Here is a 143,032-nt window from a genome sequence, read left to right on the forward strand (position 1 = left end):
GCGGATTATGTGCCATGGCTTCCACTTCTTCATCTTCAGGTATGCTCCATGGAACGAACTCTAGTTATAATTATTTTCTTCTTTCATTCACGTACGGTAGAAGGGAATAAGAGAGATTTTAAAAATTAATCTAAACAAAACATAATTGAGAAAAAACAAATATGTGGAAGTGGAACCTCTATGAGGCCACTAAACGTCTGTTTACTTACCAAATAACAAGCTTTATCTTGTTAAGCGAGGTCAGTTTTGTACTAAATGAGAGATTTCTAAAATATCATATCATTATCAAATTGCGAATTTTTTTCTCAAATAATATTTTTTAAAAAAATTTACCAAAAAAATATCTATTACACATTATTTACCCAAATAGACTTGTTTACTGTTTAAACTCAGAATTCGATTCCCGAAAAACCGAATTCAGAGCAGTGTTATTTTTATTTTATTTTTTTTTGCGTTTTAGTTTTTGAAGAAGAAGAAAACTGGATTCAGAACGGACCGTTCTGTAATCAGAACAGTCCGTTCTAGATAAAAAATATACACATGACGAATGAATCAGAACGGGTCGTTCCAAACAGAACGGGCCGTTCTCCAAGCAAAACGGTCCAGTTGCATAATTGATACATTCCTGAGCTCAAAATGAAAAAAAAAGAAAAAAATTTAAATACTACTTAGAATTTGGTTCCCCGGGAACCGAATTCTGAATGTGAACAATAAACAGGTCTATTTGGGTAAATAATGTGTAATAATTTTTTTTTTGATATATTTTTTTAAATATTATTTGAGAAAAAAATTATCTATTATTACATTAAATATTTTAATAAATGGTATTATTTGAGGATATTTTTATGCTATAAATTAAATGAATGTTGAAAGGGGAAGAGTAACACCTCTATATACCTAAAATATGGCGAAAAGGTTTTATTAAAGGAAAGACTTGAGGTACCCCTGCATATATTATGTGAAGCAATAATATATTATTACATATATAGACCACATTTATATAATTTATTTTTCCATTACATCATTTATCCTCGTTTTTTTTTTCTCCAATCACACAATTCAATTTGTTGGTTCACTGTGAGCTTCTCTGAGAAGACGGTACCTTGGCACAACAAGCAAGTGCATGGCTTTCGGCATCAAGAGGCCATCTTTTTCCGTCATGTCCAAGTCATTTGGGGCTATACTTCCTGAAAGTTGCCAGCTAAAGCAATGCACTAGTTGAGCGACAATAAGTTTCACTGTAATTAAACCTAAGTGCAATCCAGGACATCCTCTACGACCAAAACCAAATGGAATAAATTGAGAGTTATGTCCTCGATAGTCTAAATTGTTTTCCATGAATCTTTCTGGATAAAATACTTCAGCATTATCAGACCATATTTTAGAATCTCTTCCTATTGCCCATAAATTTATAAAGATTCTTGAGTTTTTCTCAATGAAATAGCCATGAATCGTAGAATCCTTAATCGACTCTCTGTAGTTTAATGGTATCGTAGGATATAATCTCATGGTCTCTTTGATAACCATATCCAAGTAACTTAACTTTGCTAAATCATTTTCCCCCACCAATTTGTTCCTTCCAATCACATTATCTAGCTCATCTTGAAGCTTTTTCATCACTCTTGGATGCCTTAGAAGCTCGGATAATGCCCATTCCACAGTAATTGCAGAAGTTTCAAATGACCCACTAATCATATCCAAGAGTATTGCCTTAATGTTTGTTCGATCAATGACATGGTTTTGTTCATCATCCGGATCGATAGGCTTCTGCCTTAGTGAGAGTAATATGTCTATGAAGTCCTTGTGGTTTCGTCCATGTTGTACATCTGAACCGTGTTCATGCTCCTTAATTATCTTCTCCAACATTTGGTCAAGTGCTTCACTAATTTTCTTGAACCTTCGTTTTAATCCCTGATAATAAAAGTTACATTACTTCGTTAAAAGAGAAAATGTGCTCACAATATAAAATAATTTTACACTATATTTAACTACAAATAGTAATTTATGATAATTTATTAAATTTTAAAATAATTAATTTAAAATATCATATATATATATATATATCATTAATGATATCTTATTGATTAACCGTGTAAAATTATTTTTTAGTGGAATTATTCTTAGCTAGAAACAATTTTTTTTTATAAAATTTAATTTATTTTTTAAAAAATTGAATTAGTTGAATACAATTCATTTATTCACTTGATATTTATATATGAATAAGTTTTTCAAAAAAAATCAAACTGTAATGAACCAATCAACTTTATAAAAAATTGTTTGATTGGTTCATTAATATTAATTTTGAACTCACACTAAAATGTCGTTAAATTAATTGTCACGCTAATAACTTAATAAAAATATATCCTTAAGGATGGTTCCATGCGAAGAACAAATCACTTAATTCCTACAATATTTATACTTCATGTTCCATATTTTTTTTACGATTTAAAAAATATATATCAAAGTGATTAACATTTTTCAAAGGCTAAAAATATTTGTCATCCTATTTTTTTTTAATAAATTTTATTTTAATTTTTATCTTTTAAAATATTTATTTTAATTTTTTTTAATTAGGTCAATTTAATTCTTCTGACATAGTAATCATTTTTTAAGTTTGAGATACAATTTTAAATCTTTTTTCATTAGTTTAAGATTAAAAACTCATTTATTATATTCATCTATAAAAAAAATTATGAAATTTAATTAATGTTGAAATAGAAGATGAATATAAGTATATTAAAAAGAGTTAACCAGTCATACACTGTCAATATAAATATTTTTACGCTGACAACTAATAATATCTTTTAAAATTACTTATTTTATTATTATTTTATTAAATAAGCAATTAACATGTCATTATTAAAAGATATAATTGGTTGTCAATGTTAAAAAGCTTTATCCTGACAATATATAAGTGATTAACTCTATTAAAAATTATATAAAAAATAAATTTCATGTTGAATAAAAAAAAGAATTTGATATTATTTAAAAAAAAATTATCGAACATATTTTCATGCGATTTTCGATTCGAATAACATGAAATTCATATTGAAAATTGCATGTGGAGAAAAAAAAAAAGTGGAGTAAAAATGTAATTTATCTAAATAATTTAACTAGAGTTTTTAAAAATTAAAACTAATTAATGTGATTTGCATACCTGAAGATCGAGAGCTCCGAGGCAAGGCACATAATCCGCTAGATTAAACGCGCCAAGAAGTTGATGCTCATTTTGAATCAACCCTTTCAAATCAAAGTCAGCATCCTTGCTGCGCCCCAACACCATTTTGTACACAAAATCTTCAACAACGTTGTGCACCACCTCGCTAAGGTCGACGACCTCGCCATTCATTGCGGCTTTCTCTAGCAACTTCAGCGCTTGTTCCAACTCTTTCTTCCTCAAAGGCGCAAAGGACTCAGCCTTGGACGCGCTCAGAAGCTGTAAGGTGCACACTTTCCTCATGTCACGCCAGTACGCACCGTATTTGGAGAATGCTAACCCCTTGGACCTGTAGCTAAAGCTGTTAGTGGCTTCAAGTGTGGGACGATTAGAGAAAACGGCGTCGTGTGTCTTCAGGAATCGCTCTACAGCCTCTGCGGATGAGACCACAATGGTTGGAACTTGCCCTAGCTTCAGGGACATGATGGGTCCATATTTTTTGGCTAAGGCTTCCAGGCTGCGGTGTGGGAGTTTTCCCAACATGTGCAGGTTACCGATTACTGGAATGGTCGGTGGACCTGGGGGGCGTCTATGCTCATCTTTCCTCACTTTTCTACCCACAAAGATGGTAGACAAAATGAATACCAAGGCTGAAAGTATTACAATGGGGATTGAAAGACTCATGATTGAAACCAAGCTACATGCTTAAGCACGCTACACCTTTCGCTTAAATACTACTCGACAAGCATTCACAGACTTATCAACTCCTTTCAAGGACAATTATTGTTTCTTTTATTTAAGAGTGTGGAAGGGGTTAAGAGTGTGGAAGGGGTCGGGTTGGATCAGATTTTAATCAATTTATTATTTGATTTGATCAAAATTTAATGAATTGAGTTGAGTCAAATTTGTACCATTTTAAAAAAAATCAATTCAATCATGAACAATTTGGATTAAATTAGGTTAATTAGATGCATATAACTATATTTATTTATTTATTATAAAAATTTAAATATTTCAAAATAAATATAAATTATTTGATATATTATTATAAATTCAATATTATCAACTTATAAAGCAAACAATGATATAAATTAAATTTTAAAATAAATTTATTAATTTGTTACATTATTATCACCTCAAAAAATTAATATTAATTAATATAAAATAAAATTTTAAATAAATATATTATATTGTTATAGTATTATCGATCTAAAATACAAAACTTATTACTAAATAGGAATGATAGTGAGTATTATTCTGAACAAATGATCATTCAAACATTATTATTATTTATTTATTTATTATTATTATTATTATTATTATTATTATTATTATTATTAATTGAATTGGATCAGGTCGATAACGGGTTGACAACACAAAATTTATTATTCAACCCGTATAGTATTAGATTTTGATCGATTAAATTAGATCTGATCCAAACATTGAAAAAATTTGATATAAACTTATTGGATTAATTTGAGTCATTTTGAGTTCACAAATTATTCATATCCACTTATACTCCTACTTTTCTTAGTGAAAAAATCATGTCTTTCACCTTTAACTCGAATTCATTTTGTGAAAATCAATTTCAACACGAGAAAAACAATTCTTATAACCTAAACCGGTTGTTCAATAAAAAAAAAATAATTTCCTTTTAGCTTTTTTTTATGTCGTTTTCTATGTGACAACCGACAAGTCTTACATAATGGAGGTCTCTATGCTGGAAAAATAATTATTTGAAAATATAATTTTGTTCCATCCAAGTTTTATATCTTCTTCAATTTTTCCTTTTTCCTTATGTTTTCGCCTTATTTTAATTTCATAAAAATTTGATTTTTCTCGCGTTCCAGCCTTATTTGAATTTTGAAGCTTCAAATACCATTGGTTACTTTGGTGGTTTTGGGAAGTTGTCCCACTAGCCCGTACTTAAGATCGCCATAATTAATGGTGTGAGAAAATTATTACCGGAAGTTATCAATGAGCAATAACTTTTGACTATTAGATACTTAAACTTTAAAAGTAATTATCTTGAAGGATAAAATAATCTTTGAGGAATAACTTAGGGTTGTCAAAGTGGATATTTAACTTCATCCATCTCAATTATTTTTTAGGTAGATTGATTCAGCTTAATCAACTTATTTTAATACTTTAAAAATTTTAATTCGATTCAATTTTTTACGAGTTAATTTATCAATCTACCTAATTTTTTTATAAAAATTATCCAACTAAATATTATGTATGCGACATTAAATTTATTAAAAAGTGTACAATTTTAAGTAATAAAAAATATTGTCATTTAAGTAATTAGGGATTAATAAATTTTATTAAAGATTTTAATAAATAAATTTATAGCAATTTAATATTATTTAATATTAATTTTATATTCGTCAACAGAAAATATGATGCATTGTCAAAATAATATATAAATAACAAAAAATAGTTAAGTGGTAAAAAATTTAAAAATGAATTAGTAATAAATAATAAAAAATTTCTGGTTCTTCAAAATCATGCAATAAATTTTGTTAAAATGAATAACTCAGTATTTTTAGAAAGAATAGTAGAATGATATTTGATAAGTACCCGACATCCGAGACTAAAGCGGGCTCACTAATGGTTGTAGCGATTGAAATATTTAAAACATCATAAGGCATTTGAAAAATGATAGTCATGGTCATAACAATCCTTCTAATAACCTAATACATTCAACTTATTAAGAATATTTGGATCAAGATTTGGCTCATCTAATTATAATTTTTATTATTATGTAATAATTTCAATTACTTGTCTATTCATTAAAAAGTTAAGTGATCTTATCAGGTGTTACTCACAACTATTAGTGATATCATATTATTGCATGACACCTTAAAAGAAATTACTTATTTATAAAATAAATATTATTTATATACTTTAAAATAATTATTAGGGACCAAAAATAGTAATTTAAAAAGGATAAAAAAAAATATTTTACAGTGACTAAAACTAAAATTTACTCATTTTACAAGAATAAAGAATATTTTACAAAAATTAAAAAGTATGTTTACAATTTTTAAAATAATAAAAAATAAAGAAAATTATAAGGACTAAAATCATAACTCCCTTATTTTATTTGAGTAAAAACATATTTAAATTTATTTAAAAATATTTTATTTATTATAAATTTAGTTATATAAAATAAAAAACTATACATGTCACACATATCAAAACACTTTTTATAAATCTCAAAATTTTAATTTCTTATTTTTATAATTATATATTATTGGTACATAATATTTATTGACTTAATTGATGACCAATTTTCTATAAAAAATCTAAGTGACTATCTTTAGTAAAGTCTCATATTTTAATAATATTTATAGATTTTTTATTCTTGCAAATTGCAAATATTCAAATCAAGAATAAAATGTTAATTTATATTTCATGCAATTAAAGTCACGATTTTTCTAATATTTGTCCTGTGGCACATTTGAATCATTATTAAAATTTACTATCCATCTTTTTTTTTAGTATATTTATTATGTGATAGTGTAAACAATAATAAATAACATTAATTCTAATTTTTTATTAATTTTATGTTATTTTTAATGTTGTCCTTCTATTTATTTTTTTTACTCTCAATCAAAACAATAATGAAATAAATTTTAACAATATTTTACTTAAAAATATAATACATTTTTTATTTATTTTTAACTCTATTATATTTTCGTTACTGCTGATTTTTTATTATTATTGTCACTATGTATGTTTCAGATTATACGGGTGTTATAATATAATGTGATATGTTCTTCATTTTTCAGTATTATACTAGTGTCCATGAATATTTATAAAAATTACTTTTTTGTTTTTGATGAAAATAAATAAAATAAAAAAATAAATAATATGTACAAAAATTAAAATAAATTTGATTTAAATATATTTTTACTCTAGATAAAATAATGTGTTTTAATTTTTTGTACAATATTTTTTAAAAATTTTATTCTTTTAAAATTTAAAGTCATTATTTTTTTAATAATCATTTTAAGATATATAACACCTTTTAAATTTTATAAAAAAAATTACATATATCGAATACTAATAAAATATTATATATAATATAAGTATTATTTGAGATAATCATATTATTTTTTAATGAAATTTAAATATATTTTTAATTATTTAAACTTAAAATAACTCATTTTAGTCTTTCAAATTTAAAATTAACATTTTTTATTTTTATAATTTTAAAAAATATTTATTTTAATTCTTATATTCAAATTTTAATTTAATTAAAAAAATTATTATTTATTATCACATAATATTTTATTTATTAATATAGAATATTATTAAATCAATAGCAACAAAAACATAATAGAGTTAAAAAAACATAAAATATTGTCTAATACTTTAAGTGAAATATTGTTAATTTTAATAATTATTAAAGGCTACATATTAAAAAAAAACCGTTAAAGTAATTAAGTATAATTATTTAGTTTCATTATTTGTGATTAGCATTTAATCAATAATTAGCTAATTCATTTGATTGTCTCTAGCGTAGTGTAATTAATTTAGGATAATATAATATTATTATATATATTTTGAAATGATAGTAATTATTTTATTTGATTTATTTTTTAAATAATAAAAAATAAATAAATGGATTTTTATCGACGGGTTTCACAAAGATTAGCATTTTATTGCTGGATGTCTTGATCCTACTCCATTAGCATGGTTTTTCTTATGCGCGCGGTCATCATTGCACACATGATGGATGTGCTTTTCAACGAAGAAGACGCATACAAATGCAAAAGGAATAATAAAAGACTACATTAAAGCTTTCCTAGTTAATAAGATGCCAACTAAATGATTGATGAGATAAACCAACTTAGTTGGAATTTTTTCATATAGTAACAACATTTGATAAAAATAAAAGTGCCAACTATATAAGCTAGAACTTTATTATGCTATTAATCGTTTATTATCGATATATTTCTTATATTTATGTCATTTGATAAATAAAAAAAACTTAAGTTCAAATATCGGTACACTTTACTCGATATTTAATTTAATGTTAATTAAGAAAAATATTATGACTAAAAATTTGTTATAGGAATTTAAATTGTTTTGAATGTAAAGATAAATATTTTGTTTCTAATAATTAAAGATGTTAGAGCTTGATTTTACATTAATATTTCTTGCACATATCTATCAATTAGAAATAATATTTGTTAATTTAACAATGACTAATAATTATATTTTAACATTAACCCTTTTGTTGGATCGAGCGCTTACCACTAGGCCAAAAGCTATAGCTTATAGTCAGGGCGCAACTATTTTTACTTAAGAGCCCAACAGCCCATGTGTCATGATTCGACAGTGACTTGGCCCACCTAGCCTCCGCCACGGGACAATTGATGCAACCCGCAACAATCTCCCCCTCAGCAATTGCCCCACTGGGTATCGAACTCATGACCTTGGCTCTGATACCAATTGTTAGTCACTTACGATTGTCATTCCCTACTCAAACATCTCAAAACTTTGTTAATAAGATCTTCATTAGAAAGCACTTTTCCTAGAGATGCAAGATGATTAATTATATGTGTAAACCTCTTTTGCATGTCTTGTATGCTTTCATTTTGATTCATTCTAAATAATTCATATTCATGAGTGAGAGTGTTTATCCTAGATCTTTTCACATCATTAGTGTCTTCATGTGTTACTTCAAGTGTATCCCACATTTCTTTAGCATTTTTACAATTTGAAATTCTAAAATATTCATCAATTCCTAAAGCAGAAGTAATTATATTTTTGGCTTTCAAATTGTATTGAACTTTTCTTCTATCATCATTACTCCATTGATCTTTGGGTAAATATTTTATTTCATGACCTACCACAATAATGGGAATGAAAGGACCATTTTCAATAGCATCCCATATGTTTAAGTCTATGATTTCTATAAAAATTTGCATCCTAGATTTCCAATAATGATACCCTTCACCATTGAATATTGGAGGTCTATTAATGGAGTTTCCTTCGGGAAATAAAAAATTTAATGAGGCCATTTCAATTCTTGAAACTTTTAAGCCTTATACAAGAAACCTGCTCTGATACCACTTATTAGTCACTTAGCCTCAATTAACTTAAGAGGGGGTGTGAATTAAGTTTTCTAAATTTCCTCTTATAAAAAAAAATTTCCAATTACTTCTTTATCAATTTATTTCCTTAGACAAATTTGTATGTAAAGAATGAATGATGATGCAAACTACACAATTATAATTAATAACAAGAAATTAAAAGTGTAGGGAAAGAAGAATTGCAAACTTGATTTTATACTGGTTCGGCCAATCCTGCCTACATCCAGTCCTCAAGTCTCCCACTTGAGATTTCCACTACTCTTGTAAACCTTACAAGAAAATGAATCCTCCAACACCTTGGAACTCCCTTTCCTTGTGTTGAGATTCAAACACCAACAAGGAGAAAAACCTTTTTCTCCTTTACAGATCCAATAATCTATTAAGTATTACAGAATGACTCTCTTGAAGAGTGAAAATTACACTTTCATGATCTTTGATGAACTCTTTAGAGATTTTGCAAATGATTTTGGCCAAGTGATTTGTAAAGATTATTTTCACAATAGAGTTCGTCACTTTTCTCTGAAAAATTATAGGTATTTATAGATAATTGTTTCTAGGGTTACGTCTTTTCATGAAGAGTTGTAACTCTCTATAATTTTTCAGAAAATAGGCTCTGGTAATCAATTACAAAACTTGGTAATCGATTACAACGGTTAAAGTTCAAAATGATTGAAACGTTGTATAATTTAAATTCGAATTTTGAAGTTTTATCTTCTGGTAATCGATTACAAGGGTCTGGTAATCGATTACCAGAACACATTTTGTATTCAGAATTTGAACTTTGAAATTTATTGTTCTGGTAATGGATTACAAGGTATAGTAATGGATTACCAGAACATATTTTTATTGTTTCAAAAACTTTTATGTAGAAAACTTCATCTCAATAATTTCTTTCACAAATCTCTTTTAAGAAATGATTTGAACTATTCTTTAAAACTTTTGTTAAGTCTTTTGAAAACATTTTTACTTACTTTCAAAAGATTTAAAACTTGTTTAAATTTAAAGAGATTAATTTGAGATTTTTGAAAACTTATTCTCAAGGCCAAGCATACTTGCAATTTCAAAAGATTCTTTTACATACTTAGCTAAGTTGACAAGACTTATCTATGTACCAATTGAGATCTTGTTCTTGCATCAACTTGCTTTAGCTCAACCTTGATTATTCTTCAATGCTTTATAATCACTTTCGCATCATCAAAACATTTGTGCATATTTTCTTCCACACCCTTAATTAAAATACCAATTTATTGGTAAAGTTAATTAAACACTTTACATTAAGATATCCAAATGTTGACAAAAAAAATCTTAAGTTTATTAAGTTTCTTTTCCAATTTGTAGCTTTAAAAGTGTTTTTCAACATCATTCAATTATATAAGTTTATATTTAAGGTCATTAAGAGAAAGAAGAAGAAACAATTGACTTAATATGTTAAGATACAAGTTTTAAACACTTTTGAAAGTTTTTTTTATTGAAAAAATTAATAAAAAATTATTAAAATCACTTTTAAACTTGTTTCTAAATACACTCATAATTTTAAAAAATTAATAAACAATTTAAAAAATTACATGAAATTAGGTCAATTACCTTTAACATCGGTTTTGACAAACTATTTGATAAAAATAAAGATGCCGGCTATATAACTTCTCATGTGTTTCAAATTTATTTATTATATTTAGTTATAAAATAAATATTAGCATTTTTAAAATAAATTATTAATAATTAAAATAATCTTGTATCATAATATAAATTATTTATCATAAATATAAAATATAATTTATAATGTCTATTTATATAAACTTTAAATATAATTAAAATACTTAATTATATTACACATAAACAAAATTTATATTATAAAATGATTTTAATTATATATGATAAATATCTTCTTTATGCAATTCGCCAAATAAAATAATGATTTTTCTTTAATGTATTAGGTAAAGTCTATTACACGTATCACATGACATCATTCGACACTGTCAAAAACTAAACATGAGATTTTTTTGGCGACTTCTTTGGAAGTTCAGATTAAGATGGAGGGTTGTGTGAAAGCCATCGGTAGCCAACATAAAACTAGCCAATATACTGAACCTGAATTACCTTTTTACATATTTTAAATTTCTCAAACAATAAAATAAATAAATAATTAATAAAAAAATAAGCCTCCTTATTTTCCCTCCAAAAGACTTCCATCTAATGTCCCTGTCTTGTTTTGATGAGTAAATTAAAAAATCTGTCATTCTTTTAATTAAATTAGATTAGATATATACACACAAAAACCAGACAAATGTTAGAAAAGATTAAGGAGGCGGTTGATATATGGAGATTTTATTTTATTTTATTTTTAAGAATTTGACATTAGAAATTTTAGTTTTCTACCTTTGATTTGTTATTTAAAAAATAACATTTCTTTGCATGAATTTTTTTACGAAAACATTCTCATTAAAAGGTGAGAAATTAACTTTTATAAAATAAAAATAAAATTTTAATGTAATAAAAGTGTCATCTTAAAAATAAAAATAAAAATTCTTAATTTTCAGACAACATTTAAAAATATTCTCAAAAAATTAACCAAATAAAATCTCATGATTCAAATTTTCAGACAACATTTAAAAATATTCTCAAAAAATTAACCAAATAAAATCTCATGATTCTTAAAATTTATGATTGTTCAACATGAAAAAATTTCTATCATATATCAAACATCCCGCAAAGTATTATTTAATAATTTTATATTTAATAAATTTTATCAATCTAACCGTTAAATGACTTCATAATACCTTATATATTTATATCAATTTTAGTTAAAATTAAATAATATTTTAAAAGTAATCAAAATGATCGTATATTTTAAATTTTAAATTTAATTAAAAGTTATTAAATAAATGTAATAATTAATATAAATTATATCGATATTGTTTGAATCTTTCTCTTACATAAAAATATTACAAAACTATGTCATTTATATTTTTTTAAAGTTAATTAGTAGGTCATAATTGGTGATTTTTTTTTAAAATATTATAATTATAAATTACTAACTTACTCTTTCTAAAAAAACAAAATATAATAAACAACACATAAGAATTACAAGATTACACCATTTGTTTTTATAAAAGGGTTAATTAGCATGTCATAATTGGTGTATTTTAAAAATATAAAAAAAAGTGAATGTAACTAAGTAAATTTATACGAGGAAAGTTTAAATAATATTGATATAATTTTTACGAATTATTACACTTTTTAATAATTTATAATTAAATATAAATTTTTAAAATTTATTATTATATTAAAATTTTTTTACTCTTAAATCATATATATAAAATTTTATATTAATTTAATATTTTTATTTAATTTATAATTAAATATAAAATTTTAAAATTTATTATTATATTAAAATTTTCTTACTCTTAAATTATATATATAAAATTTTATATTAATTTAATATTCTTATGAAATAAAGTTAACGTAATATATATTTTAAAATATATTAAAATATAAATATTTAAATTATTATTTAATTTTAATAAAATTTAATATAAATATAAATATATATGAAATTATAATTCAAAAATTATATTAATTTTATTTAAACTCTCTTCAATTTATTTATTTATTTATAAAAAGAGGAATGATCTATTTATTTGATGAGTAAATTTATCCATTTAATAATTAATATTTTACATCAAATTTTAATAATCATAATTGTTAAATTAAAAAATTTCAATATATAAGTTGAATCTAAAATAAAATAAAAAATAAAAAATAAAAAATAAAAAATAAAAAATAATTTAATATTTTATTTTATTAATTTGAATCAACTTATAAAATAATTTATGAAAAGTGTGTGCAATTTTCCAATTATGACTTGTTCATTTCGTTAAACACGTTATTTTACTTAACTAATTCTGGGTACATACTAACAAGTTGTTTCGTTCTCTCCCTTTCTGTGTTTGGCCAATGAATCCCTGAACTGGAAGAAAAACATGAATTTCCAGCGCTTCAGCTCCTGGGTTGCATGTCGCTACAAACCCCGTAACTAACAAAGTCGCTCGTTTCAACAATCCAAATTAAGAAGCGAACAAGTTCACATTCAAATTCACGAATCGGAAAGACCGATATAGCCAGATCTCCGAGCACCCCTTCTCTCCCGGTTTCGGAGAGGGGAAAGGGGAAGAAATCAGAAAAGATCGAAACTCTTCGATTCGCCTTCGCCGAGAGAAATGTCACGAATCTTCGAGTACTTCGTGGTGTGCGGGATCGGACCAGAGATTCGAACCATCGACGGAAGCAAAGGGTACCATGGCCCTGGTTGCATGTATCTTCCTTCTCTTCTCGATCAGCATCCTCCTCCCAATCACACTCTCTACCCTCCTCCGCCACCTCAGCTTTCCACAGTAACCACAAATATCTCTTCCTTCGCTTTCGCATTTGCTCCATTGTCTTCACTTTGATCTGATACGTGTCATTATTTCTTTCAGTGTGTTCTACCAGCCGGCGTTGAATTCTATTCGTCGGGATTCGATTCCAATGATCATTCCACGTTTCCGCGGAGCTATCCGATTGTTTTGACCGGTATGCTTGAGTTCAATTCATTTTTAGTTTTGTGGAAGTTTACTAGGAAGTTAGACATTGTTTCTCGAAGCTTCTTGCTGAGAATGGTCATAACTATAAATTACTCGGTGAACCTGAGGAATGTGGTCGTGGTGAAGCGTGAATATGTGGTTAGAGATTGTGCATATGCTGCACTGTTTTAATGCTCGGGAGTCGGGACTGAGGTATCGGTTGAGAATTGAGATGCTATGTTGTAGGAGACGTGAGTGAGATGTCACGATGATGAAGTGTGTTGCTAATAATGGAAGTTTTATTGGTGATGGTAGTAGTAAATTACAGATAATGAGAGGATGTGGAAATTTTCGGTGATAGTCTCTTGGTGTTACTGCTTCTTTGGGATAAAGTGATAGTGGTGTTCTCACTTTTGTGTAGAGCTAGTGACTATTGTAGAGGGGGGTTGGTTTGTTGGATATTGAGAGAGATGTGTTTTGCTTAATTGATGTGCACCCTCCTCTACATTCTTATTGGAAGGGGTTTTTGTGCGTTTCTTTTACTCTTCCTTAATGAATTTCTTTTTTTATATAAAAAATATAGCCTCTAAAATAGTAAAATAAGAAAAGGAAGACAAGGAAAACTAGAGAGTCTGGAATGCAGCAAGGCTCCCCCAATTACTGCATGCTGGGAAACTCCCTCAGAAGCCACAAGTCAGGTATTGGAGAGAAGCTGTAAACACAGGCATGAGCTAAGTGAACTGAGAAAAATTAGGGCTAGTAGAGGTTCTTGATGCAGGCATTATGCTTTAACAAAGTGAACAGAGGGAAACTGTTCCAAAGTGAATGGGTACATACGATACATCCAATATTCAATTATTCATCCACGACCCAAACACCTGTTCCAAATGAAATCAGCCACCTGACAATGTTATATAATAAATGGACGTGTAGTTTTGAAATCTTGCTCCATGTAACACAAATATATTGAGAAAGAGCAATGATGGCCCTTCAATTCTGCACAATGTTGTTAACATTTCACATTTACACTTACCTTTACTTTTTTCTGTTGTCGCCTTTTCAATCTCAACCTTTTCTTTAACAACACACATTTTAAGTAATGAGTAATTATTCAATAACTTTATATATTTTGGTTGTTTGCTACATTGTTACTTCTCAGTATGGGTGTTATTAACCTAAACTTTTGATACAGAGGGTGATGGATCAAAAATCTATGTAAGTTGCATTTCTTTCCGGGATCCAGTTTGTGAGGATATTGCAGAGGCCTACCGGATACAGGCAAATTCATATGCTGACAAATGCATCTGCCTGGTTTCACGCTTGCCTAGTTTCAGTGTACTAAGAAGTGCTCTAGAGGAAATATTTGCTCTGTGTTTTTCCCCAAATGGAAGTAGGTAAGTGTGCCATGGTGGCAAAAACTTCACCTGCTTTTTTAACGAACCAGCTTAACAGTCTTTGTTTAGGTACTACACAGTAGATAATAAAGTAATAATCATTTTTACCTTTTTAAAAAATCAACACTGATAACACAACTCAGTTTAATCATTTTATCCCTTACAAAATCATGTAACTGTGAGTTTTGTTATAGTTGTGCTTCATGGATGTGACCAAAAGTTTTTCCTTTGATTAAAAGTGAAAATGCATTGTGTTCTGTTCATATTGTTTTTAATATTCCCCAGCTCTACAATAATTTCAGGAAGCCGCTATGGGATGTTATAGCACATATGGTGTCCAGTGTGCCTTTGCCAACTCCTGGAAAGGAACGAGTTCTGTTTGCTATTGAGAGTTGTCTACTTTCTGTAGAGGTTCCACCTAATGATGGGCTTCCCCATGCTGATGTATGGTCTACTAGATCTTTTTTCTCAGGTTTAGTAGCTTGTTGCTTCTGCTTCATTAGTTGACAACTGTCCTAAATTTTGTGGAACAGATATCATTTCAGCCTCTAGTGCAGTGTTTGGATGTTGACAACTTAGTGAGACTTTTTACAGCAGTGTTGCTTGAGAGAAGGATTTTGCTTCGTGCTAACAAGTATCTTTCTCCTTAAGACTATTGAAATAATTTTCCATTACTTTTTTGGTCAACATGGACCGCTCCAGTGGCAATGATCTGGTTCTTTGACTTCCATCTATGCTACCATAAATTTTATGTTGATCACAGCTGACACTTTGAAGCTAATAGTAAATTTTACCCTATATAATTTTTACAAGTTTTACCTGTGTTTGCTCTATACTTCATACTGATAATACAGTTTGCATTTGGAATTCATTTGGATTCCCCTGGAAATCCTTTGATATTTTGACAAAGTGAGGAGATCTGATAAGTGATAAGTGCACCTGGTGGAACAGTTTCAGCTATATTGATCCATTTTGGTATTCACACCTTGGTCTACTGGACCCCTACAAAATGACCTTTCAATTTTTTATTCTATGCATGATTTTCCCTAAAGGAGAGTTGAACTTATTTGGCTTTTATAATTGGTTACTGTTGTAGCATGACCAAATCAACACATCATGTTTGTATATTTCAGCTACAAGGAAGTTCTATCATAATATACGATTAGGGTGGGATTTCTAGACAGCATGGAGTCCATAAAAAATCATCTTAAAAGGATCTATGCCTCTCTGTTTTGATATAGACGCTGCTTCTTCTGATTTATAGGCCAATGATATCAAAATGTTGGGATACTGAATATGTGCTCCCCTGGATATTTATGTAGCCTAGTTCCTTGTTTTTTATTTATACTTTGCTTCTATGCAACTTATTTGAACTCAAGAGTGTTGGCCTGCTACCAAATAAAAAGTTGAAAAAGGATTTGTCTATTTCTTCTTGTTTGATTTTTATGTACTATACAATTCATTGTGTTATTTAACCACTTCTCTGGTAGTTACTTTATGTGAAAGTGAAATTGAACTAGGGCTTCATTTGATATTTTGAAATTTGGAGTACTTTATCATTATTCTAGCATGACTTCTTTTAGAGAAAAATAGTATTAAGGACCAATTACCAGTGATTAAGCATGTTGTGTAGTAAATATTACAGGTTGATCATAATTTTCCCTCAATTTATCTGAGTTGTCTGGTAATTTGTCAGTTAGACTTATATTTAAATCAGTTTATAAAATGACTGTTTAGTCTGTATTTTCATTTGGCAGGTATTCTCTTCTAACTCTTGTATCAGAGGCCATTTGTCACTTAATCTACCCATTCCGATGGCAGGTAAGATTTGAAAATCTTAGAATTGACATGAGTTTTTCCTTTATTTATTTACTCCATTTTTTAACCCTTAAATATTACCTGGGGTGGCAGCTGCTATATTTGGGGCAAAGTAGGTGATAGCTCCTCCAAACATTTTTTCCATCTTTAATCACTATATGCAATCGGTTAAGCAACCCCCTCCAGTATATTTAGCATCCCCACTTGAAATTTTTGGTTCGGCCTGTGTGCATATCATATTTAATAACTAGTTTTGCTAATTCCTAAAATATTGATACCTTTTGCTGACTCGCTTCTAATCCCTCTTTCTTGGGTCTTTTTTTTTTTGTTTTTCTTTCCTCAAGCATGTATACATTCCGTTGCTGTTTTTCAGTGGAGTAGATTATATTGATGCTCCTACACCTTATATGATGGGGCTCCATTCAGGAGTTGATACTTCTACTCTGACAATGGATGGGGTAAGTCATTACTTCTCTTGTTCCTCACCACCACCACCACCATCACTACTTATTTTACACAAAGTCCAGTTTGTGGCTGAGTTCACTTTGTAGTTGTGAATTCCATTTAGTTTTTTCTACTAGTTAGTGGCATTTTGTTCTTCATTTGATCAAAGGTATACTGTTATATCTAATGATTTTCTATTTGTAATGGGGAATGATGAATATTAGGAATCGTTAAAGAGTCAATGTTGTATGAATTCTTAATTTCAGAAGAAAACATTATGGTTTTAGGTTGCTAATTCTTGGGCCTGGTCTTAAATTTGTTGCTACTTTATCAGTTCAATTATGTCTTACTTTTATTTTGACTGGATAGAGTTAGGGACTAATGCCTTTGTATTTTCTGTTACCTGTATCTGCATGTTCATGATGAGGCCTGGCTTTAGACCAAAAAAGTTATCCATTGTTGATTTCAAACAGAATTGACAGTGACAGTCTGTTTTACTCCATACATGGCAAACACTTGATAAACAAAATTAAATAATTGGAATTACATCTGATAATCAAGTTAGTTAAATGTCAATTGATTTTTGTCATATTTACAATTTTAGAGATGCAAGATAGGGGAATTTCATTATTATTAATACTAGGATTAATTGCATTTTTGATCCCCATAGTATAGTGCTTCGGCAATTTTTGTCCCCCAAATTTTAAGTGCTTGATTCTTGTCTCCATATTTCAAATTGTGCAAGTTTGGTCTCCATATTTTTCAAATTGTGTCATTTTGGTCTCCATATTTTTCAAATTGTGCATATATCAACTGACAAAGTATTTTAGAATTTTGTACCTGAAATAAAATAAAACAATAATTGAATGACCAAATTATTAAGATGATTTCTGTGCATGACATGAGTTTTAATGTTAGTATTATTATAATTCAAATCAATATTATTTTTATTCAATTAATATATATGTGTATATATATATAATTTTAAAAAAATACTTAATTGTTTTGCAAATAATATTAAGTATAAAAATATTAGAAGTTAGCATTGAAATAATTTTTTATTAATTGAAAATTTAGTATTTGCACACTAAAGCTCCCTTAAGAACTACATATAATAGTTTTGTCGTACTTATACTATAACTAAATATGCTAGGTGGTGTAGTGATGGTTTTATTGCTTGTCCATACTCGTGGTCATGAGTTCAAGTTTGAGCTTTAACAATTTTTTCCTTTTCATAAACGTTGGATGTCAAGTTAACTCGGGTACCAAAATCGAGTGATTACAAATTAGGACTCACAGCAACAACTTGTATCAGCACTCCAGCTCAATGTCAGCAATATCCATGTCCATACACTACAGTCACATTAGTATGTCCGTCAAATATTGAATTTCAAATTAATGGATGGATCAAAGTTGCACAATTTGAAACTAAGGGTACCAAAATCAAGAAATTAAAAATTGGGGGAGTAAAACCATCCAAACACTATTCTCTGGGTACCAAAAGTGAAATTATGCCTTAATACTAAGTTACCTTATATATTATGTTCTGTGTACTTGAGCTGGTGCTCGAGAGTGTTGTTTCTCTATCTCATCACAGTTGGATCAAATATTAATCATTAACTGAAGATTCCAAGAACAATAGCAAGTATAGAATGATTTTGATTATATTCATGTAAATCTATGAATATATGGTTATCATTTTCCACCATGTGAACCTACTACTTCGTGATGGTGCTTTGTTAGATTTCTTCCAAGTGCCATACAATTCAACGTGGGCTGTCATTCCAAGAAAACTGTAAAATGTTTCATATTCTTGATCTTGCCTGTAATCCTGTCTCTTGCTTCTTCACCTGTGACATATATCATTTAGGTTCCACTATCTTCATACAATTGATGAACTGCATTTTCTTTGTCTCTTACTAGCTATCAAAAGTGCTACTTGGCAGAGCAGTTTTTTGTTTTGTTTAATTTTTATAACTGTTTAGTTTTGTTAATTTAGAGGTTGTGCATGTGAGAGATTCTATTTGTCAAATGATGTTTTTTTCTTTGATAAAAGATGTTGTCTCTTAACCTTTTGTAGGTTGTTGTTGTGGACCTTGAGTATAATCTTATCACTACCTCAGAGGAAATTCCTCCTATTCCTGAACCAGAATTCAGCTTTTTGCGTGGTGAGATAATGAAGCTATTATATCCCAATGTAATTGGAATTGATGAAATGAAGTCTGGAATATACAGTGTATCTGAGAATTATCCTAAACTTAGTGCTAAACCATGGGGAGAGGAACACGACCTTCAGCTAAGGTGATGTTTGGATGCTAGAGTATGCTGCTTTCCATGAGTTCCATATTTAAGAACCTTATAAAATTTACTGTCTCTTTGGATTTATCATATGTAATTCAGCAATAGATGCAACTGGACCAATAAATTGATGATTGATTTGTGCTTTCTATTGAACTCTATGTGGTTAATTTTCTGATTGAAATCCTTCTTCAAAATAGCCTCAACAATTCTGATTTTCTGTGTATATTGCATTCTTTTGAAGCAAACCAGACATTTTGGTTGCACATAAGTAGTGTCCAGTTTGATGTGTCATTGTGTCTTGTGCAGGATGATATTCCTAAAGTTCTTTGCAACAGTTTTAAGTGGCTATCGCAATTTCCTAGTATGAATTTTCTTTTTTTGTTTCAAAGATTCAGTTTTCAATCTTTGGTAGCCCAACTTTGTTATGACCTTTGAATTTTCTTTATTTGACTTCAGGAAAATAGCGCTACTCAAGTATTCAACTCCCAAGCTTTTTTGAAGAAGCGATCTCGTTCTACTAATCAACCGACAGAGCCCATGGTAAATTGTGGGTCATGTCATAGATTATGTTCTCCAATTAACAGTGATGGAAAATAGCAATGGTTTAAATTATCCTAATCATGATTAAATTTCTCTACTGATTATGATAGTTAGATTCAGTCTCATATAGTGTGCCTGGATGAGGCATTTGAAAACTTGGTTTTGTAAAATTGATTTTGGTTAAAAGCGAGTTTGAAGTGTGATGATCTATGTTTGGAAACTTCAATCTCAAAAAGCAAGTTTGTAGTGAAACATGGTATGAAATTCACAACCCAATGCAAAAGCTACTTTTTCTTCTCACTTCAAGGCAAATGTGCTTTTAGGAGTAAAAACAATTTTGTTTTGAAAATTTCTATTATTATTATTTTTTTTCATAATAATGTTTACTAGCATCAAACCCATGTTTGGAACCATTCAGCGCTTAGCCAAACATACTATATGTAATAATGAAGATTCCACCATGTAGTGGTCAGATTCTCTTTTCTTGATTTATGATTGGAATGCTAATTTTATTCTTCATATCATTGAAGAATTTTTCTTTATACTAATTCCAAATTTAATTTTACAGATAGCCCAGTTCCTTGACACTCATGGTTTCTTGGATTATTTGGAGAGAGTAGGTTCTGATGAAAACTATAATCTGCTTGATAAGCTACAAGATGCAATTGGAAGGGGTCAAAACCCTATGTCAGTTCTTCCTTCATCCTCAGTAGAGCCTGAGATTTTAACAGTATCAGATTCTGATGTTGGAATATCAGGTGAAATGAATTACTTATAATCAAATTTTCTAGCTAAATGAATTAGTTGCTAAGAAGGGAGTGGGTTCGAATCTCCCAACTAACATAACTCATTAATTACTAACATTTTCTGTTAAAAAAAAAAAGAATTTGTTGGGAATATAAGCTAAACTGGATATGGTTATTGCTTTTGATTTCTTCAGGATCTGGTGCCAAATACACATACGATAGATTCCCTTCAAACATCAGAACAGAAGAACAAGAAGAAAAGAGGAAACAGATTCTTGCAACAGTTAGTAATGCTTTTGAGTACTCAGGAAGACATACTCCAAGGTAATGCAAGCAAGTGTGGAAAGGGTAAATGGTGTTATTTTATTTTTGAAGTTTATCAATATGACTGTATTGGTGCCAGGAACATTGTCTTGCATATCCTTTTCAGTTATTTCATAAGGTGTTTTTTAAAAGGACTCTCTCCCAATATGAGGATACATATGACAAATTTCTTTTAGTCTTGGAAGCTTTTTAATTAAGTTTATTCTATCAAGCCTCGGTATTCATTACTAATGCTCCGTTAAGGTAAGGAGGCATTGGAATTTATTTATATGGCTTGCATAAATTTTTATGGGCATCAGCCAAGCAAGGCAATTTTGACTTAGGTAAATGGTTAGAACTGGTTCGTTGTGCCAAAAGTTTTGGCTCTTTTTTATTGTTTGATAAAAGAATATTTTTAGTGGAATAAAAGGAAAAAGTGCAAAAGAGGAGGATGAACTTTCTAGAAGCTACACATTGCAAAACTCAAAATAGAAATGCTCATCAACTAAGCAAAACTAGGCTGTCTCTTTGCATGTCCAATTGTGCAATCTATGTATACCAGCTTTTACTATTAGTTTAGTAGTTGGGTACTATGAGTGCCTAATAGAACCCCACAAGTAACTAAAGTCTATGAAAAAAGGAAAAAAAAAAGTGGCATTGCACAAGATAAAAACTTAGAAAGAGAAACTGGAGGGGAAGAAAACTATCTGCTGAGCTGGAGGTGGGGATAGTGGGAGGGAAGGAGTGGAATGTGAGTGCAAATGGGTATTAGGACACACGAGGGTCACTTTCAATATTTGGTTATGCCATTTGGATTAACCATGCCCCCTCCACCTTCCAAGCCCTCATGAACTGAATCCTAAAACCTTATTTAAGGAGGTTTTTCTTAGTATTCTTTGATGACATACTGATTTATAGCTCAAATGAAGCAAGTTACAAGAATCATCTTGAGTTGGTCCTGCAAGCTATGTGGCATGGATTCGGACATGACACGAGGACACTGAAACAGGCCCGAAGATACAACAAAATTAAAAAACGTAGGACACATGGACACGACATATATATAATATATAATATGAATAACATGACAAAAAAGTTATATTTTGATGACATAACTTGCTAAATATAAAAAAAAAAAGACATCATAGTCCACAACAAAAAATCTAACAAAAATCATCATATAGTCATGAAAAAAGAAATATTGTGAGAAATTTTCATTGTTGGTCATCATCATTGAAAAACATAGCTTGTGTTTATGTTTTTCTCTACATTTTTATTTTATTTAATAACAAATCTCAAATCCTCCATCATTGTTATCAAGATTTTTTTCTTTTTTAAAAAAAAAAAAAATCTCAAATCCACATGTCAGAGATTTGGTTTGTGCATCAGAGTGTCGTGTTGTACACATTAAGGCATTGGGTTGTGCCTGTGTCTGTGTCCACGACCAGGCATGTCCACAATTGGACATGTCTGTTTTTTAGGTATTCGTGGAGACTGAGATGTGTTCAATTTGTGCGGAGGCGCAATCGCGTCCATGGCGTGTCCACTGTGTGCCCGCTCCAGAACAGTGAAGAGCACTGTGTTCCTCCTTGAAGACAAGGAGAGTTTTGAGGGGGAGAGTTGATAGAACCCACCAATAAAACTAAAGTCTATGAAAGAAGGAAAAAAAGAGGTGTCACACAGGATAAAAAATTAGAGAGAGAAACTGGAGGGGAAAATAACTTATTGTTGAGCTGGAATGCAGGTGTAAACGAGTATTAAGGAACAAGTAGATTGAGAAGACGGGGTGGAAAATTTTAGTGGGAACCTTGTGACCTTTCCATTTCAGTTCAATAAAAAGTACTGTTACTTACTCTTTTGTTCGGGTACCTACCAGTGTCTAAGACCATTTTATCCCACTATAGAGGTAACACCTTGAACAACATAAATTCTAATGTCCCTCTCCAGCTACAAAGTCCCCTATAAAATTTCCAAAGTTTATATTCTAAAAACATTCAGAAACATTAGAAATTTGAGAAAACTCTCAATTTCTCCATAAATTTTATGCACTGCTTTGCTATTGGGTATTTGGGACAATTTGTTTTATGATATGAGCAATACATTCTGCTTTATTCTATCTGTTGAATAAACTGATTGTCATGCTTGTGTGTATGGTTTATCTTTTACTTCTTCCTCTGCTTTTTTCTCTCTACCTTACTATTCATTTCTGTGTTGAGCAGTAAGGATCCTTTAGCAGATACTCTTAGTCCACTTGAGAGAGCTGTAAGTTAAAACTACCAGAATATTGCCACTTCTTATGTGTCGATGAAGTATAGATTTAAATGGTCCATAACATTATTGATTTGTGGTTTCAGGCTGAAAGGGAGCGCATGGTGCTAGATATTAAGGTTAAGCTGCAGGTAGCTTCCTTGATCCTTTATTTATATTATCGTGTGTGTATGTGTTCTGATAATGGAGCTTAAGTAAAACAGGTCTGCATGAGGAGAGTAGCCGAGATAGCAGGAGAGAACAACTCAACCTAACTGAAAGTCGCCTAATTGATCATAATACTAAACATTAGTTAGAAATCCAGTTATATAGGTGGGTGAATGGAAAACCTAGATAGGAAGGTTTTGGAATTATATTGGAAGAGGGTCAGGGTCTCTCAAATACTCCAAGGGACAGTAATTATACATCATCTGCTATCTCTTGCTCACAGTGATCAGGGGGTTCCTGTTGAGTAATGCTCCATATACTGTGTTCTGTTTTATTCCAACACTATTTTGGTTTGGTTCTTTCATGTTCACTTGATAAAATGCAAGCTTGTATCTTTCATTTATCTGCTTTTCTCTTATTACATTGTGTATTTTTCATCACACAGGGTTTATGGCTGCGGCTTCTTAAATTAGGAGCAACTGATGATCCTCTCTCATCCTTTGAATATGGAACAATACTTGGTATTACGTTTTAGCATATCTCATTTCTTGTGAATACTTGTGGAGAAAACATTTCGTATGATGCCAGACAAAGTTTGTATTAGAAGTCTGTAGAGCTTGTCAAAAGGTGATTGTGTGGTTGGTTTTGCAGCTTTGATTGAATCTGATGCAGAGGGGATTGGTGGCAGTGGATTTGTTGAATGTATAAGGGAGCATATACATTCGGTTAGTAGCTTTATTTAGGTCACACTGACATTTATTTATTTATAACTTCTTGTTCTAGTACATTGAATCTTATGGTGGATCTTTTTACCAGGGTTGGGACTGTCAGCTCACTGAAGAACAGTTTATTGCAGTGAAAGAATTGGTAAACAAATATTATGCTTTGTGCATATGACTTTTTAATCCTTAATGTATTAAACTTGCAAAGAAATAATTTGAAATTATAAATCTGTGAATGGCATTTATTGGTGTAGCAATCTTGTTACGATACCTAGCAAACAGGTAAACTTTCAACCTGGGTAGCACATCTACCTAGATTACATAACCAACCCATTGCCTTACTTCCTGTCCCTTATAGTAAAATTCCCCAAGACACTATTGTTTCCTCTATAATTCATGGGATTGTAGTTTTGATATGCCCATACAAGTTTGTAGAAGGAGAAAAAATAGAGATAAGGAAGGAGGGAAATGGGCCCAAGGACCAGAGGAGTTGGAGGAGAGGGGGGATATCTGAATGGTCACATGGCTATCAAGCAATGGGGATAGAGATCTGGGAATCATCAAGCAGCAGGAAAAAAAGAGAAAAAAAAGGAATGGGTATATTGGAGGGGGAGGAACTGAGTAAGGGAGGAGGCATGAATGGCCATGTGGCTGTCAAGCAATGGGGGTAGAGATGCAGGAATCATCATGCAACAGGACAGAGAGAGAAAAAGGGAATGGGTATATTGGAGGGGGAGGAACTGGGGTGGGGGGATTATGTTGTGTTTGTTAGTGGATGAGAACGAAGAGAGAAACTGGTTCTCTCTTAACAGTGGTTGTCCCGATTCTGTTTCTTTTTATTTCCACTACCATCTTCGTAGGAGCTATTATAGTAGATAGAAGCTGTGCTCTGATCATTTTCATCTCTTTCTTGTTGATACTTGTATCAGATATACCATTCTAAGTGACAATACAAATTTCCAGTGTTAATATCATTTCATTTCCTTTAATAGCTATCAATCGGACAACATCATGGAATTTTCTTGTCACAATAACATTCAATTTTCTTTTTAAAGTTATTTTTTAGAATTTTTTTTTTCTTAATTATCACCTCTTTAAATTTGTTTATTTTCAGCTTAAAACAGCTATCAATCGGGCAACATCACGGAATGACTTATTGACCATTAGAGATGCTCTTGAAGTTTCTTCTGATATGTATAAGAAAGATAATAATAATGTGCCAGACTATGTCCAACGTCATCTTATCTCTTTATCTATATGGGAGGAATTACGGTATTCATTACATGTATTATTTCTTCATAATTTCAGTGTCAGGAATTACTTTTTAACTTAGTTTGTGTACTTTCTGTGCAGATTTTGGGAAGGATATTTTGACTATTTAATGGAGCAATCGTCAAACAAGTAAGCATTAAATTTTTTTCTGTATTTAACTTTTCTTTGATTGTCTTCTGTTTCTCTCTATATAAACAAATTCCTCCTTCTCTATCTTGTTTCTTTTTTTGGCCTCATAAACTTTATCTTCTTTTATCCTCATAAATATTTTTTCTGATGGGGCAATTATTAGTATGAGAACTCTAGGAGGCAAGACTAAGGAGAGGATTCCATCAAGGCTAAACCTTGGGTTGTTACTTATTTTAGTCTTGGATGTGCTTACCAGGGAAATACATATATTACCCTTAACTGCATGCATTTCGAGCTTTTCTTTAAAACTTTCTCCTTTCTGCAACTCCTACATTTAGAGTCGTGCTTTTCTGCCACTTATGGTGTGCTCTTGAGACGTTCACTCAAGAGGCGTGTTGCTGTGCATCACTGCATTGATTTGCACTTTCTTGCATTGCTGGTGGAGACATGTTGGGCTGGCTTGAGATGGAGAGGCATGCGCTGGTTTCTTTTAACGACCTAGTAGTTTAGTAGAGCAAACTTGACCACTACACCATAGTAACTTATGTGTATCTACTTGACAAACATAACATATATATATATTAAATAATATTTTCTTTATACCAGCTTATGTGGTTTAACTAGTGACCCACTAATTGACTAATGTTTATGCATTTGCTTTTTTTGCCAGGTCTGCCAACTATGCATCTTTGGTGACAGCTCAGCTTGTTGTGCTGACATCACACATGGTATTGTTTTGGCTATTCATGTGCTTGAATTTCCTTGTTACCTTTTGTAATTTCATTTGAGTCAAGTTGTATCTTTTTGTGCTTTTAATACTGATCCTCTTTTCTCTTTATGAAGGCTGGGCTGGGACTTCCTGATAGTGATGCTTGGTTCATGATCGAAACAATAGCAGAGAGGAACAGCATTGGATCCAAGCAATTTGTAAGTTAATGCTATTTTAGTCTTTGGAAAAATCCAATTCATGAAAATTATGAAACTAATTTTGTATCAGATAAAGCGATATAGGGAGTATGGAGACAGATAACAGGCTTCTGGAAATGTTAGATCTTTTTCTTTTAAAAAAAATGAGTCATTCATTTTTTTTAGGCTACAAGGTATAGAGAACAAAGAAAAATGTTATGAACTAAATTAGAGTAAATTACATTGACTTATCTTGAGGCATACAAAATATCTTGAGGCTTACATTGACTTTTAGTGGGTTGAATTTTGTTGACATTCACGTGGGAGATTACTGTTCCATGAAATGAAACTAATAACCTTGTTTAAAATCATCCCCTTCCCCTCTCAAAATCAGGTTTAATTTTAATTTTAATTTTTTTTAAATTTAAATATTCTTATTTTAATACTAGTTTATTTTATTTTTTATGTTGAGTGTGTGTTTAGTGTTTTTGTAGTCGAAGTATTACAAGTCATAAAAAATAATGAAAAAGTTAACTGTGGAAGTTTGAGATTTCATAGTCCTATTTGACACCGTTACAGACTGTTTTTTTGGTACATAATTCATTGGAGTGAAGATGCAAATTTGAATTATGTGTTGGCTTATGTATTATAGAACCCAGGAAGTACTGATGCAACACTGCAATAAAGACTTTGAAGGACAAATGAAAAGATGGTAGGAAAGCAAAATGGACAAGTTTGATTACTTGGTTATTCGTCGTACTCTGAATTTGATGTACATAGCAATCCCTTTGTAGAAGAATACCAAATATATCTTGTAGGTTGGTAATTCCCAAGCAAGTAAAATGGATGTGAAAAGAAACCCTAGTTTAAGTCCCATTATAAAATAATAATTAGGCATCTAATAATTGAAAGTACAAAATGTTAATATTCGTCTACCCAAAAACACTACCCAAACTACTATAATATATTCCATTCTTGTGTCCTTTCATCTCATCCTATTTTCCTTGCAATAAATCATCCAGAGTGCTAATTCGTTTAGTCAGTGTTAATGGTCAATATAACAATTGTACGAGTTCTCTTTCTTGTGAATATTCACTTATTTATGTATTAGTTAATCTATTTGTCTTGATTTTATACTATTTAAATTTTGGTCTCACGTCATAAATTATTGCTGAATCATTCATCTATGATTGATTCAGATAAAAATCAGAGGGTTCTTGTCTCATATCCAGCAATTACGTAATGGATACTGGGGAATCACCTCAATGAAGGCACAGTCTGTGTTATCACTTGCATTGTCATCCCCACATTCTAAAGATGTCAAAGATGAGAACCAGCAACCCACTGAGGCAACTGGTGTTGGTAGAAGTTGGGTGCAGAGTATGTTCAGCCGAAACACAACAACTAGATCTAGCTCATTTAGTCGTGTTCGTAGATGGACATCTGATGGAGGCAATTCAGGTACTTAGTTCTTGAATGAACCGCCAATATCATTAAGTCTTGATTCTTGAATAAACTGCCAATATCAGTTTGTTGTACTGCTTTATAATTCTAGCTACAAATGAAAATGGGACTCCTCGCAAACAAGATCTATCAAGTGGTGGCCAGAAAAAGCTTCAAACTAATGTTCGCGTACTTAGGGGTCACAATGGTGCCATTACTGCTCTCCATTGTGTTACGAAAAGAGAAGTGTGGGATTTGGTGGGTGACCGTGAAGATGCTGGTTTCTTTATTAGTGGAAGCACAGACTGCTCCGTAAGTGTCAATATCTATGAAATGGAATTACCCTATACCAAGTTGTTTCATTGCTTTCTGATACCCAGAATGAAGTGATATGCTGTGCATATTTGCAAATATGCAGGTCAAGATCTGGGATCCTAGTCTTCGCGGTTCTGAACTCAGGGCAACTTTAAAAGGACATTTTAGGTTCTCTCTCACTAATTAAATTTCCTGTATGGTTGTCATCATATTTGAATAAGTAATAATTTGCAACCTTGCTTCTGCCATTAAATATAGAACTGTTCGCGCCATAAGTTCAGACAGGGGGAAAGTGGTATCAGGATCTGATGATCAGTCTGTTTTGGTGTGGGATAAGCAAACAACTCAACTTCTAGAAGAGCTTAAAGGCCATGATGGACCGGTATTTTTTATTTTAAAAATATTTTGGGTTGTTTTATTATAAACAGTTTAGATATTGTAAATTTGTTATAAATATACAGACTAGATAATTGAAACTAATTCAGACAGCCAACCAACCTGTAGGTCAGCTGTGTGCGCATGCTCTCAGGTGAACGGGTGTTAACTGCATCCCATGATGGTACTGTGAAGATGTGGGATGTAAGAACTGATAGATGTGTTGCAACTGTTGGTCGTTGCTCTAGTGCTGTTTTATGCATGGAATATGATGACAATGTGGGAGTCTTGGCTGCTGCCGGAAGAGACGTGTATGTTAAAAAAGAAGCAATTTTGGATACTGTTTTTTCCTTGTATGATACAAATATTTGTCTGGCATTGTTTATCTGTTTAACCTGCTGCTTGTACCACAGGGTTGCTAACATATGGGACATCCGTGCTAGTAAGCAGATGCATAAACTTTCAGGACATACACAGTGGATACGGTAAAAAAACATACATTCCTACTCTTCTTCTACTGTAGGTATTTACCAATGTAAACAAATACACCATCCTATGCATAAATGCAGGTCCATAAGAATGGTTGGTGACACTGTGATTACTGGTAGTGATGATTGGACAGCAAGAATATGGTCTGTTTCCCGAGGAACATGTGATGCTGTCCTAGCTTGCCATGCAGGGCCAATATTATGTGTTGAATATTCTTCTTTAGATCGAGGAATAATTACAGGTGCATCATCTCCACTATATAGCTATGTTGCCGTTTGATATATTTTATTTTGTAGGTTTTTGGAGTTGCTTGAAGAGATTTTTTTGCTATGTGCTTTTATCTCAAGTGCTTACTAAAATGTTAAATCTCCATTCCAGGGTCAACTGATGGTCTTCTACGTTTTTGGGAAAATGATGATGGTATGGCGTCTCTTCATTGTTGCAACATAACAAAATGAAATTAATTGCAAAATTTGCAATGTAGCTTACCCTGCAGTCATTCAATAAACTAAATGTCTCATTGTATAATACTATCATCGTTTTTCTACTCCACCTATACAGTGTCTTAATCTTAGACATTAGAGCAAATCAACTTTGTAAGAAATGCATGAGAAGTCTATATGTTATATATAAGAATGTTCCAGAGTTAGTGTTTACGCCCGTGCAATTCTTCTCTGCAAAGTCGAGGCATTTGAGATCACCTGGTAACATACTAATTGGCTGTGCAGGAGGTATACGATGTGCAAAAAATGTTACAATTCACAATGCCGCCATATTATCTATCAATGCTGGGGAGCACTGGTTAGGCATTGGAGCAGCTGATAATTCTTTGTCACTGTTTCACCGGCCCCAAGAAAGACTTGGTGGTTTTTCTGGCCCTGGGTCCAAGATGGCTGGTTGGCAGCTTTACAGAACACCACAGAAAACAGTTGCTATGGTATGTTGTTTATTCCCTATTTTGTTAATAATTCCAAGTATATATATGTAGATATTGCTGTTTCATGCCACCAAAATATTCAAGATTAAGTTCTGTTTTTTCTGGCGAATTTTAAGATAATTATTGTTCTGTTATGATATTCTTTGCTCCCAAGATACTTACAGTCTACAGCACTGAAATTCAATTAATTAAATCTTTCAATTTCTTTTGGCTTAAATTTAAAATTTATTGTTCTTTACTTTAGTTATTTGATAACACTTTTTTGCCGGCTAATGGTGCATATATGACCGGAGAATGTTACTCTGTGCCCGTTATTAATATCTCCTGTTGTTGTTCGTTGTTAACTTGTTTTCCTGGGTTGATTTTGGCCATATTATGACATCCAGGTAAGATGTGTTGCTTCAGACTTGGAAAGGAAAAGGATATGCAGCGGTGGTCGCAATGGGCTTCTAAGGCTGTGGGATGCAACCATTAATATTTGACCTTGATCGATAAATGCTTGTTCAAGTTTGTAAATTGTAATAATTTTATTTTATAGGTGCAACACATGGTAACTGATGAAGGAGGGGTTCTCTCCGATATTTTTGGTTATTTCCCTTATAGTATATATAATGCGCAAAATATCTTCGATGAGTCCAAGTCCAAGTTGCAAACATTTGTAATTTTGTGGTTAGAGGTTGATGTATCATGAACGTACATAATGCGACGAAGAACAAATTTAATTAGTGTGGATAGATTTAGTTATATTGTCTACCATCAAAAGCCTCAATTGTTTTTGCAACGAATTTTATGATTACTTTCACATATCAAGATTTTTGGTATGCTGGATAATTCGGAAATGATACTCTTTAAAAATAATATATTAATATAGATATGTTAAATATTTTATTAATAATTTCATGTTTTATTCCTTATCATGTGTGTTTAAGGATAACAAAATCCTTTTATCATTGTAATACAAACGAGTTTAATTAAGATATGCATCATGCATGGCTGTTTTGCCTGCTAGATTGTCATTATCACTTTTAATTTCGTCGGTCAACAAGCTAACTACTGCATTGCATAACATTGACTAATGACTACAACAAGGTTACTTTTATCAGTCATGTCGGGTGGATAAGCAATTAATAACCGCAAATGAAGTTTATAATATTCGATGCAAAAGTATCCAACAGATGGAGTTGTGATTAACCAAATTTACCTTCAAGTTCTTGAAGGTAGTATATAATCCTGTTAAAAGCAGTGAAGCTCTAGTTGAATTCGCATCTAACAAAGTTATGAAAATATTTAGTGATTGGGTGAGTGCTACATTTAATTTATAAACATAAACTAGTCATCGACTTTTAGAATATTATATTAATGAATTTTTTTAGGTGAATATTAGTGAGTTAATTATTAAATTAATGAATCAGAATTACATGAATCGATATATATTAAATTCGTAATCTTTATACCAATGATAATATATGTAAATTACATTTGTCATCTGAAAACTAAATGTATGCCTTGGTACAGTGATATATATTTTTCAATAAAGTAGAAATCGGTAAATAACAACAAATTATAAAATTTGTTAAGTAAAACTTTATTTAACAAATTTGACGATCACGTTACCAATATCTACTTTTTGGGAATAAAGGTCATTTTTTAATATGAGTCTCGGCTTATATTTCTATTTAATTATCTTCACTTGCTTATAAAGAAAATAAATACATATGGATAAAAATGAAGAAAATAAATATATATTTTAATTTGGTCATGTTCTTACCAGAATCAGGTTGGTTCTTCAAGTCAGATTTATCATCTTCTCTATCTTGGTCTCTTTAGAGATCATGAGAGATTGGTCTAGGTTGGTCTTCGAGATTGGTTGGTCTTCGAGATTGGTCGCCCTTCTCCAAGCATATCAGATGTACTTGCAAAAAAGACTCCGACGATCAAGTTAGTTATCTGAGATTATCTAATGAAATGTATATATTTTTACCTGCTATTGTCCATTTTCCTTCTCTATGTAACTGTCACCATTTGACCGAGGTTGTTACAGGTCATAAGATAATGAAAAGGTTGATGTACATAGAAGAACAAGACTTGGTGACGGTTTGCTTAACGTGAAAAACAGGTTTACATACAATCCGAGACAGTGATACATCTCAAAGTATATATGTCTGTGTGTGAAGTCGACGAGTGACTCATCATATTTCATTAGTTCTTCCTCAGTATCTCCAATTGCTTGAAACTTTTCCGGTGAAAAATGTCAGCGAACTTCCTTGCATATTTTTATCAAATCAATGTTTGCCTGAATTTTCAACGCTTGCATACTTTTATTGAATGATACTAAAGCTACAAAGTCCGTAATGTTCCCAATTTTATATAACTATTGTATTTTAGTTTATATATTGTATTTGGTAAATACTTATTTTCTATAATTCAAAATTATAATAAATAATTATGAGTAAGTTATATTATAATCAAAAGTTATAATAAATAAAAATTTAAAATATATAAATTATATTTTATATTTATAATAAACAAACTAAATTGTCATATAAGTTATTTTTTTACTATTGGTAATTTTTTAAAAAAGAATTTAAAATTCAATTTACAGATTGAAATAAATGAGGATAAATCGAAGGTGATAAATAGTGAAAAAAAATCAATTATAAAAAAGATCTTAGTTTAATATGATTGGGAATAAGTTTTTTTACTAGTAGGTAGTGTATGAAATACAGAGAAAAAAGAGAATAACCAACTAGAGTTAGCAAAATTTTGTTTGATTTTTTTTTCTGAGTTTGAATTTATGTATGAAATGCATTGTAACTAAAGAATTTCCTAAACATTAGAACTTGAGTGTGGGGATAGCAAATAAATCCGTACTCGTGAATAATAGTCAAATTCATCTCAATTTTAATGGAGGATATCTGATGAAAAACCCGATATATTAAATCGGGTACGGGTGCAAGTATGTATATATATATCCGTACCTGTACCCGTCTCCGATTGAATTATGTTAAAAGAATTTAATATTTTATTAAGTGTAATTATTTATTATAATGTAAAATATTTATAGTTATTTAATTATTAAGAAATTTTTTGATTAAAATATGAAATAGAGAAACAATTTAATTATAATTATAATATAATAAAAAATATTTTAATTTTTTTTAATTTATAAATAATAATAATAATAATTTTTTACAGCATACCCGTACCCAACCCGCGTTGCCATCGTTACTTGAGTGTCAGAGGTTTCATGAATAATTCAGCAATGCAGGAAGAGAGGCTGAGTAGTGTCAGAAATTGTGGACAGTGGTAAATAGATAATTTGATGCGAAAACATTGAAGTATCAAAATCGCCGTTGCCGGGGATCGAACCCGGGTCACCCGCGTGACAGGCGGGAATACTTACCACTATACTACAACGACAAGTTGAAAGCATTACTAAACAAAATTATTGAAATTTACTTTTAAATTACGATGAAGCTTGAACCATACTAATTTGTTCTAAAGCTTAATCAAATTAATTTTAAATTATTAAAAAGGATTTAAATACATGATCTACTTGATGTCAGCATTAAATTTTGTATTCAAAATATATATTATGATAAAAAATAATTATAAGTGATAGTGAAATGTGTAATATATTTGATAATATTATATATATATTTTTTATTATTTATAATCTTTCCTTTTTAAAAGGTTAGCTTTTTAATGATAAAAAAATATTTTTTTTTAAACTTTTTTAAAGGTATCTTATTCAAAACAAGGTCAATTACTAAATGTGAATATCTTCTTTCTTAATATGGATTCAAATCTTGATTCAACACTTTTATACTAGATTCAATTTTCGTGGATAAAAGTTAGTTTTTATGTTTTATTAAGATAACCTTTTTTTATATATATTTTTATACAAAATTATGTTTTATTTTTATGTTTATATTACTAATAGAATTTGATTATATGGCCATCATCTCCAATGCAAATCATATTCTTTCTATCAGGTAACTTTTTTTTATTTTTTTTATTTTTTTTATTTTTTTTATAGAATATGTGTTAAACAAAAATAAATATTTCTAGATAAAAATAAGATCAATGAATATTAGCTATTTGATATTATCATTATTAGTAAAGAGTTAAGGATAAAATTAGCTTTGGTGAGATTGAGAGGTATTGAAAGAAAAATAAAATAGAAAATTATTATTATAACAATAGTAATGTGTTCTTGTGATGAAATTATAATGTTTGAAGATACGAGAGGATGTAAGATTCACATTCCCCACAACTAACCTATTAAGAAAATAAAAATAACATATAATTAAAACAAAAGTCATAATATTATCAATTTTGTTTGAAAAATGTAGTGTTTATATAGTTATATCATTATCACTTATAACTATTATTTTTTTATTATCAAAATATATAATTTAATATAAATTTTACTTGTTGAGATTAGTTATATTATGTATTTAAATCATTTAAAAAAATTGAAATTAATTTTATAAAACTAAAATAAATTAGTATGTTTTTATTTTTAGCTTAATTAAAATTGTAATAGGTTATTAATTTTTTATCGAGTACGATAGCCACCATCAGGTCGTTGTAGTATAGTGGTAAGTATTCCCGCCTGTCACGCGGGTGACCCGGGTTCGATCCCCGGCAACGGCGTATAAGTATTTTTTATTTATTTATTTATTTATTTTTTTTGCGTATTATCTAGTTTCCTCGATTCTTCCTCAACCTCACCTTCCTGGATTCTTCATTTTAGGGTTTATGTTTGTTTGTTGATTTCATCTTTGAAGAAATGAAGATTGGTTGTTGTTTTCCGGTGGCATCAATGAAATTCCTCTTCCCTGTGTGGCGCTTCTCATCCTCAAGACCCTATATGTCTCTCTCTTCTTCTTCTCCGTCTCGCATTATGTCCATTCAAAATTCTTCTTCCTCTTCAGTTTCCATATCAACTTCAACGGAATCCAAAGAGAAGAAGGAAACTTTACCTTGGTTAATTGTTGGACTCGGAAATCCTGGCAAAAAGTTCTCTGCCACCCGCCACAATGTTAGTTAGTAATCATATTCATACCTTGCCATCTTTCCATTATTATCATCATTTTGAATAGTTATAAAACATACACATAAACATCAAATTTTCATAACATTTGGTTACGTTGGCACTCAAATTATAATGTCCAGCAACTTCCTCGGTACCTAAATTCAAACAGATAGAAAGAGACAGGCAAATTTTTTGCTTCAGTTGGGATTGGGGTTATTTAAATTTAATAGCAGAACGAAGCTCTGTCATGATAGGTTATCTATCTGACCCTATTTTGGGGCTTTTAATGTTTCAGGTGGGATTTGAGATGGTTGACACCATAGCTGAAGCTGAAGGGATATCTATGAGTTCTGTATCCTTCAAAGCCTTATTTGGAAAAGGTTAGGTTAGACAAGACCAAAACCCTGCCTCTTATGTTTCTCTTCTCTAATTAATTTGGTTTTTCGGTTCGTTTAGTTTGAGTGATGTCACATAGTTACCATTTTATTGAAGTTTGATCTATTTGAGTGCAGTTGCAACAACCCTTTGTTCAAAAAGTAACTTTCCTTTCTGCTCCTACCGCAACTTCTGGGTATTAAATCTTTTGAGTTTTATCTCGGTATAGAAAGTGACAAATTACTAAGATCGTATTTTTCTCAAACTAAGTCAGAAATATCATTTTTGTTGCGCAAAGGGGTTGAGGGAGACCAAGAAGAACATTGGAAGAATGAAATTGTTGAAAGGGATCTCATGTGGATAATATCCCAAAAAAAAATTGATTTTTAACCGAGTCTTGGCATTGTATGATCTATCTAGATAGCAGACCACATCTAGTAGGATAAGGCTTTTGTTGTTATTGTTGACTTGTTGTAAAGATAGAATTAGGATTTTCATGTCAAACCTGAATCCATCAATGTTCTAAACAATGCACTGGTCATGTTATGGCTTTAATAAATGATTAAATTTTGCAGACAGCCATCGATTCTGCGTAATTTTGGTTTAGATTTCAGAATGTTGGTGATAAAAGCAAAGATTAAATTAAGTATTTGTAAGTATATAAGCATTTGTGACTTGTTTACCAATTGCAGGTTTTATCGGTGACGTACCAGTTATACTTGCAAAACCACAGACTTTTATGAATTCAAGTGGTGAATCTGTAAGTCTGTTATCTGGAGGGTCTTCAAATGTTATATGTACATTTGTTATATCTACAGTGAATTCATGCTCACTCTTATGATGTCAATTTTTTCTTTTGATTTAAAGATTCATGTCTTTACGTTAATTTTATACTAATTTTATATGTTGTATGATAGTCATGTTGTATCCTGTGATTTTTTTTTAATTTTTTTATTTATAAAAATTGCCATGTCCATGTCCTTCTCATAACATATCCATATTCCATGTTGTATCTGCACTTCCTCAGAATCTGCTGTAATAAATACTTTATTTTTGATGTTGATTGGCTGATTTTTAAATCTATTTTGAAGGTTGGGGCCATAGTTTCATATTACAAGATTCCACTGAAACAAGTCCTTGTGGTATAATATCTATGCTATGACTACTTTGTTCTTTTTCATTTGCAAGTGATGAAAGAAAAGCCAAAGGATGATCTACTTGAGTATGCAATTAATAATTTTCTTTTTCAGATCTTTGACGACATGGATTTGCCTTTTGCAAAATTGCGGCTTCTACCAAAGGGGGGGCATGGAGGTCACAATGGGTAATTATAATTTCCTTTGCTTGCACTCTCTTTTTGCTATGAAATTTCATGTGTACGCCTGGTTTGGCACCTCATTGAGTTTATAAATCAACATGTCCATTGTTGTTATGAATATCAAGGCCCATTTTCTTCATCTTTCTTAAAGTTGAAATGCCACATTTGTCTTCCTTTAGTTACACCCACAATTTGGGTCATGGAAATGCTCAACTTGCAGAATGCTTCTACATAATCATTTTATGCTAGTTGACATATTATCGTCATAAACTCCTCCTCCCTTTCTCTTGGGGCAAAGGGTGTTTGAGTGGCTTTGCTGCACAACCAAGACAATATGCACAGCAAGCGCACAGAGAACTAGAATGACTATAGGGATAAACTAAGCAACTCCATATTTGAAATTGGCTTCCTTGTTTTTTAAGTTGAAGGAATCTTTGATTGGCTTCCTCTGTTAACATAACCTTTCTATTTATATTTGCTTTGTATAGTTTTATACCATGAAACTGATGCAAGTATAATTGGAAGGCAGCTCAAGTTTAATTTTAATGGTTCTTATTGTGATTTTCTTTTGGGGAGGCATGCCAGAAGCCTAATTGTTTGATATTATATTCATTCACCTTGTTTCTTTCAAAGTAGAAGAGAAATGAAGTGTCATTGTTTTTGTTTTCCTTGCTATTTGGCAGAATGAAGAGTGTTATTAATCACTTTAAAGGGAATGTTTGTTTTCCCCGTTTAAGAATTGGTACGTTCATATCATTTCCAGTATTAAAAATATCAATTTATATTTCAATTATTTATAATACTATTTGTGCTTTTATTGCTGTTTAGGCATTGGACGACCTCCCGGGAAATTGGATCCTGTAGCATTTGTTCTTCGCACATTCACTAAACAGGAAAGGGAAGAGGTATGCATTTGATTTTTTCTGACGTTTGAACTGAAAATGGCCTTCGGCACGTGGAAGTTCTAATTGTTGATAAAAATATCTTTCAGTTGAATTTTACATTGCAAGATGGATTAGAAGCTGTGCGGATTCTTTTGTTTGATGGATTTGATAAAAGTGCAAATTTTGTCAATAGTGCCAAAAAGATAGAGCAAACAGGTTGAGGAATTGCTGACTTAGAATATCCTTTTGGAAAGTACAAAGAAACAAGCAAGGAGATACAACTTAAAAAGAGTAAATTCGTTCCGGGCTCTGTTTTTAATTCGATAGAGCTAGCTATGTTTAACCAAGTATTCATCCATTCTTTCAGAAAGCAGTTTCAACTTTCAGCACAAAGTTCGAACCTGATGCTTGGAATCTTCAGGTACTTGTGAGTTTACATGCTGTTGTGTTTGAACAATTTTGAGCACTTCCAGCACCTTGAATTATATAAAATATGATGTTGTGGAATTATTAATTAATTGTAGACGTAGCTACCTATTATAATGGTTACCCTCTTAACTATGATCTTTAATTCTTTAGCATTGTGTACTACTTTGCTTCTCTCCCGAGTTTTTGTGTTGGTTTTGTCTTTTAAGTTCTGTATTCATACAAGAGTTGCTGTGGCTTGATGTCATGATCTGCCCGTCACATTTCCTTTGCTCATTCTTTGTCTCTTTAAGGCTTATTGTACACTTCTATATATTTAAATTATACTCTTTGGCTGTTTGCTCATACGAGCTGTATTTTTTAACCAAAGCTATTGTGTATAATGTACCTCCCTATCTTTCTATGAAAATTGCTATAGGTGAGACTATTATTAGGTGAAATTTATGTTAGATTCACTAAATAGGTGATCAGATATTTTTAAGTATCACACCAACTTAGGTACAGTACAATACTATAGGTTGGAGAGTAACACCAACAGTGCAGTATGATATTTAAGTTTTGTCCTTAATTTAAAGAAACTATATATTGCTTACTTGAGTAATAAAAGCCCATGGGTTTATTTGACAAATAACCATATGTAAGAATTAGTTTGTCTAATTTTTTGTAGAATGTTTGATATAACTAGCTGAAAAATTAAGTGATAATTAAAAAGTTGGAGCAGGTTAAAAGTCGTGTGCTAATATTTAATTTTAAAAAAGTTATATATCGCTTTCTTTAGTAACAAAATCCTTGGGTTTATTTGACAAATAGTCATGCAGGAGTTGTAAACCTCTCCCTCACTCTTGGATTAGGACCCACTCATTACTAACGATGTTTATAATCGGTACCAAATGGATTTTCATCACTTTCATCAACAATGCTATCAAGGAAAAATGAGTTCTCTTGTCGCCACAAGTTTATCCGATTTATACTTTTTCAACAAATTTGCTTTATTATGCATAAAGACGACTTTGAAATTAAAAGATATTCCTATCCGGATATGTGCTAATTTAGAGGTAATTAAAGATCTGTTTAGTTTCACCGTTTTTTATTTTTATTTTTAAAAAAAATAAGAAATAACTTTTAATTTTAGAAAATATTTTCAAAGGAAGGCCAAAATTGATAATGAAAAAATGTCATTTATATTATTTTCTACACTTTTGAAAATGTAGTGGTATGTGATGGTAATTATTAAATTTTTTTACCAACTTGTTTTTATACACATAATTCAATAGATTTAAAATTTTTATGTACATGTAATTCAATCAATTTGTCTTATATTTTATTTTTTTTGTGTTCATAAAAGTTTTGTTTGGTGTTTGTATTTGTATTATATATTAATATTATAAGAATTATTAGATATAATTATTCTATAAATTTTTAATTACATATGTTGTTTATATTATTTAATTATTTTAATTAAATATTACTTATTAAATATGATTAATATTTAGCGTGATTAAATTTTGGTTACTATAAGAAACATTTGCACATTTTCATAAATTGTTCATTTGATACCAAAAAAAAAATAGATATAAGAGACATTTACACATTTTCATAGTGAAATCCATGTATTATGAAATGAGAGTATTCAAATGAGAATAAATATAAGATAGAGTGAAAAGAGTAAAATATTTACAAAATAAAATATTATTCTAATTCATATATAAAAGAGTAATTTTGATTGTAAATTTTATACTAAAAATATTTTATGAACTTTTATTGAAAATAGTTAAATCAAACATGTATTCTAAATTTTAAAATTAGAAAATAAAAATTATTTTCTAAAAATAAAAAAATAGAAAATATTTTCTAAAATTAAACACACCCTAATATTCTTCTCATACTATCAATGCAGTTTTAATATTTAAAAATAAAATAAAATAAAATAAATGACATTCTCACTTTAAATGTAATATTAATTATTTTCTATATCATCTTTCTTAAAATTTGATATTAAAAAAAAATTATTGAAAGAAGAATACTAATTAAATAGATTAAAGTTGATTAAAATTTATTTATATTTGAGTTTAATATTCATAAGATTATATATATATATATATATATATATATTTGAATCTAAAAGAAATGTTTTTTTATTCAAAGAAATTGCAATGACAACAATATAATTTAAATTTAAGATTATGCTTATACTATTTCAATCTCCTATCTCTAGAGTGCATTAAAATACATAACGTTATTCTCAATATTTGATAGTCAATTTGTCTTATTAATTGAAATAGTCTTTTGAGGGAAAAATATTGCTTTTGACCACTTCAATTAGCTTTGAAATTAAAAGATGCACTTCCTTTGCTTTAAAATATTGATGATAAATAATGTATATAAATTAAAGAGGATTTAATAAAAGATAAAATTTAGGTACAAATTTTTAGATGTAATTGATATTATTTTTCAATAAAAAATAGAATTTTATCACATAAATATATATTAATAAGATTTGCATTAAATGTACTTATATAATATCGATATTAAACTCCATATTTGATATAACTAGGTGAAAAAATTAAGAGATAAATAAGCTATGGGTCAAACAACAACTCTGAAGTGATAATTAAGCTACTAGATGAAAAAATGAAATGATAATTAAGGCAGGAGTTTTTCATCGCTTTCTATAGTTACCAAAGCCATGGGTTTATTTGACATATTCAAGTATGAGTTATTATGTGTCATCTGTCTTTTGGACCCTGTTTGGTATAACTAGATAAAAAAAATGAAGTGATAATTAAGCTACGGTTACCAGCAATTACTCTCCCTCACTCTTAGACAAGGACCCATTCTCAAATTCTAACATTACTAACGATGTCTAAAATCAGTATCAAATGGTTATCCATCACTTTCATCAACACTATCAAGGAAAAATTAGCACTTTTGCCACCACAAGTTTCTCCGATTTATACTTTTCTCAACAAATTTGCTTTGTTATGCATAAAGATGACTTCGTCGTCTTCTTCTTTTTCTGGGTAGATGATCATAAACACGACTCTGAAATTAAAGTATATTTCGACTAGGTTTAAATATAAACAAAATTAATTAATGTATGCGCTAATTAAAAAGTTAGTTAACATCTAATTTTACTAATTTCAATTAAAATATTTTTTCTATACTACTTCCATTGAAATTTGATATCAAGAATAAAAAAAATTATTGAGATTTAAAAAATTATTGAGATTTAATTAAAAATTTACTTATATTTGGAGCAACAACTTGTATGGAAGTGTGCCTTTAAAGATATATATGCTCATTGGATTACAATCCTTGAATTTGTCCCATAATAATTTGACAGGAATAATATCAGAAAAGATTGGCAACTTGGAACAATTGGAGTCCATTGATCTCTAAAAAAAATCATTTATCAGGAGAAATTCCTCAGTCCATGTCTGCCTTACATTATCTTGAGGTCTTAAACCTATCATTCAACAATTTTATGGGAAAAATCCCATCAGGGACCCAACTTGGTTCTACAAACCTTAGGTATATCGATAATCTTGACCTCTGTGGACCTCCACTTACAAAGATATGCCCTCGAGATGAAAAATACCATGATATAAAACCTGCGAGAGAAAATGATGATAGTGATGATCATGATAAATTTGAAGTATATTATTAGTTCTACATGGGCTTGGGAATTGTATTTTTTGTGGGATTCTGGGGTGTTTTGGGCCCCATTTTTTTCAACAAGAGATGCAAACATGCTTATGTTAGATTTCTGCACAGAATGACCGACTCTATGATTCAGAAGATGAACTCCATCAAATGAAATCCAATAATTTGCAACTATGGTATGTAAAGGATCAATTGAGTCAAATTTATTTATATCTTTTGTTTAAACACATACATATACGAACACTTATTTTTTAGTTGGAGGAAGTTAAGAAAGTACACTTATTTAAAAAATAAAAGATTTTACATTCAATACATTAAATATTTAAATCTTATTAGTTTTTTGACATTGAAGTAACTTAAATGTAATAAATACATATTGAAAAAATAGAAGATGTAAAACAAAAAAATACACAAGCAGCACACGGGCCATGATTGTTTCCAACAGATCTGAAGGGCCCAACCCAAAATGTGATATGGATTGAGGAGATCCCAAAACCCGCCATCAACAAAAACTCGAAAAAGCCCTTCTTCTCTCTACAGTCTACACTCCTTTCTTCTCTTCTCGCTCATTGCACTCTCAACCTCGGAATCCAAACTGTTTCTCACCGAACCTACATTCTCTTCCCCAAACCCCAGCCATGTATGGCGGTGGTGAGTGTTCACTGTCCCCTCTCTTTTCTCCCTTCTCAGCTTTTGTAATCTCTGATTTTCGTCTCCTTTTCAATTTCACTTTTCTTCGTAATTTAATTTAATTCACAGACGAAGTATCGGCAATAGTCATAGACCTCGGCTCGCACACATGCAAAGCCGGTTACGCCGGCGAAGATGCTCCCAAGGCCGTTTTTCCCTCCGTAAGTGCCTCCGCCACTGTGATCTACTTGCCACGTAAACCTTCTGCTGTTATTTTCTTCGCCAAATCCAAATGTGCGTCTGTTTTAGGTCCTGCAACGATTCGCGTACCTCAAATTTTATAAATCGTTGCACACATTGCATGTTTTTTAGTTTCTAAGTGCATTTCGTTTATTTCTATTTGGCATTGTTGGTGCTGTTGAAGGTATCTCGGGCGTTACACGCCATGGCGAGGGTTTTGATTTCATCTAGTGGACATATCTAGGGACTAAATTTATATGTGCAAGCTTTCAGGACCGAATCAACACGAATTGTTATCTTTGAGGATGAAATTGTATGTTTTATTTACTCGTCTATATTTCTATACTGGTCACTAACATTAACGGGTCTGACTCCTTTAAAATGTGCGAATCACTTTAGATAGTAAAGTAGTCTCAGTCATTGCGGATAAAATGATCAATATTACATGCATATGCTTAGTAATCATGTGCTGAAATATCAACTATTAATGATTGATATTACTTACTTTAGAGGAGGCAAATCTAACATTAGTTATGCCGTGGTTATTTATAGCTTTGATATTATTTTGCATGTTTTTATTTAGGTTGTTGGTGCAATTGATCAAATGGACATTGATGGAACTGGTGATGCTGACGAGAACTCGGGAGCCTCTGGGGATTTACAAAACAATGCCAAAAATAATGATTCTGACAAAACTAAGGGAAAATGCAAACTTTATGTAGGATCTCAGTCACTAGGATACCGCAGAGACTATATGGAGGTATTTGAAATATCTGCTAGGTTAAACTTTAATTAATCATTTCATTTTTTTTTTTAAATTTTGTTTTAATAATTTATTTCTGTTATGCTTAACAGGTGCTGTCACCATTGAAGAATGGGGTTGTTGTTGACTGGAATATTGTAGACAACATATGGGATCATGCTTTGAGGTTGTTGCTGATTACCAAATCTGTCTATAATCTAGAATGTAGGATCATCATTTTCTTTTATACTTCTTTTGGGTGGTAAACAGGATCATCATTTTCTTGCTATAGCATATGCAGTTGTCAATTACTAAGGTTATTATTTCTTAGGAAGCCCATGATGGTTCTTTTTATATGCAGTGGTCCCAAAATTTAGTCAACTTTTGTATAAAGACTACTCATGTGGTTGGTATATCCTGTTGTTTATGCTAGGACATACTTTTACTCAAATCTCACTTTATGTTTACCAAAAATTATTCAGGGAATGCCTACTAGTTGATCCTAAAGAGCGTCCAATGCTACTTGCTGAACCATGTTCCAACACTCAAGAACAGAGAGAGAGGTAGTCTGACAACAATATCTCTCCCCCCTTCTCATTTGGCTTTTTGGATTTTGGCTTATACACTGTTACATGATTTTGTGATTAGTAATAAAATTTGCTTCAACTCTTCAATTTTTAAATTTCATATTTTTCATTATTTTTCCTGTCTATGTATCAGGGCAGCAGAACTTATGTTTGAAAAATATAAAGTACCAGCATTGTTTTTGGCCAAGAATGCTGTAAGTCGTATGTTCTGTACTGCTCTGTCCATGTATTACTTGCAAGTTGCAACAAAAAAATTTGTGATAAATAATATATTGTTGGCATGAAACCATGAATATGTGAACTAACTAATGAAGAAGTATTTCATGACACCAGGTTCTCACATCTTTTGCATCAGGGCGTGCCACCTCATTAGTTGTTGATAGGTACAAGATTTTGAAGTTGTTGACTTACAGTTTGGTTCTGTGGTGATTTTGATGAGTAATACAATTGCTATTGCCTACTTATGAATATGGTTCGGAAGACAGTGCAATACATTTGTCTTCCTTTTCTTTCCAGCCTGCAACTAAATTTTTGATGTTGTCACTTTACTTGCTAACATTTTGTTTATTAGTTGTAGTTAATATGTATGCCACATTACAATACTAGATTTCTGATAAGTAGTTTTGTTCATTATTTCTAAACTCAGTGGTGGTGGATCAACTACAGTTGTACCGGTACTTGATGGTTATGTTCTTCAAAAGGTATTGCTTGCTATCTATTCTAATAGAAATAATGTTAGACGACTCATTCGTTTTTTATGCATATTTATTGTATTTGGTTTTTTGTTTATGATTCCAAGACCTAATTTTATTACTTAAGCTTTCTTGTGTATGCACTATTGTTCCAAAAACATGTTTCTTCATTAAAAATTATCACTAGTGGGTTGGGGGTTCAAGTAAGTCATTGATAATTCAATATACTCCTTAAAGTTTTTTAATATGATGTGATAAATTATCTGATATTTTTTGCTGACTAAGAAAGGATATGGTAAAAGTAATGTTTTAAAATTTTTGACAATACCTGGGAAATTTTCTAATTGTATAATCACGATTGAAATTATTTATTTTATATAATAAAATTGTTAAGTTTTCGCTATTCAAGTGTCTATGAAGAGACATTATTGCAACATTGTCAAAAAATATCTGGTCGTTGATGATTGGCCATTTTTTGTCTTTAACAAGGTATCTCTAATCATTTCTTTAGGCACTGTTGTGGCTAAGATGTCCCTCCTAATAATTGTCTTCTTTGGGGATAATTGTTAGGAGGCCCTCCTAATTGTGGTAGTACATGAGGGGTTATGACGATTGACCTAATTCAATCAATGTTTACAAAAATATAACATAAGTACATTGTGAAATGAAGAGTAACTTTAAAATTTGTGGAACGCACTAATGCAAGTTCCATATTGGTGAGTTTGAAACATTGGTATACAAGTTCCATTTAGTTTCATTGATGACTCGATATCAATATTAATGTTTCTTTATCTGCCTGTGGTTGATGTCTTTCATCCTCTTTCCTTGATGTATAATATAGAAGGAATTTTATTATATAGTATTTGTAGCCTTGTATTTTGTCTTTAAGGTTTATTCAAGTTTCTGGTGTCTGCTTATGTCTTTATTTATGTCTACAATAGGCTGTGATAACTTCTCCTATTGGAGGAGAATTTCTGACAGATTGCTTGATGAAAAGTTTGGAAGGCAAAGGTATCACAGTGAGTGACAAACATTAGTTACTTTTATTGTTTTAATGGCCATCTTAAATAAAGTAGCTATATTTATATCTGCTTTATTTTGTTTTGTTATTGAAGATAAGACCTCGGTATTCATTCAAGAAGAAGGAAATACGGCTTGGAAGTCTTCAGGTATCTTATAATTTGCAACTACTTGTCAGCAGTATGTCTTGTGTCTTCTTATTTTGCTCAATCCTTAATGGTTATTCCCTTAGTTTTCGAAGTTAGGAATGTCTTTTATCAACCTTGTAATGTTATATTCCATTGTTGCCTCTAGGGCTTCAGCTCTGTGGTAGAACTATCATGACTTGGAATAAGGACTTCATTTTTCTCATCTATTCAGGCCTGGCTGATGATTCCTCTAATCCTCTCGAGCTTTATTGATCAATTAGTTTTTCAAGATTGACTTTGATAAGAATGGCACTATTGGTTGTGGTACATTGCTGGGATGATGTACATCCTGTTTGCTTGTTTCATATCAAATTCTATGGAATCACAAATGTTATTAATTTTAATGTTATTATATGTAGCGTGATTTAAATAATTACTTCAGTTAAACATACAAATGAAGTGTGATTTTTGTTGCCTGTTTTTTTCTGAATTCCAGACTGTAGACCTTGATTTTCCACATACAACAGAAAGCTACAAACTCTACTCCCAGGTCTGTATTTTGCCAAAATTTTCTTTTCTTATGTCATATCTCCTTTCAATGCTGACTGTTTATTGTGACAGAGGGTGATTGCTAGTGACATCAAGGAATGTGTTTGCCGAACACCAGATTCTCCATATGATGGTGTGTCCCAGTTGTTGTTGTTTTATACAATGTTTTGAGTCATGTTGGTCTAGTTCGTTGTATTCTTTACAGGTTATATACAGATACACGCCTTTTTTATTTATGTTGTGCATTTGCCTCTTTGATGATGAACTTTTGCTTGAAAATAACATGTTATTCCATTCTTCAATGACTGATATTAACTGTAGCTCTATTATCATATTATTTCATAACAAGTGAATTTTTCTTTGTTAATTATACGAGTTTAATTAGATTCTGATTCTGATCATTTTCCTTTTATAATACGTTATGGTAATTATTGTATAGTGTACTGATGTGATTGCTTGCAACTATAGGGTTTAAACAGCTTTGGCAGTTCCCTCACAAGCTATACATACATTGACTTGATCTGTCACGTTTCCTTTGACATAATTTGTGGCACTTGCTCTCTACTTTATATTTCATATTGATTAGCTCATGTGCTCATGATTTTTCAATGTTTTGATGAAATGACTAATGTGGGAAGCAAAAGTAGAAAATATTTATTGGAAAAGAGAGCATTTATTATATTTAAAGCACAATAATTTAATATTTTATTTTATAGGTAACTAGAAGCACTTGCTATGTGTATTAACTGCTCTTTAAGTATAGGCGGCACTTAGCATTTACTTGTTAATAGGACTCACTTTTACCTTCCTGGTTTCCTTGGATTTTGTTATTATTGGATTCTATATATGACATAATATCCATTATTATTCCTTTTCCATGGCAGAGAGTGCATATTCTAACATTCCCATGACTCCATACGAGCTTCCTGATGGCCAGTGAGTCCAACTTTACTCGACTTGTATACTTTAATTGTTTGAATGGTCTTCTTTCATTCTAGTCTGTTATCTTTTGTCTACCTACATGTCTTTGGTTGATTTAAAGCATAATTGCTTATCTGGTTTACTTGCGATAATCATTTAACTTTTATATCATGGATGTCACAGGATTATTGAAGTTGGATCTGACAGATTCAAGATTCCTGATATTCTTTTTAATCCATCACTGGTTCAGGTGTGTGGATTGCATGCTTGGATTTTTACTTTAGTTGGTTAATCTGTTATAAAGAATTTTCCATTAATACTCTTTTTATAAATTTGTCAATGTTTGATTTTATGCTAGGCTTTGGGGAATAAAAGAAAAAAGATTAGTTGGAAGAATCATGTGTTGTCAGATTGAATTAGGTTGAAAATTGAAAAATTGTCGGTATGACATTTTTTTTTCTTCATGTTTGTGTGTAATAAATTTGTGTTAGGAGGATAAATTCTGATATCATTTACATTTTATTTACGCAAATGTCAGAAGTGCAAACTTGGTATACAGGAGGCATGAATAGAATTATAGAAATACCACCTGAAGTCTAAAAGGAGAGGGGAACATAGATCTGTATGATTAAACATTGGAAAATGCTATAGTAGCCCTTAAAAAGGAATTATAATACTTAAAATAAACTGCCATACAATTCAAAATGATCCTCTGTGCTTTTTCCAAAGCAATTCTGTGTATCTTTTAATGAGCAATTATTCCGATTTCTATCAAATCAAACAGGAAGTGTCTACCCCCCAACTTTTCTTTATCTCCTTCCCTGCTATTTTTAACATTAAATAATACTGAATGCCCATAGAATAGATATATAGTAGCTAAGATCCTTTTTTGTCTCCTCACTTGCAATCAATTTATTTGTTCCCAAAGTTTTAAATGTTTTATTAAAGGATAAATATTATATTGGTACGAATTATAGGTCAAGGTTGTTGAATATTACAGGTGATATTATATTATTCTTTATCTCAATATTTATTGTGAGTATGCTATGAGCTTTGTTTAATTAATTACTACCCCGTTCCTATTTATAAGATCTAACTTCGAACAATTATTTGTTCCTTTATCTAAGAACCAATTTATATTGTCTTATGTACTAATTATTTGTAGACTAAAATACCTCTAATTAAAATGTGTTATCTTAATTTGGTAATAGTGTAGGACATGCACTCAAATTGATTAAAAGATATATGAGTATTAATTAAAAAAGAAAAGTAATACAAGAATAGTTTTGAAAAAATATATATAAATATAACAAATTTTTTGTTATCAATTAAATTAACTAATTTTCTTAATCTTGATGAATTAGGTAATTGGATCTTATATATAAATATTTTACTGCCCTTAATTTGGGATAATCCAGGGTATTAGGAAATTGTAATTGATTGATGAAAATAATGTTTCGAGTTTGAAACATTTGAAGCTTGTGAATGGATAAAAAAGGTTTGAAGTTTTCTTATTTGTAGCCTCTAAATTTTGAAACTCCTGGAACTTGTGACTGTTCAAAATATTTGTAACACGTGATTTTTTCATGACATTCTGTGTTTATACTGTTCAGTTCAGTTCCAGTGTGTTCTGTTCCTCACTAATTTTACTGTTTCGATGTAAATCACAGACAATACCTGGCATGGAGAGTTTTGCAGAAATTGCTCCTTCAATTCGTGGTCTTCCAAAAATGGTAATTTTTTCTTTTTGTAAATTTAAACGCTTTCTTTCAGGATATACTCAACTTTAAATTTTCTTCTCATTGCTCATTATTTTGCTGTTTCTTTTGGATATGCGCAGATTATAGAGAGCATTAATAAGTGTGATGTAGACATTCGTAGAGAACTATTCAGTACCATACTGGTAACTTCTATATTGATTTAATGCCCTCCCTCTGCCTTACCCATCCTCTCAGTTTTTTGAAACTGGTTCTGTTTATCTCAGCTTACTGGTGGTACAGCATCAATGCAACAATTGAAGGAACGCATCGAGAAAGACTTGCTAGAGGTGAAATTTACAGAGAAGTGAAATTTACAGAGAAGCATATATTTTATTCACTGAAAGCCAATTTTCTGGATAGCATATTTTTTGGGTTATTTTCCTTTTAAATATCTTAATCCAATATTTTGTACTCCTTTCTAGTCTAAATTCTAATTAATTTTCCTTTGCCACATGACATCACTAGTATATACAGAAAGACACAATCCACTGACTTAATTTTGTGGAAAACATGAAAAACATAGTTGAGAATCAGTAATTAGTAATGAATTTATCAGGTATCCTCACGGATCAGTATGAGGTGATATGTTTTTACATGTCAGATATGCTTGAATGAAGTTTTTGGGTTGTAGGCAATTGTGTTCATATATAAAAAAGAAATTGTTTGAGATATGATTTCTGTTTGTAGGAGTCCCCTCAAGCTGCTAGAGTAAAGGTATTTGCTAGTGGAAATGCAACTGAAAGAAGGTTCAGGTGGGATGTTCATCTCTGTTTGTGTCTCTCACTCGAGTTCACATCTCTGTGATCATATTGTGACGAGTTTTTCTTGTTGCGACATTTTATCAAGTTCTCCCTCCTTTCTCCATAAGTTATTTTTAGAACAAAACATAGTTATAGTTCCTTAGGTGTAATTGGTGTTGTTCTTCAATCAGATACCAATTACACCTAAAAAATTGTAACCAAGTTTTATTCTAAACACGCAACTTAAATTGATGTATTATGATTTATATGCGAGAGCTTGTTTACACCTCAAGCAGATAGTACCCTCTTAATGGTGGTTACTCTATATGCAGTGTTTGGATAGGGGGGAGTATATTGGCTTCTCTTGGCTCCTTCCAGCAGATGTGGTTCTCCAAGTCTGAGTAAGTATTAATTGATTGCAAAAAAAACCTCATTTATTCAAGTTCATTCACCTCACAAAAACCAAATTAAAAATTCTGAAGACTCAAGTGAATAATTTTCTAATGCAAAGCTATTTCACTGTGTTATGGATAGGTACGAAGAGCAAGGTGCTTCTTATATCCAAAGAAAGTGCCCTTGAGTTTTCTAATGGCCGTAAATACATTTTTTTTTCTCGCCATTGTTGATATCCCGGCAGTTTCAGGGTGCCCATGTCATCAATGAATTTTTAATATTTATGCCATTCTCTTCAGTGCTTGACTAGGCTGATATAACTAACGTGACATTGTCTAGGTTGTATCGACAGCCTGTTTATCTGCTGTCGAGGCTGATATAATATAATTAAACTTAAACTAAAACTGGCACATCCTCATTTTCGTATTCTGCATCCCACTGCATCCCCCTTCCATGTAGTGTGAATGGCACTGGAGTCTTGGTTAAATGCGTGTGAAGTTTGGATAGCTAGTTATTGGCGTTCAACCTACTGAACCTAGAATGCTTATAATATATGCCAATACAGTTAATGTTCGAGTCATTAGTTGGTTTGCACTTCAACAAAGATAAATAGCGTTGTATCTTAGTTTGGTTGAGGCAAAATGTAGATGTTACAAGTTACAACGTGGAAAAGCGTAGATTTATGTCTGCATTAAATAGAATTGAGAAATGAAAATGGGAGCCTAATGCTGAAACTAAAACTTTAGTCTTCCAAATAAGTGGTGCACATGGGAGTTTACGACATTTTCCTGCAGAGATTAATCCATTAGGGGCTTGATATCGAGGATTTTTGACATGGGATCTGTCTGCTAGAGAATCCATGGGTACTTGAAAATTGTGACCATGAATTCTGTTTGAGCATTGACGTGTCATCTAAATTCAATGCAAGATCTAAAGCATTAATCGTTCTGATATCAGGCAACCAATCTGGTGGGCTTCTTTCGTCAGGCATTGAAGTTCAACTAAAATTTCAACTAAATTTTAAGTCACAAATTCCAATAAATAATGGTTGATACATAATAAATAATGGCATGCTAGCAAAAACCGAAACAAATGAACAATAACATTAAAATCAAGAATGATTGCGAATTGGCATTGGTGTCAAGCATGCCTTTTTCATTGCGACCAATTAGTAATCATATACTAGCTAGGTATGTTTTACTAGTATACAGGTGTTCATCCAAATTTACTTTTATTTTAGTCGGTTATGCTTGATTAATGATTGGATTCGTGGTTGTGCTAAATTAATCGATTTCCGAAAGTGAACTCTTTTTTTTTCAACTTGTGATATTTTAATTACGTATGGTGATTTTTGAGTTTCTTCTTGATAAATCCTAAAGTTTAATATAAAATAATATAGTTGTTTCAATGGAGTGTGTCTTTTGTTTGACAAGAAAGAAGAAAACGGTGAGAAAGTGAAAAAAACAAGGAGTGTGAATAAAAATAAAAATAAAAAAAGAAATTAAGAGTGAGTCTCTCAAAAAGTTGGACCATGAGGGATGAGAAGAGAGGGCAATAAATTTTGATTTGGAACTTGAAGTCGTGAAACCAAATGCAGCTAAAGGTGAAACTATCCTACTAATCAGAGGAAGGAAAGTCAGAAAACGCTCCTGGTACTTGTAAGAGAGGAATTACAGGAAGAGATGGGTTTGTATTGTTGCACTACCAAAAAGAGCAACACAACATATCTTCTCATTGACACGTCGCGGATGGTGTTGATATGGAGCTGAAGAAATGGAGATGCTTTGTTGTGAAAGAAGACAAAAAGAGAGAGCAGAATTGCAAGAAATATGGCACTTTTTTTTTTTTTTTTTGGAATTGGGACACTTTTTTCTTATCATTGTCCTTGTAGTTCCTTTAAATGATCTATGTAAAAAATGAATATATGGAAAAACTACAACGACATAAAAAAAAATTCAAAAAGATTTTATTTAAAAAAATTGCAGTCACAAAAAAACAAAACGTGTAATTATAGATACCAAACACATTGTGGATGAAGAGACGGTTAGGAGTAGAGGGAAAAAAGGACAAAGACATAAGGGATGAGATAACGAATTGTGGCGCTAAACTTGGCGTTTGGCTGTTGATTAAAAGTAACGGTTAGGAAGCAACAGAAAGGGGAGAGTAATGGCCTGCAACAGTTGCTCTTCTTCGTCCTGGCTCATACTCTCATCCACCCACGCCAAACGCCTTCCCATTGCTTCGCAAATTCAATGGCATTCAGATTCCTATACCCGCAAAAACCTCCACCACCCTCCCCAAATCAATCGCCATTGGGTTCAAGCTTCTGATCAAACGCTCGCGTCTCCAGGTTTGTAATTTTCTTCTCTCCCTCTCTCTTTCTTCTCATTTGGGGCTGGAATCAAATGCTTTATCATGTTCCAGAAAGATTCAGCGTGGCGTCATACAACATACTGGGGGATAGAAATGCTTCTCAACACTCTGATTTGTATGTGAACGTTCCTTCTCGTTACATCAACTGGGACCGTCGCAAGAGGGTTATTTGCGATGAACTCTTTGGATGGGACCCTGATATTATCTGCTTACAAGTAACGTTTCACCTTTCTTTTACACACATTAAAATACGCTGTTGGTCTCTCGAATTATCTTTTGGTTTCAATTTGCCCTTCTTTTTAAAAAGTTTTATTTTAAATCGGTTCTGTTCTTGTTCTACACTTGGTCAATTTGGTGACATGGGATGGAACATGAAAAATTCCACATCATATGGGTTTGTGATGTTAACCAAAATTAACACTTTTGGCCCCCAAAATTGGCAAAAGGGCCTATTTAGTTTAACAAAAACATTTTAAGAGATAAAAAATAAAACTTTTTAAACTCGGGAAATTATGTTGAAACCAAAAAATAGAAGATGAGAGAGATGAAAAGTGTATTTTAGCCTCTCTTTTTTTTTTTTTTTTTTTTAATTATGTTTGTTAGATTTGAGCTCAAATAATAACTACAAATATTCGAAATGGTATTCTCAGGAGGTAGACAAGTATTTTGAACTCTCAAACATTATGGTTAAAGCAGGATATGCAGGATCTTATAAGGTATATTACTGTACTTTCATTTCCTTTCTGGATTTCTGATTTATACTTTAGTTTTGACATCAACTTTTGGTTCATTCAAAATAAAATAAAATAGAGATTAGTTGATTTGATCTGCACCATTAATCATTAAACATGCTGATATCTCTTTACTACCGTGAAATTTCTCATTATCCTGTGCATAGTAGTACTACACTACCACGTATAGATGTGTGATTATTGAGAACCTAATGAATTGTGTAAATGGAGCTGCAGAGACGCACTGGAGATACAGTTGACGGTTGTGCAATGTTTTGGAAAACTGATAAGTAATCTATTGATTGCCCAATTTGCTTGTTAGATAAAATTTGATGGATCTAATCTATTCACTCTTTTCACTCTTTCTGTCTGCTTGTCAGGTTCCGGTTACTAGAAGGAGAGAGCATTCAATTTAAGGACATTGGCCTTCGTGATAATGTTGCTCAACTTTCAGTTTTTGAGGTATCAGTTCTTTTGTGTCGGCTCACTTCGTCTAATGATATGACAATGGTTGGTCCTTTTTAGTGTTTTGATTTTGAAAATAAGCTTATGTTCTTGTTTTCTATTATTTTCAATTAAATGAATTTCTTGGGCTTCTCGTATCAGATACAAAGGAACATAATCAACATTGAAAATTCTTCACTTTCACCAAACAATTAGATGCAAATGGAGCTTGTTTGTTCCATTAGGGCATTAGTTACTAGGTTTACATCCAAATAGATGATTACCTGGGATGGGTATGAGTCTAGGGTCTGGAGTCTGGACTATTGTTCATTTATGACTGTGATGCACAATTATTGCGTTTTGCAATAACATTTTATTAAGAGGAATATTAGTAACAATCCGTACTAGTCTTTACAAAATGGAGTGCTGTGGTACAGGGATGCTGACTGAATTCCTGCCTCTTTCGCCATGCCTTGCATTTACAATGTGATATCTTACATTAGTTTGAACAAGAGCAGTAGCTATGCTTTATTGCCTTAGTGTCATTATTGCAAGTATTGTCCTATTGTATATCCAATTAGTTATCCTTTGCATTTTTAACTTCATCCTGTACAGGCAGATGTGTGAATCTGACTCAAGAAGATTGTTAGTTGGTAACATCCACGTACTTTACAACCCAAGCAGGGGAGAAGTTAAAATAGGTCAAGTAAGTGTTTTATTCCCCCCTCTGCCTGTCAAAGTTACGTTGTCGTTAACTGTTATTTCTCTATTATAACTAGCTCATCGAAAGGGCTTTTGACCTTATGCACTAGAACTTCAGTAATTAACATTTATGCTGGTTTTCTTTGTTAAATTCTATTACATATTCAAGAAACGATATTTAATAAGAGAGATGTTTCTTGATATAATTAAATTTGTTATCAAGCATTAATGGCTCACATACTGTTTGCATGGTAGTGCATTTTGTCATATTTCTATAATTCCTTCCTTTTTTCATTTGAGTTATGGTCAATTCTCGTCTTAGTTGACCAATTTTTCATCTAGTAGTAAACTACTAGCAGATCAGTACTAAACCCTAATCTATGAAGAGCTTATGTTATTATCTAGGAAATACAGTTGAGTAGCCTTTTACCTTATTTTTTCACAGTCAAGTCAGATGTGCTTTCCTTGAATTTTCTGTACTATCCATTGAAATTAAAATATTTAATATTTCAGATTCGTTTTCTCTCGTCAAGAGCACAGTACCTCTCAGAGAAATGGGGTAATACCCCTGTTGTGCTAGCTGGTGATTTTAATAGTACTCCTCAGGTGCCATATTCCAAAAAACAGATTGAAGTTTGTCATTTAGTCTGTGTTCTTCATTTTTGACATATTGATTTATTCCTATTATCATTCATCAACAGAGTGGAATATACAAGTTCTTGTCATCGTCTAAGGTGAATTACTTTGAAATCAGTATATATCATTCACATTGTCTTGGTTTTGCAATTTCATTCTATACTAGACATGATAATATGATTGTTCATGCTATGAATATAAAGCGAATAGTTTATGTTGAAGATGGTCAACTGAAACTGGGTGTGGTTTGCAATTGCAGCTTAATATCATGCTGTATGACAGAAAGGAATTATCTGGACAGAAACGCTGTCGTCCTGCCCAAGTTTTAGGCGAGAATAAAGAAACAGTTGGTCCAATCGTCACACTAGATGGGTACTTCTCCATTCCTTTTTCAGTGATTAGGAGCCAATTTGGAAGAAAACAGAATGGATTAAGGAGGAAAAATGAATCAAACTTCTTGCTCAAGCACCTCAACTTTTTCAGAAGTTGCGCACCTAACTTCTCCATAAGTCTTAATATTAGTGTTTTATAATCGAAAAGCTCCCATATGCTATAAGCTAATCTAAACTAGGCATAATTATATATGCTATAAGCTAATCTACGATGCAGGTGTGCATGTGTAGATTATACAGTAGAGAATTATTGTTTGATATCAGCCATCACAAACTTAAGCTGACAGGGTACATGAGTGTAAGGACCTGACTTTTGATTACAATTTTGAGATGAGATAGTTTTGCATTTTCACCACTTTCACCGTACTTGCGTTTTTTTTGGGTTGTACATTCGTGTTTAGAAGAAGACTGTTTTCGTTCTTTTCCATTTTTGATCATTTCTATTATTTCCTTGAGAATATATTATTTCTACTGAAGTGTTCTAATACCTTGTCGTGCTCTTTCTTCCACACTTGATTAATTTACTACTATTTATATGTGAATGCCCTTTCATAAGTATGGATTTAACACCGTTGCTTATGAGAAATGCATTTTCATGGCAAATTTAGTGTGCTATAAAATATAACAGTCTAGACCTTTTTCTCTTGGGAGATTTTGATATTTTATGACATTCAATTGCTTGTGTATTCAGTTTTATGACATTCCGCTGATTGCTACTTATGATTATTAATTAAAGAATGCATGTTTCTTGAAATTGCTTGTGTATTCAGTTTTATGTATGATGCTCTCAACCTACTATTCCCAGATTGTTTAAGTGCTGGACAGATGAAGAGGTAAAAATAGCAACCGGAGATTCTGAGCGTTATTTGGCTGTGCATCCATTGAAGCTGAATAGTTCGTATGCCACAATTAATGTACATAATCATTCTTTTGCAACGTATTATTACTATAAATGATTTTCCTTATTTAATCCACCTGGCTCATGCCAACAGAACAGTAAAATTACAAAAGCTTTTCAGGGTTCAACTAGTACACGGGGATTCAATGGTGAACCCTTGGCAACTTCCTATCACTCAAAGTTTCTTGGCACTGTAGATTACTTATGGTAATCAATGCCTTTCCTAAGCTTTGCCAAATATTTTGGTTGTTAATAATATGATGGTTGTGGCCTTACTGATTGCAATTACCTAACTATAAGATTGACTGCACTTGATGCAGGTACTCGGACGGTATTGTACCTACAAGAGTTCTTGATACCGTTCCAATAAGTGATCTCGTAAGGGCAGGTGGCCTCCCATGCAAGGTATTCCTGCTTTGTGTGATAGATCTTATCACTTCTCTGGGATCATTTAGTCCAACTAGATGTCTACGGTGCAATTTTTTCTTCTTCTTTGAATTCGAATGTCTAAACATAAATTTTCCCAATCTAACCAGTCTTTTCCTTGATCAATAGAAAGTGGGGAGCGACCATTTGGCCTTGGTTTCTGAATTTTCTTTCTCAATTAGCAACAATGAACCTACAGACACAGTGGCAGCAGCAGCAGCATCTCCTATAGTAGATATCGAAGAGCCTAACAATCAACAGTCATAGAAAACATCTCAGCGTTTGTGTTTGGAAACAGATTTTTGTTTTCCTCGTTTACTTATACTAGTTTGAATGATTTACTTAGCGTAGCTCAAATTTGTTGAAATAGGTTGTAATTTAGATTAAGGTTGAAGTTCCAGTTGCTGTTTTTTTTTTTGAGAGGTCCAGTTGCTGTTAGTATTTCTCAATGTAATGTACCATAAGAAGTACAAAAATTGAATTATTGCATTATTGGTCACTGCGTGTTCCTTCGGCCTGTGTTTTAGTAATAAAATTCATCTTAATTCTCTATATTTTTTCTGATTTATAGTTATCAACATCCCATGAGAAAATAACCATAACTCAACTTATAAAACAACTCTCCCAGTGGATGTTAGGAAAAAATCATTTTCTCACATTTCAGCTGTTTTTTATAGGAGAAAAAAAAAAGTTGTTTCTAAAAAAATTGGTTGTTTGGAAAACTAAGTGCTCGTTTGTGAAAACTTAAATCCCACATTTTAACTGTTTATTTTGAGAGAAATACTATTTATAAAATAAGCTGTATGTTTGGAACTACAGCTTAAATTTTAACTGGTTTTATTTTTCTTTTGTAAAGCAATTTTAACAATTAACAGATAAAGATAAAATTACAAATTATAAAATTAAAAGATTAAAATTACGAAAATTAAAATTTAAAGTTAATCATCTTTTGACATTTTAATAAGCTTGTGACATTATTAATATGCATCAACACTTTTATATAATATTTTTCATTTATTTTAACAATTATAAATAAAATTAATCATATTTATTAGTAAAGAAAAAGATTCTTGTATCTCTATTAAAAAAATAATTGACAGTTAATTTTCATGAAGTGAATAGTACATTTATTGTGTATATGTTTTTAATTCCTGTTTTGTTCTAAAAAAATAAAATAAAATTGAATTATGGTAAAAGGATATACAATTCTTAAAAGTGTGTATATAGAAAAATATTGTTTTTTTTTTGGTAAAGTAGAAAAATATTGTTTTTATATATTGTTATATTTATTCCGTAGAGAAATATTAATGATCTGTCTCTAACATTTTCTTTTTAATAATTTTTTAATATTGATTGTGATTTATTAAAAATCACGAAACTTATATTTTGTTTAATGAATCTTTTGTAATTTATCGAAAAAATTCAGCGAAGTTAGAAAGAGTGTAAGGTATGGGTAGCATTTTTATTAATCCGGAGTTATAAGTTTTAACAGCAAAGGAAAGAAAGAAGGCGTGGGTATAGGCAAGTGTAAGTTATGCATAATGGATGCAGAAGATGTTGACACGAAGCACACGTGTAGACTGCATTCCCATTTCCCACCGACTTAACCCTCCTAAGTAACTTTCCCTCGTTTCCTATCCGAAGAATGGAATCAAACTTCCTTCATTTGGCATTTGGCAGCATGCAACGTTTTGTCGACCATGTTCTCGCCGTTACCAAAGAGTAACCTCCCTTTCTTCTTCAATTTCCGAATCTATACGCATCCTGAGATTTTCATTTTGTTGCAGGTCGGTGAAGACGTTAACTTACGAGTCCTTGAACAACTTCGTCAGATTCATCAATGGCGTCTCCGCTCTTCTCTTGACACTGCTGCCTGGAAATGCTACTATCCTTGAAGGTATTCACGGTTGGGAGCTCAGGCCAACTTTTCGTGCTCCACGCCTTCCACGTTGGATGGAAAAGTATCTCTTCTTTCTCTTTCATCTTCCACTTCCCACTTCCTTCTTTCTTTCCCTTCTCTAACATTCTTTCCCCCTTTTCAGTGGCGTTTCCTCTTTCAACCACTTTGTTCACCAGCTTTCTCTCGATTCCGATGTTTCCAGCCTCGATTATTCATCTGCAGATGAAGACACTGATGCCTACGATGAATATGCTGATTCTCCCTCTTCTCAAAACTCCAGAACCTCCACATCTAGTTTTTCTGATTATGGTAGGCATCGTCACATCAATTGCTTCCGCTATATCCTTCTTTGGATTTTGCTTCCGATACAGTTTTTGCTGCGGATTCCATTTCGCCTTTTCCACTTAGCTTATTCTGCAGTGTCAAAGCCACCAGCTATATCTGCCAATCAACACCCTTCAAATTCACATTCACATTATAATAGAATGCAAAGCCTCAAGGACCACATGATCCATCGTGCTACTGATAGGAGACGTGGGGTCGTAGAGGTTGTGCAACAATTGATTTTTGTTGTGTTCTATTCACCGTTTATTTGTATATTTTAGTACACTGATCTCATATGTAACTTTCTTTTTGTTGGTTTTCGATCAGGATCTTCATATGGCTATGGAGATATTTATAGAAGCTGTTTTTGATGTTGTGCACAATGCAGTGCATCTTCTTCTTTCCCCATCAGAAGCTTTAGGAAAATTATTCAGGTTGTTTTCATCTCATGAAAGAGGCATTGTAAGTGATCAAGTTGTTGGGGATGCCACTGTTTCCTCATCTACACTTGGAGAGAATGATCCGACACCTAGAGAGAGGAATACCAGTTTTCGGCAACCTCTGAACACGGACGCCCGGACATGTCAAGATGTCATAACGGAGCTAGGGTAAAAGGCTATTGTGTAGCTACTTTTACATTTAATATCTTTCTTTTATTCGAGTCTTGCTTGTCTAATTAATGATTTATTCTTCTACCTCTCAGGTATCCGTTTGAAGCTATTCATGTGATCACTAAGGATGGATATGTTCTTCTTTTAGAAAGAATTCCTAGGTAAACTTAGACATTTATTAGGGAAATTATATGGACCTCTATAAATTTAATATTCCACCCTCTTTGATTTTTGAACCTACTGTGATCTTTCCGAAGTTAAAATTAAATGCACCCCGTCATGCATGTTACTAATTGGCTATTTGACATCTTTCGATCTCTGAACTTATTTCAATGAAACTATTATGTTTGATATGGCTCTTTTTTCTGGTAATCATATTTATTTTCAATATTGTGGCTTATTACTGACATAAATGTAGCACTAATATGGCACCAGGACTCTATCATGTGTAGAGGTGGACGGCTGTGATGCCTATAACACATTTTATTATTCAGAATATATTTAACCATAATAGATTACAATATAGGAAGAATAGACAATAAGGAGACTGTATTTTTTTTATTGCTTTTGTACAGTCTGATGCCTGTAATCTGACTTCATATAACACATTTTATTATTCAGTTTATATTTAATAATCGTAATTGAATAACAGTTTAGGAAGAATAGACAATAAGGAGACTGTATTTTTGTTATTGCTTTGTGTACAGTTTAATAGTTTAATGCCTGTAATCTGACTTCACAGGCGAGATGCAAGTAAAGCTGTTTTTCTTCAGCATGGAGTCTTTGATTCATCAATGGGGTGAGTAATGCTGTCTCCTGATTAGTTTGGATTTAATATTGTAATTTGTTATGTGTGACGTAGAGTGTTGTATACTTTTTTAGTAGGCTGGGTAAATTTATTATTGCATCATGAGCATTTGTTTTTTTTGAAGTCCAATCCTTTGATTTGTGAACTTGTCATGACATTGACATATGCGGACTGATAAGCTTTACTGTTTTGAAATTATCCTGCTTTCTGTGTTTTGCCTGTGATTTTTCCCCTCTGAATCATGAATTTTTTCTATTGTTTCAGTTGCTTGGGTGCCAGAATGATGTTAGGACAATAGTGGTAGTCTAATAAGTTATACTTTTTTGGTTCAGTTGGGTATCTAATGGTATTGTTGGCTCTCCCGCTTTTGCAGCCTATGATCAAGGTTTGTTACATCTGTAATGATAGTATGTGCGCTTTAAGAACACATCTGTTTTAAGAATTAGTACATATTTGTTTATTTACAGGGTATGATGTATTTCTGGGAAACTTTCGTGGTTTGGTTTCTAGGGAACATGTCAACAAGAACATCTCGTCTCGTGCGTAAGTTCTTCTCAAAGCAAAATCCTAGTGACTTTCTTGTGTGGTGTGATACGATGTGGTTCATATTTATCATACTATTTATTCTTGTGAGATTGATGTAATGCAGATACTGGCAGTACTCCATCAACGAACATGGGACTGAGGATATTCCTGCTCTGATAGAGAAAATTCATCAAGTAAAAACTGCTGAATTGAAGCTAAGCAAGCCTGGTGTTGAGGAGGAAAGTAATGGTGATCAGCTTTACAAGCTTTGTGCAATTTGCCATAGTTTGGGAGGAGCTTCTATGATAATGTATGTTGTTACACGTAGAATAGAAGCGAAGCCCCATAGACTTTCAAGATTGGTTTTGTTATCACCTGCTGGATTTCATCACGACTCTAACCTAGTCTTTTCTGTGGTGGAGCATGTATTATTTTTGCTGGCCCCTATTTTGTCTCGTATTTTCCCAGCCTTCTATATACCAACCAGGTTTTTCCGTATGCTTGTTAACAAGTTAGCTCGAGACCTGCAGAACCTGCCTGCAGTTGGAGGATTGGTTCAAACTTTAGTAGGTTATGTTGTTGGTGGGGACAGCTCAAATTGGGTTGGAGTTTTAGGATTACCACATTACAACATGAATGACATGCCAGGAGTATCTTTTGGTGTTGCTCTCCATCTTGCACAGATAAAGCGTACTAGAAGATTTAGAATGTTTGATTATGGGAGTGCTTATGCTAATGTCAGAGAGTATGGTTCCCCTGAGCCTTTGGATTTGGGTGAACACTATGGACTCATCAACATTCCTGTTGATCTGGTTGCTGGTCAAAAAGACAGAGTGATACGACCTTCAATGGTAAAGAGACACTATAAATTGATGAAGGATGCAGGTGTGCATGCGTCATATAATGAGTATGAATATGCTCATTTGGACTTTACCTTCTCTCACCGTGAAGAACTTTTGTCATATGTTATGTCACGTTTGCTACTTGTGGAACCCAATTCAAAGAATCAAGTTAATCAAAGGGCTGCAAGATGGAGGAAGAAAGGACAGGTTTGAGTTACTGGGTAGGATGAGAATCTATACATTATCATCTCCTACTGGTGTGTACTGCTGGATGGAGCTGTATATATACCTGGCTGGTAACAGAGCTGCTCTGACATGCGTCATCCCTTCCTTTAATTTTTATTTTTTTTTTATTTTTATATATATAGAAGAAATGGACTTTAAAAAGGTTTAAAAAAATGTAGGAATACATTGTAAAATAGTCTCAACCCTATGATGTGAACTCTGTATTTGGGTTTAAAGATGTGAACTCTGGCCCGCCCACGAAACCGTCCGGGTCTCAGATACACTTACACCACCATTTTATTATTTCAATTCACTTTTTAAAATTAAAGCATTTGATGAAAATAACTCATGTTTGACACTCATTACAACATGATAAAAAAAAAAAATCATTGATACCTTGAACAAATGAGTTTTTGTTGTGTATTTTGAGCACGTATATAATGGACACAAGTTTATGTTACGTGTGTTTAATATGTACAATGAAAATTTGCTTGTGTTGTGTATGCCAGGGATATATAACGAAAGTTTATTTTCTTTTACAAACAATAAACAACGAGAATTAAGTTTTCGTTATATCGTGGGTGTCATACATAATGAAAATGAGTTTTTATTTTGTATATGAGAAAAAAAAATTAGTTTTTGTTGTGTATTTTGTGGACTTGTGTACTAAATTATTTAATTCTTTTCAAATTTAAAGTATAATGCGTGTAATATTTTCAATAATTATTGACAGTTTGAGAAAACTGAACTCATATTTATTAGAAGGTCAAGGGTATTTTAGTAATTTAATTTGAAATCTAGATAACTGTAAAGAAACTCTGGAAATTTATTTTAATATTGTACTTAATATTCTAGTATAAAATGAAGCATGTAAAATTTTTGCAACTATAGTTTGATTGAAAATGGGATTGTGATTATTAAGGGTATTTTCATATTTTTGGGTTCTAATATTAAAAAATATTTAAAAATTATATTAGAACAGTATTAGATGATATGAAGCTAATGTTATATTTCAAAATTATCAAACTCCTTTTCAAATTTTAATAATTTAAAAATAAGAATTAGTGGATATCAAAACATTATAAAGTCAAAGAAAGAAAAAGAAGAAGAAAAATACCAACAATCGATAATTAGTTATTTTTTTTTTTTGAACAGCACTTAACTTAATGGATTAGACTAATTAAAAAAATATTTTCAATATTTTTAAAAGTGATTATGAATTTATTTTTCATTCTAAAACATCAGTTATACGTAAACCATTTATAACTGATTTAGACTCTTAGTATCAATATTTAAAATTAATTAAAGAAAATCTGTTCATATGTATCATGTCTCCCATCAATAGAATAAGAAAAATAAAAATTTATAAAATATACATATATTTCATTTGTTAAAGAATTTTCGGTGATGATAAAAAACAAAATTATAAGGATATGAATTCAAAATGAATAATATTTTACTAATGTAAAGTTGTGTGCAAATCCCTCTAATAAAAATCTTCCACTTGATAAATATATATTCCCTTAAAAACAAATAACATAACATGACTCTAACACATAATGACACACAAAGCATGCATATTAATAATCAAAACATCTTTGTGCTTAAGTGGGACATTTGTTATCATCAATCACTTGTGTTAGAGTTCACTCTTTTAATCAAGAAATGTACATTTTTTTTCAAAAGAAATCTAACAAAGTGTATAAATTAATGTATGAATAGATTTTTTTTTTTTTTTTTCAGATTAAGCCGTAACTTTACAATGATATATTTTTTTTAATACAAATGGATATAAAAACTAGGAAAAAAAATATTTATCATGCTAAAATATGTTTTATGTCTATTCTTTTCAATTATTTATGGACATGATTAGGCACATTTTCATGTTCATTGCAACTCTCGAGTCTGTTATTGCGTTTTTTGTGCAGAATCCATTTTCTTTTTAAGCGGGCTTGGGCTACAAGTTTTCTCCTGTCATGTTTGTTTATCCATGACTTCGAATATAAAAAGAATGTGATTAGATAGCACGGAGGGAACAAAAACTAATATATAATAAAATTCTTAAATATCAAAGAAGTTTGGAGAACTTGCCTACCGAATTCAGCGGAGCAAGTTTTTATCACAGGTAAGAAATTGTTTTTTCATTTTCTATATGGCAGGATGCATATTAAGAACTCTATTGATTAGAGGATAAAATTTAATCAAACTTTATTTTAAATATAATAATTCTCTTCCAATACCTACGTTGTTGAGCAAAGATTTAACAAAACTCCAATAGAAAGTATAAAGCACGACAATCTTGAGGCGTTCAACCAAAACTGCAAACGGAATTGACTTGATTAAAATACCTTTAGTGTAAAAGGAAGTTGTTCATGACCACATCAAGAAAGAAGTAAGTGAGGTAACAAAAGCCAATTCGATATGCTTAATACACCAGAAGCTCAATTACCCATAGCTGAATAGGCCCTCTTCATTTGCTTTCCATTGATTTTAGAGTTAAGGGGGCTATTTGATTCCGCATTGGCTGTATGATATACACCCCCTTTAACCTGAAGCAACAGACTTTTTATAATGTATGAAAGTAAAAGGTTAAAACCCTTATTTGGTTTTTTATAATATTTTTTTTTTCAATTTAGTCTCACTTTAATTTTTTGTTTCAATTTGGTCCCTAATAATTTAAATTATTATAATTTTGGACTTTCGTTCAAATGATTTAAACAGAATTAACTGTTGGTTATTTGAATGCCAGGTGGATGTTACGTAGATGCATAGGTGGGTCAAATTCCATGAACACACCTGGAAGCAGAACGGCCCGTTCTGAAACCAGAACGGCCCGTTCTGAAACCAGAACGGGCCCGTTCAAGGTACAAAATTAACACACCAAGTGTGCAACCAGAACGGGCCGTTCTGGTTCCAGGTGTATTAAAGAAATTTGACATCCACCTACACATCTACGTGGCATCTACGTGGCATCCACATGGCCAACCGTTAACTCCGTTTAAATCATTTGGACGGAAGTCCCAAATTGCAATAATTTAAATTATTGAGGACCAAATTGAAACCAAAAATTAAAGTGGGACTAAATTGAAACAAAAAAATATTATAAGAAACCAAATAAAAGCTTTAACCAAAGTAAAACATTTTAGAGTTTAGGATTTAGAATCTAGAATTTACGTGCTTATCAGTGAAAACATTTTAGAGTTTGTAGCCATGTCGTCTTTTTTAGAGACCGTGCCATTTTTTTCATCTGCTTTTACGAATGCGAACTTGGTAAGAGTTCGGACTGGTTTTTTTTTTTTTTTTTGGTGTAATGAGCAGGTACAGAAGCCTCGTGATATTCACTGTATAGGGCTATCTCTTTTTCCACCTGACATCTAGTTTGAAAAGTTTTTTAAAACAAAATTAAAAGGTGAATGAACTATTTTAATTTGACGAACATTTGCTATTATCGTCGTATAATTATATTTATCTTGTTTTAAGCCTTCATGGAAGCACACTTCTTATTGGTGAATTAATTAATATTTATATCATTGCTTGTCCTGAATGAAAGGTTGGTTAGAGACTTAATATCATTGCTTGAATGATATCAGGTTTTTTAGAAAATTAAATATTATATTCTTTTTAGCAAAATATATATGCTTCAATCTAAATATATAATTAAAATTATTTGAAAAACATTTTCCAATCTTTTCCTCAATTACGACATTTAAGTGAGAAAATTAAATATTATACTGTTAATAAAGCATATGTTTCAAATTAAATACATAACTTGTAAATTATATTATATATGTAATTCCAATTAACTTAAATTCAGATTTCAATCACACTCACTTGAATATATTTTAAATTTATAATTATTATATGGTGTAGTGAGAAAATAAAAATATTAAATGACGGTTCACTTTAAAATCGAAAACATTTTAAGTAGTGACTCCTGCGAGGGAGAGAAGATATTTTGAGTGGCTTAGCAAGATGACGTTTTTATATTAATAAAATGTTCAATTATATGTTATTGTAGTTTGTTTAAATAGAGCAAAAAAGAGAAATGTGTTCTGCAAGATTCATGAGTAGACACACAAAGAAGCGGGAAAATGGAAGTAGAGGGATGAGACACGTGTTGAGCAGAACCTTGTTTTGTTAGAGTAGAAGATAGAAGATTTTCTTAAGAGTAGTGGGTATAATAGATGCAACATCGTCCTTTGACATTCCAAGAACACCATATGGTGAACAGTACAAGCAACACGCTGGACCTGGACTTGGAACCCAGACCCAATGAAACACCATCTGTTTATTTTATGCAGTGCCTACAATTCTGTAATGTATTTGAAGATGTGAAAAGAGTACATTTTCCTTCTAAAATTACACTCTCAACTCCTCAACCTCTGGTTCTAATGGCTCAAAGACGGCTTCCACTGCACTCGGATCAACTTCCTCCAAGCTTGATGGTTCCCATTTTGGATTCTGCGGAAGAACAATTATTGAATGATTGAAGCTATTACTGAAGTAGGAAACAGCATATACCAAATATTGAAGGATAAATACCTTCATGGGTTAAAGGGGAAATCTAAAAGGATTCTATTTAATAGTTTGGCAAACAAAAAATATGTGCAGACAGGACCAAATTCCAGATATAAATACTTTGAACTGTAGATTCTTACGCATAGAAATCGGATATATGGGGCATATTTGATTTTACTACTGTTTTCGGAAACTATTTCATACAATTTATTTCACAGAATAAAAAATATCAAAAACATGTTTGATAAATTATGCTTTTAACGAATTTTGAAACTTGAGGGCACTGGCAAAGGCAATGGTGGTAATGACGGTAGAGGTGGTGTAGGCGGCAACAGGAGCTGTGTTAGTTTGAAGTGAGAGCTGAAAGTCCGTTGAATGTTTGAGAAAACAGAAACAACTAAATATACAAGCATCCAAACAGATTTTTGTGCTATTGTTTTTTTCAAAACAAAACCGTTAAAGAACGATTAATCAGGCACATGTATTTTCAACTAAACATTCTCACGTGTTTTCCAAGCTTTGGAAGAAGGAAAGCATTAGTACAAAAAGGACGAGCATAATTTTTGCATGATTTCATTTCACCAATAATATCTTATGTACCCCACCCACGTCCCCACAAGACCACGAGGTAAAATACATGATAACTTTTAGGTACACCGATTCTTTTCAGCAGACAAGTCAATTGCACCTTTGATTTCCTAGTTCAGTGAACAATTAAAATTGAAGTTTGTCTCACAGATTAAAAATATAAAAATCATAAGAAAGAGAGAACCTGATCCTTGTCCACCAGCACTGCTCGGACACCTTCTGAAAAATCATGTCGCAATGAAGACCTCAAGGCAATGCGATACTCAGTTTTCATTACACCACTAAGCTGGAATTCCCCAAATACAGATGATGGAATACATAAATCAGTTTGGAAACATGGAAACTAACACCATCCTCTCCCCTGACATAGAGTACTTACCGTGGATAGTTCACTGTCATTCTGCGCCACCGCAGAAGTAACATCAGAGAAATGCTTGTTGGTCAAGAAAAGGGAAAAGGGAGCACCTTTTCCAAGGCCTTGGATAGCTTCATTGGCCCACTCCACAACTAGAAATAGAAAATTACGAGAATATTATAACTAGGCTGGCGATAAACTCTAATTTCAAACATCAGTATGTGATATAAACAAGAGTAGCGGGACATTTCAGTATAAACACAAACGATATGTCAATCAGCATACCATTAGGATCAGTGCTTGATTGGTGCTCTTTTAGCTCCTTAATGATTTCAGTGACTGATTTATTTCCTCCAAATGAAGAAATTATCTGAGGTAAAAGCAATTTCAACTGCGCCTCAGACTCAGGGTTGGACTCATATCTTGCTAAAAGTACTTTGATATCCTGATGTGGATCCTGGGAACTATACAACCAATGAGTTTTTTGTAAGGTTGTTATATCTTTGATGTTTGAAGACCAGTTCGTATGCACTCAAATAATGTACTTCATGACAGCCAATACAGTAATGGAATTGATGTTCACAGATTTATGATCATTATATCTATTGATATGATAGATTATTCAACAAACATGCAACCACGAGCAAAATGTGCGGGACATGCTCTACAAGACATAAACACATGCCTATGAAGTGTTATCATTTCATGGGTCCAATTCAATCTAAACTGATGAAGTCAATGGGGGCGATAATCTTAAAAGAGACTCGAGCAGTCAAAGTTTCAAGATAGCATACAAGTTCGTTGCCAAAAGGGCCTCCTTGAATGAACCTAACTTCCCAGATGGCACATAATGTGTTCCAAGGCCAACATATATTGCATCTGAAGGAGTAGAAATCCTCTTTCCAGTCAATCCAAGATACGCACCTGCAATTAGAAAGTAAAAAAAAAAAAAAAAAATCAAAGAAACACAACTCAGAGAATCCATAAAAAGCAAGTGGAGGAACCTTTCAACAATATATAAACAAACTAATTTTAGCTGAAACCTGAGATACATCTAGATGCTTCAATACTGTAGCACACAACATGAAATCATATGGCAGACTACAACAGAGTAATGCACAAAAAATAAATGAAAGAGAGTCATTGGTATTTTAACAACCCTCAAATCCACATTTGCTAGTCTATAAAAGCAATAAAGAACTACAAATATTGTATTAATTTGGAAAAAGAAAAGTACCAACAGATCCTTCCCCTGGACTTTGAGCCGCTATATAAGCAAAACCTACATCTGGGAACAAACCAATTCCATTTTCTGGCATTGCAAGAACAGTTCTCTGAAAATGTGTACGAAAATGAAAAGTCACAAACAGGATCTACCACGGCAATTAATGATTAAATGAGGCAACTAGGAGAGCATACCTCTGTTATGATGCGATAGCGGCCATGACCAGATAAACCAATTCCAAAACCCATTGTTATTCCATCCATGAAGCTTATATATGGCTTCTTGTAATCGGAAATTTTGCATATCAAAGAATACTCAGCAGTAAAGACCTAAAATATACAAACATAAAAAGTAAATAATTTTTATTTAGTACATTAATAGGTCATGCTAAAAAATGCAAGATGCACCAAAATGCATAATTGCTGGCAGCATTGTTGTTAAACTCAACAGGTTAAATTGATTTAGGATTAGGGTCCAAAAATGCAATCATTCACAAGGAAACTAGGATTGAACGAAGTTTCTCAAAACTGTGATTCCAAGGCTGATTTAGCAAGTCTGCTATAAGTACAGAAACAAGCTCTAAAGAGGCCCTAAAACAGCACCATTTGGCCAAATATTTTCTTTTAGTTTAAATGTCTTTAATCCCTCAAATTATGAGTAAATATGATTTTGGTCCCTTAAATTTAAAATTGATCTTTTTAGTTCCTATATAAGCATATTTTAATCCCTCAAGACCATTTGTAGTATTTCTAACAAAGATAAATTGAGTCAATTGTACAACAACAACTAAATTTAATATAATGTTTTCATTAATAAGGTGAGTTTTGATGCTTTTAGTAAATAGAAAGACTAAAATAAGTTTTTCACAAATTTTGGGAACTAAAAAAATCAATTTTAAATTTGAGAGATTAAAAACAAATATATCTCATATTTGAAGGGTTAAAAACATATTTAAGTTTATCCTCTTTTTTTTGGCTCTGTTTAGCAACTCTTTTCATTACAAGCACATTTTTATCCTTTTCCCTTTTTGTTTTAGGTTCAGAACTTGCAGCATTATTTGGGAAATGAGAAGAATATGAGACTACTGCAAACTTTTCGGATCTTGAGTTTATAGTTTGATGTTTTACTTTATGAACTTACAGTTTGGTCATTTGTGTATATGGTATAATTTGAAGTTGTATTATCATACTTTGTTACTACGGTTTGTTTTACTGCGATGTTGGAATGTTGATTTTTTATTAATTTATGGCATTATATTTTGTTTATATATTATGATTATTTTTTATCAATATTATTTTCATATTAGGTAAACTCTTATGAGTTGAGTTTGAGTCAAGTTTATGAACCTTCACAACTTTACCTAGACTCTCGAGTTTGATTACCTTAGTTGATAGCAATTAGTAAGAATCGGACGGAATACAATCCAACTGACAACAAAAACTGTCTAAAATCAACCAAATTACATATCAGTTCTAGTTTCACATACACTAGAACACTCAAAGGAAGTTCAATGTCAAGGGAAAGAAAAAACTGTCAAAAGGGTAAATCTTCTACTGACAAGCTGGAAGCACCTTCTGGCATGGCCATAACAACACCAGAGCAGGTATTGATCACACACCTTCAGGAGTGAGGAAACCTTAATGCTTACCCAAAAAAAGAAGAAAAATAAGTTGCAAAGATGGCTTCTCAACTCGCAGAGATTGCATATTTTATACATTTTACTTTTTATTTAGTGCGCATTTGGGTACATAACTTAATATAAAACTAATTCCACAACCTCTTACCAAATGAACTATGTTGAAGTTACTAAAATAAGCTAAAAAGATCTTATTTGATGATAAGCATCTCTGTGAAACTCATTGAAATAACTTTATAAACAAGTAAGGTCATAAACTACACCAATGAGTTCAAATAAACTCTTCCAAGAGCCTCCTTAATAGGTCATGAAACTCCCTCAATAACTGGACATTATCCATTATCTTATAAGTTGAAGCTTTTAAAGCTGGTTTGTCATGAATAATGTGACATAATAAACTAACAGTACAGCCAATACTTTCTCTAGAGTATATTAGAAATATATTCATTATTAGTTTACAAGTGCAAACTATTCCAATAGGAAGGGTATTTATTTTGCATTGGCATGGTTTTGATAAAGTGAAAGGGTATGAATTTGAAGGCATATATTACAAAGGACACAACTAGACCTCAATCATATCTGATAGATGGTTTTTGATGGTTATCTGCTTCACATCACCACCTGCAGATAAACTAAGATCTCGGTTATCGAGTAAGCAGTCATTGAGAACAGAGAAAGTTTTTATTTGACGGAACGCAAACTATAAACCAAAAGGATAGCATTGAAAGAAGATGATGATGTTGACAAAGATGAAAAAATATATCCAATGAAGTACATCACAACTGCAACGGGGATAAGCATGTATGTTAATACACTTGGGGTTGAAACAAATAATATGAGACCTTCTGCACTAAAGGAGTGTTTTTGTCCTGTTGTATTTCAGCTACAACCCCTTTAATATCCATACCTGCATTGACCATCAATGGTGACTCTCAAAACCTTACCTAGCACTCAAAACCAAAAAACCTCAAATCCAAAACAGAATATCTGCAAAAGAAGCTAATATTTAATCTATTTAAGCTAGAAACACGCTTCAATAAAGTATAAGTATCACATTAAAAGATTAACGAATTTCGTATATTCCCTGAACGACACAATCATACCGGCACAAAAGGCACGAGACGAGCTGCTATCAACCAGTACACATTTGACACTTGGGTCCGATTCCCATTCATCAAGATAACTTTTATACTTTAAATCCATATCTGCACCACAAAGATTTGCAAATCAAAAGCACAAATAATTAACTCAGAACTGCGAAAGAGCAATAACTTGAACCAAAATAAACAGATCCAGACCTAGTTTTTCTCATTCTACGTGGAACAATCAATATCCATAATCATCATTCCCTTCAAAATTCAATAAAAACAAACCAAACTCTGCACTCTCCTAATATCCCAGGGGCTTATGACACTAATCGCAGAAATTAATTTTCAACTAAGCCAGAAGCTCCACGATAAGAGCGAGTTGAAGTACACAGTCGAAATCTCGAAACAGAATTCTGAACTTAAAAGCAGGCGTAATTGTGGAAACGAAGAAGAAAATGAATGAAAAAAATGACCTAGGTTCATGGCGTTGAGAGCTTTGGGGCGATTGAGAGTGATGACAGCGACGCCGTTTTGATGAAGAGTTCCCTTCACAAATTCTTCGGCCATGGCGGAAAATGCTCGCAGAGAGAAGGAAGGATTGGAGCGAGAAAAAGCGAGTGAACTCAGAAAACGTTGAACTCTGACACCACCCACTACCATCCTTTTCTGTAAAACGAAGACGCATCTATTACCAGTGCTTGTTACATGTTTCTTTTCGCCTTTCTGACTCTTTTGCCCCTCCTTCTTCTTATTATTTGCTTCTTCCTTCCAAGGTTAAATTAGTCAACAAACTGTAAATCCTGTGTGTACCATATTTTATTCATCTTTATTACTAATTATTCATTTATGATGTGCCATATTTTTATTCGTTATTGTCACATTCGAGGACGATTACGCAAAATATTCATTCTTGAAAAATGCTTGATGTTCCGAATGAATGGAACCAAATTTTGTCCAAATCATTAAAAAATTAATTTAAATAATAAAATATTAAATTAAATAATTATTTTATAATAAATTTATTAAAATAATATTAATTTTTTAATTATTTGGAAGCTGAATCGAACAATAATTCGAAACATATAACAATACTCTTTATTCTTAAGCCAAAATGAATCACCTCGATATCAAATTTCTATATTTTCGGTCGAACAAATCGTGTCAATTAATCTAGGAGAACAAAAGTTAAATTAAAAATATAAAATTTTAAGTAATCTTAATAACAATAATTTAATTATAACAATCTTTATATAATTACATCTAATCTACTATCTCTCTTGCGTTAATTATAAGAAACTATCACATTAATATAATTATTTTAATTGATTTAATCATAAGTTTAAATTTTATTTATATTTTCTATTTTATATTTAATTAGTTATAAGTAAATAAAAAAATAGAGTTATTAATAAATTTACTTTTAAATAATTTTAAAAAACATAATTGTTACTTATAATTAAAATAAAAAAAATTAATTTATTATTTATAACTACGATTTGTACATATGTTCAATGTTTATTGAATATAACTAAAATTTATAATATAATATTTATATTTAAAAATTCCTAAATATATATTTTTAATATATATAAATTATATTTAAATTCCTAAAATAATTTATATTGTAATACCATATTTATTTCAATGATGAGTATTTTTAAAATAATATTAAAATTTTAAAATATATATCATAAATACATATTAAATTAAATTAAAGTCAAAAAAAAGTTAATGAAAGTGTTTAAAAACGCTTTAGTTATGCTGACATTTTTAAAAATATTTTAACATAAAATAATTATTTGTATTTAATATATAAAATAGATTATATTATTATTATAAAATAAATTTTTATTTATATTATCATTTAATTCCTATGATCTACTAATTTTATATTATCATTTAATTACTATGATCTAATAATTAAAAAATTGAAGTAGATGCACGAAAACTTAAATATGATATTTATTATCATTGTTATAATTTTAATAGATGAATAATTAAAATAAATGTATCAAAATATGATCTTTTATTATTTTGTAATTTTTCTATTCATACATACATTATTATTTCACAAATATTTAATTAAAAATATTATCATAAATCTTTTATTATTCATGCATACATTATTATACACTATTATTTCACAAATTTAATTGCCTTGTTGTATCATAAGACGCTGTCAAGTAACAGGTATCGACGTATCTTTGCTTTAGGACGGATGTGTCAGTACTATTTTGTCTGCAGGTATTAAATGTTAATAACATCACAAAATCATCAGTGTCAAAGAATATAATTAGAATATACTCTAGTGCTTAACTAATATATATATATATATATATATATATGAAAAATGCTTAATCTTCTGAAAGTGATGGTCCGAAAAATCCTCCCGAACACTGAAAGTTATATTTATGTAGATTGATTTAACGTAAAAAAGAATTATTTTTATTTGATATTATCGTTAGTTTAAACGTTGGAGGATAATTCGGTGTGTATAATTCGGACAGTGTAACACTTCTATATATATATATTTTATATTTATTTTTTTCTTTTTCTTTTTTTTCTCTTCTAATCTCGAAACTATGAGAGTATTTTATCCTGAAAAAAAAAAAAAAAAAACTATCCCATCGTTTGGCAGCGCCAAATACTAAGAAATAAGAAGAATGACAAATAATTAAAATTGGATAGTTATTTGTCAGAGAAAACCTACGAGGGCGAATTTTTATTTTTTCGGCAATTCTGTGTAAAATAAATAATATACATCTTAAAATTCATTCGATTATTATATATTAATATTATTTTTACAACAATAATATATTAATATTTTGATTTTGATTTTATTTTTCTTCTTTCCGTTTTAAGATTAATTATATGATGTCCACTTTTTTCTGTTTGAATTCCAAATCCAATGGCTAACTAATTAATTAATACTCATCACCATCAGCATCAGGCATAAAAGTACAAATGTAATTATTTAAGAAATACAAAATATCACACATGCATATATAGTATACATTAACTTCTCCTAGCATGCAGGAAAACAGAAAAGTAATTTAGACATCCGAATTCATATATATATATGTTGTTGTTGCATTATGATGAGTGAAGAGCATCCTTGAGCACTTGGACAAACTCAAGGGGTGCACTTAACTGGGGAAAATGTCCAACAGTGTCTATGGTCTCCAAAGTAACTCTTCCTTTAATTTTGCTCTGCATGTAGAGTGCTACGTTGTGTGGAACAGCCACGTCCTTTTTGGTCTGAATGATAGTGCATGGAGTCTCCACCTCGTCCACTATCTCTCTCCAATCGGAATAGAATATGGTCTTCGCTAATGAGAGAGCAACTTCAGCTCGCATTCCTTTCAAACACTTTTCATATTTGTCCACAACGAGATTATTAACTGGATCTGCTATTATTGAGGAGAAGGTAGAAGCAAAGTTTTCGTAGTTGGTTTCTATGTTCCAGAGTAATTGCTCCACATCTCTACTGTTAAAGCCTCCCTCGTAATCATCTGCATTTAGAATCCTACATAATATACCAACGACTTATTGAAGGTGGAACATATTAGACTAAGATACAGATCGTTATTTTAATTTTAACTATTATTTCATTTGAAATAGATAAATATTCTACCTTTTGTATGTATTACGAGAAATAAATAATATATATATTCAGAATAAAAATTTATTTTTTATGTGACTTTTATGATGATTATTATTGAAGTTAACAATTAAAATAAGTATGCATAATTTGAGTTTAGATATGATTCTACTCTCAAAATAATATATGGAAGATGTTCTTCATTTATATTATATTACATTATTTTATTCGTATTATTATTCAATTTAGAATTTTTAACAAATAATATAAATTTGATGAAAATATATATATACTTTTGTTGAATATATATATTACTAATTCCGTGGAATTCAGGTAAATAATGAAATTTAAAATTACCCACATAATTCAAGAAAAACAAAACTTACTAGCTAGTTTTCTTTTTATTCCTGCAATGTTAAAATGGTTTAGTACCAAAGTAAAGGTAAAGAAGATAGACTTGGATGGCTTGCGGGTCAAACAGACAGATCATACCTTTAATTAAATTATGAGTTAATCATTTATATACTTATACCGGTAATTAATTATATCTTTTAATAATAATATATTATTTATTTATTTAATCAAATAAAAATAAAATAAAATAATTTAAAAAATATAATTAATTGTTAGTATAAAAAACTTTACAATAACAATGTATTGATAATTATCGATTAACTCAATCATAAGAGAAAAGGCAAGAGTATCGAACCAGATGAAGCCAAAACGTAAGGAACAAATTAATCGAAGTAAGGGTAAGAAAGTAATTAGCAAAATTTTGAGGGGAGTAAAATTAAAGAACATGAGAGATACATAGATACCTTGGAGAAGCAGCAAGTAGAATAAGGCTCTTGAAAAGCTGAGGCCTTTTGACAGAGGCAATGCAACCAATGATGGCCGACATGGAATGGCCCACAAAAGTGACGTCTTTGAGGCCCATCTCGTTCAGCAGAGTGATCAAGTCATCAACAAAACCTTGGAGAGAAGAATACTTGAGAGGGTCATAAAGGTTGTGATCCTTCACAGTTCCAGCAAAGGCCCAATCGAAGGTAACAAGACGGTAATTTTGAGAAAGCAGGGGAAGGATTTCGTCCCATATAGACTGGTCCGTTCCGTAGCCATGACCAAACACTATAGTTTCGGTGCCACACCCTTCAATTCTCGCATTCAAAGCAGCTGAAAGACCCGTTTCGGTTGTTGTCATGTTTGGTTGTTGTCATGTTTGGGACCTCACTTTAGAGTTATGGTGCTGAATAGTTGGTCCCTATTTATAGTCAAAATAAATGGCCTACAAGTGATAACACTTTTAATAAAAAAAATAAGAATTATAATATGGTTTGATTATTTTCATCCCAAATTTATCTTTTAGTCTCTAATTAAAAATATTTTATTTTAGTCTCTATACATATATTTTTATTTTTATTTTTAGTTTTCATAATTACATAAATAATCTATTTTAGTCTTTATAAAAATAGACAATTAGACTAAAAGAATAAAAACGGTATATGTAAAACTAAAATAAAGCATTTTTAACTATGAAGATTAAATGGTTATTATAATTAAACTTAATAATACTTAGATGCCAAAATATTGCAAGAAAAATACCAATTATCGCAACCGCACTGTTTAAAGAATCAAAATATATATTTTTTGTTGAAAAACATTGACCAGACACGTAGACAAGTAAATACTTAATACATTGGATGCTTAATGTAAGACTCAAACGTATTAGAAGATCCCTTCTTAGAGACCCTACATTTAAAATGATATTTCCGTATAGTAAAAATAAAAGTTGGAAGTAGAAACAATACATGCAGTCTCAACTTTTAAATTATTAATTGCACTTGCTATGTATATATTTTTTGTTTTACTACAAAGAAAAAAGTCAAATTTAACTTGACGTTAAGGACGTTGCGTTTCAAGATTGAGAAAAGCCCCTATAATGTGTCTCCTTCTGTCGTGCCGACAACGCCGTGAATCGTGATATATTATTCTCTTTTAAACGAGTCCAAGCACCATTATTCTTCTCTCACGAACACACGTGAATTCAATTAATTATTAAACAAATTTTCTTTAAATACTCTGTTAATAACCATTTAATTATATATTAATATAAATATTCCTTTAATCTCATCCACAGACTCAAAACCATATTTAATTTAAAAATATATATAATACAAAAATTAGAAGAAGAAAAAAACTATTTCAGAAGTTCACTTTAGATCATTATTTATGTTAAGTTGCCGTTAATTCATGTGGTAGGTGTCTGATTTCTCTCAAATTGTGTATGAAAAAAATTTCCACTTAAAGAAATTCTCAGCATGCTGTGAATATTTTCTATTCAAATAAAACTACATCTTATAAAAGATATCTATAATAATTAAACAAATAATAAGAAAACAAAACATGCCTTTATAAATGCTTAGAATAGATCCACGAGAGCTTTTAAAATTCCAAAGCTAAAAAAATATGATCAGTTTGCTGAATTGAATGCGAAAATGCAATACCTTGTGAGGAGGGGGCAGGAAAATAGACCAATGAGAGTCATTTAAGCCAACCTTTTTTTAAGGAAAGCTTAACTTTTTTTATAATCAGAAAATATTGGACCTTCCCTCTTTGACACCCAACTAATTTCCCTCTCACCAAGTCAATCCATTAAAGAATAAAGTAAATTTAAGAATAAAGTAGTGTCATCAATTATGATTATCTTCTTAACTTTGAGGATCAAACTTCAGTCCTAATTTAAAAGACACAAACGTGAAAATACTAGTACCAACATTTTCATTTGCCAGTTCATAGTGCGGTGAACAACAAAGATGACGTGAATAAATCAAATCAGCAATTGAATAACGTACCTTCTTCAAATAAAGGTTATGAGAAGAGAGTTTCAATACGAAAATAATATCTTCCGTAATTAAATTCATTACTGAAAATAATTGCAGCAATTTAGAAATAGCATAATGCCTCCTACATCTTGAAACTTCATGTCCATAAATCCCCCCACCTGGGAAAAATGAGTTACTGTTTTTGCGATCATCGAAGCAAATCCTTTTAGCAAGACAAAACTTGCCTGCAATAAAAATGAATCCCTTGGAAGATGATTAGTTTTAAAAAAAATGCCTGTACAAGGAAGACAATCAGAGGTGGTGATTTTTTGTGACACTGATAAATGGAAAGGTTGAAGCATATGATAAACTTGTATAACGCGATCACCCTTAATTTGATGCCACGGCTTTACTACAGAATCCATTTCTTTGCCTCTTGTTGGATATAATATCAGAAAAAGAGTCTACCAGTTGCCCTGCCAAACTACTTGGATCATCGATAAGAGTTTGAATGAAGGTATTAACCACCCTGCGTTCTTGCTCTGTCGCCCTTAAACTAAACCATGTTAGCAATTTCAACCTAAATTCCTGTTTGATGTGACCCTCACATTCTAGCCAACGGATTACTTTCACACAATACTCAAAGTTCTCATCCAAGGTACACGAACCATCAGATATGCGTAAAGGAGAACCATTTATCAATGTGCTGTCACAGTCATGTGTCTCTTCTATTGTGCTTGCTATCCTTTTCCTCCTGCACATATCTATGCGAGAATCAACAGCAGACACTTCTCCTGCTGGTCCATGGGCCCAGGTTTGGGAATCACCACTCCCATGTGATCTTGCCAAACCATTTTTCTCTAGATCATGAGAAGCAGCATCATCGTCTGCCTCAACAGCTTGCAGCAAAGAGCAACCATTATCTTCATCCCTAGAATACTCAAAAGGAGGTGTTAGCTCTTCATTTAAATCAGGCACGGAAACAACATTTAAATCAAGGCCTCGTGAAACTGAAGGTAACTGTGCTTCTGGAATTCTAGGCTTGTCCGTTTCACTTTGTCCACAGCAATTTTTCACATTGGCACAGCAAAACTCTTCGAAGTAACCTTGTTCTTGAGCCCAAGCAAGGCGCAAAATTTTCCCAAGGTCTCGAACCTTGAATCCATAGCCTTCCATTGTAGCATTGGGCCCCACCCTCGAGCCCGAAGAATTGCCCCTAGTTAGAATGTTCTCTTTTTCATGATTCATAGCAGCAGACGAAGAGGGATTGTTTTTAATTATCTCGATGCTCTTGGTGAAACACTTAGCCTCAGAATGACCCAAGTCACAGGTATCAGTGTAAGATATAATCCGAAAAGTATATTGTGTGCAAGGCTTGAGGTTGGATATCAAAATCCTCCTCTGATATTTGGGAAACAAGGAAACAGGATCTTTAGTGGGTAATTCTTCCCGACTCTTGTAATACCAGAGCTTGTATCCCTTAATTTCCTCAAAACATGTATTTGACATTTCAATTAAAATGATTTTGACTGAGGAAGTTGTTACCTCTTCAAAAATAAACTTGCAAGCAGCAGGAAGTGAACCCCCTGTGAGTAATAAAAACACCATCGTGTGTCAAATAAATGAGACCGAAAAGCAACAAATTTAAGCCCTCCTCCCCCCAAAAAAAAAAATATACAAAAAAAAAAGTTAAAGAGCATTAGTTACAACCTGTGGAATCTGGATTTACATTGGGAACGGTAGCAAGCCAGCTATCAGCTTTCTCAATAGCAAGAGAGCAAAGTTTCTGTATATCACTGGCAATAGGGAGTCTGCTGACTATGCCTCGAGCCATCTTGGCAGAAACACCATTGACAGGACCAACTTCTGTCTCCAGTTTAGTCTTTGCCTCCTGTACTGTTTGATGCAAGTCTTTGAATTTTGAGGTTCCGTCCAAGAGTCTGTAGCTCAAATATATCCTGTAACAGAGTACATCAACACGCCGAGCATCCTTTGCTATATTTAGCTGCTTCTTCCAGCATCTGCCATTTATAAACATTTATCACCAAGGTCATCAACACGTGGAAGTAAATTTACTTACCGACATACAAACTGCAAATGGTTTGACAATTATACAGTATACACATCTTTTGAGGAACTGAAAACTGTCATAAGGGATTTCAATTCTTTTCAAAATACAAATGAAATGCAGCAAAAACTGCAATAGTATGTTTGCTTTCTTGCTGCAAGCATGTCAGATGAGTGACTTGTGGACAGCGTAATGCAGAAAACATAGGCAAGTCCTTTTTAAATTCTTTTACTAAATAGTATATTATATTCAAAATGAAAGTCGAGAAGAATTATACTGTCACAACTGATGGGAACTGGGCTAGGGGCATTAATGGCAGTTATCCACAGAAAGTAGGAACAATTACATATTAAAATAGGTGTAATATACTAATGATAATTGCCATTAGCAGTCATGTATTACTAGAATATGTTGAATAGTAACTGTCATTGATGGAAACAAAAGGAACCAAGAGGAGTGAGTTAGGCTTGAAGATAAAAGGCTCAAGCTCATTTTTGAGCCTTGGGTTATCTCCATTTTCTTTTACTTGTAAATTTTATTTTATTTTTGTAATATTGTCTTTTATTTCGGGGTCAAGTATTATAGATGTATTTCCTTGCATTTTTCTATTTAAGGTGTAATGAGTAGACGAGGTAACTAGTAAATGACCCATCTAATTAAATGGATTGGTTTATGGGCCTAGGAGGTGGCGCCACCCACATGGAGTTGGATGTCCACCTTGGTGTATTATACACCCACCATAGGTTAGTAAACTTCATTTAGTCAGATGTGTCATCCATTAGTCACACCATTCTTGAATGGCAACTTCTTATAGGTTAGTCTAGATCTAGAGCACATGGTGACACATGAATTCTAGAGCCATTAGAATTGGCGCCACTTTTGAATTCCAAATTCATATGTTTTAGGCGCACCAATTCACCATGGGTTAGGCAACCAATGTTCCATTTTTACCTTAATTTGTCTAGCTTGCTCCCTAAGCTACCTCGCTCTATATATTCTCACCTCTTGTATTGGCTCGTCACTTTGAGCATTATTGAGATTTGAGTATTCAAAATTCTCTCTTCAAAGTCTTGTTCTCTCTTTGGAGTTTTTACTCCTTAAGATATTTCATTAAGGAATTCCTCCTTGTAGCAAGATCATCATTTTTTTGCTTATCCTCTACTCGAAAGCGGTGCGCCCAAATCACCCTCTTCTCTACCATGTTTTGTTGATTTTCTTTGCATCTTGGAGCCATGGATGAAGATTGGAGGAGCTAAGAGTCTAGATGTGGAATTCACCATCAAGATTCCATCAGTCATGATGCCAGTTTAGGGGAAAAAAGTTAGTAGCAACTAGTAATTTGGACATAGAGCTTTAAACTGTAGAAGTCTGACTCTGTGGGACAGCAAATTCTTCTATATTTGCTGTATTTGGTGTGATTTTTCCTCCAATATATCAACTTGTGCTCAATCAAGTATACAAACTATTATAAATTCACCAAAACCTTGGTATATATCAACAACAACCACATATTTCTAGTAGGTAGAGTCAGCAACATAAATAAAACAACGCCATAGTGTCCTATTGTAAATCATGTCTATAAACAAATCAAAACTTCAGTATATCAACAACAAAAATGTGGAAGGAGAAATGACAAATATCATCCACAGCACAAGTGAACAAATTTACTTACCCAAGTATCCCAGTAACTTTACCACAGGATGCGCAACAATAACCACCGTCTAGTTGCATTAGCTGCCCATGATCAACAACTCCCACCTTTTCATGTTGAAGGGCACATTCAATATGGCAAGACAACCCACAGGAGTCCCCTTGAGTAGATTCAGATGAGCATACCAACCAGAGACTAGGATCCTTGTTATCATCAAAATGGTGACAAATACAGCAAGAGCATCGTCTACAAAATGTGTCATCTATGGACAGAACTGCCCTACAAGCAGCATTTTTACAGATCCAGGTGTTTGAATGGCCAAAATCAGAAGACTGGTCTGGAGGAGGTACAAGTCGAGTGGGGTTTTCACCCTTCCGAGGTTGCTTTCTAGAGGGCTGATGGCTGAAACTAGAAACTTTTTTTGTGTCCTGTTTCTTAATTATCTTACTGGTTGACTTCGTTTCAGTCATCCTGCTTTTTGATGAAATGTTTTTTTTGTCCTTATCAAAACACATTTGAAGAAGTTCCTTCTTTGGACAACATTTTAGGAACTGCTGAAGGAGTTCTGAACTTTTTGAAGCACCATCTGAATGGCCATTTTTTTCTGGAGTACTTTGCACACTGGAAGAAAGACTTTGAACACCAGAAACTGGACAGAAATAACAACCAATTGTAGAAGCATTTGGCAGAAACATAACCAAAGTTAAACTTCAAACTAATATAAACAATAAAACTAGAACTAAGACAACACAAATAGCAAAGATAGACTATGTAAAAGTAAAATAAATGAATGCAATAGGTGCCGAATTCAGGTTTCATCAAAGAAATATGAACAAGGGTATTTTTTGTACAGTTCAACCACCAATGGAGCAGATGCTTTCTACAATTTGCTGCATTATTCAGGAATCAGGACAGGTTAACCGTCAGATCAGATACAACTGAACTGAATTGATTTCAAACAAATAAAATCAGACCCACTTTTACCCATTTTTAAAGCACACATAAGCCACACTTTACAGCATCATACATCGATGAACAAGTGGAGTTCACAGGATTAAAATGTAATCAATTCAAAGAACTAAAAAGGAGATTATGGTAAAGCTTATGTGTGTGCATGAAAGAACTAATCTAGGAGACAGTTTACAAAGGACTATGAGCAAACTTCAACAAAATTCAATTAAGTTTACATGTTATCCAAGCACTGTTGCATTAAACTGCTTTAACACTATTGTAAATCAAAACCATTTGACACCAAATAACATCGTTTACATCCTTAGAGGATAAAAATTGTTCATATTAAATACTCCCCTTTGCATCAACAGAAACAATGTGGAATCAATCCACTTTCAAATTTATAAGCTTACAAAATTTGCAAACATGGATGTTTAAAATATGAGCAGATGCTAATACCAAACTACATCAGGCAAAATCACTATTCAAGATAAACAGCCAGAACAACACGAGTATGAATCAATTACAGCAACTCTACTTCTAGATGAACATCTACCTAGGAAAAGACCTGGAACCAAGATCCTCCAGTCAGATTGCACAGATTTTGAATTAAACACCCAGATTATAAGCAATCATGCAATGGGAGGGATAAAAATCTCCAGCCATCCTGAAAATGGATAGATTTATGACATGATCTTCATAATAAATTCCAAATAATAGGATCAGATTTTATAATCAAAAGTGAGAATATTCAAACTGAGGACTGGTGAAGAAGCACAAGTATGCACACAACAGGCTTTCCAAATTAATTCAAATACCTTAAAACTAAATAGAAGAAAAAAATTCATGGAATATTGAAGGGGGGAGTTAGGAAACCATCTCCATAGCAAACAATGTGGCAACCATAGTTATCCATCTTAGCTAGCAGCACAGCGGCCAACTTGGAACATGTTATGGCAGGATAGCATGAAGCAGGATGGCCACAACTTTAAACACTATAATACAAACTAAATAAATTATATACTAATACTACACATAAATACTCCACAACAAAAAACCACAAAATTAAAGAAATTCATGATAAGTAATAAGTTAGAATTTATACACACAATCACTAATCTAGAAGCAATTAGAACAAAGTAATAAAGTGAAAAATGAAAGATGATGGTAAAATTGAAAGAAAAACATACAAAAAAAAAAAATAGACAAAAAAATATAACAATGCGAACTAAGTTGAAAGGAATAAGAAAGAACACAACATAGGAAAAAAAATAGTAATAAAGTGCAAAGTAACAAAGGTACCTTCTTTTGGAATGGTCAAGGAGAAGGGTTTCAAACCCTATTATATTTCTTAAGCAAAAAATGCATTAGAAAATGGGGAGATATCACAATTGTACTCAAAAAATCCTAATCAATGCGGTTTCAAGGGTATAAATGGGTTTTTGAAACCTATATCATGGTAGCACTGCTATAGCAGGTGAAAAGACACCATTTTGGTCACTATTGAAGGCCGCTATGCTGTTTCAGCCTAGGGCTATTCTGCTCTTCTATAAAAAACTATTCATTACTATGGTGGCAACTACTGGAAAAGCATCCAGGGACAATGTGTGGCATGTACACTTGGAATAACCCTTAATATAGAACGGGGGAATGTGCATCTGCAATCACATGCCAAAGCTTTACTTTTAATTTACCATGTATGTCTCAATTGACACCAATTAAAATTTTACACATTTCTCATTCAAATATGGAACGTAATTATTAAACAATCTTACAATTGAATATGAAATTGTCATCTTATGTTGGAACAACTACTCCTCAATAAACACACTAAAATTGAATATTTTCTTATATTTGAATTTTATTTTGTAAACTAATCTTAAATGTATGAACAAATTATAAATCAGTTTCCCATTAAGCAAAAATGTGAAAAAATTTTAACATGATGGCTTGTGGGAATAGGATGACAGACAAAAAATTGTAAGGTAAACATTAACAATAGGGTAAGATATAATCCCCAGCTTCTAATTGCAGTTCAGCTCAGTGTAGTCAAACACATCGAAAGTGTGTGCAAGGCACTGAGGCAAGGTGTCAGATGGGATCAGCACCTTAGTTGTGCCTTTCTGGTTAAGGCAAGACCAGTCTTTAGTACCTCATTGATATGGATAAAAAAAATCTCTGAAAGCACAACTATCTAACTTATTGACTTTGTGATGCTAACGGAGTGAACCATTCGTGTGTCTTCACTTAATAGGCTAATAGCATAATTTTTTTTAAAAGTCTGTTCTTGGCATGGCACCAAAGCCTCTTATGACCAAGCGATCTAAGTTTTGATACTTACTAGCCCCATTGTTAGAATCTAATTGCAAGGTATGGGATGTGAGTCCCACATTGGAAGTAAGGGATTCTAGTGATTCCATGTTGAGCTCTTCAACTACAACAATTAAACATTATAGTGTGGTTCTCCCAAGGTTCTTATCAATTGGTATCAAACTCCACCATATCTCTTAGTTGCAAATGAGCAGCAAGGGTGGTAAAGTTAGCATTGCAGTGTTCGTCCAAGACTAGTCAAAGGGCTAGTGCACAGCCAGCCATATGGAAGCAAAGCATGGCGGGATGTTAGGATCCAATTGTAAGATATGAGACTTTAGTCCCACATTGGAAGTATGAGATTCTAATGTGAGGTTTACAATGCCTTAGGCTCTATAACTACAAAAGCTAGCTTTTGTGGTGTGGTTCTCCTAAGATTCTTTTCAGACATTAAGAGGGTGAACCATTCACGTGTCTTTACCTAACAGCTAAATTTTTTTGAATAGTTCATGGCATGGTATCAAAGCCTCTTGTAACCATGTGGTCCAGACTCCAGGGTTTGATGTTTACTGCCCCCAAATTTCTACTAAAAAGTTGAATTTCATCACAAGGTAAGTGGATGAGTGCATAGTGACTGTCCATGCTTCAAGACCAAAAGGCTCTTGCATGAGAGGGATAGTTGGAGATGTCAATGTAAAACCGTTAATGAAACTCTTCACCTAATAGTCAGAATATCAGAAACATAAATGGTAGTGTTACTGTTTGGGACTCATGTCAGCAAACGACTTAGGTTTGTGAAAAATGAACACCAAAGTCTTACTTTTCTTATGAATGTTATGTTCAAGCAGTTAGTTAAAGTGGAAAATAAATGCAAAATAGTTAAATATTTTACTACTAAAATTTACATCCCCAGTTTTAAATAGAACGTCACTGTTAGGCTAAAAATTTATATCCCCAAGTTTAAAGGGAAAATAATTGGATTTTCTTATAAATCATAAAAGGAAAAACTAAGAAATATCTTATTGGAAAAAATAAATCATAGATAGGTTTCCTCTCTAAAATCCTAATAATCTTCATTAAATAATAGTTAATTATTAACAAAAAATTGAATTACTCTCATGTCACATTATTATTATTATCATCATCATCAGCATCATCCTAAATGAGGTAATATAGAGATTTCACAATGTAAAACACTTCAATATAACAGAGATAATCTGTATTTTTTTAATTTAGTTCGATATTATTCCAAATTTAAATAAAAAATGGAGAAGGGTATTGGATTTCACTCTTATGCAAACTATTGCTACAATTGCATTCCAAAAATCCAAAACTACACTCTCCAGATTGAGGAGGGAATACAATAATACTGCATGTTTAGTATAACCCACTAGAGTCAGCCCAGTGCCAGTGGTGAGTAGGTTTGGATAGTTTGCATGGAGTCTTACTGTCTTAGGTTTTAGCTCTGTACACACTGTATACAAAAAGAGAATGTACATGTTTAGTATTTATTTTAGAAAAACATCACAAACCTATCCCTTGTATAGGCCTTGTTTGTTTGAATTCTTTTCTTAAAAAATTCTTTTTTTAAATAAAATAAAGAGTTTTTTACTTTTGTAATGTGTTTGTTTAAACTGCTTTTAAAGAAGAAGAAAAACTGTTTTCTTGTTTTTAAGAAGCAGATCTATCTGCTTCTTAAAAATATACACTTTTAAAATCACTTTTTTATAATTGTTTTTTTTAATTTTTAAACAGAATGTTTCATAATACCATTGATCCCTGACACTAAGAAAATAGCTGGACAGCAAAATTAATCCCTAACATATATACTAACAGAGCATATCAAATCATTGCATCACTATATTTTTTTCTATAACCATGTTATTAGTGCAAAATGTTTCTTGACTTTGCCAATAATTAATTTCTGCCAAAAAACCTGAATGACCACTTTTATTGAGATCTTTCCTCTCAATGATGTTTCTCTCATTCACAAGATTGAAACATGTAACGTTGCTTAAGAAAATCGAGTTCAATTCTACTCAAATCAACGACTTGTAGGTATTACATTACTATATTTCACTTTAGCATATAATTACAATATATTTCATCATATGGGCCAAACAAGCTTTACATTAATGATAAACCAAGAGAGCCGAAGCAGCTTCAATACCGTCTTATTTGAACATTTTAGTTTCAAGGTTCTTGATTTATAATTATAAATTTATAATAAATATATATGGACAAAAACCCTTCTTAGTGACAAGCAGTCACTTCGCTTATTTATATTTATACCATACACTGGACTGAAACTGTAGTTACTGTACATAACAATTAGTCTTTATTAGGAAAGAATACGCAAAAAACCACATGGTTAGACATATTTGAAATAAATAGCAACGTGATTTTCAATGAAGGAGCACTGGTAATATAACAGAAACATTAGATGCACAATTTACAGAGGCAACGAGACATTTAAATCACATCTTTATCTTTCCCAAACTCAAATTTAAGTAGTATACTATACCATACCACACGGTTTACAATCAAAAAATTAACATACGAGAATAGAATAATAAAACTACACTACTTAACACTTGGCTCTAAATACAACACACGAAGAGAAGAAAAAAATTGTTTAAAACTTTAGAAAGAGCAGACTAAAGAAGAAGCACAGAACCATACCTTTAGCATGGAACTTCTCTTCTAAATCCATTTCTAATTGCTAAAAACTATGATCGAATAGCCTTTGCCTGCCAAACACAGAGTTATAGCATCACAAAGATGTTTATATTAGCCGGAAGATCAAAGCTGTATCATGTATGAGTTACCACTCCACTCTATGCAAAATATATAGAAAAGGAAATTACAAAATAGTCTCGATTATGGAAATGCACCAAACAACGTTAACAAATGGTAATTCACAAACGGGTTAACATGACAAGTAGCTTGCTTGAGCTAATATTCCAGTTGTTCAATGTCAAAAATAAACAACTAATGCAATGTTAACATAAAAGTTTTCTCTTGCACAGTTCGCCTCTATTTTTACTTCATCAAACACAAAAGTGATGACATTCCATATGAACAATGTCAATTCATATACTCAGATACCAGAATGTAGCTCACGAACAGAACATAAAACACCAGCAATAAATAGAACTATAATGCAGGATAGGAAAATCAAATTAAATGACTCCAGCTACAAAATAAACACATAGCATGAAAGGAAAAAATAAAATAAAATCAAACGTAAAATAAGCATTTTTTCCTTCCCCATTTAATCACACCCCACAATGCCTCATGCAAAAGATTAAAACAAGCATGAAGCAAATAGCATAGAAACCTACCCACAAAATCCCAATTGCTTCGACAAAAATATATTTTTATTTATTTATACATGCGTATCAGACACAGACACGAAAGACAAACTTAGAAGTGAAGAGTGCTAGACAAAGCATCACACATCGCGATTTAAGGGCACTTCCCACACGCATTGTGGCGTCGGCATTGCCGAGAAGTGAAATCAAAAGCGAGTTTTTCATCTTTCTTCTTTTTTCCAAAAATAGGAAACATTTCCAATATGCTAATATAAACGAAGGAAGACCAAAAACGCGTAATTTGTTACATAATTACAAAGTATAACACGGCAGAGTGGGAGAAGAGAAGGAGGAAGGAATCTGCGGAGAAAATAGAACCGAAAAAATGGGCAAAAATAAAAAAAAATAGAAAAATAAAATAAGAGAGCGAGAGTGATAATTTTAGGAGAATTTGAGAAGAGAATCTGCAGAAAGTGGCGCACGCACCTTTGGAGAATGAGGAGGGTTTTGTTGAGAGCATGAATGAATGAATCGAAGAGCAAAGAAAGAAAATTCTTCGTTGTTAGTTGGAGAGAGAGAGAGGAACTTGTACGAGTTGTTCACGTTTAGCGGAGAGAAAACGGCGAAAGTGACGCGCTGAGAGCGCGTGGGAAGAGTAGTAGTAGTTTGAAAGCAACAATGGACTGCAGTTGCACGGTTACCGCTACACTCTCAACACTCTCATCTTCCCTATGCCTATATTTATGCTAACACACCACCACTTACTTTTTCTTTTCTAAGTTTCCTTTCCGTTTTATCATATGCACTTGAATGCCCCTAACTGCCCTCTGCAAAGTCAAAAAACTCTTTTTTTTTTTTACACCTTTTAAAAGACTTATTTTTTTTTTTATTTCTATTTCTATTTTAATAAAAACAAATTACTTTCGTGTAGTTGTTGCATAAATGAGAGTGAGTGTCTATTGATTCTACTTTCATGTAGTTTAATTTATAAGGAGACAAAAGTCGCTTTTTTTAATTTATAAGGAAAGGAGAAATTACACTCCTTTAAAATATCTATTACACTTTTAACGCTGTGTGGACTGTGGAGGAAATAAATAGGGCGAAATGAAAAAAAAAAAGAGAGAGAGAGAAATAAAATAATGTTATGTTGTTTGTTTAGTATGGAAAACGAGAAAAGAAATGAAATAAATGAGTTTATTTAAATTTCACTCAAAATATAACTGATTGGATAATTTCGTGTTTGAGAGTGATTTAGAAACATAAAAAATAATTAACTTGATTGAATTGCACATTGCATGTGTCAAAATTATTCAACTGATTATTCAGTAGTTATAACGACTAAATTTTCAGATACAAATTTTAATATTTGTTAAATAAGGTTTTTTTTTTAGTAAATTAAATTAATATAAATAATAGTTAATTATATTATGAGATTATCATTTTTTAAATGTAGTGATATTAGTATTTTATTGGATTTCATTTTATTTCTTAGTTTCTAATATATATATATATATATATATATATATATATATATATATATATATATGTGTGTGTGTATATAAATTATGAAACAGTTTATTATATATAAATGATATAATATAAATATATTTACTATGTATATAATAATTTATTTTAAAAAAAAGCACAGAATACGAAAGGTATAAATTCACATGGGTCTAATTATGAAATTTACTGTTAGGAACATAGTAAATGAAATGAGAATGAAAAGTGAAGTTGGAGTAGACTATGAGGGTCTATGTACAAGAGATAAAATCTTCCATGTCTAAAATAGGAATGTAGTAAAGAGGGCAATTGTTTGTTGCAGATAAATATGCAAATTGATAAAGATGCAAATTAAAATGAATCTATCGTAATCAGACTAAATCAGTTAAAATGTAACTAAAAATCTAAGAATTACGGTTAAATTGAAACTAATGATAATCATGTAATAATAATTTGTGTCTATTAATAGGCACCGAGACCTCACCCAATAAAAAAAATGGAGCTTACAAGTTATCAACTTCATTAAAATAGGATGGAGATACGTTTAAAATGAGCTTATATATATATATATAGGGAGCATATCGTATAAATATAAGAGTTATATTTTAACTTTCTCACCCTCTCATAATAAATTTCTCTCACTTGATATGCTATATATATATATATATATTTTGATGATATATCCTTAATTTCATTTTATTTGTTTATTTTATGTTATCTAACTAGTGATATATTATTTAACCATTTTTATTTCCATTAACATCTTATATGTATTGTTGTGTATTCTTTAATTTATTTTGTTATGTTAATTCTTGTTTACAACTATTTTATTTAATATTTTGCTTTTAATTTATATAAAATGGTGTCAAGAAATATTGATAATTTTTAAATATTTTTAAAAAAATATAGAGACATAAAGTGTCTTAAATTTAATAATGATAAAAATGCTAGTATATAGATTATAGAATGAGTATAATTCAAGTGAGTTATAAAAAATGTATAATATAATTATGAATGTGATTTTGTATAATTTATTTCTATAAAAAAAATCCTCATTTAAAAAAATAAAGTATTCATTTGAATCAAGTAAGATGGAGAAAATAAATAAATTTAAATAATTAAGGATGTTACGGTAGATCGAATCGATTGAAATAGTAAACGTGGTTCACCCGTAAAAATGATTAATTAATTGAAATAAAATATAATTGATGTTAAATAAACTCTCAAAGTGATTCAATCGATTACTTTTTAATTTCAATCAAATAAAATGGATGATAAATATAGCGGATTCAAATTATTGTGGTCCAGAAATAATAATGTTTCAAGTATTTTTGTGGTCCTACCACATGCAAAATAGGGATACTTTTATCTATAAACACCAAGATTACGTTGCATTTTTATGCACTTATCAATATATAAAAAACCTGTAAGACAAGACCCATCAAATTATAACTCTTATCTTTCCTCAATTGCTATTATCAAACAAACACAATTTTCAATATCTGTCATTTTATTCGTCTCTATCTTGATTTTATCTGCCGTTTTATTTATTCCAAACAGAGAGTAACATTTGGTTGATAAAGAAAAAAGAAAATAGAAAGAGAAGAAGTAAGAAACAAGTAAACTGAAGAGAAATAAATTGAAAAAACTTGCAATGCAAATAAAAAGTTTTTTTTATTAAAAATAAATGAAAGAGAAAGAGAGTAAAAATAACTTGAGAGTTTTTTTTTTCCCTTTCTATAATTAAGAAATATAACTTTCTTCTATATCATCAATCTATTTTAAAGATAAAGTAGTGCTTATAAAAATAACTTGAGAGGGTATTATTATTAGGTAACTTTTTTTTTTCTTCATTTTTTTACCACAACTCTCCCATTATTTTTATTATTACTATTAATTATTGCTATTAATGTTTATTTTACTTTTTTTTATTATAATTATAATATCATTAAACCGTCGATCATTTGATTTTTTCAGAAGTAAAAAAAGTTATGACATAATCAATAAATATCCTAAAAAATAACATAATCACATTAATAAACAACTTTCGCGCACTTCCTCTCGTTTTAGAGTAGAAGATCTGGCATGTGGAGTCCATATTAGTTTCTCTTTTTCTATCCTTACCAAATTAGCTGAAGAGTGATTTATATTTTTGTTTAACATTCACCAAACACAACGTAAAAGATCTCGTGGAAAAAAAACAGTGTACTAATTAAAAATTAGTAGAATTTTTTTACTAACTTAATAAGTTGTCATACTCGTATTGTAGGCCGATATCAATTGATATCATGTATATCAAGTTTTTAGTTGACGAGCTATAGCTCAATTGATAGATAAGTAGATTTTTAAAACATGCTAGAGGGAAATATCATTGGTGAAAAAATGTATCATATTTTTATCCTTACATCACTTAATATTTTTTTATATATACAAAATGAAATTAATCAATTCAACAACTTAGTTTGAATTTAAATTCAAATTCAAAAATCTCAATTTTTTATTAAATCATAGATCCACAAGGTCTAACCTCATTTTGCTAGCCACTTTAAAAGTTCAAAACATAAAATAATATATAAATAAACAAAACAAGGTGTAATTAGACAATGTAGGGCTCTTTCTTTAGGGAATACCACGTAAAAAAATGTATAAACATCTTTTAAAATGAGTAAAGTTTATAAATTTCATGCAAATAAAAATATAATTAATTCATCACATTATTTTGTTTTCACAAAATGTTTATTTAAAATATAAGTGAATGTTTATTTAAGACATCATATTAACAAATGGTTAATTGTGTAAATTTGATACACGCAATAAAAACACAATATCAAATTATTTAACAACAAATATTTTATTATCTGAATTTTGTAACACACAGTTTAAAACATAATATAAAATTATTTAACAATTGTTTTGATTAATTTTGTATTATAAATTTTTTATTAATATAAGTATAAAAATTTGATATATGGTATCAATCGATCTTAACTATTGTTTGTTTACTTATATTATATATAGAGAATATATTTTTTTTAATGTTTTTAAATTAAATAACTAATTTAATTACATTTTTAATATTAATATTTTGTAATCACTTATTATAATATTTTTATTTTTTATTTTATATTTTTAAAAATAGAGAAGTACGATGCGACCTTTTATCGTGACCGTAATAACGTTAAGATGACTCTTTATCGTGACTGCGATAACGTTAAAATGACTTTTGTATAGAAATGTGAATTTAAATGGTGTTTTTCACTGTTCATTTTATCAATTCATCGTACTTTGCCTATAAAATAAACAGACCTCACAATCTAGAGTATGGACGATGATGTGATTTCAACATAACTTATTGTTATTAAATGATTGATTCAGTTGACTCAATATTAAAGAATATAATGACAAAATATGTTAATTATTGAAATTTTATTAAACTTGTGTTTGATAGAGAGAAAAAAAAAAAGTGACAAATATAGTAGAGAGAAATAAAACAGTGAAGATAAATAGGTAAGAAATAAAATAAAATTTTGATTTTTGGTTAAAATAAATAAGTGACAAATATGTGAAAAATAATATATATATATATATATATATATATGAGAAAAGAGAAATAAATAAATAAAAATGTAGGGTTTGTCACTTTTAAAAAAAATTTCATTTTTTTTTCTTCTCAATCAAACAACATCTCTTAATTATATTTTCTTATTTTCACTTTTTTTACCCCAATTTTTATACATTTATTCTCTACCAGACAAAGTATAAAATTATATATTTAAAATGCATTAGAATATTTATCGACAGATTTTCTCATACACTCAAACAAAAAAATATAAGTGTAAATAGATTGAATTGAAAGTAAATTTAAATATTAGAAAGTTAAAAACAAACATACACTTACTCAATTATTAACACTTTTTTAGTTAAGTAAAATTGTACACAAAAAGTTAAAATAAACATTAATCATGAATAAAAAATTAAACATTAACCAGTTGTATACATTAAAGAGCAAAATTGTAAAAATTTTGTTGGTCAAATTATAAAATAAGTATTTTTTTCACAAATTCTTTATTTGGATAAGGAGAAAAATAGAGAGAAATAAAATAAAAAGAAAAAAAATGATAAAAATGGAAGGTAAATAAAATGAAAAACTATATTATTTAGGTGAATAAAAATAAAAAAATGGAAATTTTTCTCTCGACTTACTTAAATAAATGAAAAGATAGTGAAACAAAATAATTGTATAAAACTTTATTTGAAGTTTTTTACCATAATATTTTAATTTTTTATTTTTAAAACATGTATATTATAAATTAAAAATAATATAAAATAAACAAAGAAAATTAAAATAAAATTTTCTTCTCATATCATTCTATTTTCGGAACAATGTAATTTTGTGAATTTCACAAAAATAATTAATTTTTACCGTTCCTATTTCTTTCTTAAAATAAATAAACCCTGAATATTTAGTTTTTCGTTTTATTTTTTCCTTTTTATTTTTTTCTTCCCGTCTTTTTTCTGCTCATACAAGCAAATAGTTAAAGGAGTTTTATTATTGTCTCCAAAACAGTGTAATAAAAACTATTGTCTCTTGTTAAGGTCACTTAAAACCATGTGACTCGAAAAGGGTGTGAAAACTACTCGAAACAAAAGATAAAGGTCAACACCTACCAAGATTAAATTGAGAGCCTTATTTGTTTACACGTGAATGCATTCGAATAGAATTAATTAAATTGAACAAAGGAGTGCTCGAAAATTTATTTGTTGTTCATTGAGGGGTTAAGCTAGAACGCGGTCTCGATAGTAACTCTAAAATATAGTAACTCAAAATTGTAAAGAGTTGTTATTGAAGGGATCCTAACAGTTAAAGCGCACTAAGGTGGTTATTAAGGGTCGAATCGAGTAAAATTGAAGCGTGAGGCGAACGGTTAGAGGAAGTTACAATTTAGAGTCACGTAACAAGCATAGTGGATAGCGATTATCCCCTAGTGGCGTACATGCATGAAATTAACCGTTCTTGATTGGCTCTATAAATACAGGAGCTACGTACCTTCACAGAGGTCGGAAAACTCATACTAAGACTAAAATCTGAAGCACTCTCTGCCTGCGCATATGACTTTCGTGCAAGGAATCGTTTTTGGGTATGGTTATTTCTCGACCACTTTTCTTTTCTCTTTTTAGGAGTAAAAGTAGAATAGTTTTATTGTTCTTCTTTTAATCACGTTGTGTATTCGTATACTTTGATCAATATGTTTTCATGTGTAATGTAATTTGACCATTGTACGTAATGAACTATGATTTGCATTGCTAATATACGTGTTGTTCATTCTGTGCATTTAAATATTTTCATACATGAACATTATTGCTTGATAATACTTAACGAATATTTAGAGACAAATAATTATTAAAAGTTTCCATTCTGTCTCTTTTCTTTGCATTGTGTTTCAAATCCACAAGAACGTTAACATACCTAAATTGAAACATTAATTGTGCTAGTCCGAGTAAAAAGAGTCCGTAAAACAAATTCCACCGTAACCATCTCTAAAAAAAAATACATGTGAGAAATTAAAAAAAAAAATTAGCTTGATAATAAGAGAATAACAAAATATAGGTATATTTAGGATTGACGAGCATTAAAGTTTGACGAATACGAAAATTAAATAATATAAGCTTGTTTTAAGTTAATCATAATCTGAAATTCAAATATCAAATATGTACTTTTGTTAAAAAGATAAAATTGTCACTTATAATAATTTTGGTTGAGTTAAATAGTTGTATTGAAAGATCCTTATGATCTATTAAAAAAAAATGAAAAAAGTTGGGTGAAAATTATTTAAGAAGCTAAATAAAAAATGAAGGTGATGATTGCGAGTAGCAAATAGGTAGGTTCTGCTTTCTGGCTGCAGGAAAAGTACTGAAAGCAGTGATTCCCCATTCCATTGGTACGTGTATTAACCATTCTATTTTTTGCGCGTCAGACCAACTTTATCCAATTTATTTATTTATTTATTTTGCTTTTAGCATTTATTTTCAGCAAATATTTTGGAAACAGAAAGCGTCGTTGTAAGCCTCGAGTCTTGACCCAGGACAAAACGCAATCACCTGATTCAGCTGGTTATCATTGATACCCTGTTAAATATATATATTTTTTATATGTTTTAAGTTAATAATATATATATATCAGTTCAATTTTTATTACTAGATTAACTTTAATAATTTTGCTTGCGATTACATATATATTTAAAAAATTATTATTTTATTTTTTAGTATTTCATTAATTCTATCTTTTAATTTTATAATTAAAAACATTATTATTTTAATTTATATTTATATAAAATTTATTTTCTTTTAATTTATGTTACCTATTTTTACGGAGACTAAAAGTAAAATTACTATAAAGACTATAAAAAAAATAACAAAATTTAAAATAAAATATTTTTAATTATATAAAATAAAGTTTATCAAACTATATAAACTAAAAATAATAAAATCTATTTAAATTTCAATGTCTTCATTGATTTTGTTTATAAATTGTCTTCTTTATAAACGAGATTATATGTAACTTGTAACACTGAATGCTTCTATTTAGTGTTACTAGTTTTTGTTAAAATTTGTGTTGTGTTGATTTGTTGTTAAGTTATTGAAAAACTTTGAAATTAAGTAATTTTTTATTGAGAAATTCTAGGTAGGGATCCAGTTTAATTCCAATAAAAGAAGTATATAAGGTTTCTTTTGAGAATTAGGTCTTATGGGTTTATTTATGAAAACTTTATAAAAAAGTAGTGATAAGCACTATAAATTTTCTATAACCTATATATTTCTTCTTTCTTGGCCTCTTGAAAGTCCTAGAAGCTCTCAATCGAGTAGTTAGCTAGTGATTCAAAAGTGTCTAAAATGAAAATAAGTCTCGTATTGGTGGTGGTGCGGAGTTCTTATAGCTCATCCATCTTCTTCTTCCTTTTTTTATCTCAGTTTTTGAAACTTAGATGTAAAGGGAGTTGGATTTCAAAAATTTGTTGAATTGCGAAGTTGGATTATGCTTGATTTTACTTGATGTGTTGGTTGATTTTGTATAGTTTGGATATTGAGATTGGTGTTTTGGTGCTTTCTTGAATGTGATGAGAGAATTTGATAATTTGTGATTGCATGTTGTTATTTTAAGTCAATTCAAGTTATTGTCGATGTACATGAATGATAATGTTAAATATCACGTGATTTATTTAAATTTAATATTAAAAACAAAATAACAATATAAAAAACAAGCGAGCCGACGAGCTAGGTGGAGTGGACTGTCGGGCTAGGATGCTTGACCCAAGTTGCCAAGCCCATGGATCATGACTCATTTTGTCATTCCTAGATATAACTTTTTAGATACCATGATATTGATAAAAGTATTTATCGAATTTGTTATAAACTAGTTTCTCTTGGAACCTTGAATGCATTGAGGTTATCCCTTCTAACATCATTTTTTTTATTAAATTCAAAACTTAAACTCAAGATTTTGAGGTTTAAGAACCACCCATGGTATTAATCGGACCAACAAACATTAAAATTATTATTTATGAAATAACTATTTTATTAATGGGTTATTCACTTAGTATATCCCAATTAAAGTTTTATTTATCATTTTTTTTGTTTTATAATGTGTAGTTTATTTTATCAAAAAGTATTTATTTTTAACTTTAAGTTTACGTCTTAAATTTTAGAAATTTAGACACTTTCTTATTAATAACATGATATTAGTCAATCAAAGACATGATTTTAATCGATTAAAGAACTAACAATCAAGTTAAAGAAAGTGACTAAATATTTATAATTTTTAATTAAAAATCATGATTTGATTTTTAATTTAGACATAAAATTATATTTTAGATATCACTTTATTTTTATAGGAAAAAAATATATTAACAAGGGATCAAGGAAGAAAATCAAATAAAGATCGTGTTTAACCATATAATGAGCATGTTTAACGGTTGAATTTATTAGATTTTTCTTGTTTCTCTTGATTAAACATGTTCATTATTCTCACTTTAATTATCTTTATCACTTCAACATGTTCGAGTATTTTTGTTTAGAAAAATTCTACAACCTCCAAAAACATATTCCCAAATACATTCTGAATCTTTAAAAAATTAATTAAAATTATAAAATATTAAATTAAATAATTATTTAATAATAAAATTATTAAAAATATTAATATTTTAAACTTTTTTCGGAGGCTGTAGCACTCCTCTTCTGTTTAACCACGCATAGTCGCATACCACATTGCTTGTAGAATCATAGCTGTCATTCAAACAAGATTTTTTTTTTTTGAATATCATGACCTAACCAACAAATGACACGCAGTAACAGAGAAATAAAAATGATAATTTAGTAGTAAATCTTCGGAGAGGATTAATATTGAAATAAACGATGTTTAATCATGGAACTAGGAGTGATTGATGGTGTGTATAGGCAGAAGCAGAATCTTGAAAAGAGTAAAGAAAGATGCAATGCATGTCAAACATGAGTTTTTGTACTTATTGATTTTTGACGAGTGATTGGCACTTTTTCCTGTGCTTTGGATTCGATCACTTTGGGCGCAGCCACAACACACTTTTTCTTGGCTCTAACCTTCACGCACCAATTCAAATATAAATTATTCGGTTATTGAATAATTCCATTCCTGTGTTTTTTCTATTCAACAATAATATCAAATTTATTTTCAATATCATTATGCTCCAGCAAAATAGATCATGTAATAATAGTTGCATATGAAAGTTAGTGGTTAATGGTTTTGAAACATGCATTTAATTCTAAGGTTTGTATGCGGGGATGTGAAATTTTGTAACATTTTTTTTTATAATTAGGTTATTGATACATACAATGTACTATTGATAATGATTACTTAAAAAAAAAAACATGTTTGTCACCTTTTATTCCTTACCTGGTTGGTTGGTAAAAAATAAATAAAAAATATAAAAGAAAGAGTAAAAATGAGTTGAGTGATATTGTTGATGAGAAATAAAAAGGTAAAAAATTAAAAATTAATAGATCCTACTTTTTTATTTATGCACAAAAACACGTAAAAATGGAGCTAATAATTTAATTTACATTTTGTGACATTTTTAACTTGCAATTTTTTTCCATTTAATTTTTGTCATATGCAAATTGTTATTGGACAACCAAAAGCATATTCAAAATATTTTTTTTCACTTAATGATGGTTTTTAAATCTTGTCACGCATGAGTAGATTTTATTTTAATATAAGTTTCACAATTTTTCACTTATCTTCTTTTCTAAAGGAAAAAAAAAAACTTTTGTATTTTTTTTTCATTCATTTCTCTCTTTCCAAAATCTATTTACACAAACACCACAATAATTAAGAAATTGATAATTTTCGTCAAACATTTTTTGATACACATATATTCAAAAATCAAATTCTTAATCACATATTTAAAAGAGTAAATTTATTTATCAAACACAATATACGATGTTGATTTAAGTTTATTATATTCCATGCATGATGATGCACATTCAATAATCAACAAAGAGAAAGATAATGAGTTAGGGCTTATGATTTATGATTTAAGATTTAGGGTTTACTTATCACGAATGTCATCTTTAAAGACTTGTAAGAACTTTTGTGAAATCAAATCTAAAGTCTATTTAGATACAACTTCAAAAATATTTTTAAAAATTTCTCTACCAATAAATTCTTTTTTTATTTTTAGTAAAAAACTCTAAAAATACTTACAACTTATATCTAAACAAATCCTTAATATTAATGATTTACACGACCATTTTACCTATAAAAAAAAATGCACACAAAAGTATAGTTTATACTAACTTTCTTCCGTAAGGAAGAACATTAAGTGGTGCATGAGTGAATTGCTACAAAAGAAAATTATTTACTTTGTTTAAATTTTAAATAAACTTAAAAGAAATTAAAAATATAGTTACTTTTACATCCATATTCTCATCTCTTGGATCACAGGTTATTTCCAAACCTCTTCCTCAACCTTTTCGTCTCCTTCTTCCGTCATTACCGCCCATCCCTCACCTCCCCACTTTCCAACACCACTCCATGACATGAAGTAAACAACATTCTTCTACACAAAACAAAGTATGAAATAAGTCAATTAATTAATTAAAGTTCCTTCTGTGAATTTCCCTCTCTCTATCCTAGGGATTCATCCTTGGTTTTCCCTTTTATTGTTATCCCCAATCCAACAAAAAAAAATTGCTTTCATGTTCAACTCATTCATTCTCTCCTCTCTAAAGACTAATTTATAACCCTCAATAGTCATTTGCATGAACCTATATAACCACTCACGTATATCCAACGATTTTAAACAATTAGTCACATTTTTTAAAATATTATCTCAATGATTCACTCATGAACCTTTTTTTTTTTTTTTTCATAAGTCCATTGTAGATTTTATTTATACTTTATAGGAATACTATTTTTCTTTTTTTCAATATATATCCGACTTTGTTAAACAATTAGTCACATTTTTCAAAATATTATCTCAATGATTCACTCGATCATGAACCATTTTTTTCATAGGTCCATTATAAATTTTGTTTATACTTTATAAAAGTACTATTTTTTTTTCTTGAATTGACTTAATAAATTTGAATCAATTATTTTAGTGAACAAGTCATTATCAAATTCAATTCGATCAAAATTTGATATTATACGGATCAAGTAACGAATTTTGTATTTTTTTACCCATATCTCAACCTGACATGATTACACACACATACACATACTTGTTGGAGACAATAATTTCTATCATTTTTGCTTCGCAATATATATGATTTTGAGTTGACAACATTTGTTTTTGGTAGATTGGAAAATTTAATGAACAAATATTGTAAGGAGGCTAATAAGAGCCAATGGGTGAACATCCATCCCGCCTTACTGCCTCAAGAGGCTCATTCCAAACTATATAGCTGCTTGATTCATAAGCACCCCGTCCCACTAGAATATGTGCTACCCCGAGGAATGCGGAAAAGAGAAACCTGCCAATCTTTGGATAGCAGCTCCTGAAGGATATAAACTAAATCAGCATGCTCATGCCACCCTCCAATGAGAGAGAGAACTAGCCTCAATAGTCTATCTCGCAGAGAATATTCCTAAAGCCTGCATCCCAACGGAGTGATAAACCTTCAACCATGGCTAAAAGTTCCGATCACCATCACGGTGAGAATTCGCTTATTACGTCGTCAGTACCCATCATTTGTGTCCGGGGGCACCCAAGATGTATGATCCTCCTAAAGCTTATGTTGCTGTCACATTAAAGTCTCGAAGGGCATACAACATGTCTTCACTTCACGTGTGTGGTTGCAACGAAGACAAGCTTCGGTCATAAATACATGGCAACTAAATCTTTTGCTATTTGTTGGGAGTGCGTTTTGCAATTCTTGCCAAAGGAAAAATTTCACCTTCTCCGAAACATAAAGGCTCCATAATTTCTTCCAAACCTGGGGTAGAGGATCAAGACCATACACGGTCAAGAAATAGAAGTTTGAGGTCGCAGTGTTGGTAGTTTGAGCCAATAATAATGTAGTAAATTTATTTTAAAATTTAATTTATATTATTATTTATTTTATCAATTAATAATATTACATTTATATTAAGATATTAAATAATTTTTATTTATTTTAAAATATTTAAATTTTATAAATAAAAAAAACAAATTTAATTATATTGATTCAATTAATTAAATTCAATCCAACTTATTTATAATCAAATTAATTAAGTATATTTAAAAAAAACAACATTAGTTTAACCTAACTCAATTCATTAAATTTTAATTGAATCGATAAATGAATGAAACTTTAACCAACTCAGTTCACTTACATCTTCTATGTACTAGCTTCAATTGACTAGCCTTTCGCTGTCATTGAATTTCAATACGAGAATAAATAAAAGATTTTGTTTCATTTTCTTCTGGTGTTTGTTTCGTGATTTATATCCTTGTTTCCCACATTGCGAAAAAGAGAACGTGATGCAGGAAGATTGCTGAATTTTCATGTTCAACGGAGAAATAACGTTTTGCAAATACGCTTTCCATTGTGTTCATGTTTGACCCCAAATAAAGCCTGTGGTTGTAATCTATTACTATTTTTTTTGTCCGATAATAAATACCACGTATTGTTTAAGTAAAAAAAAAAAAAAAAAAGTCTCAAAATAGGTGATACTTCAAGTTTTTTATAAAAAAGTTAATAAAATTTCTTATTAATATTTTAAAAATTGTTATGTCATGTCATTTCTAGAAAATATTTCATTTACTTATTTATTAATCTGTATTGGTTTGGATAAAAAAACCTGAAAAAAAAATACTATGAGGTAGAGAGTAAATGATAATAAAATTTACAAATATAAGAAGTTCAATGAATCTTTTATATAAAATACGATTATTTATCTTGTGTAAAAAAATTTAATAATTTTTCTTCGATAAATGAACTTTTAGAAATATTTTTTAATTTTATACTTAATTTAATTTTTTTAATTAGATTTTAATATTTTAAAATTATTTATCAATAAATAAAAATAGTTTTGTCCTACAATATAAATTATTGACGAAGTTATATAAAATATTTATCTAAACTTTAATTGCATTAAATTTTTTATATATAAATGGATCTTATGAGACAAATTTCAAATCTTGATCAATCAAAAAAATATTTGAAAGAATTAAATTGACTTAAACTTAGAATATAAATGACTAAAAGTATAATTTAATTTAAATATATAATTCATCATGAATTTAAAATATAATTTATATATTTAAGTATAATATTATATATCTATATATATATATATATATAATTTAATCTAAATTATAGTTATATATAATAAATATTTAACTTGTATATTACATATGATAAAATAGTTAATAATTTAATGTTAGAATGTCTCATCCATGTCTCATTGCAAATTTATTTAACATTCAAACAATTATGTATCAATGAACATTCATACCACACATGAAATATGATAATCCACACAATCATCCACCAAATTCAAGTTTTAGCTTCCCTTACTCTGATTCTAAGTTAATCCGAGAAAGGAAAAAGAGAAGAAGGGAGAACCTCAAGCTTCCAAGCTTTGCACCGTCTCAATCCTTTGATTTATAGCATAAGCTTCGAATTCGACACTCCCCACTATGCATCTCACACCCTAAAATAACCTAGAAAGAAGAAGGGAAAAAGAATTATAACTTTTCTCTCTAGATCTATCTCCCTTTTTAAGATTTTTAAAGAACAAGAGATTATAAACTTTATTTAAAATATAAATATGATATACTTTTTTCTATCGGGGTCAACTGAACCTTTAATTAAAGACTTTCACAATAACCAATGTTAAAAATAAAATTTACAGCAAAAATCTCAGTAAAATAAATTTTGTAAATAAGTTTGTAGGACTATAATTGAAAGAAGAAAAAAACTATATACTAGCGGTGTGAAAAATAATTTTACATGATGATTTAATTATAAATCACTATTGTGCTGTAAAATAATTGTGAACCTCAACTAGATGACAACGATTTTTTCTTGACAAAGTTGGGACGAATTGGAGTGGGTATCATGGGTGTGCGATTGTTTGCAATATTGGTAGACTCGTGTACGTGTACCATACAAATACAATATCACATCCCAACAACCTTGCCTATATATGTCGTTAAAAAAACTTAGTTCATGACTCATCCTTGCTCATGTTATGCATCGCTTATTGTAGTACCTCACTAGCCAAGGGATCCTTTTTCCTTCGCATCATTACTCATGTTCTTGCGTTAATTCCAATTGGGGCAATTTAAAAACTAAGCGTCAATTTATTTAAATTTTTAAGAAACAGATAGGAAATAGAAAACTTCTTATTTTTAAGATAAGTAGTTTAGATAAATACATTAAAAAATAGAAAATTATTTATTTTATTCAAAATACTATTTAAAAAACAATAATTTAAAAACAAGTTTTGTTTCGTTTTTTAGGTCCACGAGTTATGGGCCACATCTCAGGTCCTTTACCGAAGCCCACCTGGAATTCGATTACGGTGATAGGATAGGGTCATAGCCTTATAGGGTTGTTCTCCATTGGAAATTGAAATGCGCCCAAACGAAAATAATGATACGTTGGTTCCCGGTGTAAGTAACGATACTGCTATTATATAAGTAAATACAAGTTGGCAAGATTTCGTACTATAATTTTAAAAACAATTATATTTTATTTCATTGTTTTATTTGATTTATTCTGATGCATATGTTATTTATTTAAAATATAAGTAAGTTATTATTATTACTATTATTATAAATGTCTAAATCATTTATAATTAGATATATAATGTCAATGATGATTATCGATAGAAAATTAACATTTAGAGAGTTAAATGTGTTCATACTTGGTGTTGACTAATAGTTACTATCCCATATGAACGCATTATAAAATCAGAGTCAGTGATCGTAATTTAATTATTTTGTTTGCTACTAGGGGCACATAAATAGTTTATTAATCTGCTTAAAAGCTAGCAGAGTAGCCGCACATAATGGATCTTCTGCTTTTGCGGTAATTGGATTTGGCTATAAGCAATAGTTAAGCGTATTCTTATCAATAAAGCAGAGTTTTATGTCAAAATTCGATCATTGCTCTTTCTTTAAAACTGTCTGTAATATTATCAATGACATTAAATTTCTTGTCACTGCCGCTAATTTCCATTTGCATAATGTGTGATACGGGAACAAGAATCGAGCTAAATAAGATTCTGAACAGAAAGTAATAAAATGAAGAGAAAGTGTGATCACTATAACTTTTTGGGTGCAACTTGACAATAGAGAAACTTTTAGCCATTAATGTCAAAAAACCTTAACCAAGTGTACTAAAGATGTGCAGTTTCATAGGGAGATCGAGACACGGGGTATTAACATTACTATATATTATATATGTATAATAAATTAATAAGTAACAACAACAAAAATGACTTTTGCTTAGTATTATTAGCATGGAGAATTCCAAAGCTCTGCATTTTTAACCTTGGATACACTTTCCAACACTTCCAAAGGAAGAATGTCCCCACTAACAACTACCATTTTGGTTTCCAGATCTACCTTGTATGAGCTCACTCCTGTTCAGAAGTAGAATGTGGAAATTGTTAGAAATTATAAATATACAAATAGCAGAAAATAGCACCCATGCCACAAAATGATGAAGTTGACTTTTTTGTAGATGGCTTAGCTAGCTAAGCAATTATCATGAGGAATAAAATAATCTATCTTCTCTGATGGACAGTTGGGCAACCTCTGATTGATCACACTCTTCAATTATAACCGATGGGGTTTGGTTCAGATGAATAGTTGAAACTTGAAACAAACACACCACGCACAAACAACAATATAAAATATGTAGTACATGTTTAGTTTACGGTAACAAAATCACGTCCGAAAGAAAAGATTCTTGCTTTTAAATTTTAAATTTAGTGTATAGAAATATGTGAATTCTCATTAAAATTAATGCAAACGAGTTTTTAAAGACACCCTAGTATTTTCTTTTATTTTATTTTTCCTTCAAGGCACATAAAATAATTAATTATATCCATTCTCATGATAAAATTATTTTATTCGAGTACAATATAAAGAATTTTATGCTCTAATTCAATCATAAATTGACATGGTAATTTTATTAACCTTTTAACTATCTAGTTGTGCTTATTTATAATTATTTATTGGTTATTGTAGAGATGTCAAAATGAACTAAATTTGATGATCAATTGGGCTCACCATGGGCTCTAGTCGATTTTAGTTAAATTCTAACTCGATTTACTCAATCTATGAGCTAAACAGATTTAAACTAAGTAAGTTGGATTGATTTGTTTAACCCACTATAAAAATAATAATAAAAAGTATATTTATGTTTTATATATTTTTTATTGATATTTTTTTATGTATTTGTATTTGAATTAATGATAAACTTTTGATTTTTTGATATAAAAAATTATTCTTTATTTTATTTATTGAAAATAGAAGCATATAATAAAATTTTTAATTTTTAAAAATTTGGTGAACTAATCCACCTAATCCACCAACTCGTAGTGAGTCAAGCCGGGTTGAAATTTTCTTAACTCACCAGAAAGTGAGTCAGATTAGGTTAATCTATCTAAAGTAGCAACTTATGATGAGCCATGTCATGTCGAGTTGATTCACTTTGACACCTCAATATTATCTAAGTAAAAGTGAATGTGTATCCATGAAAATTAAACTTTATTAAAATATCTTTATAGTATATTTAGATAAGTCAATTCATATTTTAAAAATTTTAAAATTTTAATTCAAATATGGTAATTTAATTTTCACAATCAATAAAATTGATTATATATATATATTTTAAATATTTAATAGTTTTAAAAATTAATATTAGATAATATTTAATAATTTAAAAATTTAATATTAAATAATATTTAATAATTTTAAAAATATTTTTGAATATTCAATAATTAAGAGATAAGAGAGAGATAAAATATATATAGGTTAGAAAAGAAAAAAAAATATGAAAAATTTTAAATTCTTGCTTTCTTTAAAATTTTTTTTGAAATTTTACTATTTTAAAAAAAAATTCACAAATACTTGAATATCAAATCTCTTATAAATTTTCCATTGAAATAAAATATTTTATCCCAAGACATTTAAAATTCTTTTAAAAATGAATTATTCTATTTAAATTTTTCATCTAAACATATTCTTAATAAGTACACTTTAAGCGTGTTTGTATTATTATCATGCTTCATTCAACGCTAAAGTTACATGAGAGAAAAATTTCGTTCACCGTACTTTGAAATTGAATAAAATAAATAGGCACTTTATAATTACAAACTTATAACTGTATACTACAATTATTGGAATAAGAGAATATATATATTTTTTATATTCTAAAGTGGCAAATAAAGAGACTGAAATATTTCAAAATTTACAAAATGAAACTAATGGAGTGAGGGAAATAAGGTGCAATGTACTCACCTTCCAACTTTGAGATATGTTTCTCAACTTTTCTGGCACAGCCTTGGCAATGCATGGACACCCTCAATATCACTATCTACACATTTACCAACAATGTCAGATTAACCCACACAAGTTGTCTAATAAAAATGCTAAACTATATTTTCTTGTGTTTCTCCCCTGGAATGAGAAAAGAGGTACTAGTGTTTACAAATACACTTCAATTGAAAAAAAAGAAAAGAAAAGTGAAGCCTCACCTTGGGTTTCAATTGAAAAGCCAATGTCTGCTTTCCGGCAACTACATCCTTAAGTTTTAGTTTATGATCGCCACCACTTGCAATCAAAGGCTTATTCTCAAACTCATCTTCAAATTCCATGGAATTTACACAGAAACAAGTGTTTGAACAAGAAGAAAGACAGAACTTGTCCAACATCCTACTAAGTTTCCCCATTCCAACTTTTTACTATTATCTAAAACTAAAGCACCTCTCTTCTCTCACAACTCCAAACCCCCTTGCTCAAGTCTCAACCAATTACTTGAATGACACAAAGTCCAAATTATAATACCTTATGTTAAGGAGGAGAGGAGGAAAAAAACAAAGGCTTTAAAGCTTAAGGTCAAATTTTATTGGGGAAACCAAACTGCACAGAACCCCATGAATTTTATCCAGGATAATATTAGAAAATAGATCCAGTGCGATTGGAACTTGTCATGTGATGAACCACTAAACACTGGCGAAACTATAATCAACTAAAGACAGAAGATACCAACCACCTATTGTCATAAAAGGAGAAACATGGTTTGAGAAGAGTCTCATTGACTGTTTTAGCTATTGAAGAAACAAATGCGTATTAAAAGAGGAGAAACATGACTAATGATCAAAGATGAGGGGTAAGAAAAGGAACACAGTGATCGCAGGAAGGGAAGTGGGAGTGACAAACTTTATATGTGAATGTGATGGGACTTAGCTCAAGCTGGAGGGAAAAATAAGAATATAAAACTTTAGATCCATGTGGATACTAGTACTACCAAACACTTAGATCAAGTGATTTTAAGTTTTTCTAACTTTAATTAGTTATCTTGAGTTCAAGTTTTGATATGCAGTTTTGTTAAATACTAGAAGAGAAAATTTTACTGTCTTTCGTAATCTTTTCTTATTGAAACATGATTGTTTAAGTGAAGCATACATGTGGTGTTTAGCAAAATAGATCATGTGGATAAGTGTAACATCCAAATTAATTAATGAAATATAAGCATGGTAAAGAGGTCAAATATAAAAGAACAAAGTCGAGGCATATTTGGTAATACAACTGTGACGCAAATCGAAGACTAAAAGACAAGAAAACGCATGGCAATACGGCATGATAGGGAATTCTTTAAAGTTTTGAGCACTATATTAGATCCTTTAAAAACTTTTATGCATACTAAACTATCCGTATATAGCAACAGTGCACTATGCGTGATTGACATCTTTCTATATTGTATATTATATAATTGGAATAAATATGATTGATTGAGAGGCTTTGCATGCTTAATTACATTCTAAAATATGTCAGTAGATAGTTTTATATGCATAAGTGCAAAGGGGTAGAATCATAGAATAAGTAAATCTGATCCATGGAGACCTGAATGAAGCTGAATATGTTAACGTCTTTTGTCTATAGCTTGAATATAATAGTGCAAAAGGGGACAGACCCTCTTGCATTATTGGACAGTATGAGCTCAGAAGCGTTTGCGAATTATTGAAGTATTGTGTTAAATAAAGGGTCCTTTCTTTCTACAGGTTGGTCCATGTGATAGTGGATCCTTTCAAAAATGGAGCAGATAGAGGAATTTGACAAGGCTAAGAGCAAAGACATTGGTCAGAAAAGTGTCAGTCACATGAGCTTAATTTGCTTCTTTGACGATAAAAGTAGAATGAGGGAGTTATACACTTGTGGTGGATTTTATTGAAGTTATGACTAGACACCAAACATGAATAAAAATGAAGCTTCTTGTTAAGTTGGTAAAGAAGAAACTCATCTCACAAAAATATGAGTTTATTCCATTCATTGATGTCAGAGTTTTATTATAGTAAATAATATATTAGTCGCTTAAGTGAGAATTTTATTATTAAGTAATATATATAAGTACATTTATAAATACTTTTGAGTTTTGAAGCATGTCTTGACTTTGGTTAGTTATAAAATTCATTACCTAAATCTTTTGTAAAAGATAAAATAAAAATGAAGCAAGTGACGATTGTTTTATTATATATACACAAGGTGAAATTAAGGTAGGCAACTGTGTATGGGATTTGCTTAGTAAGACTCAACTATTCTAGTGACTAGTGAGTGCATTACTTTGCATGGAACAACCCCTGAATTAATAACAGGGAAGAATATAATAGTGTACCATATTACATTCCATGCTCGGTTCACTGTATAACAAGGGAATCCACCACGATGGACCAGTCACCATGCTTCATTATTTTTTTCCTCACTTCCTTTAATTTAAACTTAAGAAATAATAGCATTTCTGCTCTCTCTCCTCTCTTTCTATCCACATTCTTCAAGAGATGAGAGAGAAAGTCACATATCTCATGTCTACTAATATAATTCTTCAAGAGATGAGAGACAAAGTCACATATCTCATGTCTACTAATATAATAATGTGGTAAAATTAAAGTATATGAATGAAGAACAATTTCTATCTCATAAATTGATTTGGTAAATTCGAGTTTTTAATAATTATTGTTAAATTTATATCATATTCTTTCGATAGAATAGTTATAAGATCACTAGTTGATATTTAATTTTGCAAATTTTACATTGGAGATATTCAATCATTAATGTGAAAGATGTGTTAAATATCACACATAAATTAATATGACCAAAATATAATATATAAATAAAAAGAATACTCAAAAGACAGTTTTATGGGTTTTCACTACGTGTAAATCATGATTTTTTTTTGTATATTACTAGTAATAACTTTAATATGATATATAGTTCTTAAAGAGATCCATAGTGTATAGTTGGTGCAAACTTTAGTTTATATGTGTATGTACAAAATATTTGTATATAAAAATGAATCTCAAGTCTAAATCGTGTAGGTGTCCCTTTAACGTATTTGTGAGTCGTTAGACGGTACAACAGCTTTCTGCATTACCTGGTAAGCTCACCACTTCACCTAACGCTGCCTCTACCGACAGCAAATAGACATTATTTTGTCCGAGAAAGGAGCAGGTTGTAGTCGTTAATTGCTTTAGGATGCTAAGAAATGTTGGTTTAATCGGTAAAGAAAAAACTCGTATCTTAAAAGAGGACGAGTTTGATTTCTGCTAATTTAAAAATCTTATTAGTAAATAATTTGTAACCATTTTTATAAATTTTAAGGTCTGTCCTGTGGTGAATTTGTAACGACCCGGCTAGTCACTACACACGGCACGACATACTAGAAACACCACACAGAAAGGAACAAGTGTATACATATAGGGTCTAGAATATATACATATACATGATCCAAGTCTGAATAGAGTTAAAGTGTACAAAATACATTAAATGCTACTACACCCAGTAGCTAAAACAACAAAAACATCTAAAAAGATTTAGCTCCGTCTGCCAGCTACAGACCTACCGCCAGCCACCAACCTATCCCTGCTCTGTTCCCATACATAGTATGATCATCGCAGTCCAAACATCATGGAGACAACAAAGGATAAGCTAGTGAAAAGAAAATAACATACATATAAAACAATATGAATGGTAAACAGCTACAACTATCAGCACATCCGCACAGCTTATACTACACCACAGCAATTCAGCAATATCAGCACCACAAAGCGGCAATAACAGCACCACAATAGTGGCTAATAACAGCACCGACATAGCGGCTATAACAGCACCACAATAGTGACTAATAACAGCATCGACATAGCGGCTATAACAGCACCACAATAGTGGCTAATAACAACACCGACATAGCGGCTATAACAGCACCACAATAGTGGCTAATAACAGCACCGACATAGCGGCTATAACAACACCACAATAGTGGCTAATAACATCACACAGCTCAGCTAACACAGCTCACAGCACAGCACAGCAAAACAACATACTGCACAGCCAAGTAGTACTAAACACAGCTTACTACCATTCAACATTTAAAAAAAATCATCAATCCCAGCCCAGCTCAGCACAACAATATACATCTATTTCAGCTTAACATCATATATCAGCATTTTCATCTAAACAGCATAGCATATTCATCGGTTTCAGCTCATCTCAACATAAAGCAACATTTTTCAGCAAATTTCAGCATATAACACCTCATCCTCATATGCGCCCGGCGCACTCATGGTCGCGCCTGGCGTGGCACGACCAGAGAGCACCAGGGGCCAGCGCGCCCGGCGCAAGAGTACTCACGCCCGGCGTGACCCAGCCAAAGAGCCCAAGGCTCTCACGCGCCTGGCGCAATTCAGCTTTGCGCCCATCGCACGTCCAGGCAGAGACTCCAAAGAGTCTCACGCGCCCAGCGTGGCCTAATCCGCGCCCAGCGTGGGTAAGGCAGAGACTTACCAAAGTCTCGCGCCCGGCACAATTCGTATTGCGCCCAGCGCCTTCTTGGCAGAGACTCCCAAGGAGCCTCCACGCCTAGTGAGTCCAAACGCGCGCCTAGCGCGGCACCAGAACATCCAAAACATGTCACCATTGATATCGCGTCCGGCGCAGCTCAAGTCACGCCCGGCGTGGGCCAACCAGAGGCTCCCATTCTCAAGCTCGCCCTGCGCACACACCTTTGCGCCCGACGGGCTTGCCTAAACAGAGCCCCCTGGTGGTCACGCGCTCGGCGCGAAGAACAGCACCCAGCGCGAAGCTCAGCAGCAACTTCCCCAAGTTCGAAATTTTGCCCAAAACCTGCAAAAATCAACAGAAAACCAGCATGCAATCCAGCCAAAAGTCTCCATTTTCATCAAACATCAATAAAAATGTCTCATTTTCAACATGCAAACACAATTCATTAAAAACCCTAAAATTTCTTCAAACCCCGAAATCCCCTAAAAATCCCATTTTCACCAAATCAGCCAAGAACCATCAATCATCAACAATCACAATGAGTTTCTAGACTCATTTCAGCCAAAAAAACGCAGCAAAACTAACTTCTCTTACCTCGGTACGAAGAATCCGAGCTCCGAGAAGAGAGAAACGAGAAGAAGATGAAATGAGCTTGAACGGGGAAGAGAAGAGAAGAATGTCCGCAACCACAGCAAAAACCAAACCTTCAAGAATCAGCACCTTGAGACAGCAAGTAGAAATCAGTAAAGAAGGCAAAGAGAGAAAGAAAGAGTGGGAATGAGAGTGAGTGAGAGGAGAGTGTCGGGGAGAGAAAAGAAAAAGAAAATGAGATCTCACAGAATTCAGAAATTCAACTCACTTAAATTTTTTAATAAAAGATAAATTGCTTTAGAATACGGGCTACAATATTAAATGGAAAAGTTCTCATCGTGATTTGAAAATGAAATAATTTATTATGCAACAAAAACAATGAAATAATAAATTACGTATATTCTGTTTATAATTTTTTAACATTTTAAACTAATGAAAAATTAAAAGTATCAGGCATTCATGCACAAAATGGTTGAAGTATAACTCCATGGGCATGGGGGCAATTAATTGGTTGTCTCTGTGGAATTGCATGTGGGTTATGATGTAGTATCTATATAAATACATGAATTAGTTAAATAAAGCAATGATTGTGGTGTTAGCGCATTGATGATGGCATTTCGATCTGGATTGTACTGTTAGAATGATTCTCCCAGAGGCACCGGCCACCGACTAAACCTGTCACTCTGCTCTCAACTCCCCAATCCCACCAATGCAACCACCTCAGGGAGCAAAACCCGCGCTTCACGCTAATGCTATTGCTAAACCGGACACCGCATTAACTATGGATTCAAATATACAATTTTAATGCACCAAAATAAAAATAAAAATACTACTATATAATTAAGTGATTAAAATTATTTTATAACTTTTAAAATAATTATTACTTAAATCAGCGAAATGAGTCACGATTTATTTTAATAGTAATATTTCTTAATATTATTAGTATATGCTTAATAAACAAAATGGCATGACAATTCAGACAGATGGAATAATTGAAATTTCCACAATAAATCTATTGATATTTTATTTTCAACCATTTTTTTTATTATCATTTGATAAAAATCCATTCTACTGTCACCGATAATGAATGAATCTAAATTATTTAATGAGACCAATATGATATTTTACTGAATAACAAATAAGATATTAAAAATTTGTCAAAACATACCTTGTTAATATTCTTCATTCAGAATGCAAATATTTAATAAATTTTTGAACAAAATATTGACGATGTTAAATATTACTTTCAAAAATATAGATTTTTTTATAACGAAAATCAATAGTTAAATAGTTTGGTGTTTGAACTTCTTAATTAAAGATCGAAATTTAATTTTTATCTTAAATATAAGGTCATAATGAAATATATTATTTTATTCTTATAAATTATTACTAGATGAAAATGAATTATATTTTTTATCAAATAAAAATTATAAAAAAAATTTTTGTCACTGATTATAGATTTTGAACTTTTATATATACATATATAGTCTCTTAAAATAAAATAAAAAATAAATTATTTTTGTAGTAGACTAAATATATTTATTCTTCATTTATTTTAAATTAGAATAATTTTACATCCACTGATGTACCTAAACACTTAGTTAATGAGACTTTAAATTGAATGTACAATAACAACTTTGTTAATGCACTTTTCACCCCTCCATTCCATTTCATGTTATATTTCCTCCTCTAACATAGTATTAAGAGTGTGTTTGTTTTAAGGATTAAAAATTTATTTATGAAAATATTCATTTGGAAATATTATATTTTTATGTTTATTTAAAGTTTTAAAAAATATTTTTTACTATAATTTATTTTTGAGTAAGTAACAATATGATTCATTTCATTTTAGTTCCTATGATGGAGGATAAGAAAGTTGTATTTTCATAGCTGAATAATTTTTTTTTCTTCTAAAAAGGCTCTTAAGAAATAATAAAAAAAACAAAAATAACATAAACTTTTTAGTAAAAGTTATTTTATATTAACTTCTCCATTTTTTAAAATTTATACATAAATTGATTTTAAATATTTTTTTGATTTAATCTTAGACATACTCCATTTACAACTTAAAAAAAAACGTGGCTAAAGTGACATAAGATATATATTAATCATCTAAGTGATATTAAACAAAAAAATAGCACAGACGGGTGATTATACATTTAATCTCTCTTAAATAATTGTCAAAAGAATAAATCCCAGAACGTGAATATTGTCAAAAGAATAAATCCCAGAATATTGTCAAAAGAATAAATCCCAGAATGTGAATTATCAATTCCAATAAAATTACTTTTCATAAGATGTTGAAAACATTAGCGTTGTTGCTGTTAAAACTTAAAAGAGCCGGAATCAAACGGAATTAACTGCATATGCATAACGTTTTACCCTCCATTTTCAAATTTAAACAAAGCAAAGGCGGAGAAGTTTCTGAAGTACGAGCAATGCTATCATAGGATTCATTTTTGGATGCATATGTTAAACTCTAAAATGAGAGCAACGGGAAAGTGTACCACTTAAAAAAAGTAATTACATTCAAAAATCAATCGATTCACCTGTTTAGAAGTGAATATTACATATTTCTAATTAATTACATGTAAGATTTCTTTAAATAAATTTTTCTATAAATATTTTGAAAAGAAAAAGAAAAAAGTAAACAATGAATCAATTTCTAACATAATTGACTAGATAAATTTAATATGAACACGAGTTAATTTTATATTTATTATTTAAAAAAACTGTTTTTGAAAGGAAAAAAAAAATACCAAAAACATCATCTTGTTAGGCTAAGATGGTGTTGAAAAAACTGGATGACAAATGGGCTGAAACATGCAAGGAATATTGATATTGACTCTTATCTGAGGGTGAATGAGATTGGTTACACGTCCTAGAGATAGGATTTCAATGAGAAATGAGAATTACAAAAGATGACTCTGTCAGTTCCATAGATTACAGAACCTGCCCTCACTACCAATTTCTTTGGGATTACTCTCTCTCCCTTTCTATTATCTTCTTTTCCCCTCACTTCTCTCTAATCAATTTCGTTTGAGATTCCCACTAATTACCTATCACCAAATAGTAACCGAAATTAACTCATTAACTTCCCCTTTTTTTTTTCCCCCTAATATTGGCCTTTAGGTAGTGTTTGTTCGGGTAGAATTTGAAAAAAGATAAGTAGGTAGGAGACAAAGAAGTGTGAATACACGAAAAGAATGGAGTTTTTAGTTGTTTGAAAAAGAAAACAAAAAGTGAGAGAAGAAAGAAAAACTGTGGAGCCTATATTAATATAAAAATCTTTTGTGAAGAGATTTGGTCAAAAAAGTTGTATAATATTTGTGGGACCATTAGAAAAAGATGAAATTATATTTTATCTTTTTATTTGAATAAAGTAAATATATTATGATAAACATATAGTTTAAAATTAATGAAATTTTATTTTATCTTTTTATCTGAATTAAGTAAATATGTTACCATAAACATATCATTTTAAAAAATTATTATACTTTTAAAATATAAATCGAATATAACTCATTTTTATAAAATTAATTTACAAGATGTTCGTTTATAAATTTTTAGTAGATATAATACTTAATTTTTTTTAAAATATATTTCATTTTAGCGACATCATGTAGAATCTATGAAATGCGTTGAGATGTTCAATAAATGGTTCAAAATAAAATATGAATAAAGGTTAAAAAGTGTCTACACTACTGTTCACCATTTAAGTCAAGCCATCGAATTGTGAATGATTAAAAAAAAAATTATCACTGATTACTAACTTGAAGATTTGCTGGAAAAAAAATCAGGTAAGAGGATGGGTTAGAGTAGAAGCGCTTGATTAATTTAGATTCGATCTTTCTCATGTTCTTGTAAATTTTTGATTACGTCTATGAGAACCAGGACACTCTTTTCTCAACTCCATTTCTCTTCCTCCACCATCATTATATGAGGGTGACCTGGAATATCATCTTGTGCAGAAAACACAAATATTGATACTCTGACATGTGTCTAAAATATTTTAATTCATTTTTATCCATGCGTTTAATGATATGACAACGCACTTAAATTAAAGTTATTTAAAACCGTTACAAAAACAACATTGAAACCTACTTCTTTTTTTTTATAGACGTACTTGAGAATTTTTGGTAGACTGAAACGTTCCCTTTAAAGTATATAAGAGCATGTTTAGATTCACATCTTTTAAAGTGAATCAATGAAAGAAACAATTAATTACTTTTATATCAATTTTGATATGATTCTTAAATGTAAACTGTAGAAGTAAATAAAAAATACACTATGTTTGTACACGTACACGACAATTTTGCAATGTGAATAGTACCTCGAATGGTATCATTGTGATAGCGAATTGAACCAAGTATTTATACTTGAATAAACTCAATTTTGTGTGCTTAGATATGTGTGGAATTTGATTGCAAAACCACAATAAGATGATGTAGTATGACTGACTGGAAAAAGTGAGAAATTCCATAATTTGGTGTCTTTTATGAGGGAGAAGAGGCGCGCGGAAGAAGAAGGAGAAAGAAAATCAGAAGAAAAAAAAAGTTTTTTAATCTGCGGCTTAAAAGATGTCAAAAAAAAAAATTGCAGAATTTTCTGTCGGAGATCCTACAGATATATTTCGTCGAGTGATAAAACTATTTGTCGGAGATCGTGTGCATATTTACTATTCCAAATTTGTAACCCTATATGTTTGGGATATTTAATTTAATTATATGTGATATACGGTTAATTGTTATTTGTTATTAATTACTAGTTACGTTACTTTAAAATTTTTTAGTTATAGCTAGTTGGATCAACTAAAATAAAGGTATATATAATTTTTCTTAAGATATAATTTTATAAATTCATGTTTTAAGAAAATTAAAGAGAAGGTTTTTAGAATTTGAAAAATCTTTTCACTCCTCATTTCCTTGATTCCTCTCAAACTCTTTCTACAATTGATTGAAGTGGGTAGATCGATGATTTGAAGTTTGTAAAGGCAAGAATCTCAAGTTGGAGTCCTGTGATTTTCTTCCTTCTTCTTGTCCTCTTCTTAATTGATTGAGGTTGGACAAGTTTTGTGTTTGAATTTTGATGGATTATGGTATTTAATGGATTGTTTAGTTTCCTCACTTGTTGGCTATTGAGTGAATCCTTGTTAAAATTGTTAGATTACATACACACACACACACACACACACACACACACACACACACACACATATATATATATATATATATATATGGTCTATGAAAGATGTCTTGATGGTGGAATATGATGATCCTTGCTCTAGAATGAATCCATGTTGTTTTTTATGATGGAATTGTGTTTCACATGTTGTTTATATGTTGTATGTTGCAATGCATGTTGATGTTGGCTAGATTTTAGGTGAATTGGGCGAAAATGAGTTTTTACCAAGTATAAAATTCATCATCATATCAAACACTTTCATGGTGTTGGGTGTGACTCGAATTAGGGGTATTCTGTCTCACCAACATTAGATGTAAGATTGGTAATGTTAGCCATAAGGAGACATAATTTTCTCTAACTTGGTCACCCGAACATAGGTTTGAATGACGTTAAGCGTAAGGAGAGAAAATCATTTGTATCTGAATTGACATCAAGCATCAATGAAGTGACATTGGATGTGAGTCTGATAGAGACCCTCTGCTTGATTGGGGCCAAGTGTGGGATTTGTCGCGCAAAACGTGAGAGATTGAGAGACTCTTTATGTTATCCACATCAAACATGGGGAGGTTGACGCCGAGCATGAGCGCGGCAAGAAACTCCCATGTCTTAATAACATTGAGTGCTTAGGGGATTGTGCTAGATGTGAGTTGTATGATTTATGTGAGATGTTTGAGATTATTTTATAATTAAAGGGTGATGAGTTATTTATATGACGAATGTTGTATGAAGATAATTCATTATGCATTTAGTTTAGATAATGAATAGTGATGTTTTTGTTGCGAAGTTATTTAGTAATTTGGCCAATAAAATGTATATAAGTCATGAACAATTCTTACCTTACAAATAGATTTTATAAGATTGAATTAGATTTGAAAATCACATTGTTAATATAGTATCAAAGTCTATACTATAGTCATTGTTGATTGTTGTTAGCTTTATTGAACTACTAGCTATCAAGTGATTATTGGACTACCAAGAAATATTTAGTCCTATAAATTCTACTCTCAAATTCTAATTTCAATTAATATAAAAGACTATTTAAAAAAAACAAAATCTGACTATTAAATGAGATAACATTGATATTAAGTTGTTTATATTTTAAAAAAATAAAGGATAAATTGGAATAAAATTAATGTTTAAAATGTTTATATTGTAAAAAAAATTGTTTAAGGATTAATTAAGATTAAAAATAAACTTTAAGCTACTTACTTAAAAAAATATGTAATTTAAAAATGTTAAACACACTTTTCCCTGTTAATATATAATGTAATGTAAATAATAGCTAAACATGAATACCAAATAGCTGAAAATGAAATCATATATCTCTTTTACATTTATTCAAGCAAAAATATTTAACTTCTTTCTAGTCGAACACTAGTTTTGTGAGTACTTAGTAATGGTTGCGACAGCGATAGCGTTACTGCAAGTAAACGAGATAAAAGAAGTCTCATCATTGTTTTGAATCGTTATATATACTTACTTATATAGTTCTATGTGCCAAGCTGGGAAATTATTGGTAAAATTCCTACGGTTTTCTCTCTGCGTTTTGTTTAAGAAAACAAAAATGAAAGCATACAATGTACTAAACATTACACATGGTCCCAGAAACAGAATGAAAGAATCCAGCGATGATTTTTGTTTGATATGAAAAAATAGAGAGCAGACATTAAGTAAGCTTCCTTCCGTGTATAAACGTCTAATGAGGTAAAAGAAACAAAAATATCAAATGCTTGTATACACCTTGCAAGAAAGGAAAAGAATAAAATATAGATGTGAGAAGTAAATATAGTATAATAAGATGAAAGAACCATATCGAGAGATGTCAACGAAGTATTTGTACCGTGATAAATAAGAACAAATTTAGGTCTGTAAAGTTTCCTCACCCTCTCTTTTGGATTTTATGTTTCTTTTTTCAAACTTTTCAATTATCTTTTTTCGTTCTCTCTCTCTTTTTTTTTTGTTTTTTTGATGATGATAAAAAAAAATTAAACTATCAAAGTTGTTCCTGCGTTAATTCTTCTAAACTATCAAAATTATCTCGTTCTCTTCTTAATTATGCTTTCTAAACACTCTTTAGTTATTCCTCGTGTTTTAACTTAATTATGTTTCACTTCCTAAACTACAATTGATGACAAACCGGAGACAAAGCTATCAAAGTTGTTTTTTTATGATAACACTAGCATCATTTGATGAGTGCAAAGTTGTATTAATTGTTGAATTCATGATTATGTGTGTGTGATAGTGTGTATGTGCCACATGTGATCTTATCATAATACTATTGATCCTATGAGATTACATATGAAAGAATAAAAACAATAGAAAAATGGTTTAATAAAAGTTTTATAAGGTTTTAATCAGAGTTTTTAAAGGTAAGTAAATATGATGATGAATTACTTTTAATAAAATAGTCAGAAACTTTCATGAGCAAAAATATGAAGAAAAAAAATGGGTATTAATGATCGATCAAGTTGTACGTAATTGATTATTTTAGATGCTTTGATTTGAAAAAAAAAAACAACTTTCACCAAAAAAACATTATAAGTAGAAATAAATTAAATATTTTACATGTTTTAAAGGAAATTTGTACGTAATTGTTTTGGATCAAAAACAAAAGTGAGCAAATTGCATAAGAAAAAGAGAGGGAAAATTCCGATAAATGTTTTAACAAAATGATTTTAAATATAAGATTTTCTTTACTTTATGTGTTGTGGGGGTGATTTAACAGGGAATTAAGGAGAATAAATGGATTAAGATGGATTTAAATAAAATATACTTATTTAGAGAAAATAATTTGTTGAAAAATGGGATGATTTTATACATAAGTTCTACATTTTCGATTTATATTGTCTCATGAAAAGATTGTCGCAAAAATAAATACTCAAATTAAATTATAAAATTAATCTTATTCTCGTGTCTCATTTTTATATTTTATGTCAACTCACACTTCAACGACAACCTACGAGTTAGGATGATAATGCATTGTGTTAGAAGTGTTATATTCAACTATATGAGCATTACATAATCCATTATGACAACTATTAATAGGTTATATGTGTATTGGAAAGTCACCATATGCGATTATGTTGAGATGAAAATGTATTTTACAAAGAAAAATGATATATCCTTTGAATGTTCATTCCGAATGATCTTTTGACTGATTAAAAATCTTTTTTTAATTAAAATTTATATTTTATAATAAAAAATTATAAACGTAAGTCATAATTAATTTGGATATATTTTCGGTCAAAATTTCGGATGTCGTAGCATTCTTCTTTTACAAAAGGTATCATATTGAAACTAAGATAAACATAATAAATCATGTCAACTGATACAGTTGATATGCTAATAAATTATATATAAAAATATATTGTTTCAATACAATATGAGAGTTTTAAGAGAGAAGTAAAATAGTGACTGTTTACATTATTTATTTTTATATAAAAATATAATTTTCAATTTCATTTTATTTTTCATTTAAATTCACTCTACAGAATAATTATAAATTTTATTTTATTATTTATTAAATTAATTCTCACTTATTTTCTCCATCCCTTAATTCCTCTCCTCTTCCAAACAAAACATTAATGAAATATTCTAAAAATAAAATATCATTTTTTATTATTTAAATTCTCTCTCCTAATAAATGTCATATGAAAAACCCAAAAGTAAGAGCACATTCCCACCCTCGGCAACGTGGTTCACTTTGTAAAACGAAATTTGAGTTTTATGCAAGGATTGAAGTATTTACAATCGTAATAACTCCATTCATAAAGAGATTAATTAATTAATCCCTGTGACCACTTGGAAAAAAAGACCTATTAGATGATGACGTCAGAAGAAAATCCCTAAATCGACGTTAATTGTTGTATTAATATTTTTGTTTTCTAGAAGTTGATTTTGAATTTTAATTTTGAAAAGAGGAATGTGATGGTCAAGCATGGTATAGAATTTGGAGTCGCCATGTATGACCACAGCTGGTGACTGTCCTAACAAAGCGTAAAATAAAACCAACTTCATCACACAGCTGGAGCCTCTCCTATCAAAATACAAAAACATAATAAACTTTTTGAAATCAATTCTTCTTTTCTTCTGTTTGGTTAAATCTAATCTCTCTCTTTGAACTGTACAAAGCAGCAAGTAATTTTTCAATTCACAAAGATCTGTTACTCTTTCTCTCTCCTTTCATTCAGCCTGCGTTTTCATCTGCATAACTTTAAGACTCGAAGTCGGAACCGATTCTTCGTCTGCTGCAGAATCAGGTTACTACTTCATTTCCTTTTTCTTTTTCTGTAACTTTTAGGGTTTTAAAAGTATTTCGAGTTCAGAACATCACTACAACTTAGTGTTTCATTCTCAGATCTGGTGTTTTTGCATTTGCGTGCTCTCTGCATTATTCTTCGCCTCTGCGGTTACTGCGAAAATTGTTGCATAAGGAATGGAATATTCTAGACTACTTTTTTTTGTTTTTTTTTAATTTCTTTTGTTTCGGAACGTTCTAGACGCATTATGTGGAGCTGAACGCGGATGATCGTGGTTTTGGATGAACGCATGAAACGTTTTAGTTCATTTCTCTGCAGCTTTTAGTAGCAATCTGATTTTGTTTTGTTTTCGTGAGTCATTGAAGTGTTGTGTTTATACATGTTTTGATGTGTGCAACAGAAGTGGAGATGGCAAGTCGACTGAAGGAAGATGAGAAAAATGAACGAATAATTCGAGGTCTTCTCAAACTCACACCAAATCGAAGATGTATTAACTGTAACAGCTTGGTAGGGTTTATATATATTGTTATATTTCCATCTCTGTTGATCTTGTTCTGAATTTAGCGGATTGAGATATTGTTAGGTGCTCTTTAAAATGGTGAATTTTCCTACTTTGTACTACCATTGAATATATACTACATTAGGTAATAAAATTCAAAATGTAGTTAAGGTGAGGGGCACTGATATGATGTACATTCAATGGTAATGTAACGATTTCTCTTGCTCTTCAAGAACCTAAGATTTCTGTGTGGAATTATGGTTTGTGCCGCAAGTTCATTAATGTTAGATTCACCTGGACTGTGTTATCATGGGAAACTTACTTTAAATAGATTGCTTCTTAATAGAAACAAAATGATCTGATATAGGAATTCATTGCAGCAAGTAATTGTATGCTTGTTTAACCATCTGCAAATCATTACACACGTTGTGGCAAAGAAAACGCATGGGAGCAAGAATATTTTGCTTTTGGATGAATATCCTTTCGAGGGGCAGTTAACAGATAAACATGCAAGCTAATGACATGCAGTTTCTTGCTGTATTTGATTTGCTAGAGTGGGTGGCACAAATAATATGATTTCACCCATGTATGGCATGTCAACTAATATGAAAATGTCTTTCATTTAAGCGTCAAACTGTCAATTATTGAAAATTACAGTAGAGTTAGATTTTTGAATCTTTTCAAGTGAGGCTTTACTCGGTTAATAATATTTTGATTTTTAGTTTAAATTATTAAACAAGGAATTTATGTGTCAAATAATTTTCAAGCTTATTCTGCCGAATGCTTCAATAGTATCAGCTTTAGACAAGTTTTTAAAAAATGTGTCTGTATAATAGTTATGAAGAAATTTTGGAAGAAAAAAAAAAAGAGAGAGAGAGAGAGAAGATGTTCTCAGTTTTCTGTAAGATCATGGTTGTAGCTCATTAAAATTGTTGGGATGATAGTAGCACGCAGTATATTTTAAATCTCTAGATTCTGTGCAAAAAGGAAGCCTGAAACAAAGAGATAAAATTGAATAAAGATATGATGCTTTTGTTGCCATGTTTATTGTCTGTTTTAGGCTTTTTGGCTTAAAAGCCAGTATTGTGATTGCCTTCTTCTGAACCTAGCTAGGATATTATTGAATTTGATGTTGAGATTTGAGACAAGTCTGTTACATTAAATCCTTTTTTCTTTCTCTCTTGATAGGGACCACAATACGTGTGCACAAATTTCTGGACGTTTGTTTGCATTAGCTGTAGTGGAATACAGTAAGTACTTGCAATCTTTTTTCTCATGGTATTGTCAAAATGTATTGGCTTTGAAGATTGTTGAATAGATATTGTATAAGGTGCTTTAGAAACCTACTGTACTTACTAGTATGGCTCTTTTTGATGGAGTTGAGTTTTGGAATGTGCCTCTAGTTTACAGGCTTTCTATATGATTTCCTCATGATCTTGTACTCCACTAACAATGAAGCTTGAAATGTTTGCATGTATACTGAATGCATTTTTCTTGTACTTCCTGTGTATTGTTGTAATGTTGTTTGTTACTTTGCAATGGATCGGAGTTCATAAATTGTAAACCTAAAAAAATCTTATTTTTCTTTGGCAGATTTATCCAAATTGTGATTTGTTTAAATATTATGTTGTAGAAGAGATAGGACAACATTGTTTCAGTTTCCTTTTTCTCAACTGCTTTTTTGTTTATTCAATTTCCAGCCGAGAATTTACACATCGAGTAAAATCAATTTCAATGGCTAAATTTACTGCACAGGAAGTTAGTGCACTTCAAGAAGGAGGAAATCAGGTGTTTATGCTTTTTTGTGCTAAAGCTTGTCCTAGATATCTTCTGTCTCACTCAAATTACACATTTCATAAGTTTATTTTCATTATATCTAATATTTGCAGCACGCAAAAGAAATCTATTTTAAAGAATGGGATCCACAACATCATTCTCTGCCTGATAGCAGGTAAGCATTTGCTTGTTAGCTTTTGTGTATAACTGCAGGGTGCCTTATTCTGATTAGCATATCTGGTGCCAGCAATATTAACAGGCTCCGGGACTTCATTAAGCATGTTTATGTGGATAGAAGATTTACTGGTGACAGAACTTATGACAAACCTCCAAGAGCAAAGGTGGTAAAGTGTCTGTTTTCTTCTTTGGATTTACTATTTTAAGCAGATACAAAATACTTAAATTTTAGCCACAAAATGAAGGGAAAAGCTTGGGGTAAATGAAATGGGTACATGACTAAAATGATACTATATTTCTCCCTTTTCATTATTAAAATTTTCTTGAAAGTTTAAAACAGGTTCAATCTCTTTTTAATAATAATAATTAGTCCAGTGCTGATGTGTTGTAGCCATGTTGGAGCAGAAAAATTAGTTTGTTGAAACAAACATACATGGACACATGTCAGTCTGTTATGTTAGATATGTGACCCTGCTTTATAGGTTTAACTACACTGTTATTTTTGCTTATCACTTAAATGTATCTGCTAAATCTAATTCTCTTTTTTAACCCTGCATGTTATACAGGGTGACAAGGACGATGAGAACAAGAGGATGGAGACGTATCCGGGAGGATCCAAAAGCCCTCCATACGATTACAGTGACAGGTCTAGTCCTGGTGGAAGAAGTCCTGGATATGATCAAGAAAATAGACAATATGGTGATTACAAGAGAAGCCCTGGTCGTCCTCCAATAGTCAATGATTGGCGTCGAGAAGATAGATTTGGGGATGGACGGAAATTTGAAGATAATAGAATATCCGATGGAAATCATAAGCTGGAAAGCCATTCTCCTGAGCAAACCAGGGATCTGGGTTCTTCCAGCCCACCTGTGGCCCGACCTGTTAGAGAGATCTTGGGAGAAAATGTAGTACCACTTCGAATTAGTGAACCACCCAAAACAAACGGTGGACAGGCTGCTAATGGCTCAGCACTCACACAGGTGAAATTATTACTGTTACTGATGATGTTCCATATGCTTCAATCATCTGTATTAGGAGTTAGAACAGTTAATTGGGACAGTTATAGTAGGTAGTTAGTAGAAGGGGACAAGGGGTTATGTGAGCTAAATAAACAGATGGAAGGGGAAGGGATTTAGATCAATATCTTTTTGTAAAATGAGCAATGGGAAGTGACAATAAGCATGAACATCAACATGTTCATTCATAGCATCCTTGTTCTCTTATTAATCTATGTATGTGATGTAGCTCAGTATTTACTTTCTTTACCATGAACTTTCTTAAGATATTGACCTCCTTTGTAAGTTTACCAAAATTATTTTTCTACCTAAATAATTATCTTAACCGACTATTTGTACTTGTGATTTCAGAGAACTGCATCTTCCAGTAGCTTGGCTTCAAGCAATGGAACTGCGGTAGAAGTTAAGCTTGAGACTATTAAGAGCCTTATTGATTTTGATGATGATCCTGAACCACCTGCTGCCCCAGCAATTCCTCAAGCCCAGCAACCTAATGTGGCTCAACTTGGGATTCCTGCAAATTCCAATGATAATAATTGGGCCTCTTTTGATGTTGCTCCTGAGGCAAAAGCATCTCAGGCTCCTTCAAATGTAAATCCACTTGAATCTGTGCTGACTCAATTGTCAGTACCAGTATCTTTACCTTCTCAGGTGTCTGGAGCGCAAGGTGATCCCCATGTTGCAACAGCTATTCTTGGGAGCCACGTGTCAAGATTGTTAATTGTCAATGACTCATCTTTTTCACCTGCAGGACCTGTGTGGGGATCTGCTCTTACCATCACTGCTTCTGGAGCTTCAATTGTTGGCGGCTTCTCAACATTCCCAGCCAGTGGTGCTTCAGTAACATCTGGATTGACAACATCAACTCTCAATAATGCAGGACAGTGGGCTAGTTTGCAGTATCAGCAACATCAACCTTTGTTCACTGCTGCTGGTAGTCAGCCTACTATTCAACAATCTACACCACCAATTGGTGGAGCTTTGAATAATCAGGTTTGTCTTATTGTAGAATTGTCTCAAATGTTCTGTCTATTAATTCAGGTCTGGTATTTGTTCACCCTTTCCTGGAAATTTCTGGCAGCCCTGGACTGTACCATTGGTACAGGGGCATTCAAGCACACCAATGCCTCATGCATCACACCTTGTCCCAAAGCCTGCCAATGGGGCTAAATCCACTGTTGTTTTACAACCTTCTACAGTAGACACAAAATCAAGTGGAAGAAGTGAGCTTCCTGAGGTATTCTTTCCTCCATCTTTTATTTATTGAAACATCTATATGATGCAGATGATTGTGTGTATCTATTGTTTATCTTAGAGGAGTAGTTGATTTCTGCAGGATCTATTCACTGTAAAATATTCGTCCTTCCCTGCTCGAGTCCCAGGTTGGGAAATGGTTCCACCACCTAGCACGGGTATCTCAATTCAATACAATAATATGATGGTACTTTTCCAATCCAATTTATTAGTTCGGAACTTAATCTATTGCTACTGGCTAGTACACTAGTATGATGCATATCTCATAAATTTCTTCCCATTGTTACAGCCCATGCCAAGTTTTCCTCAACAATCAAAATCAACAAATCCATTTGATATCAGCAACGAACCAACACCATTTCAAGCCCCAACAGTATGCGACTTTCATTGATAAACTAGTTATAATGTTCCCAGTGATAGATTATACTCTTTTGGTCCTATTTTGTGTAGGTCATACGTGAGTATTGTATTAAACCATTTATTATTTTTAATCTTGTTAATTTGAGATTTTGGCTCTTCTAAAGTACATTAATGTGGTTTGGATTTATCCACTGTTTAGTTATTAATAGCTCAATTTATTTTTCATAATTAATTACTAAAGCGTACATTACTTTCTGGAGTTTGCATCTTTCTTTGAGGAGCCTCATAAATGCTATGTTTTCTTTCTCTGATCATCTGACTTTGAAAAAACTGGAACATTGACGAATGATATGCTGACTATCTAATATGTTAATTCACCAATTAATTGCTCATTTTGGTTTATGCTTTATGGTCGGTGTTCCTTGGTTGCAGTTTCCTTCCATGTCATCTTTGCAAGGTGCTCTGCCTAGTGTAACACCTTCAGCTACAATTCACCCTTCAAACATGGGTAATCAACCTCTTGCTTGGAATCCACCCTCATCATCATCCTATGTATCAATGCCTCCTCCTCAAGCACAAACTCTTGCACCAGTAATGGGTCCAGGTATACCTATTACTATTTCCCCAATCAATTACTTCATGCCACGGCTATTTTGCTCTGTCTGTAACCTAAACCATGTTTAAATCTCAGGGGCATACATGGGGCAACAAATGGCAACTAACATGCCAATGCAAAGGTATATAAACTAATTTGTTCTTTAGTCTTGATAATGTTTGCTGTTGTATGGGCTGTTTTAGGTTTAGATTGTTTCTTTTCTATTGGAAATTTCATCTTTGGGGTCCAATTATTCGTAAAATGTCCCACCAGCTATTTTCCTCGAGTGGGCTGTATTAGGTGTGATTACTGAGAACTGAGTTATATTTGTTATGATTTGTGAAGTAATCTGTGGAAGGGACAATTTATTGTGCTGGTATGGATAGGGTTGATAATTATTGGTTGCAGTTGGTCATTACTTTCCTTGCCACCTAAGATTTATAATTGAATATGTAGGCATCAAGGAACTGGGAATTTCGCTACTGAGGGAAATGCTTTTGGTTTCTCAAATCCAGATCAGCAGCAGCTGACTGGTAGGTTATATACTGCTGCTACCCCAAACACCTTCCATGCAGGAGGGAACCCTTTCGGATGATCTTAAGTTTTCGTCTGCTCGGACTCTTTAATTCATGCATCAATTTGTTGCACCCTGTACAAACATGGTTGAAATGTCTGTCGTTTGTCAGTTAAAACGAAACACTCATCACGCATAGAGAGATTTATTACCAGTCACCACTCACCTGTGGGTTCAAATTCAAATATTTGTACCTGGCCTTGTAAATTGTTTATTGTTATAGGAAAGATGAAGGCGAATTCGGCCTTTGGGGAGAGGGAGTTACAGAGACACTTCTGTGGAGATAAAGCCATAAGGTGCCCTTAGTATTATTTTTCAGTTTTTTCCTGTATTGTATTATTTTGTAATCTCAATTTTTGTAAGGTCTTTCTATTCGTTGAGGTACATCTCCCTGTTAAATAATTGTCAAGTTTGAGTTCCATGCCTCTATCTGTTTTTTGAATTTGTTTTACATGTGATAGTGGTTATTTTTTTTCTTTTCATTGTACTGCTTACGTGTTACATAATCGGTGCACTTGACTGTCTTTAAGTTTTATGTTTATTTGTAAGAAATTAGTATAACAATAAAAGCCATTTCATGTCGAGTAAATAAGGCTACAGATAATAATAAAAATAATTTAATTAAAATGCAGTGATAGTGTAAATATTTTTTATTTTAACTTATGTACGATAATTTTGTTTACTTCTAAAATAGTTATTGTTTTAAAAGTAATTTTAATAATTTCTGATTGGTAGTCTTAAAATGTGGGTTTTTTTTTATGGAGTTAAATCTAAATTTATATTTTAAAATGATATTAAAATTTGTACATCCATTAACGGGAGCTTAAAGTAAGACAATGATATTTACATAAATTTAATACATCTAAATTTTGAAATCCTAATGTGCCATCTCAATTGAAATTTGATTTTAAATTTTAACATTTATTGCTTTCTTTAATTCATTTCTTTTTATAAGCTTCAGATAAATTTTTAAAAAAACCAATGCAATTTACGAAAATTTAGCTGGTTAGAAAGATCCTTTCCAGCGCCCCCCCACCAACAGATGCATGCCTCATTAACAGTTGTGCCAGCACCAAAACTCCAACATGAAGACTAATGATGAAAATTTTACGAATGAAAAATCTAACCAGCATGTATTAAATTACTCTAAATTACATTGTGCTCCCTCATTGACACATGTACAGGTAAAGTGTATTTTTCTTTATAATCCCTTTGAGGAGTGAAAGGACCGTATATCTTCATTTGGTATATGTGCATTTGTGCCAGATCCATTGCCTCTGTCTAGTGCCCTCCGTAGAAGAATCGTTTCCTCTGCCAGAGAATTTCCTTCATCTTGCAATTGCAATTCTTTTTCCTATCTGCAAAGCTGGATTTACAGCTGAGATATGGGTCTATCTGAAGATCTTGATCGTCGAAAAAAAAAACTAGAATGGTTTATGTTTCGGACGTTCTCAAGTAGAATCTGTATGTCTGCTATTCCATATGATTGGAGCTATCAGGATCCACACTGTCAAAAGATACAAGTATCGTTTCAAGAATTATACGGAAAAAGTTATTAAACCTATGTTCACGAGTTTAAGATATAATTCAGATCTTCATGCCAGACTTGGTTTTACTAAAATCACTTACAATATACGCAGACCGCCAACCATTCATTTACTATTCTGACCCAGGTGCTAGTCCAACCCACATCAATTGTCCATCTGCAGAATAATAAAGGTATTACTTGCTATAACATGTGTGAGGGCGCTGAAATAAAGACAATCAGCTTCAGATGAACTTCCTACTAGCACTATAACTGAGAATATAACAAAAAAATGAATATCATTTCAGTGACAACATATTCGAAGTAACACTGCTGAGTGCTGACTGACTAATATATTACCTTGTTAATTCTTCTAAAGTGGTAGCAGATTTACTTTAGAAGATTTAGTGAATAAAATACAGTTATAATAATTGATTAAAAAGAATGATAGTGTCTTGCAAATAAGACACCTCTAGAAGTTTTGGGAACCACATTTATTGGGTTCTGGGGCATATTTATTTGTATATGATTATTTGCTGATTATCAATTGGAAATGCATTTTTGTTTGCCACTCTTTTTTTTTTTTTCTCGGGACAAAGGAAAACAAGAAAACCCAGTAAGATGCAAATAAGTGGATAACATGATATGGGCCAGATATAGGAGGGGAGATCGGAGAAGACCATACTTTCTCATAGGACGATGAGTATTCCATCCGATCAATAGCATAGCAAAGTACATTGCTCCTGTGGCAAAAACAAAATGGAAGAAGCCATAACCATAAGGTACATCATCCTCTGCTGGTGGTGTATCATCCTTCCTGAACTGCAGGGCTCTGTCAGATATGTATTGAGAACATAATGTGGTAATTCAAGTTAAATTCAGAGTTTGTAACTAACCTGGAAGCATTTGGAGTCTATGCCTGTTGAAAATGTCGCAATAACGATTGCCAGTATTCCAACAACAAAGCTCTGCCAACAAAAGCCATTGACACGGGTCAACCGATAATGAAAAAGTAACAGGGATTATAGATTTCGATTATTTAAAAGTTAATTACCAAGCCATCATAAAGAAGATATGATAATATTTACAACCAAAAGGCAAAGATACTTTTTCTTTAAAAAGTTCAAATATTTTCAGAATAGACAAGAGACATTGAATTATAATTTCTGAGAAGAGTATCAGTTTTTCCTGGCTCTTATTAAATGGATACATGTATATGAAATGCGCATATAAGTGAGCTAGAGAATCAGGGTCGGATATACAACAGACGTATATATTTGTAAGTTCATCGTTTTAAGAGCTGTTCTAACTTCTAAGACTTCTCTTATTTTAGTGTAGCATTAATATCTATATATTACTACTCTAAAAAACAATTAAAAACAGGAGAGGAATAGAAATAGAAATATATTACAATGATGCTTAGCCAATCTGTTTTGTTTGCAGAATCTGACTTCCTGATGCAGTTTTCTCCAGCAGGTTCACTGCATGCAAAATTATTTTAAAGCTCAATTTCAATAGAAACGAAAAGGGGGAGATAAGTGGGGTTGTGTAAGCAATAAATAGGGGTGTGGAAAAAAACTAATCAAACTGAAGAGCTTCGAAATCGAACTAAACCGAACCATAAATATGGACTAATTTGAGGGGAAAAAAAATGAAAATGGTTCAATTTGAACCAAACCGTTTTCATGAAGTTGTTTAATTCTTTAAAAATAATCAAACCATGCATGGGTGTGAAAAACAAAAATGAACCGAATCCAACCATTTTAAGAAGAACAAAAAAAACTTTATAAAAGCAATTCAATTCAAACTGAACCATTTTTATAAAATGATTCAGTTCAGTTTGGTTTTTGAAAGAAAAAAAAATATAAACGAACCTGCACAGACCTATCAATAAATGAATAGAAACCAAAAGTTATAGATGCCTTTCTTTTTGGATAGATTTACTCCCATGCTTTCTTTGGAAGATAATATTGCACTAAATAATAGAAACTAAATGTATTGGACAGCAACATCGATACTAATCCAAAACTATCAAGCAAAGATTGGTCCCTGCCTTCTTATAGCGCACCAGCAAAGGAAGACAACATAAAGCCCCATCAGCCCTGGAGTTAGAATGCCAGCATCAACCTATTGCAGATAAAGTCAGAAATTCTACGCAAGTCTTGTACGATGAAGTGAATGGAGTGAGACAAATGGAACTTACTTTTGGGTGCAGAGACACGCTTGTCATAAGTTGGAGAAGTACTAGCGTCCAAGTAATGAAGAAAATGTTGAGGAGGCAAGATGGCTTTGGTGCATACCAAATGTACATCAAAATGATCCCCACCAGACAGACAACATATGCAGTCGTTGCAAACAACATCACATGGATTTGGCTGCATGAGATTTGATGATTAATGCAAACATTTACAAAATATGGAATCTTATCCTAAATAAATTGATCAACTTGATTATCAGCCTGTCAAAGTTTTACAAGTGGAATAGGATTAAATGCGCAAGCATAATTTTAGGTTGGTTGCCCCACTTCTAACTACATAAGAGAGCCTGACGCTAAATTGCTAAGCTAGAATACAATCGATCAAACAATAACTGGTTATGCCACTCTAGAGAACTTTCGGTGCTAATAATAGAAAGCTAATATATATTTAGAAAATCAATATCTATTTTTCTGATTTTGTCTTTATATCAGCACAATAATAAATTATTCAATATCCAAAAATCAATACATATGCCTTGCTAAACCGTTAAATAAACAAATAAATAAAACGTTAAAATTTATATAGCTACAATTTTCTTTAGCAAATTGTTCATGCTCAGGATGCAAGTGTTTCTTTTAGTTCTTCAACTGATAAAATCTTACCAACTTGCTGGATATTTTTCAGACTCGCAGCATTCATTCAGCCATGTAATGAAGCTAATTATGCTTATTAGTTGAATTAGGAGGAAAACCCTGAAAAAGGGATACAGAAAAAAAAAAAAAAAAAAAAAAAAAGGCATTTTAAATATTCACATGTTAGTTTAGAAAGAATTGCATGACTAAATTATTTGTTAGGGTTTAAAACTTGTACCCTGCACCAAAATGAGCCACCTCCCCTGTCAAAAGAATTGTATCAGAGGATGATAAGGTTATAAATAACAACTACGTTTTGATATTTCAGAAGAAGCACTAATTCTAGTATACTAACCGTAAATCTGGATAAATTCAGAAGGGAGTAGAAATGGGATGACAGTCGTGACGACCCAGAGAGCAATCTTGACTGACCACCATCCAGAGTGCCATGTATCCCTCACGTTGTTCAGTTTAGAAGTGCGAGCAGTTGACAAAAACATTATGATATAAAATATCTAAACTCGGATTAAGGTTCACTTTAAATATTATAGGACTAAGCAATTAAGTGACATTGACAAAGTTTTTTTTTTTTTTTTTTATCGATAAATATTAGTAATTAATAAATTATGGTAGTGGGAGTCACACTGACAATTTGATATATGATATAAGCAAATAATAATAATTGTAAAAAAAAATTACTAATAGATTCTTTTCTACAAACCTTATACAAAGCCTTAACCAACTATTTTCATGCATATAATTGAAAAGGATACAAAGCAACCCAAGCTCACACGCAAAACACCTTCAGCATCCAAACAGTCTTTTCCACCATTGCATCCTTTTAATCCTGCAGGTTCAATATATTAGATTTTAAGCTAATGCCATCATATGAAAATAAGGTACATCAGGTGTAGCCAAGACAACAATTTCTCTCGATTTGATTGAATGATTTGCTATCATTTAAGAAGTTCAACTTACTAAATATAGACGGATAGACAAATCTTTTTATGATCAGAATTTGTAAATTAAATTCTCGCTTATTACACTTCGGTCATCAAACAGTTTCATAATGGATACAATCTGAGAAGCACATTGTGAATTTCTGAATATTTTTCACTGTATCTAGTTCATGTTTATAAAATAATGCATGCATCCAGATGAGACGTCAGATTTGATGGTTAAGATGTGAATCTCCGGAGAATCAATAGGCAGCAGCATTGAGAAGAAAATTACTTCAATTTATATAAAATACAGATGGAATATTAAAGTATAAGAACTGGATCTGAAAGAAGCATTTGCAAACAAAATGGCATGGCGGTGAGATGTAAAAGTTCGTCAATTAAGGATTCAAGAAATCTTACTCTTCATTTCTGTTAAAGCACCACGACCATAATCCCGGGCAGCCCATGCTAAAAGATTGGCCACAAGAAAAATCAAGGCATAGGCATATCTTGCCATCCAAGGATTAGATGCATTTCGGAATTGACTGCACCATGAAGAATCCTTGGATATGATTCGCCTCGCGTTACCACTGTTGCTTTCCCCAGATTCCATTTCTTCTTCTACACCACAGTGCTACGCAGAGCATGAATGGAAAGAAATAGGTGTCATTCCCTTAAGATCTCCTATGCCATTCCTGTACTGTGTTATTCAGAAAAGACTCATTATTGTCATTGGAGCTCCATTACAATTTAACCAGGCCGTAAATGAAATAAAAGAACAACAACTTAAATCTTGGCGAGGTTTTGGCAGCTTTCTTGGTCAAATTTAACTTATGGTTTTGTCTTCACGTAACTAGAGAATAATAGTTGTTTCATTTTTTTCCTTTGGCAGTGAATAGTGATAGTCATCTCATTTCACTTGTCCTGCCTGTCATACCTTTTTTCGGCCAACCATTCCCTATCAATCATCGGAGAATAAATTCTAATTCCAACAGTTTAAATGGTACGACAACTGTTTTTATCATAATTTCTAACTCTTTAGTCTCAATAATAAAGTGATCAACCGTAAACACCCCTGAAATATTAACACTTAAGATGGCAAAATTTAACTTCCAAGTTCCCTTACAAACACTTACATAAACCAGAAAAGTGACGGTATTGCGTTTACGTAAAAACGCATCAACCGTGTGAAATTAGAACTCAAAACTGACTTCATCATCCCAATTACATTATTAAAATATCCTCTAAAAAAATGAAATATATATTAAATAAAGGCAAAAATAAAAAAGGTGAAAACGCTTTAATTTCGTAAACATCTACCAATATTTTGGTAGTTAATACTAATCAACCAATTTCACATCATTTATCACTGGAATAGTCAATAAGTATTGAAGAGAGTTAAAAATAAAAATAAAAGAGGCAGGATCTGTATGAGAAAATAAATTAGAACCTGTCGTTTATGTTCAAATATTGAAAGAAAAAAAAAACCTCAATCATCAGTTTGAGTTTTTCTTTTTCTTTTCCTTTTCAATTATTTGAAGCAGTTGAGTGCACTGGAGTGATTCGTTTTCCTTTACCTCGAAGTAAGCGTCTAAACTTTGCTTAACTTTCTCTCCTAATTTTCTCAGCAAACAAACATCAAAATCATCGATTGTGCATACGCATTCAGCAGATTCCACACGGAAAGGAAAATGCCTACGAACTATACCTATACACGAGATACAAGATCACAGAAAATGAACATCGACGAAACGAACACGTGCTCCAGCCAAAACAAACCAAAAAAATGTGACAAAAACAGAGTGTTCAATTCTTCAAAGACAACAACACATTCACATTACAATGCATACGGAATAAAACATTGAAACCTGGAAAAAAAGTAAACGAAGGCTTGAAAGTTGCAAATGGAACTAAGAAATGAGAATCGCTTGACGCAAAAGAGAGGAATCTAAGAAACGCAGAAACGCAAGTACCTGAGAGAGAAGAAGAAGAACCGAGCAATGACGAAGAAGACGCAGATCTAGTTACGAGCCAACACTAAAAACACTGTTTCTTGTAGAAACCGGTTTCATTCACTTTTAGTTTTCGGTTTCTCTCGATTCAGAGAAAAAAAAATAAAGGAAGAAAAAACAGAGAGGGATTATTGGGCGTTTGTTTGCTTTGCTTTTAGGAGCTATAATTAAAAATTAAAAAATGAATTAAAGATGAGAGAGTTTGCTTTTGGTTTGGTGGTTTTTCTTTGCTTTTCGCCGCTTTTTCTTCTTTTTTTTCCCGCCGTTAAGCTTCTCTTTCCTTCCGCAACAGATTACTCTTCCTTTCAAGCTATTCATTTCTTTATTTTTTCCAAACTCCTATATAATATATATGTTATACTTAAATAATAATATACCACCAAACGCATATCTCGAAATCCAATCTTGAGGTACATTAAAATTAAAATTCGGTAGAAAATCCTTTAATAGAGTGGATCACATCTAAATATAATAATATTTCATATGAACAAAAATATGTAATAGTATTTTAATATTTATGGGTTTTGACTTTTGTCAAATCGATGGGTTAATAATTTTAAAAGATGAATACTATAAATATGTAATATTTAATGAATATAAACTAGTACTCATTATTTTAACAACTAAATGAATAAATAAATTAAATATTTCGATTCAGTTGCATTTAACGTGTTTCTAATTTTATATTAATTATTATTTAAAAAAATTCCAAAAATAAAAGGGTTGTAAAAAAACTTGATTAAAAAAACAATTTTCATTGACTATTTGCTATATTTTATTCATTAATACTTTTCATTATACTTAATGGATGTATTAAAAGATGAGATAAATTTTAAAAAAAATCAACACATATTTTAACATGATAACATACAGAACTTGTAAGCACGTTTTAATGATCATGGGGAGGTTGATATTCGTGCAGTACTTCCTTATAAAATGGAGCACCATAAATGTGGTATTCATTTTGTATCACTTTGCACAGAAGAGATAGTTGACAAAGCATGACGAGTACGGCTAAGAACCATAATGGGATGAAAAGAAAATAATAAAATAATTTTGACGAAGAATATAAAAGGAAAAGCTATATTTTAGTTTGAAATATAGGATACCAAAAACAATATTACAGTTTGACAGTGGATTATGAGTGAGGTGTTAACACTAGAATGTGTGTCCTAAAATGTTGTTTTTCTAATGATTAGTCTTTTTTATATAATAAAAAAAATTAAATGATTAGTCTATAATGTATTTTTTGTTGAAAAAAAAAACTATTATTTTATAAATTATATGTTGATGAATATTTCATTAATTTTTATTGCATATATTTAATTAAATATAATATCATTAAATTATGCTTTAAATATTTAAAACATTTATTTATTATAAAATTTTAATTTTGTAAAATAAATATTTATCCTTTTGATGTAAGAAATAAATTACTATCATCATTACATACCAGCTTGATGACAATGAGATTTTTCCAACAAATTTTGTTGTTGTTTCTCTTTCATTTTTTTTTATAGCTTCCTTTTAAAATAAAACAAAAAAACGTTTTTCTACAATAAAACAAGGGTCAAACGTCAAGGAGCCTTCCTTTTAAGTTTTAATGTTATATCTCGGCACATATAGTCTATAGACGCAAATGCGTTAACCTATTTAAGCTAATTCAGCTAAGGAGCCCTTTTTTATAGTTTTTCTTTTTCTTTTTCAAATGATATTGTTGTGTAATTTTACAATTATTTAAATATTACAATTGTTATATCTGTGTTATTATTATTATTATAAAGCATGGAGAAACATATGATGAAATGGGGTTGGTAGTTTGAAGATCATAATTCATAATGATGATTCAATATATTGTGCAGGCATTAGATGGGTGTAAAGGAAGATTTTTTATGTTTGTTTTCACGCCAAAGTTAGGGTTTGGTTTTGTGCTTAGTACTATGGTTTTGCTTTCGATTAATAATAACAACAATGGGCCCTTTACATAATTGTCACCACTGCTGATGCTTGCACGTTAGTTGAGTCTGTTTTTTTACCCTTCTCTTTTTTCATTATACATTATACATAAAATAAAATGTAGTAACCCAAATTCGTCCGGGAAATATCAATTTTTGTTTAAAAAAAATAGAAAAAAGGTATATTCAAAAAAGAATAAAAAAGACAAAAATACGTAAGTCAAATGTAACACCTCATTGTTTATATTTTTATGGAGGGTAATTTACTATTTTTTATAAAATTTCTAGCCCAGAACGGGCCGTTCCCAATCTGGAACGGGCCGTTCTAACTTTCCAAAAAGCCTTAAAATTTATATCCCAGAACGGGCCGTTCCAAAAGCTGGAACGGGTCGTTCCAAAAGCTGGAACGGGCCGTTCCAACCTTTCAAAAAAGCCCTAAAATTTCTAGCCCGGAACGGGCCGTTCTGAATCCAGAACGGGCCGTTCCAACCTTCCAAAAACACCTATAAATTCTAGCCCGGAACGGGCCGTTCCAAAACTGGAACGGGCCGTTCTAGCCTTCCAAAAAGCCTAATATTTCTTGCCCAAAACGGGCTGTTCCCAAAAATTGGAACGGGTCGTTCCAACCTTCAAAAAGACCTATATTTTTTAGTCCAGAACGGGCCGTTCTCAAACTACCAAAATACCTAAAAATTTTAGTCCAGAACGGGCCGTTCCGAAATTGGAACAGCCCGTTCCGAAGATGGCCGTTGTGAGTAAAATTGCAGCCCCGGAACGGGCCGTTCCGGATTCAGAACGGGCCGTACCGGTCCCTCCAGAAAGTCTATAAATAGCGCCCTTCCCCTTCCCAAAGGCACCAACACACACATCTCTCCCCCCTTGGCTTTTCCAAAGGACACCCACACACACCCTTCCCACACACATCTCCACCTTGGACCAGAGGGAACCCAGAGAAGGAGACCCACTTCTGTAGCGAAGAATTGTGAGTATATTAAACTCATTTCTTTTATTTATTTTTATATCTGTCAGTAGTTCTTATTTAAATTCAAAATGTGATTAAATATCATAATATAGTTTTACAATATTTAATGTAAATATCTAAAATTATTGTATCAAAAATTTTATTGGAGGAATGGTTAACTAGATGTGACATCTTTTTAATCTTTGAATTTAAAGTACAAGTTGTGACAGCTTATCTTTAAATTTTTCCTCCAAAAAACGAAAATATCCAACCAAGAAATTTTTTATCATAATATCTATACCAATAATTGTATTTACAATTTTATTGAATTGACTTTGGTTTACACCTTGGTCAATTTTATATTTTTAGGTGAATGAGCTGAGACAGTTCAAGAATCCTATATTTAACAAAAATAAAATTTAATTAAAAATATCAACACACAAATATTTTTTACAAAGAACTACGTGACTCTGATTCTTCATTACACATGAAGATACGTAGGAGCAAGAACTAAATCTTGTCGAGCCAAAAAAATAAAAAAAATATATTATCCTCCTTTTTATATAACAATAATAATTTTAACCTTTTTTTTTTCAATGCATAATTTAAATTAGTTAAATAAAACATATTTGATAATTTTAGTGAGATAAATATTTTATAAATTATAAATAATTAGTTTAATTAATTAAAGGTAATCGTCTTAGGACGAACGTTGTGAGGTGGTAATACCTTCCTCATACGTAATCGACTCCCGAACTCAAAATTTGGTTTTCGCAGACTATTTTCTATTTTATGGTTTTTCCAATGTTTTTCCGTAAAAAATAACATTGGTGGCGACTCCCTCTTTTTCAATTTATTTTTCGCCGTCCCGTCGCGACCGAGGTTGCTACAGATGGCGACTCCGCTGGGGATATTTTTGAGAGTCAAGCCTATAATAATTAGTTAAACTAATTAATAATTTTTGAAAATGTTTATCTCACTTTTATTTTTTTATATTCCTTATTTGTTGTTTGTCTTATATGCATGAATTATATAAATAAGTGTTGTGTAATTTGAACTTTAGGATATAAAGATTTTATTTTATTTTATCATATGTGCTATGTTTTGTAGATTGGATAGTATAAGGTTGCTCCCTTCACACACTTCACTTGCATAATTTTACACACGTTTATGAGTGGGGTCCTATGCCCGGACTTGAGTGCAACTTAGGATAGTAAGAGGTTGAGTAGTAGTAACCTTCTTGATGAACATCTTGTTTGGTTATTATGAAGACCTCACTTAGAGTTTGATCCTTTCAAGGGTATTATCACCTCTAATAGTTTACCTATTATTGTGACTAATATCCTAAGAAGGGTTATTGGCTCTAGGAACCTGTTTTAGAACTATAGTCCCACCCTTTTGAGAGGAACACGTGTTAGTAGTCCATAGAGTTTTCAACTTAAGGATGTCCTTATTAAGTATCACAGGAGCAATATTCTACCTTTACGTTCGAATGACGCAAAAAAAAAGAGAATTTTATTCATTTCATAATACACATCATACATTTTTTTGACTTTTATCATATCTCACGCATCTTCAATATAACATTCATCACCACAAAACTATTCATGCATACATGCATTCATCTACATTTCATAATTCATTCATGACATACATTTTACATCTTTGCATAAATTTTTTTTTATGAAATCATGCATACAACTTTAAAAGATTGCAATTGTGATCATCATTGACACTTGTTTCTAAAAAATGAATACAGTTCTCTCTTGCATAATTCAAAGTAAGATCATTATTCCATTTGAGCATTTAGTCTAAAATGTATCTCATAACATTCAATATTTTCATAATCTCCCATGACATTCACGCATAAGCATTATTTATATTAAGTAATCATGTTAGGTATATTCATCAACATATCCATCGTCTTTTCTTATCATTCTCCATAATTGCATTCATTCTCATTTCATCATCCCGAATCAAATGCATTTGTTTCTCTAAAAAACAAAAAAACAAAAACAAAAAGAAAAACAAAAAAACATTTTTTTCATTTCAAATTCTGCACTCTAACATTTTTCTTTTATACATGCATTTCATAGTAAAATAAAGGTCTAATTGATTGCTTATTCATGTCATTTTAAAAAAAAAAAATAACAACTATCTAATTTGATTATTTTCTTTTAAAGAGGATGTTAAGCAACAAATTTATGCAATGTCTCAAAAGAAAAAGAAAAAAAGCAGGAAACAAAGAAAATAGGGAATAACATGAAATTATTGTTCTCACTTACATTTAATTCTCAATCGAGAAGATGAGCTTCTTTGACCATTTAACTTGTCAATTGACGTGGTTTTAAATCCATTTTTAACCTTTTGAAGTATCCATTTCATTAACTTGCATAACAAGTTGTGTTGTTATCTTCATTGTCATAAATTGTCTTTGTCCCATTACATCTCATAGTTTCCTCATTATTCTTTCAAAAATAAAGAATTTGTCCTCATAAAAAGTCAAGTCTATTAGATGATTCTCAATTAGCAAGTTTGGCAAAAATTTGAAGATTTCTTATCGGGACAAATTTATCATTTTTATGAGTATCTGGCCCACCAACTACCACATTTAATGGAGACAAGTCTTATGAGCAAAAAAAAAAAGAGAGTGAAAAATGTAAAGTCCGTTAGACTGAAAACCCAAAAGGGCGGTCTAAGCAAAAGTTAGGACAAACAAAAAAAGAAAAAAGAAAAAAGAAAAAGACTAACATGGAGTTCATTAAGTTTTGTCTTAGGATTAACCTTTAAAAAATAAGTAGTCAAGATTTGAAATGATGTATGACCATCACTTGTCACCCAAATTTGAGCCTAAAAGTGAAAATTTTCCTCAAAAATTACCTCAAACAAGGCTCACCCTGAAAATAGGGGCAACATAATGTTCCCATTTCATTCAATTTGTTCATGATACCATCTAAACAATGGAAAAGGAAAAGAAGAGAAATGAACCAAAGGCATAAAGAAGGAATTGTTTTATCCTTGATGTTATTGGTTAAGATAGCTTCTTATGCTAGTGTGACAAGTAATGTGGTGGTTAAGTGTTAAGTCTCAATTTTACCTCTTTTTGGATGAGACTTATTGAACAAATTCCACTCATCCTTTGAACCATTGCAATATAATTGTTCTCTTTTTGGTTCATTTTGTGTGCAGATATAACTAACCCAAATTCATCTAACAATACCTTAATCCACCTCATTTTTGTGCAGGTATTGAGGAAGAGTGGAAAGTTGAAGACTCTTAGGATTGGAAACCTAAGAAGCTAAGGAGCAGAGAAGAGGTTCTGCGCCGGGCGCAAGGTGATCCGCGCCAGGCGAGCAAAACAGAGTATCTCACCTCTGGGAGCCATTGCGCCGGGCGTAATGTGAATTGCGCCGGGCTTGTCCTAAGGCAGAGAGTATCTGGAAGGCCCCGCGCCGGGCGCGAAGACTTATGCGCCGGGCGCGAAACCCTAATCTGACTCCCCAAGCTCGTATTTGAAGCCATTTTCGGGGGAGAAACCCCCATTCACACATTGGGCGCGTTTTGGGAGCTGTGGAAGGGATTCTCGGAGCTTGAAGCCGTTCGTGTGTGGGTCTTTCCTTCGGTTCTTCATTTCTCCCTTCATCTCTATTTTGTATTTACCATCTTTGTTGAGTGGTTTCACCCATTTTGTGGGGTTAGATGTAACCAACGTACTCTATTGTAATCTTTACGGTTTTAATGATATATATACATGTTGTTTTATTCTTTGTTGTGTTTGTTTCTATTCTTAATGCTTGCTTTGGATTGATCACCCTTTGCATGATTTAAGGTTCCATGGGTATTGGAAAATAACCTTTGAAACTAGTTCTGAAACATATGCCTAGTGGTGATTGTATCTAGGGATAGAGCTTGACCCATTAGTAGTCTTAAACCCTAGCCCGTAATGCAGGTGTAGATATTGGGTACTCAAGGGATTGATATTCAATATCCGCACCTAGGCTCTTTCTCTAAGGGATTAGGTTTGAGTAAACTTATGGGTTGACTAAGCAATGAATTTAACAAGAGATTAAGGACTCAGTAGTGTAACGTTTGGTGAAATCTGACCCCACAACCTCACAAAACCATTACCATTTCTACCATTTTCCACTCACAAACCATTATTTATTTATAGCTTTCATTCCAGTAGTCATGCTCTTCGATTCATATACATGACGAACTACAATTTGGAATCATTCTTTAGTCACGAATAGTCATTAAATGCTTATTTTACCTTCTAATCCCTGTGGATACGATATTTTTACTACTTGAACGGCTGGTATACTTGCCGTGTTTGAGACCGTTGATGGAATTAAACTAAATTTCAATTATAACAAAAGTACTTCAACGGAAATCTCAACAAGTTTTTGGCGCCGTTGCCGGGGATTAGAATGGCGATTTAGTATTTATAGCTATTTGTGACTTATTCTTTTACTTTTATTTTCATTTTATGGTAGCAATGAATTGTTGAAGCTGACCTGGGCGCTCTAGTCCTCTACTTTCTCTTGTATGCTAGGTACTATGAACAAGATTGACCAATCCCTCTGAGCAATTGTTGAGCAATCATGAGATTGAGCACAAAGCAAGGAGGAACAAGAGCAACAGGAGGAGAAGGAGAGTAGAGCACTTCAAGTTGGTCATCGTCAGGCTCGGGACAGTAAACAAGCGCTTCCTGGGAGGCAACCCAGAGATCTAACTTTGTTTATGTGTTTGTCCTTTCATTCTGTTGTAGATTTTAGTGTTAATGTTTGTTATGCATGATTGTTTTGTGTACACGTTGTTTGTGTTATATGTTGGTTTGTGGTATGTATTATTTTGTGTTAGATGTTGATTGTTAGAATCATGCTTGAGTGGGTAAATATAGGGTACATCTTGTTGGGAGTGTGAGGAAGAGGTAACTCTGTATCTAGGTGGAAATCAGGCCTTATCTCAAAGTAAATTTAGGCAAAACTGACCATATCAGGGTTATGCGCCCGGCGCGCTTCACCTCGCGCCCAGCGCAAGACTCGAAT

General features: G+C 31.2%; 12 protein-coding genes and 2 non-coding genes across 34 annotated transcripts; 7 read left to right on the forward strand and 7 right to left on the reverse strand.

Moving 5' to 3' along the window:
• Nucleotides 1-894: 894 nt before the first annotated feature.
• LOC109804285 (cytochrome P450 CYP736A12) lies at nt 895-3,919 on the reverse strand. The gene is made up of 2 exons (XM_020366090.3): nt 3,158-3,919; nt 895-1,911 (listed from the first exon to the last, which is right to left on the reverse strand). The coding sequence occupies exons 1-2, from the start codon at nt 3,839-3,841 to the stop codon at nt 1,060-1,062; spliced, it is 1,536 nt and encodes a 511-aa protein (XP_020221679.1). The 5' UTR covers nt 3,842-3,919; the 3' UTR covers nt 895-1,059.
• A 9,246-nt stretch (nt 3,920-13,165) lies between these two features.
• Nucleotides 13,166-31,134, forward strand: SCD1 (stomatal cytokinesis defective / SCD1 protein (SCD1)). The gene is made up of 31 exons (XM_020364824.3): nt 13,166-13,655; nt 13,740-13,833; nt 15,016-15,217; nt 15,520-15,661; nt 15,751-15,851; nt 16,975-17,038; nt 17,380-17,493; nt 19,560-19,780; nt 20,087-20,141; nt 20,237-20,320; nt 20,889-21,078; nt 21,261-21,390; nt 23,589-23,631; nt 23,724-23,768; nt 24,230-24,305; nt 24,436-24,509; nt 24,601-24,651; nt 25,621-25,778; nt 25,860-25,907; nt 26,578-26,635; nt 26,751-26,834; nt 28,013-28,274; nt 28,369-28,568; nt 28,675-28,739; nt 28,830-28,953; nt 29,076-29,257; nt 29,360-29,431; nt 29,516-29,676; nt 29,814-29,855; nt 30,164-30,372; nt 30,759-31,134. The coding sequence occupies exons 1-31, from the start codon at nt 13,482-13,484 to the stop codon at nt 30,852-30,854; spliced, it is 3,621 nt and encodes a 1,206-aa protein (XP_020220413.2). The 5' UTR covers nt 13,166-13,481; the 3' UTR covers nt 30,855-31,134.
• A 2,586-nt stretch (nt 31,135-33,720) lies between these two features.
• TRNAD-GUC (transfer RNA aspartic acid (anticodon GUC)) lies at nt 33,721-33,792 on the reverse strand. The gene has a single exon. It is a non-coding gene; the product is annotated as a tRNA-Asp (tRNA).
• Nucleotides 33,793-34,959: 1,167 nt separating this feature from the next.
• Nucleotides 34,960-35,031, forward strand: TRNAD-GUC (transfer RNA aspartic acid (anticodon GUC)). Its single transcript has one exon. It is a non-coding gene; the product is annotated as a tRNA-Asp (tRNA).
• A 31-nt stretch (nt 35,032-35,062) lies between these two features.
• On the forward strand, nt 35,063-38,761 carry LOC109804567 (peptidyl-tRNA hydrolase, chloroplastic). Of its 2 annotated transcripts, XR_003804519.2 has the most exons (9): nt 35,063-35,419; nt 35,709-35,793; nt 36,481-36,548; nt 36,880-36,930; nt 37,039-37,112; nt 37,790-37,848; nt 37,935-38,011; nt 38,098-38,281; nt 38,358-38,761. XR_003804519.2 is itself a non-coding variant. In XM_020366421.3 (8 exons), exons 1-8 carry the CDS (start codon nt 35,168-35,170, stop codon nt 38,209-38,211), a joined length of 780 nt encoding a protein of 259 aa, XP_020222010.2. In that variant the 5' UTR covers nt 35,064-35,167; the 3' UTR covers nt 38,212-38,761. The 2 variants fall into 2 exon arrangements, 1 of the variants encoding a protein (XP_020222010.2); XM_020366421.3 differs by having other exon boundaries at nt 35,064-35,419; nt 38,098-38,761.
• Nucleotides 38,762-42,471: 3,710 nt separating this feature from the next.
• Nucleotides 42,472-50,885, forward strand: LOC109804513 (actin-related protein 4). The gene is made up of 20 exons (XM_020366359.3): nt 42,472-42,730; nt 42,839-42,930; nt 43,533-43,709; nt 43,805-43,878; nt 44,174-44,254; nt 44,412-44,472; nt 44,612-44,661; nt 44,925-44,979; nt 45,912-45,989; nt 46,086-46,139; nt 46,615-46,668; nt 46,740-46,800; nt 47,552-47,603; nt 47,772-47,838; nt 49,259-49,321; nt 49,429-49,491; nt 49,573-49,635; nt 50,036-50,100; nt 50,421-50,489; nt 50,623-50,885. Exons 1-20 carry the CDS (start codon nt 42,718-42,720, stop codon nt 50,666-50,668), a joined length of 1,338 nt encoding a protein of 445 aa, XP_020221948.1. The 5' UTR covers nt 42,472-42,717; the 3' UTR covers nt 50,669-50,885.
• A 146-nt stretch (nt 50,886-51,031) lies between these two features.
• LOC109803198 (carbon catabolite repressor protein 4 homolog 3) lies at nt 51,032-57,635 on the forward strand. Of its 5 annotated transcripts, none has more exons than XR_003804518.2 (13): nt 51,032-52,831; nt 52,906-53,069; nt 53,505-53,570; nt 53,823-53,875; nt 53,966-54,047; nt 54,649-54,735; nt 55,245-55,337; nt 55,433-55,465; nt 55,627-55,739; nt 56,565-56,673; nt 56,771-56,864; nt 56,978-57,062; nt 57,213-57,269. XR_003804518.2 is itself a non-coding variant. In XM_020364656.3 (13 exons), the coding sequence occupies exons 1-13, from the start codon at nt 52,648-52,650 to the stop codon at nt 57,313-57,315; spliced, it is 1,353 nt and encodes a 450-aa protein (XP_020220245.1). In that variant the 5' UTR covers nt 51,032-52,647; the 3' UTR covers nt 57,316-57,635. The 5 variants fall into 5 exon arrangements, 4 of the variants coding, with proteins under 4 accessions (XP_020220245.1, XP_020220246.1, XP_020220247.1 ...); XM_020364656.3 differs by having other exon boundaries at nt 56,752-56,864; nt 56,978-57,130; nt 57,213-57,635; XM_020364657.3 differs by having other exon boundaries at nt 56,779-56,864; nt 56,978-57,130; nt 57,213-57,635.
• Nucleotides 57,636-58,596: 961 nt separating this feature from the next.
• Nucleotides 58,597-62,646, forward strand: LOC109804413 (uncharacterized). Of its 4 annotated transcripts, none has more exons than XM_020366233.3 (10): nt 58,597-58,805; nt 58,871-59,044; nt 59,126-59,292; nt 59,392-59,531; nt 59,635-59,915; nt 60,011-60,079; nt 60,661-60,717; nt 61,059-61,111; nt 61,194-61,269; nt 61,376-62,646. In XM_020366233.3, the coding sequence occupies exons 1-10, from the start codon at nt 58,729-58,731 to the stop codon at nt 62,304-62,306; spliced, it is 2,025 nt and encodes a 674-aa protein (XP_020221822.1). In that variant the 5' UTR covers nt 58,597-58,728; the 3' UTR covers nt 62,307-62,646. The 4 variants fall into 4 exon arrangements, with proteins under 4 accessions (XP_020221822.1, XP_020221821.1, XP_020221823.1 ...); XM_020366234.3 differs by having other exon boundaries at nt 58,598-58,805; nt 59,404-59,531; XM_020366232.3 differs by having other exon boundaries at nt 59,126-59,531.
• Nucleotides 62,647-66,475: 3,829 nt separating this feature from the next.
• LOC109803422 (3-hydroxyisobutyryl-CoA hydrolase-like protein 3, mitochondrial) lies at nt 66,476-72,415 on the reverse strand. 4 transcript variants are annotated; one of them, XM_020364992.3, is made up of 11 exons: nt 72,202-72,415; nt 71,744-71,845; nt 71,503-71,547; nt 71,209-71,261; nt 69,199-69,333; nt 69,017-69,113; nt 68,574-68,703; nt 68,065-68,243; nt 67,804-67,931; nt 67,609-67,710; nt 66,476-66,779 (listed from the first exon to the last, which is right to left on the reverse strand). In XM_020364992.3, the coding sequence occupies exons 1-11, from the start codon at nt 72,386-72,388 to the stop codon at nt 66,678-66,680; spliced, it is 1,260 nt and encodes a 419-aa protein (XP_020220581.1). In that variant the 5' UTR covers nt 72,389-72,415; the 3' UTR covers nt 66,476-66,677. The 4 variants fall into 4 exon arrangements, with proteins under 4 accessions (XP_020220581.1, XP_020220578.1, XP_020220579.1 ...); XM_020364989.3 differs by lacking the exon at nt 71,209-71,261 and having other exon boundaries at nt 71,483-71,547; nt 72,202-72,414; XM_020364990.3 differs by lacking the exon at nt 71,503-71,547 and having other exon boundaries at nt 72,202-72,413.
• Nucleotides 72,416-74,674: 2,259 nt separating this feature from the next.
• LOC109803399 (strigolactone esterase D14) lies at nt 74,675-77,947 on the reverse strand. The gene is made up of 2 exons (XM_083069025.1): nt 76,148-77,947; nt 74,675-75,254 (listed from the first exon to the last, which is right to left on the reverse strand). The coding sequence occupies exons 1-2, from the start codon at nt 76,528-76,530 to the stop codon at nt 74,822-74,824; spliced, it is 816 nt and encodes a 271-aa protein (XP_082925151.1). The 5' UTR covers nt 76,531-77,947; the 3' UTR covers nt 74,675-74,821.
• A 221-nt stretch (nt 77,948-78,168) lies between these two features.
• LOC109803397 (VIN3-like protein 1) lies at nt 78,169-89,177 on the reverse strand. 4 transcript variants are annotated; one of them, XM_020364950.3, is made up of 6 exons: nt 88,932-89,176; nt 87,814-87,881; nt 83,378-83,488; nt 81,892-82,519; nt 79,862-80,172; nt 78,169-79,737 (listed from the first exon to the last, which is right to left on the reverse strand). In XM_020364950.3, the coding sequence occupies exons 4-6, from the start codon at nt 82,383-82,385 to the stop codon at nt 78,542-78,544; spliced, it is 2,001 nt and encodes a 666-aa protein (XP_020220539.1). In that variant the 5' UTR covers nt 82,386-82,519; nt 83,378-83,488; nt 87,814-87,881; nt 88,932-89,176; the 3' UTR covers nt 78,169-78,541. The 4 variants fall into 4 exon arrangements, with proteins under 4 accessions (XP_020220539.1, XP_082925150.1, XP_020220537.1 ...); XM_083069024.1 differs by lacking the exon at nt 88,932-89,176 and adding an exon at nt 88,476-88,906; XM_020364948.3 differs by lacking the exon at nt 83,378-83,488 and having other exon boundaries at nt 88,932-89,177.
• Nucleotides 89,178-104,621: 15,444 nt separating this feature from the next.
• Nucleotides 104,622-107,992, reverse strand: LOC109803164 (protein SODIUM POTASSIUM ROOT DEFECTIVE 2). The gene is made up of 3 exons (XM_020364617.3): nt 107,176-107,992; nt 106,940-107,015; nt 104,622-105,054 (listed from the first exon to the last, which is right to left on the reverse strand). The coding sequence occupies exons 1-3, from the start codon at nt 107,368-107,370 to the stop codon at nt 104,927-104,929; spliced, it is 399 nt and encodes a 132-aa protein (XP_020220206.2). The 5' UTR covers nt 107,371-107,992; the 3' UTR covers nt 104,622-104,926.
• A 13,204-nt stretch (nt 107,993-121,196) lies between these two features.
• LOC109803132 (uncharacterized) lies at nt 121,197-128,242 on the forward strand. Of its 3 annotated transcripts, XM_083069026.1 has the most exons (16): nt 121,200-121,509; nt 121,608-121,681; nt 121,908-122,016; nt 123,197-123,258; nt 123,709-123,796; nt 123,898-123,959; nt 124,032-124,125; nt 124,528-124,941; nt 125,329-125,644; nt 125,729-125,970; nt 126,059-126,214; nt 126,314-126,418; nt 126,521-126,604; nt 127,024-127,195; nt 127,283-127,328; nt 127,643-128,242. In XM_083069026.1, exons 3-16 carry the CDS (start codon nt 121,918-121,920, stop codon nt 127,779-127,781), a joined length of 2,079 nt encoding a protein of 692 aa, XP_082925152.1. In that variant the 5' UTR covers nt 121,200-121,509; nt 121,608-121,681; nt 121,908-121,917; the 3' UTR covers nt 127,782-128,242. The 3 variants fall into 3 exon arrangements, with proteins under 3 accessions (XP_082925153.1, XP_082925152.1, XP_020220169.1); XM_020364580.3 differs by lacking the exon at nt 121,608-121,681 and having other exon boundaries at nt 121,201-121,509; nt 121,910-122,016; XM_083069027.1 differs by lacking the exons at nt 121,608-121,681; nt 126,521-126,604 and having other exon boundaries at nt 121,197-121,509; nt 121,910-122,016.
• A 604-nt stretch (nt 128,243-128,846) lies between these two features.
• On the reverse strand, nt 128,847-135,369 carry LOC109803133 (uncharacterized). 5 transcript variants are annotated; one of them, XM_029272347.2, is made up of 14 exons: nt 135,030-135,369; nt 134,634-134,764; nt 133,477-133,751; nt 132,889-132,962; nt 132,471-132,630; nt 132,354-132,378; nt 132,146-132,235; nt 131,489-131,660; nt 131,339-131,412; nt 130,697-130,766; nt 130,182-130,253; nt 129,971-130,107; nt 129,390-129,463; nt 128,847-129,267 (listed from the first exon to the last, which is right to left on the reverse strand). In XM_029272347.2, exons 3-14 carry the CDS (start codon nt 133,667-133,669, stop codon nt 129,212-129,214), a joined length of 1,197 nt encoding a protein of 398 aa, XP_029128180.1. In that variant the 5' UTR covers nt 133,670-133,751; nt 134,634-134,764; nt 135,030-135,369; the 3' UTR covers nt 128,847-129,211. The 5 variants fall into 5 exon arrangements, 4 of the variants coding, with proteins under 4 accessions (XP_029128180.1, XP_020220173.1, XP_020220174.1 ...); XM_020364584.3 differs by having other exon boundaries at nt 133,477-133,756; XM_020364585.3 differs by lacking the exon at nt 134,634-134,764.
• Between the last annotated feature and the right edge of the window lie 7,663 nt (nt 135,370-143,032).

This window comes from Cajanus cajan, chromosome 2 (assembly GCF_000230855.2).
Source record: "Cajanus cajan strain Asha chromosome 2, NIPB_CcT2T_4, whole genome shotgun sequence".
Classification (NCBI taxonomy): Eukaryota; Viridiplantae; Streptophyta; class Magnoliopsida; order Fabales; family Fabaceae; genus Cajanus; species Cajanus cajan.

Bases quoted from the DNA above. Each gene is read 5' to 3' on its own strand.
- LOC109804285 (XM_020366090.3), bottom strand. From the start codon at position 3,841: ATGAGTCTTTCAATCCCCATTGTAATACTTTCAGCCTTGGTATTCATT. The intron at 1,912-3,157 runs GTATGCAAATCA...TTTTATTATCAG, and splicing joins TCGGAGCTCTCGATCTTCAG to GGATTAAAACGAAGGTTCAA.
- SCD1 (XM_020364824.3), top strand. From the start codon at position 13,482: ATGTCACGAATCTTCGAGTACTTCGTGGTGTGCGGGATCGGACCAGAG. The intron at 13,656-13,739 runs GTAACCACAAAT...TATTTCTTTCAG, and splicing joins CGCCACCTCAGCTTTCCACA to TGTGTTCTACCAGCCGGCGT. The intron at 21,079-21,260 runs GTGAAATGAATT...TGATTTCTTCAG, and splicing joins TTCTGATGTTGGAATATCAG to GATCTGGTGCCAAATACACA.
- LOC109804567 (XM_020366421.3), top strand. From the start codon at position 35,168: ATGAAGATTGGTTGTTGTTTTCCGGTGGCATCAATGAAATTCCTCTTC. The intron at 35,420-35,708 runs GTTAGTTAGTAA...TTAATGTTTCAG, and splicing joins TCTCTGCCACCCGCCACAAT to GTGGGATTTGAGATGGTTGA. The intron at 36,931-37,038 runs GTATAATATCTA...TTTCTTTTTCAG, and splicing joins CACTGAAACAAGTCCTTGTG to ATCTTTGACGACATGGATTT.
- LOC109804513 (XM_020366359.3), top strand. The intron at 43,879-44,173 runs GTTGTTGCTGAT...AAAATTATTCAG, and splicing joins ATATGGGATCATGCTTTGAG to GGAATGCCTACTAGTTGATC. The intron at 46,140-46,614 runs GTATCTTATAAT...TCTGAATTCCAG, and splicing joins TACGGCTTGGAAGTCTTCAG to ACTGTAGACCTTGATTTTCC.
- LOC109803198 (XM_020364656.3), top strand. From the start codon at position 52,648: ATGGCCTGCAACAGTTGCTCTTCTTCGTCCTGGCTCATACTCTCATCC. The intron at 55,740-56,564 runs GTACTTCTCCAT...TACTATTCCCAG, and splicing joins CCAATCGTCACACTAGATGG to ATTGTTTAAGTGCTGGACAG. The intron at 57,131-57,212 runs GTGCAATTTTTT...CTTGATCAATAG, and splicing joins AGTCCAACTAGATGTCTACG to AAAGTGGGGAGCGACCATTT.
- LOC109804413 (XM_020366232.3), top strand. From the start codon at position 58,729: ATGGAATCAAACTTCCTTCATTTGGCATTTGGCAGCATGCAACGTTTT. The intron at 59,916-60,010 runs GTAAAAGGCTAT...TCTACCTCTCAG, and splicing joins GATGTCATAACGGAGCTAGG to GTATCCGTTTGAAGCTATTC. The intron at 61,270-61,375 runs GTAAGTTCTTCT...GATGTAATGCAG, and splicing joins AAGAACATCTCGTCTCGTGC to ATACTGGCAGTACTCCATCA.
- LOC109803422 (XM_020364992.3), bottom strand. From the start codon at position 72,388: ATGGTAGTGGGTGGTGTCAGAGTTCAACGTTTTCTGAGTTCACTCGCT. The intron at 69,334-71,208 runs GTCTAGTTGTGT...TGTATATTTTAG, and splicing joins ATCTATCAGATATGATTGAG to GTCTTTACTGCTGAGTATTC. The intron at 68,244-68,573 runs GTATGCTATCTT...TTGGTTGTATAG, and splicing joins GCCCTTTTGGCAACGAACTT to TTCCCAGGATCCACATCAGG.
- LOC109803399 (XM_083069025.1), bottom strand. From the start codon at position 76,530: ATGACAACAACCGAAACGGGTCTTTCAGCTGCTTTGAATGCGAGAATT. The intron at 75,255-76,147 runs GTATCTATGTAT...TATATTATGTAG, and splicing joins CTACTTGCTGCTTCTCCAAG to GATTCTAAATGCAGATGATT.
- LOC109803397 (XM_020364948.3), bottom strand. From the start codon at position 87,844: ATGGATTTAGAAGAGAAGTTCCATGCTAAAG. The intron at 80,173-81,891 runs GTAAGTAAATTT...TATAAATGGCAG, and splicing joins AAAGTTACTGGGATACTTGG to ATGCTGGAAGAAGCAGCTAA. The intron at 79,738-79,861 runs GTTGTAACTAAT...TATTACTCACAG, and splicing joins TGTAAATCCAGATTCCACAG to GGGGTTCACTTCCTGCTGCT.
- LOC109803164 (XM_020364617.3), bottom strand. From the start codon at position 107,370: ATGGGGAAACTTAGTAGGATGTTGGACAAGTTCTGTCTTTCTTCTTGT. The intron at 107,016-107,175 runs GTGAGGCTTCAC...GTAAATGTGTAG, and splicing joins CTTTTCAATTGAAACCCAAG to ATAGTGATATTGAGGGTGTC. The intron at 105,055-106,939 runs GTGAGTACATTG...ACTTCTGAACAG, and splicing joins ACATATCTCAAAGTTGGAAG to GAGTGAGCTCATACAAGGTA.
- LOC109803132 (XM_083069026.1), top strand. From the start codon at position 121,918: ATGGCAAGTCGACTGAAGGAAGATGAGAAAAATGAACGAATAATTCGA. The intron at 122,017-123,196 runs GTAGGGTTTATA...CTCTCTTGATAG, and splicing joins GTATTAACTGTAACAGCTTG to GGACCACAATACGTGTGCAC. The intron at 126,215-126,313 runs GTATTCTTTCCT...TGATTTCTGCAG, and splicing joins GAAGAAGTGAGCTTCCTGAG to GATCTATTCACTGTAAAATA.
- LOC109803133 (XM_020364585.3), bottom strand. From the start codon at position 133,669: ATGGAATCTGGGGAAAGCAACAGTGGTAACGCGAGGCGAATCATATCC. The intron at 132,236-132,353 runs GTACAAGTTTTA...TCCCTTTTTCAG, and splicing joins GTGGCTCATTTTGGTGCAGG to GGTTTTCCTCCTAATTCAAC. The intron at 131,661-132,145 runs GTAAGATTTTAT...AATCTCATGCAG, and splicing joins GAAAAATATCCAGCAAGTTG to CCAAATCCATGTGATGTTGT.